Source organism: Megalobrama amblycephala, linkage group LG17, assembly GCF_018812025.1.
Source record: "Megalobrama amblycephala isolate DHTTF-2021 linkage group LG17, ASM1881202v1, whole genome shotgun sequence".
NCBI classification, from domain to species: Eukaryota; Metazoa; Chordata; class Actinopteri; order Cypriniformes; family Xenocyprididae; genus Megalobrama; species Megalobrama amblycephala.
The window spans coordinates 29,471,552-29,597,424 of record NC_063060.1 but is presented as its reverse complement, the minus strand read 5'-3'; the positions used below and the strand labels follow the sequence as shown (position 1 = coordinate 29,597,424).

Here is a 125,873-nt window from a genome sequence, read left to right as displayed (position 1 = left end):
TAGTGCCACCCTAGCTGGTGGAGTAGCATAGTCATCTGAAATTTTGGTAAAATGGTAAAATGTGAATCACAGTTTATATTCTAGAGGCAAAATAATAAACATCAGTAGTGTGTGATTACCATTTTGTACTTCTGTTGCATCAAGTTCTTTTTAAGAGTGTCATGCACACTTAGGAACTCCCAAGTGTCAAAATACAGCCGACAGCCACTGACCCCAAGACAGTTTGTAGAATTTCAAAGAATTTCACTGCAGTTAGGAGCATGACACATTGTAGACAACAGTGACAGCATGCAATTTAAACAATTGCTGAAAGTGAAATAATTTAACCAAAGTCAAAGGGCCAAGAACCTGTGATGTCCCAAAAAAAAAAAAAAAAAGTACACTTCCATAATGTACTTAAACTGCTCTATTTTTATGCACTTATTTTTTCTACTTTTGGTGGTTGATTATGATTTCACTTTTTTATCATATTTAGTTAGTGTGTAATGTTGCTGTTAGAGCATTAACAACATCTTCAAAGTTAGGACGCTCAAAGTTCAAAGAAAAGGGATATATTTTATTTTAAAGAATTCTCTGTTTAAGGACCACAACAAACAGCTGGTAGGGACTACAACAAGCTTCTTCCCGTGTTAGTGACATCACTAACCCTAAAATTTACATAAACCCTGCCCCCGAGAACACGCAACAAAGGGGTGAGGCCATGTCATGTCATAAAAGCAAGATGACAATATAAGTTATAACTGTAATTAAACTAAACTATACCTGTTCTATCTTCATGCAGCAGATATTCTCTGGCTTTGTAGGATCTTACAACAGTTCCCACAGGAGCGATTTATAGATTATCATGACAGAATATGCTAATCAATAACTTTAAGATTAATTCCACATCAGCTACATAAATTCATCAACTAACCATTCAGAAACGTCCTTTTGCATTCTACATGTTGTCACTTCTTCTTGAGTCTCTTCATCATTGACTGACTCCATTTTGAACATAAAAGGCTGAACCGTTTCTGACATTTTCAGTGAGTCTGCGTGAGGTAATCAGAGCTGCTAAAATGAGCTCTTGAAACTCCGCCCTCTTCTTGGGAGCAGCAGCTCATTTGCATTTAAAGGGACACACACACAAACAGAGCGTTTTTTAACATGCTATAAAAAATGATCTGTGGGGTATTTTGAGCTAAAACGTCACATACACACCCTGGAAACATCAGAGACTTATTTTACATCTTGTAAAAGTGGCATTATATGACCCCTTTAATATACTAGAAATTCTTCTTTAGTACTTCTTATGATAATCATAAGAACATCTAAGTGTACTCAACTGTGCTACCACTTGTAGTAGATTTAAACCTGTGTATGAAAAGAAAGTGTATGAAAGATGGGTTCAAGTGGTAACATAATGATTTACAAACTGTATATTCTATCCCCTAACCCTAAACACAGCCCTCACAGAAAACTTTCTGCATTTACATTTTCAAAAAAACATAATTTAGTATGAATTATCAGCTGTTTTCCTAATGGGGACAAAAAAAATTCCCCCAAAAAGGTCAAAAATATGTGGTATTACAATCCATTTAGTCCCCACAACGTAGGGTTTACCAGGACCACACACACAGAGAGACACACACACGTTTGTATGACTTTATAGGTGAGGACATTTCATACAGTACAGTCCAAAAGTTTGGAACCACTAAGATTTTTTATGTTTTTAAAAGAAGTTTCGTCTGCTCACCAAGGCTACATTTATTTAATTAAAAATACAGTAAAAACAGTAATATTGTGAAATATTATTACAATTTAAAATAACTGTTTTCTATTTGAATATATTTGACAAAGTAATTTATTCCTGTGATGGCAAAGCTGAATTTTCAGCATCATTACTCCAGTCTTCAGTGTCACATGATCCTTCAGAAATCATTCTAATATGCTGATCTGCTGCTCAAGAAACATTATTTAATGTGTACAATTGTACAAAATATTTGTGTACAATATTTTTTTTCAGGATTATTTGATGAATAGAAAGTTCAAAAGAACAGTGTTTATCTGAAATCTAATCTTTTGTAACATTATAAATGTCTTTACTGCCACTTTTGATTGATTTAATGCATCCTTGCTGAATAAAAGTATTAATTTCTTTAATTTCTTTTCAAAAAAATAAAAATTCTTACTGACCCCAAACTTTTGAACGGTAGTGTATAATGCTACAGAAGCTTTGTATTTCAGATAAATGCTGTTATTTTGAACTTTCTATTCATCAAGGAATCCTGAAAAGAAAAGTACACAACTGTTTTCAACATTGAAAATAATCATAAATGTTTATTGAGCAGCAAATCAGCATATTAGAATGATTTCTGAAGGATCATGTGACACTGAAGACTGGAGTAACGATGCTGAAAATTCAGCTTTGCATCACAGGAATAAATTACTTTGTCAAATATATTTAAATAGTACACAGTTATTTTAAATTGTAATAATATTTCACAATATTACTGTTTTTTACTGTATTTTTAATTAAATAAATGTAGCCTTGGTGAGCAGATGAAACTTCTTTTAAAAACATTAAAAATCTTAGTGGTTCCAAACTTTTGGACTGTACTGTATAGACTTTTGTTTTTATTGGTTAATAATATTTTAAATGTCCTATCCTGACCCCTAAACCTAACAGACACCTGCATTAGATTTTAATACGAACATGATTTGGCCAATTTATGAGCATTTGTAATTGGTGAGGACATATAAATTGCTCCTGTTAGAGCGTGTTCATAAAATATTTTTAAAAAGAAGAGTTCAGATGGTTTTCTTTGAAGACATCTTATATTTATGCTGATATCAAAGGCTTGTCTTAATAGAGTTTTGTTCTTTATATCTAGATAAAGTGGCCTGGAGCAGTGCAGGTCCATAAACAACTTAGTCCATTGTAGGATATCTCAGTGGCTCATGCTTCAATCGCATCTTAAATCACAAATGTGCCATGAAAATATGCCAGGCCATTTGCGGCCAATAAAGGCAGAATTGTGATGAGAATAGAGCATCCTCTCTAGTCCCCCATACCAAGAGCCTGCTTTGTACGACCCGAACAACCACATCTGATCCCTGTTGTGCCGAGTTAATTCTCTCCGTATTTTCTCCTTTCAGTTGTCTTCTATTCTAAGTCTTGTGATTACTTTAAACAGCCCACAAAGCAGTTTATAACTCAGAGGTCTAAGATATCATGGTGGAGGCTGAAGGAATGGAGATATTCCAGTTTGGCTCCCAAAGGGGTTGTGGGAGAAAAACAAAAGTGAGAGAACTCTTATTGAGGGGTGTCAAATGGAAGATCGCACTAGGAGGTGCTTTGATGTCTTTCCATTTGCTTCCAGGAGTGATACTGAGGAAGACCTAGATTTTCACAGATTTGTACAGACTTGCCAGTGACTGCTTCATTCATTCACACCTGCAATCAAGCAGTTACATGTCCACAACATGCTTGTTTCCCATTGAGTCACTGTCTAAGACTTAACTGGAAATACCCTGCTATCAGTCTAATCAAGAGGTGAATGTGTATGGCGGATTGCTCAATATCATAACAAGGGAGCAAATAAACGTAATTTCCTAGTTATTTTAAACATCTTCTCTTGGTCTAGTGCTCTTTCAATGGAAATCTAGTGCTTGATCTCAGAGAGTAACTCTGTGGAATTCCAACCTTTCCCATTTATTATTGCTTTAGTCAAGAGGAACCTGAGGATTCATACACAACCACAAGGCAACTAAGAGAAGTTACCACCCTGTCTGCTGCTGTTGACTTGCTGGTTTTAGACTATTGAAATAAACTGAAAGTACAGGGCAAAGGTATAAACTGTCCCATTTTGTGCAATGTTCATGATTTAATTTGATGTTTTCTTGGAAAACAGTGTTACAACCTTCTCCGTCTACTCAGACAATGATAGTTCAGACTGAACAGATAAACTAAAGAACTGTGCCCAGAGAAAAATAACTTTTCAGATGCTCATAATTATGAAACCATTCAATCAAATAGAGGGTGCTTTGAAGGTATGGGTACTATGAAAGTATATTTCTTTAATAAAAGTAACATACAAGAGGAAAGAAAAAGTAAAATCATTTACTACTTGAAAATATGCTTAAATATTTACCAGAAATGCCTAAATACACAAAGCTGATCTTCTAGCTCTGGTTATTATTCTTGTGTCATGTGTCAACACGTCTGCATACCTTTCAGATTGGGTCACACCTTTTGACACCTTTTCTCTGTTAAGGTGACATCACTTCTCAGCCTTTCTGTAGTAGGTTAACACAGGGCTTTATGTTGCCACGGATTTTCTTTGACCACAACAACTGGACCGTTTTCTTAAATTACAGGACTTTCAGTTAAAACCTGAGCGCTGGTAGCTGCCTTCTGTGAAAGCCCCCGTGGACGAAAGTGGAACTGCAGTTGCTGTATTAAATGGCTCTTTTTTCTCTTTTCACTTTTGATCCCTGAGCTCACACATTCCGATCATTCCAGGCGCGCTTAGTTATTTATGAGAGCAGAGCGCGCGCCTACCAGCTCATAATCCAACCAGACCTAAACGCGCGCGCACACAAACAAAACGAGGAGATAAAACACAAACAGAAGATATTAGTTGGATTACTTGGATTATTACACATGCCATTAACAGAATCCGTGTGGAATGAAAGTGGTAGTTGGTAAGTTGGTCGTTCTATGGAGTTTAATGGTCAATAGCAGCGAACGCGTAGTGACTAAATCGGCAGAAAAACTTAATAGATGTAACTATAAATGAGACGCCGATTAATACGAATGGCTTTGAGGAGGATACATTGTTTGACGAAACTGTTTCATGTTTATGACGTTTAATTAGCTTGGCACGTGCTATAGGAATAATGAAGATTTGACACTGAGCTCGCGTGAGCGCGCTGCGTTTCTATTGATTAAAACTTGTTTAGCTATATCATTGAATAGTTGTTGGTGAATTTGTGTTTTGGTTTTATTTTAGAATTTGTATTGTTAATTTTTGTATTATTAAGTTATGTTCCAATACTGTATATACTTATTGTAGCCCTAATTATTTATAAATAATACAAATATATTAAAATATTATTATTATTAACTTCAAATATACTTTAAAATGTGTATCTATTTTCTTTGGTGTAACTCAGTATAGTTTTAGATTTTTATCATATTAAATATTTGCATATTTGGCTTAAGTAAAACCAGTTAAATCAGATGTTACAACAAATTACAACATTTAAATGTAGTTTTTAGTGTTTGTTTAGATTTATTTAGGTACTTTTGCTTAAATATGTGTCTATGACACTTTCTGTAAACTGATGAAAAAATGATGCAATTTCTGATACTGATGAAAATGACAAACTTTTGAGAGTTTAAACATGGCTTCTTTCTTTCTTTCTATAAATAACTATTATTAACTTAATGGAATCTAAAAACCATAATCATTTGTTGAATGCGTCTCTTGCCCTCTAGGTCCAGTTCAGTTCATAAATACTCGTCTTCATCAAATAAAATGAGAGGTGAAGAAGCATCTGGTACTGTTCTGCACAGACTAATCCAAGAGCAGCTACGCTATGGAAACCCCACAGATGCCCGCACACTCCTGGCCATCCAGCAGCAGGCCCTGCGACGAGGAGGAGGTGTTGGATCTGGCAGCGGAGGGGCTTGTTCTCCACAGTCTTCATCTGAGAGCCTCAGCCAGGAGGAGCAGCATTCTCCTCAGCTCTCTGCCCGCCAAGAACCCCAAGGTCAAGAGCACCAGGTTGACTACCAGCACTCTGAGAACTACACAACACACCCACACCATGATGAGGAGCTGCCCACCTATGAACAAGCCAAGGCCCACTCTCAGTATTTGGCCTCCCAGTGGTGCCAACCGCACAGGGGCTGCTCACTAGAGGATAGTGTAACAAGCCAGATGCCCTGTAAGGAAGAAGACAGCTGGGACCCGAAGCGAGCCCACGTACGGTCACTGAGTGAGCGGCTTCTGCCGTTTTCAATGGAGCACAATAAAATGCCTGCAACATATTCTGCCAGTTACCCTCAGATACATGGATATCATGCAAACCAGCACTTACAATATAGCCAGCAAGGACTGGAATACAATAAGCAGGTGCCTTATACTGAGCACCCCTTTCCTGTGCGACAAGCAGCGGAGTATGAACAGTGCTACAAAGCACCACCACCATTTAATTCCCAGCACAACAGGTAGAGAAGACCCGATCAATGGCATAATTTATACTTAACCACAGCCCACATTCGATTTTGTAACCCAGTGTATGCATTTCCTGCAGTTCTGACGTACTTTGTAGTATGTGTCATTATGACTAACAGTCTGTTGGCTGATGCTATGGCGAAGTATGCAATATGCTACATGCTAAAGTAGTTTGTCATCTAACTATGCTAACATACTGAGATGAACTAAATCCCACTGTTTAGTTTTTCATCTAACATGATGATTTTTACCTTGTTCTACTTCCAGACTTCAAACACCTGAAGTTTGCCATAGACTCTCCTCATCTCCACCTGCTGGCAGGGAGGTCGCAGCTTGCAGTCGCATCCAACTGGAAATGCTCATGAACGAGAATAAGAGATTGAGACAGGAGCTAGAGGGACACACTGAGAAAGCCCTCAGAATTCAGAAGGTAAAAGACCCTGACATTTTTGTGAAAAGAAAAATGTGGTAATTAGCTTCTGAATAGTTATTTGAGCAAGGCTTAGCTGCAAATATGGTAAATACAGATCTTAATGGGACACCCATCTGAAGATAATGAGGTTTAATAAAAAGACACAGGCTGTTTACAACAGGTTATATGTAATGAATACAAAATGGCTATGGATACAAAGGTTTTGGAGACATTTGAGCAAGGCTAAGCTGTAAATACAGATCTTTATGGGACATCTGTCTGAAAATAATATATTTTCATATATTTATAATATATATTTTTATACATACTATTATTATAATATATAATAATTTCTCACACATACACATAGACACTATATTTATATATAAGTGAGTGATGACAACTATCAAATGACGATACACAGCGATGCAATACATAGAAGATTATTTTCAATAGCTTTTCATTTCACTTTGGCTAAATTCCAAAAGGCCATGAAGTGTTTCCAGTGGATTACATCAGTGAAGTTAAGCTGTTGCTCACTCTGAAAGAATGATAATTACACAGGTTTGAGCATTTACCCATCAGGCCACTGCCTTGTGTAAACATGCCTGGGATGATGGAGTCATGGTTAATGCCATCCTGGTCTTTCCATATGGCACTCCTGAACAGCTTCTCTGTTCTCTGCTCTTAATCACAACCAGAAACATTGCTAACCACCTTTGAGTATTTCTGAGGCCGTCATTGTCAGACGGACACATCTGACATGCTATTTAAATGTCTCTTTATTTTTCCACCAGCTGGAACAAGAGATCCAAAGGATTTCAGAGGCCTATGACACTCTGATGAAGGGCTGTGCAAAAAGAGAAACTCTGGAGCAAGCGCTAAGAAACAAGCTGATGGCTGAGATCAAGAGGCTGCAGCAATCAAGCATTCAAGCGGCAAAAGAAGCCGAAGCTGCTGACCAGAACCAGCATGTTATTGAGAAGCTCCTTCTGCAGAGTGAGTTCATGAACACGGCCACATTAAACCTCATTACTGTTTCACATGCTCTGGAAACTTCTTAACCCAAATGTTAGATCTGTTTTTCTGTTGAGTCATTTTGCTTAAAGAGGGAATGTGTTTCCAATTAGAGCATTCCAAAACAGGAATTTCAGTCACATAACTGCATCTGAGTGATCTGAAAAGAGGATTAAATGTTAGATGTGACCTTAGCTTTGTGGGGGAGAACGCCTGGGGACAGTTAACCGCTGCCAAACATTGTCAATGCTCTCGTTTGATCCACATTGACAATTAACATGTTCTGCTCAGCCTCACTTCCTGTTTGCTGAAAGTTGGAAGGGGTGGGGAAAATGATGAGTTTTGCAGTGATTGGTAGGAAATAAGCAGAACAATCTGAAGCTCTGAGATGTGGGTCAAAGGGAGAGTGGGTCGCTGCTTCTCCTTCCCTCTGCATTCCTTAACCGCTTGCGTAAATGAGGCGCTCCGGACTTTGCGATTGAATTCCTCTTGTTATGGGCAGGAAGTCAATGGGGAGTGGTGCTGGAAAGGGCCTGCATAAACATTCCTTCAGCCTCTTTCTCACGTCCTCACATAAATGCCTATGCCTGTTATGACTGGACATAATGGCTTAGTTTGTACCGAAAACATTTATGCAACATACATTGCCTTCAAGCCATTTATTCATTTGAACCTAGGAGCCACAAAGCATGTCAAAAGGTCACCACCACTTACGAAATTGCTCACAACACAGAAATATGATATAATATATTATAATATAACATAGTGATACAAGCTATTGGCTGTAGAACATTTAGTATTTTAGTGTTAATTATAATTATATCGGTTTTAATCATTTTAGTTTAAGTTTTAGTAATTTTGTTATGTGCGCAAAAAAAACACCACCGTCCCCACCATTTTTGTAATACCAAATAACGCTCATGGACATGCTTAATCTTGGCATGTGGGGGCAACAAATTGGATTTCTTTGACTCTCTAAGCATCTGACCTACTCATATCAATTTAATTTACAAACACAGATCTCAATTTTTTTTCTTTCTATCTTGTTCTCTAACAGATGAAGAACAGCAGCTGCAGTGTGCACATCTGGAGCAGGAGGTTCAGCATCTGCGAAACGAAGCGGAGAACCAGCAGCGCAGGAGCGAGGCCCTGGAGAGCACCCTGAGGTCCACACAGACACGCAGCCAGCAGCTGTGGACGGAGCTGCAGAGGAAGAGAGCATATGTGGAGAAGGTTGAGCGTCTGCAGAAGGCTTTGGCTCAGCTGCAAGCAACATGCGAAAAAAGAGAAGGGTTGGAAACGCGCCTAAGGACACGACTAGAGCAGGAACTGCGGTGCCTCAGAAATCAGCAGGTACTGAGACAAACGGAGCTTTGTTTTTGTTTTTAATTGTTCAGATGTGACTTAGCACTGGGCTATTTCCTTCCAGTGAAGCTAAGAATAGCATGAGACTTCAAATCGGTACATCAACAACAATCTTACACTTTGTTTGTTTTTCTGTTTCCACAGCGGCAGTCTCAGCCAGTCGGAGGAGCGTCCAATGTGAGTGTGTCCACACTGCAGGAACATCTGCGGGAGAAAGAAGAGCGCATTTTGTCCCTGGAAGCTGACAAGATGCGCTGGGAGCAGAAATACCTTGAGGAGAAAACCATGAGGGAGTTTGCGATGGATGCCGCTGCCACCGCTGCAGCTCAGAGGTAAAAGATGAGCTCAGTGTCAAATTCTTCGGAGCATATTAAGTTTTGAAGCAATTTCTAATCATTTCCTTCCTGTACTTCACAGAGACACAACCATCATCAACCATTCACCCTGTCATTCCTTCATTGAGGAGTTCCCATCATCTGAGATCCGAAACCAGGAAGTTGAAAACAGGTAAGAGAATCACCTTCAGTGCATCTAAAATTAAATTTCAGTTGTTTAATGAACCATTTTGGATTGTATAGACTCATAAGGTTCATATTTTGTCAGGATCCGTGCCCTGTATGCTCAAATCCTGGAGAAGGACACAGTGATTAGCTTCCTAAAACAGAAGCTGCACCAGGATCAGAAGGGAGAGTCAGGTGACTTCCGCCCAGCTACTACTGAGCCCTCCATCACCATCTCTCATTCAACGTTCACACATATGGCCCAGGGCAAAGGTTAGTGTCTGAATGCTAACATTGACATTAGAGTTCACTGCTAATTAGTGTTACTAGCTAAGCTTTTACTATTTACGTTAGCGTCTGATTAATATTAGCATTAGTGTTCACTGCTAATTAGCATTTATTAGGTAAGCTTTTGCTAGGTAAGTTACTAGCTTTTACTAGCTAACTTATTGTCTGACTAACATTCGTGTTCAATGCTAATTAGCATTCACTAGGTTTGTTTTTACTAGTTATTTGCTTGTACTAGTTACTAAGCTTTTACTAGCTAAGTTATTGTATGCAGGGCTGTTGCTATTGGGGCAAAAGGGGGTGACTGAATACCCCAGCTACGGACAAGATTTCATGACTAACATTGGCATTAGTTTTCACTTTATTTTTTTACTAGTTAAGTTAGTATCTAACTAACTTAAGCATTAGTGTTCGCTGCTAGTTAGCATTTACTAGTTAAGTTTATAGTCTGACTAAAATTAGCAACATTCTTCTATGCTAGTTACTATTTACTAGTTAAGTTAGTGTCTGGCTAACATTAGCAACATTCTTCCATGCTAGTTACTGTTTACTAGTTAAGTTAGCATCTGACTAACATTAGCAACATTCTTCCATGCTAGTTACTGTTTACTAGTTAAGTTAGCGTCTGGCTAACATTAGCAACATTCTTCCATGCTAGTTACTATTTACTAGTTAAGTTAGTGTCTGACTAACATTAGCATTAGTGTTCACTGTTAAGCATTGGGTTCTCAGATTGACAAAATTAGCTGAGAAGAATTAGACCTTAAAATTGTAACTAAGTCTTATGAATCTCTTTTCCAGGGAAGAGTCAATCCAATGACCAGGCGGCTGGTACGTCTGATTCCACACTCACTCCGGTAGTAGCCTGGGGACAACCTGAGCCAGTTCTGTCAGAGAAACAGACAACAGATCAAGCCCCGTGCACAGAGCCCAAAACCAGTGAGTCAACTTTTAGTTGTTTCTGCATAAGATGGGATATGAAAAAGTAACTAAAAAATGACACACTTTAGTGTGGAAGCCCATCATTCGTCTCAGAGTAAAAATAAGATAATTGAGAGACAAAGTTTAAAATAAGAAATTAAGTCACATTGTGTGATAACTGGTTATTTTTTGTTACTATTTTTCACAGATAACATCCAGAAAGCACCGTCTGCTGTGGACCTTTTTAAGGGCCTGGATGATGTGGCGGCTGATGCAGTGGAGATCTTCATTTGATGAAGAACACTTGGACAAGATATTAAATGGGAAGATATTAAATGACACCACATCACTATACTGTTGTGAAGAAAGAGTCCAGCTAAAAAACAGAGCTGCTCAAAATCTCATGTAAAAGAGGGAGCTGAGCTCTTCTCTTAAAAGTACATCTCCAGTCTGGTATGTTTTGACAGATTAAGTAGTAAACCGCATTACTGACACTTATGCTTCTGGCGAGAATCCTACGTTTTTGGTATTTAAAGCCTTCCCGTACAGGATTGCATTGTCCCTCCTCTCAGAAGACTGTGGTAACTTCACCACATTCCAGTTCAGTTGTCTGTCGTCTTGAAACTGAGGCTCTCACATGCATCTTTTCCACCCCACCTTTACTGATTGTTATAAATGGTTACATTTTTCTCATATTTTTCTATTTATGGCTGCTACGCCCTTTTTTGAAGTTATTATTTTACATTGCATGCTTAACATTGTCACATTGTGCAAGACAAAAACATTATTTAGACCTAAGAGTCTAAGTGAATTCTGAATTGTGTTTTGTTTTTGAATGTGTTCGCTCTTAAATGGCACATTTGCTGGTCAAGGTGTCGTTTCAAAGTAAATATTAATATATATTTTGTACAATTATTTTGTGTTGTGTTGGAATGTAATGCTGAGGAACTGGTGCCAAAGAGCATTTCAGTAAAGTTGTGTAAACACACGACCAAGGGTTGACCTCTTCTATTTAATCCATGAAAGATGTGAATGTTCTGAAACATTTCATACATTTACAATAAAGCTATTAATATATAAAAATGTGTCTGTTGGTTTGTGAGGCACTTGTGAAATTGTTGTTGGTTCTAGCAAGCAGCATCTACTGGATTTTATCCCATTTCGCACATTCTAGGTCGTGTTATTCCGGGGTTTTCACATACAGTCTGAGAAAGATGAGTAATTATAAGTGAATGCCAGTGAGGGGCATTCCAGCTCTCAAATTTCACCACAGAAAACCTCGCACTATTTCCCTCAGGCTCACCTTTATCCGCATTTCTGAGTCAATCAGACAAACATTCTGCTTTTGAGAGAGAACAATAGATACCTTGCTCAAAGCTGACTTGCCCAACCAATCCAGCCTCCTATTCTGTGAATACTGTCACTGACAACTCAGTATTTCTTACATCCTTTTTAACATTTAGTGTTGATGTCATACTCTGTTTCCAAATAGGACAAGGCTACATCTGTATTAGATACATTGTTTTGTTTTTAACAAAACTGATCTTTGTGACTGTAATGAGAGGCATCTCAGATATGCATTGCTCATGAGGAAGTTGTTGTGATTTTACTGTAAGTCAGTTGTGCATGGCATGCTAGTACTCAACTGTGTGAAAACTGGGCAGCTCGCATGTATGTACCCCAGATTAATTCAGGTAAATAACTTTTCAATCAAACTATGCCAATAATATAATTTGTAATAAAACAAAAATGGATTAAATGGAAAATGGAAGCATTTTCACATGTTCTCTTTGTAAAAGGAGGCTCATAAATTAACTAATTACTGTCAGTTACAAATGGCAATTAAAAGAGTTTGAAAGGGCAAGATGTGGTCTATGGTTTTAATTATACTTAATTATACTTGAATTTAAGATGTCAATAGGAGGTTCAAAACATTTAACACTATTTAGGGTGCAATGAGAAAAAAAAATACAACATATTGATATCCTCTATGGAAAGTAAGCTAAAGCATGCTAGGATGCTTCACTATTTATGGTATTTTGCAGACAAAAATTTGAGTGATGAAAGTATCTCAGGAATTCAGATCTCAGTTGTAACAAAAACAAGGCCCATAATTACTACTGTTTATGAGACATTACAACTAGTATGTAAGATGTGGCCATCATATTTTCAACAAGCATGTTCCCACCCTGACTATTTTTCCTGAAGAATGATGGTGAAATATTTTAAAACTGTACCAAGTTATAAGCCACAGTTCACAAACTAGTCAAACTATCCCCTTTTTAAAAAGGGTATTTAAAAAGATACTAAATGTAGCTACCAAAGCTTTATATGGTGAGCAATGTATTTTAGATTTTAAGGAACATTAAAAAGGGTATTTATGAGAATACAGTACAAGAAATAGAGGATAATACAACTAATAAAGCAAACAAACAAACATACTAAAAGAACATATTAAAGGGAGTTCATCCAAAATGAAAATTCTGTCATCATTTACTCACCCTCAAGTTGTTCCAAACCTGTATGAGTTTCTTTGTTCTACTGACCACAAAAGAAGATATTTGGAAGGATGTCAGAAACCAAACAGTTGATGGGGCCCATTGTTTTCCATAGAAAACAAAATACTGTGGAAGTCAATGGCCACCGTCAACTGTTTGCTTACCAACATTTTTTTGTGTTCAACACAAAGAAATTCATACAGGTTTGGAACAACTTGAGGATGAGTAAATGATGACAGAATTTTTTGGGTGAACTATCCCTTTAACAGAAGGATTAATTTATTTAGCCAGAAAGACAAAATAAACAAACTGATATGGATATTTGTTAGGCTTTTCTCTTAAATGTTTGAATAGTTTTCACAAATTTAATTTAAAACTACCCTAACTCAGAGGACTGACATAACTGTATTTATGTATGTATATATAAAGTTTGTTGGATAATATGACAACAAAAAGTAAAATTGGTCAGTAAGGTGGGAAGGGTCAGTTAAATGATACTTCATTGCTTTTTTTGGTCCCAGGTTGAAGTCCTTTTAAGAATGTCTCAAATGCAGATCTTGTAACAGACATTCAACTGTTATTAATGGCACATGCTAGTAGAACCATTATAAGGTCAGACTTTATTTTAAAAAATAGAAGAAGGAAAAAAAAGTAGTAGTAATACATTCAGTGATGGATTGTCATCTTAGACTCAGTATCAGAACGTTTTAAGTACAGATTATAAATCATAACAGCATTCCCATTTAAACTGCTAACAGAAAAAGAGGGAACATCACTCCATCATGTGGGGGAGTTCATGACCCTCTCCTATACATTGACATTATTCACATGTGCTTTCAATATTTGTTATAAACCATCTTCCACCAAAAAAAAATTCTAACAGGCAAATATGATGACGACATTGTGGCACTGGATCTTCATACCAACACAAGAACAAACTTGGCCGTAGGTAAGCTTATATAAGCAAAGAAAATCCTCTTGGTTGGAATGAACAGGTTTAGCATTTTTATGGCGGTTACAGCCTGTATGGGAACTGGGAAACATGTGATACACTGTAATTCATCTTGTTTATAAGAGCAGTGGGGGCCTTTTCCTCCTCACAGCCAGAAAAGCTGCCAACATTCTTTCGACTTTTGAGAAGCACTTGACATTTTTTAACCTTGAGTTTCTTTCTCAACATGAACAAAATGGAGGGCCGTGGAGCATTTCAAAGTCAAAGGGCACATTCCTGAAGCTTGAAATGTGGAACGCCAGCAAATATAAATTTTTCTATCTATTTGAGTGAAGGCGCAGTAATCCGCCATACAAATCAGAATTAAAGCGGTTGGGAACATTGGTGTTTGTCAAAAAAAACAACATTAGATTAGATGTTAGACGAATTTTGGATCAGTCTAGTCAGGAACCAAACAATGTTTAAAACCAGATTAATTTTCAAACAAACCCAGCAGCTTTCTAAAATAAAAGGTTGTCCCGTTCATTGTCTGACACATGCTGGTTGGATGTTCTGTGCTCTCAGAGAGTAGATTGATTACTTCAGCCCCACACATTTCCAGCATTGATTGATGACTGGATGGAATAACCTTCAATTTGGACTCTCTCTGAATAGATCTGAAACATGCTGCAAGGCGAATAAATTAAAGCAGCCTTCCCATATTTTCAAACTATACCACAATCTGAACCATTCCTCGTGACTGCAGTGGTGCAAGTGCAATGATGAAGAGCAGTAAAACCACAAGGAGCCACACATACCCCGTTCATGACTAAAGCTTTACCATGATGTGTTTCCATGGTTAGGAATGACAACATTTCAAATGCTAGTCACGTGCATGGGCTCATTTTTCAGAGCTGCTGTTTTATAGTCTCAGCACTTGGCCATGATTGCATTAGCTGGGCTCTTTATTTAGAGGAATGCATTAAAGCATTCCCGATCAATTAATTGGCATGAGTAATGTGACAGTTCAGAACACAATGGAAGGCTTTCCAAAAACCTGCCTATGTGAGTCCCAAAACAAAACAGATTGGGCCCACTCACTTTTTAATTATACTAAGCGGTATATAAGGAAGATAGATAATTAATACAGAGGCTTTCAAACTGGGGTCCGGGCCACAAATGAGAGATATGATGCCCACAGAAAACAACTTTTCCCCCAGAGAAAGAAGATTTTAGAAAATTTATTGTCAAAGTTAAAGAAAGATATCATCTAAATATGTTTAGTTTAAATATTTAACACAACTATAAAATGAAATATATATTATTGAATTTGAAGTAGTTCCAGGGCAACTTTTTTATTTAAATCCTTGTTTTTTGTCCTGCAAATCCTTTAAAGGTCCCGTTCTTCATGATCCCGTGTTTCAAACTTTAGTTAGTAATGTTGTTGTTAGAGTATAAATAAAATCTGTAAAATTTTAAAGCTCAAAGTTCAATGCCAAGCGAGATATTTTATTTAACAGAAGTCGCCTACATCGAACGGCCAGTTTGGACTACATCCCTCTACTTCCTTCTTTAATGACGTCACTAAAACAGTTTTTTGACTAACCTCCGCCCACAGGAATACACAAGAGTTGCGTTTGTAGAGTGTGTTTGTCGCCATGTCGTCGAAACGCTGTTATTTTCATCCCGCAGTCCAATCACCGGGTCTGATTCCGGCTCAAATTGATAGGGTAAAATTAAAGACATGTTTACAATAACACTGAGTGCGTGCATCTCCACGTTATGGTAAGAGGCGTGACCTTTCCGGGCAAGGAGTGCTAAGCTGCTGTCGAATCACAACACAGGAACCGCTCTGGCACAATCAGAACTTGTTATGTATTTCTGAAGGAGGGATTTCATAAAACAAGGAAGTCATCAGCCCGTTTTTATGACAGTGGAAACAGCGGTATACAGATAAGTAAATTATGTGAAAAATACTGTGTTTTTTTACACACGACACACGAACACATGTTATATTGCACACTATAAACACAATCAAAGCTTCAAAAAACCACGAAAAACGGGACCTTTAAATTTTTACAGAAGGGACTGAAAGTTACTTTTTAAAAGTAACTAAAAAGTAACTAATTGCGTTACTTTGTATGTAAAGTAATGTGTTACGTTACTTTTGTGTTACTTTTACTCATCTAGGCTGGGCTTGGTTGTTTGTTTTTGAATAAAATATATACTTTCACATCAAAAGTGAAATGAATAAGCCTCAGACTGAAGGAAATGCAAATTCACACCTGTACAGTAGAGGGCGCAGCTCAAACAAACCTTTCAGATGTGCTGTCATTCTGGATTGCAGGTTGTAGGAGAAGAAAGTACAACACTCTTACTAAAGAAATAAAAACAAAAGAATGAAACACAAATGTGATTTTTATCTAGAGACATATTTGCTTATTAGTATTGATGAATTAGATAGTTGAAGGTCAGCAGCAAAATCACTGGTTAATAAAGTGAGATTAAATACATAAAGTAGGGTGACCATATTTTGATTACCGAAAACCAGGACACTCGGCCCAGCAATGAGATACTCAAATGATGCTCAAAGTTTACTCAACAATGCCTTATAATTTCAATACATTTAAAGTATGCCTCCTCTGTATGGATAGAAAACTGTTATATTACAAAATGCTATCCATAACCAAAGACACAAATTCAGATAGGCTTCTCAGAGGTTACTCAACATGTTTTATTATGACAAGTTTAAAAAATAACGAATGAAATAATGATAGAAATAATGTCTCTTCTGTATTAGAAAAATAAATACCTAAAAAAATACCTCTGCTATATTATCCAAATTTAACAAAAATAGCTCTCACAAACTTACAAAAACTAACAACAACAAAAAATCTTTAGTTTTCTTCATCCTTGTTTTCCTCTTTATCCTGTTTTTCTTCCTCATCCTCCTTCGTTTGCCCATTTATAGAGCTGTAGTAGAGCTGATCTTTGTCAGCAGTTTTTTGTTGCTTAACAAATAAGCATAAAAGTTATAAAGAAATTTATATAGGCCTATCAGCTGTTACATCGCAAGGTACAAAGGAAGAGCACAGCGAGCTGAACTCAATGTAGACGATAGCTGAAGTTTACTCTGCTGTTACACGAAGTGTTATTTACAGACGACTGCACAAATCATGCATAGCCTACTAATGAAAACATTATAAACTGTTACCTAGAAGTTGTAAACAACTGTAGTTTAGGCATAAGTCAGCCGCGACGCTGAGAATATAGTTACCTTTATGGAATAATCCACTAATGTCTTGAGATACAATCTGAACTAATATTTGCACGTGCAATCGCGCATGTCTGCGAAACTCATTTATATTAATGTATGCTCCGCCTTCGGAAACCGAAAATCTCGTAACACCGGTCAATTTAATGGCCCAATGAAAACAATGAAAACCAGGACATTTTCATCACTTTATAAAAAACAGGACAGGACAGGACAGGACAGGACGTGAAAACAGGACAAGTCTTGGGAAAACAGGACGTTTGGTCACCCTACATAAAGTAGCCTATATTTGTGTTATTTAACATTTAATTATTGTGGGTTTACTTAAAGGAACACTCCACTTTTTTTGAAAATAGGCTCATTTTCCAACTCCCCTAGAGTTAAATAGTTGAGTTTTACCGTTTTCGAATCCATTCAGTTCACCGGGTCTGGCGGTACCACTTTTAGCATAGCTTAGCATAGTTCATTGAATCTGATTAGACCGTTAGCATCTCGCTCAAAAATGACCAAAGAGTTTCGATATTTTTCCTATTTAACACCGGACTCATCTGTAGTTACATCGTGTACTAAGACCTACGGAAAAGGAAAAGTTGCGATTTTCTAGGCCGATATTGCTAGGAACTATACTCTCATTCCGGCTTAATAATCAAGGAACTTTGCTGCCGTACCATGGGTGGAGCAGGCGCAATGATTTTACGCAGCGTCTCTCACAAACTTCTCCATGGTTGCAAGGCACGCTCTCTGTGCAAGCAGGGGGTTACAGGCGCTGCATAATATCATTGCGCCTGCTGCACCCATTGTACGGCAGCAAAGTTCCTAGATTATTACGCCGGAATGAGAGTATAGTTCCTAGCCATATCGGCCTAGAAAATCGCAACTTTCAAGTTTTAAATAGAAAAATATTGAAACTCTTTGGTCATTTTTGAGCGAGATGCTAACGGTCTAATCAGATTCAATGAACTATGCCAAGCTATGCTAAAAATGGTACCGCCAGACCCGGAGATCGGCTGAATGGATTCGAAAACAGTAAAACTCAACTGTTTAACTCTAGGGGAGTTGGAAAATGAGCCTATTTTCAAAAAAGTGGAGTGTTCCTTTAATATTCAGGGTTTGCATTTCACAGTTTTTATTGATTTTGAGGAATACTGAATCTGTTTTGTTTAAGTGAGATGAGTAAATGCATGTTCACATTTAGTCTACAAAAGAAGTATCATGTTTACACAGCGCACACAACACCTCTGCACTTACGATTTCTCTCAACATGAGAACAGGAGAAGTGTCAGTCAAAAAATTGGAAAAGTAACTTGTGTTACTTATTTGAAAAAAATAACTCTTAGTAAAGTAACATGTTACTTTACTAGTTACTTGAAAAAAGTAATCTGATTACATAACTCGTTACTTGTAATGTGTTACCCCCAACACTGGATACAACTGCGCCATAAATGCTCAAAGACAGTTGTAATTGTAATAAAGAACCCTATTTTTTTAGCATCCACCAGCATCCTAAGATTTCAACAGTAAAAGCTCCAGACAGATTCAGATGTCAGCCTGGGTTAGCGAGTCTCCAAGATGTTGTGATATCAGAACCATGATTCTAATAACACAAGGTTCATGTCAGTAAGAAAAAAATGAAGCTGATGGCCATGAGAAATGGATACATTTCACTTTTAGGCATGACATGAACGAAATGGTTTTTCTCTCCCACAGTGAAGGGTTGTTTCTCTGACGTCTCTTTCACTAGCCCAGGGTCCTGTGTTATTATTTGGTAATAGTGAGTGTTATATCTTTGCTCATACCAGCTAAAGACATCGAATTAAATCAGAATGGAGACAGACCGATGGTGAACTCCACTTGTTGTCTTTACTCGTACCCATTCACAACGTCATGACATCACACGCATCACACGTGATACACGACATCTCCCCTTCGCTTGGAATTAAACATATCCTTGAAGATTACATAGAAAACATTGTAAACTTATTCAACTGTCATAAACAATATGACATATCAAAATGCCATAACATAAATCTCTTCTTTTTCAATGGTAAACTTCCTCTTACATATCTCTTTTAACCGAGGACATATTGATTTCAAACATGTTTTAAATGTACCCTTTATGTACCTAACGTGAACACAATTGAAAGAAATATATATACATTACAACTGAGTATGTGTTATTTCCTCAACAGGATCACTCAATAATAAAGTCTTTAAATTTCTCTGGCAGTTTGATTAGCCTCTGTGGTCTCTCACGAGGAGTCACTACACCACCTAGTGGCGTACTCTGGGTATGCATTTTGTTAGAAGTCATTTGCCCAGTTTTCTCTGTCTCTAATTTTACTGGTTCTGACTCTGCTTGGTTTTCCATTTCAACAGGACTGTCTTTTGCATTCTCGCTGAAGAATTTTTTCACGAACGTTGTGTTCCTTTTGTATTGTGCTCCCTTTGAATCTTCAATGGTCACGGAATTTCCCTTTCTGGACACGATGGTGTAAGGAACTTGGCTGAATGCAGTTGTCAGTTTGTCTATCTTTTCTTGTCTCACCAGAACCTGATCTCCCACATCCAGCTGTGAGTGCTTTGCCCCGCGGCGGTGGTCTGCATAAAGTTTAGCTTTACCTTTTTGCTCAGCATCATGATCCCTTACTTCCTGATCATTTCGCGGCATGGTAAAATCAGGAAGTTTCCCCCTGATTTTCCTCTTGAAAAGCAATTCAGCAGGACTCTTCCCCGTAGTGTTATGTTCAATAGCTCTGTAGGTGGCCACATATCTGCGGAGCTCCTTTTTCCAGTCTAGGCCTTCCGCCTGAGCAATCCGTATGCGTTTCAGAATAGACGCATTCTGTCTCTCCACCTCACCATTTGCTTGTGCCCACCTTGGTGTTGTCTTCACATGCTGAATGCCATTTGTCTCACAGAATTGTTGAAATTGATTAGACATAAATTGTGGACCACAATCTGATCTGAGGGTGCACGGCAGACCGTGACGGCTAAACACCTCCTCCAAACAGTCAATGATTTTATCAGCTGTGGTAGACTTGAGTATTGCATACTCATAATAGCGGCTATAGTAATCCACTGTCACTAGTATGGACTCTCCTGTTGGCAGAGGACCTAATATGTCTGTGGCTAGATCCTGCCAAGGGCCTTCAGGTAGACAGGTCATTCTCAGAGGCTCTGGATTATCAGGTCTCATCACAAGTTGGCATGCATGGCATGACCTAACATGCCTTTCTGCGTCTTTATCCATGGCAGGCCACCATAATTTGCTTCGAAGGTTCTGTTTGGTGCCTACTATACCCAAATGTCCTTCGTGAGCTAAGTTTAAAGCTCTTGCTCTGAGCGACTGTGGTAGTACAATGCGTGTACCTCTTAAAACCAATTGTCCAATCACACTTAACTCATTGGCAATGTGGGCATACAATTTGCATTCGTCAAAACAACCAGTTTGTATGGCATGTCTGACCTTTCTTAACTCTTCATCAACTCCTGATGTTTTTTCCACAGTTTGTGTCGTGAGTGCACTTGGAGTAGCATTTACGGCCACGAATCGCACATACTCCTCAGCTCCATGCATATGTGCCTGTTTTCCTATTTGTCTACAGACCAAACGCGAAAGTGAATCTGCTATGTTTTGCTTGCCGGGGATGTGGACTACACGAAAGTCATATGGTTGTAGTCTTAACACCCATCTCTCGATGCGAGCACATGGTTTTGACCGCAGTCCATAGATAGTTTCAAGTGGCTTATGGTCAGTGACCAGGTCAAACGTTTGCCCATATATGTATGGATGGAGTCTCTCACACGCCCATACTAAGGACAACGCTTCACGTTCCGTCTGTGAGTATCTTTGTTCACATTCAGTTAAGCTGCGACTGACATAACATATGGGGACACTTTCTCCGTTTTGTTCCTGAATCAACACCGCCCCAATGCCTACCGGACTGGCATCTGCAATGACCTTGGTCGGTGCTTTCTTATCGAAGTAAGCCAGGGTTCCGGCCTCAGCTAGCCTCTGCTTTAAGACTTGAAACGCCCATTTTTGTTCAGCACCAAACTTGAATGGAGTATCCTTTTTTGTTAATCTCCTTAGTGGTTCAGTGATGGATGCAAATTGTGGGATGAAACGACTACTATATCCCACCAATCCTAAGAAGCTTCGTACTTCTGATGCATTCTCTGGTTCTCTGGCCTCGACCACGGCACGAACCCTCTCAGCTGTTGGGCCAATCCCTTTTTCCGAAAGAAGCATTCCCATGAACACAAGCTTATTCATATTGTACTGACACTTTTCCTCATTGAGTGTCAGTCCACAATTCACCAGCCTCTGTAAGACAGCATGTAGTCTCTGATCATGTGTCTGCTGGGTTGGAGCATGTACAATAATGTCGTCAGAGATATTCTCCACTCCCTCTATACCGGCGAGAGCTGATGCAACTTCATGCTGATATTGCTCACTGGCTGATGACACTCCGAAGATAAGTCTCTTGTATCGATATGTGCCATTATGAATGGCAAACGTGGTAATACCTCTGGACTGTGGCGTAAGCTCTAGTTGGTGGTAACCCCATTTGAGGTCAAGCTTACTAAAAATGGAGGAGCCATTCATACTCTGTAGAAGCTCATCCACGGTTGGAATCGAGTATCGGCCTCGAATTATGGCTTTATTTGCCTGCCTCATATCCAAGCATAGCCTAATGTCTTTGTCAGGTTTAGGTACAATCACCACCGGATTTACCCATGGGGTGGCGTCAGAAACTGGTTCAATAATGTCCATCTCTAGAAGCTGCTGAATCTTACGTTCCACTGCTTCTCTCAAGTGAAATGGAGTTCGGCGTAATGGTTGAGCTATTGGTGTCACGGTGTTATCGATGTGTAAGCTTATCTGTTTGGTGTTAAGTTTTCCAACTCCCTTAAACAGAGCTGGATACTGTTCTCGAATTCGGCTTGCCACATCACTGATTGTAGCTACATTGACCCCGACTTTCAGTACTCTTAGTTTAGTAGCAGTCTCTTTACCCAGTAGTGGCTCTCCCTTTCCTTCAATTACTGTGAATTCAGCCTTGGTGCTCCGTTTTCCACATTTTATTTCACATGTGAAAGCTCCTTTTATGGGTAGGGGGTCTTTGGACGCATAGGCATATAGCTTTTTATCAGACTTGTATGAGTTGCACTCAATTCTTCTGTTTTTCAACACCTCCCATGTAGCTTCATCTATGATATTGCTGGTGGCCCCGGAATCAATCAACATGTCCAACTCAACTCCACCCACAGCAAATGTATGTCTGTTTGAGTCACAGTCTTTCACCACAAATGCATATTGGTTATCAGCCATTTTGTTAGTTTCTCCACTGACATATTTTGCTGTCTGTTTAGTTGCATTTTTGGTTTTGCACATTTTAGCAAAGTGATTGACGCCTTTGCATTTTCTGCATTCTTGGCCCCTTGCCGGACAGGTTGGGTCTTTGGCCAAATGATCCAGTCTACCGCATCTATAACACTGTCTTTCTCTCTTTTCTGCCCTTTGTTTTGGAATTCTCTTTTGGTATTTTCCCCCTTTTTTCACAATCCGATGTATTGATTCTTTTTCACCTTCTGGCTGACTGACATGCATGGCAGACATTTGTAACTCCACACGTTCACATCGCAGTGCAATTTCGAGTGTAAGCATTAATGTTAGTTCTGTCCCTTCTTCTAACAGTTTTCTCCGGATGTAATCCGAACTGCATTTGCTCAAAACTGCATCGCGCAGCTGATTATCTCTGTCTACACCAAAATCACAGTCTTTTGCAGCTTGTCTGAGTCTCGTGACGAACTGCTGCACAGTCTCACCTTGTTTTTGCGTGATCTGATAGAAGGACTGTCTCGCCAATGCCGTGTTTACTCGGGGCACAAAGTACGCATTTAAAGCGGCCACAGCAGCGTCATAATCTGTCGCGGTTCCCGTGTCCTCCAATGTTGAAAATATATCTTGCAAATCTGTGCCTGCGTGATGAAGTAACAGTGCCCTTCTCCGTTGTTTCGTCGCGTCATTTGCGTCTTCTCCTAACAGCAATCCTTTTCCGTCCGCAAACAGTTCAAATGCCGACAGCCATCTCTTCCAGCGTGGTCCCAGTGTCGCGGGTTCACTGTAGCAATCGAACTTCGGCACCGATGCGGCAGAATCCATTTTCTGGTTTAAATTAACTCGCAATCAGATTTAACTTGGTAGTCATCTACTTTCTGTCCTCGTCGCCATTGTTATATCTTTGCTCATACCAGCTAAAGACATCGAATTAAATCAGAATGGAGACAGACCGATGGTGAACTCCACTTGTTGTCTTTACTCGTACCCATTCACAACGTCATGACATCACACGCATCACACGTGATACACGACAGTGAGCACATGGCAAAGTGTGTGTCAGGGCCAAAAACTGTTCTACACTCGATTACCATGATTGCTGTGGAGTATTCATGCTGGATTTTCCAGTTTTAGCACAAGGATTTCTTTCAGTTTCATGGAAAGGCTGAATTGCTGGTCAAGAGGCCAGGGGTTGAAAGAGGCACTCTAGGATATTTTTGGTTTAGTGGAAGAATTAAATGGCAAGAGAGGCTGTGAAAATCCCCAAAGCCAGTGCATGTTTCAATGGATTTGGAAAGAAATAAGCAACTTTAATGTTATATCCAGTGTTTTAACTAATTTAACAGTGCTGCGAGATTAACTAACGTATGTTAATCTAAACCGTTGCCGTTCAAAATCAGTTTGTAATACATTCATTGGGAGCAGTCTGACAAAAAATTATCAACATGCATAACAAAAAACCCTAAGAGTAAAATAAAACATTGCTATAGGCATTTTAATTCAGCTGTGTCATGAGAATAGAAATGTACACTACCATTCAAAAGTTTGGGGTTGGGCAGATTTTTTTAAAAAGAAATTAATGCTTTTATTCAACAAGGATGCATTAAAATGATCAAAAATGACAGTAAAGACATTTCTAACGTTACAAAAGACATTGATAATAATAAGAAATGTTTCTTGAGCAGCAAATCAGCATATTATAATGACTTCTGAAGGATCATGTGACACTGAAGAACTGAAAATTCAACTTTGCCATCACATATATTACATATTAAAATACATTTAAATACAAAACATTTAATTTAAATTTTAACAATATTTCACAATATTATGCTGTTAAGAAACTTTTCAAAAACATTTAAAAAAATCCTGCCAACCACAAACTTTTGAACAGTAGTGTAAAATGCCCTATATATCATGTTTTAAACTATCAAGAGTCAAATACTTATAACATGAACTGGTGTTTGATCAGATATGATCAGATCTGGTGTGTAAAGAGAGTCAGTCATGTGATCTTCCCCATTTTTAGTTACTATAATTTAAATTATAAGCTTTACCAAACTGCAAATACTACAAAAAACAAATACTAAGAAATCCCTCATTACATGGAGGACATATGTAATAATTTAAATTATGGAATACTATTACTGATTACAAGTTGTTCAAAGTCATCATTCACTAACAAATAAATTCAAAACCATTTTAAATTTCACATTTTATTGTTAAATAGTTGTTCCTTTAAAGCAGTATTAGATTAGAATTAGACTGTAAAAATACTGCCACCTAGTGTAACATTGCAATGCAAAGTCAATGAAAAGGTGGACTATTGAAATAATAATAAATATTCAAGCCTATAAAATGATTATTTAAGACATATATGCACCTAGAAGCAGCAACAACAAAAACATTATGATTTAAACAGCTGATTCACTGACAGACCTATAGTGTCTGTTACATGCGTATTAAAAAGTGATTTTCAACAGTAATGATAAATTGTAATTTTACATACAGTCTACACCAAAATTACCAAAACAAATTATGGTAAAACATAAAAAAAAAAAAAAATGCTACCAAAAATGATCATACTACATGATGATTCAAGAGAACAGTTGATTTCTGGGCCGCACCACTGTAATCTCCTTCATATACATGTTCTTGTAAGAGGACAGGAGATCACTTATTTTATAACCCTGCAAAAAAACAAACAGTCACAGAGGATATTAACATATATGCACAGGTACGACACTTGCTGTAGTTGTGTGTGTGTGTTATATTTACCAGTGAGGTCTCACAGAGCAGAGTGTTGCCCTGCACTAGATTGCCAATGGTCATGTGAAAATAGGTGCTTCCGCTAGACCAGGAAGTGATCTTGCTGAATAGATGCATCACAAGCACCTCCTGCAGGCAAGCCATCCAAAAACACTTTTCAACTTCACAAGCTACACAATGCAAAGGTGAGCTGTACATTATAGTTGTATTATGTATATACAGACAGATCGGTACCTTTGTCTTAGGGTTGATGATGCTAACTCCTAGTTTGCTGATTGATATCATGATAACACTGGGGTAACCCTTCTCTGATGTTTGCTGGGAGTCAGTCAAAGCACAGTCAGTATCAAGAAAACAACTTCCTTCTTAGCAATTAGGCTTATTTTTAGCGTTGCACTGGTTACCTTTACTTCGAAGAAAGCACATCCAAAGGTGGGCCAAGGTGAGATCATCTTCAGGAACTGGAGTTTGGCTTCTTCTACGGTTATGCCTGCCTGCTTGTTGTATGAGTTGATGATGTGCTGCAAACCAAAGGCCAAAACAATTCAGTCATTTATCATGATGTTAGGGTCAGGGGTACTAAAATATATTATTAAAAAATGCTTTATACATTTTGATGGAACATCACTTATTATGAGGTTTCAGTTTGGGGTCAGTAAGATTTTTTTTTTTTTTTTTTAAGATTCTCACCAGAGCTGCATTTATTTGAAAAATACAGTAAAAACTACTAGTGAACACTAGTACTAGTGAAAAATAACTTTTTTATATTTTTTTAACATTTGAAAATGTAATTTATTCCTGTGAAGGCAAAACTGAATTTTCAGCATCATTACTCCAGTCTTCAGTGTACGGAATAGGATTAGGGCCAAGCAATAATAAAAAATGAAACCATCTCGAGATTAAAGTTGTTATATTTTGAGAAAAAACGCGTTAAATTTCTAGAAAAAAGTCGAAATAAAATGTTGAGAATAAAGTCATTAAATTACGAGAAAAAAAAACGTTAAATTACGAGAACAAATTCATTAAATTATGAGAAAAATGTTGTTAAATTTCGAGAAAAAAGTCGAGATAAAATGTTGAGAATAAACTCATTAAATTATGAGAAAAAAGTTGTTAAATTACGAGAACAAATTCGTTAAATTATGACTTTTTTCTCGTAATTTAATGACTTTATTCTCATAATTTAATGAGTTTATTCTCATAATTTAATTACTTTTTTTTCTCATAATTTAATGAGTTTATTCTCAATATTTTATCTCGACTTTGTTCTCATAATTTAATGACTTTTTTCTCATAATTTAATGACTTTATTTTCAACATTTTATCTTGACTTTTTTCTCGAAATTTGACATTTTTCTCATAATTTAACGAATTTGTTCTCGTAATTTAACGACTTTTTTCTCATAATTTAATGACATTATTCTCAACATTTTATCTCGACTTTTTTCTCATAATTTAATGACTTTTTTCTCATAATTTAATGACTTTATTCTCAACATTTTATCTCGACTTTTTTCTCGTAATTTAACGAGTTTATTCTCAACATTTTATCTCGACTTTTTTCTCGAAATTTAATGAGTTTTTTTTCTCGTAATTTAATGAGTTTATTCTCAACATTTTATCTCGACTTCTTTCTCGAAATTTAACGACATTTTTCTCATAATTTAATGAATTTGTTCTCGTAATTTAACGACTTTTTTCTAGTAATTTAATGACTTTATTCTCAACATTTTATCTCGACTTTTTTCTCGAAATTTAACAAGTTTTTTCTCGTAATTTAACGAGTTTATTCTCAACATTTTATCTCGACTTTTTTCTCAAAATTTAATGAGTTTTTTCTCGAAATTTAACAACTTTAATCTCGAGATGGTTTTATTTTTTTATTATTGCTTGGCCCTAATCCTCTTCCGTATCAGTGTCACATGATTTTTCAGAAATCATTTTAAAATGCTCATTTGCTGCTCAAGGAACATTTATTATTATCAATGTTTAAAATACTTGTGCTGCTTAATATTTTGTGGAAAACATGACACTTTTTTCACTATACTTTGATTAATAGAATGTTCAAAGGAACAGCATTTATTGAAATTAGAAATCTTTTGTAACACTTTTGATCATTTTAATATGCCTTTGCTGAAAAATGTGCCTTTTTCTTAAAAAAAACCCTAACAACTTACTGACCCCAAACTTTTGAACGGTAGTGTACATGTTTATGCAGACACCTGACTAAGGTTTGAAACAAAGTCAAAACACAGAGAGTCAAATCTGTGAAATATATTCAATCAGTAAGAGGCTTGAGAATCACCTTTTTCCAGTCCTCAGGAGTCATCATCCTGTGCTGATCAGCTGGCACCAGATCTTTCAGCATTCGAGGGATCATGACAAACTGTGACTTATCCGTGTCAATTTGAGTACGGAGCAGCAGTCCTCCCAGAAAGATCATGTCCTCTTTAGACACACTATGGTAACCCCGCAAGTACTTCGGCACTTCCTAGGAAAATAAAGAGAAAAGAGCTTTGGGCAAAGTTGTACAGCATTTTAAACATTTCTAAATTTCCTCACTTCTGTTTCCATCATTCCTAATGGGATTTTTTAAAAGGGTTTTTGGTTAAAGGTGGGGTAAGCAATATTTCAAAAATGCTGTTGGACATTGTTGATATTTGAAATAAACGCAAAACAAACACACCCCTCTCTTCATTGCTCCGCCTTCAAAACTCACCCTCCAATCCCAACAACCCTGCCGAGTGCAGTTGTCAGTGCAGTTGTCAGTGCATCTCTTGAGATAGGTTAACTACACATCTCTTACTAGCTGGCCTCTGTTACACACTCAATGCAAGACTTGATGGCTCTGTATTACAGCTGACATGCAACAAAATAATGCTTTACGAAAAATAAAGCGCAGATGATGAACGAACGACAAGGTAGCACAAAAAAATGAACGTACAGTACACAATAGTAAACACAAACAAGAGTTTGTTGTTAGTTGCCAACAGCACAGCAGCTCCAGACAATCAATGACACTCAAACCCAGTGTTACTCACGCGTGGAGCAGAATCAAAGCAGCCTCCGCGTTTGTTTTCAGGCCTCTCTCCAGCGCTTTTCTAATATTACCGCGGGTCCTAAAGATCTTGCCCAGTCATAACCCTTCATTCCACTGATATTTTTCTGAGTTATTTTGTATTGTGTCTCTCATCTCTCTTTCTGCAGTCTTTCTTCGAATCTTGCTCGTTCTCTCTCCTCTACCATCATACACCCCCTAATGCTGATTGGCTACACGTTTGTTGTTGTTTTCTGGTGTGTCGGTCCGACTAACTTCCAAACTGTGTTTTTCAAATATTGCTTACCCCACCTTTAAATGTCTGAAATAATGTCTGTGGTTAACACAAGCTCAAGATATTGTTTTATTTGGTTATTTATACGACATAAAATACATCAGCAATACCCCATTAATGATTATTGTTAAGCCTTTATGTGTGCTAAATGGGACTATAGAGGTTTTTGACCAGGTAAGGAATGATCAGATAGACAACATACCTGAGGAAAGTGGAACATTAAGTCAGCAGTTAGATCTTTCCCTGGGATCACATTAAACCAGAGCTTCCTCATGAAGAGCACCAGGTAAGGAACAATAGTTGAAGGAGCTGTATACAGGATCAATGATGTTTTTCATAGTGAGAGTCTGATTATAACACACACCTAAATAAATATTGGATAAATTACAGTATTTAGCATGTTAGCATATACAGCTCACCCTCCTTGGCTTTCTTTCCTTTTTTGACGACCTGATCTGTGAGTTGCCTGAGGTTGTCAAAAAAGTACTCTTCAGAATCCATACTTACTACCTGAAAGTATCAGATACGCCACACACAGATTAGTATGGACTTAAAAGATCACCTTCAGGGAAAAAAAGAAGAATCATGTCTGAAACCTTATTGGCTGTTTTCACAAACAGACTGTATCCATCTGATGAGGAGAGTCGGAGGTCTCTGGAAATGTTGCGACATAAGTCTTTGATCCTTGTGGTGGTGGTCACCTCAAATATCTGAAATAAAAAAGAGAGAGTTTTTAACATGGATGAAAAAAGGGAGTAAAATAGGTCAAACTAAAATGTTACTCCTTACTTCAGATGTATCGTTGGGAAAATGAACTTTGTGGAAGATCTGAGTGCTGTTATTCTGAATGGCATCCACTTCCACCTGGTGAGGAGGCAACTTCCTTCCCTCGATACTATATGGGGCAATAAACAACGCATTATATTTCAACTTTTGCCCTCATGTTCTGTTCATGTTTACATTATTTGAATAGTAAAGTTCTACCTGAGCATGGCTTGCATCCTCTGCAGGCAGGTGGAGGCCAGTGGCTCTCTGGGTCTGGACTCCAGAAAACGTTGAGCATGCCTCAGTAACAACTGACTTGGAGGAAACAGACCACAGCACAACCACAACAGCTGCCAACCTCGCTCCATACTCAACCTGAGAGAAAAACAACACAGCAATTAAAAAAGAAAAAGAAAGCAACATTATAACATATCTATGTACTTAAAAGCAGTCAACAAACCCATTTTTGTTATTAGTCATCTGCTTCATTATTTGGCAGTAGATCTCATCTCTTAGCTCCACGTGTGCTGTTGCTGGCCCAAAGATCTGGTTTGTTAGATCTATGGGTGTCCGCACATGCTTGACTGGATAATCTCCCATATATTTAAGGATAGGTAGAGAGCGTGTTAAAGAAAACAGTGAGCATCATTATTTAAAATTCCCTGAGGTCTCATGTACTGAAGTCTTTATCACTAATAATTCACAAAATACACCATATTTGTAACTATGTTAGATATGTAACAAATGGTTCATATTTCGGCCAGTCAGCGGGAAGGATATCTGTGAAGGAGTCACAAGCGAGGTGGCAGAGCTCTGAGTTGCCCTGCAGGTTCCTGAGCAGCGGTTGTTTGAGAGGCTCTTTGATGTTGGCCCAAAGTTTCTCTTTGGCTCCTCCCTTACGACCACCTTCCTTACCGGACTCCCTGTGACACAATGAAAAGAGGTATGTGATGATGTTATCATTCAAGAAGCACTGAGATGTTATCAAAACTTGTAACTTGTAACTGCAGTTATCATTTATGTCAGTCGAGATGATTGCAAACTGTACAACTGTCACCTGAAATAATCGAAAGAGAACTCCTTGAGAGTCATGTGGGCAACTCTCTCTGTGCTGAGCTCCTCCTTCTGCGGCAACACCGGCATCACTGACTTTCTCCGTGCTGGGGTCAAATTCAGCAAATTCTAGAGGATAGAAATGACTCTATTTACATTTCTGTTCTTGTCAAACTAAAATTGACTTACAAAACAGACTTAAAAAACTTCACTGATGGTTTTGAAAACAGTTTTAATGGTTGAAGGCAGGACCAAAACTGCTTTATTTTTGTTCGTTTTATACTCTATCTTCGACCCTGGGAATTAAACTGTTTTAAAAGCAGTTTATTTAATTCTTTAAAGGCATAGACATAGATAAGGTAGATTATTTCTTTAAAGAAACTGACTTTTAAATATTTTAAAGGTGCCTTCGAATGAAAAATTGAATTTGTCTTGGCATAGTTAAATAACAAGAGTTCAGTACATGGAAATGACATACAGTGAGTCTCAAACTCCATTGCTTCCTCCTTCTTATATAAATCTCATTTGTTTAAAAGACCTCCGAAGAACAGGCGAATCTCAACATAACACCGACATAACAGTCGGGGTGTACGCCCCCAATATTTGCATATGCCAGATGGAGCAAAAATAACTGACATGATCCATGATATCATGATATTTTTAGTGATATTTGTGAATTGTCTTTCTAAATGTTTCATTAGCATGTTGCTAATGTACTGTTAAATGTGGTTAAAGTTACCATCGTTTCTTACTGTATTCACAGAGACAAGACTGTATAATTCATAAGGACAACTTCATTCTTTATAAATCTCTCCAACAGTGTAGCATTAGCCGTTAGCCACGGAGCACAGCCTCAAATTCATTCAGAATCAAATGTAAACAATATAACAGTATACAATACTCACATAATCCGACGCATGCATGACGAACACTTTGTAAAGATCCATTTGAAGGTTATATTAGCTGTGTAAACTTTGTTTATGCACTGTTTAAGGCAAGCACGAGCTCCGTGGGCGGGGGAGCGCCAGATTTAAAGGGGCCGCAGAGCATAAATCGGCTCATATTTAATGATGCCCCAAAATAGGCAGGTAAAAAAATTAATTAAAAAAAATCTATGGGGTATTTTGAGCTGAAACTTCACAGACACATTCAGGGGACACCTAAGACTTATATTACATCTTGAAAAAAAAACGTTCGATGGCACCTTTAAACTTTCTTTAAAGAATTTAAACTTTCTTTACAAACAGCCCATTTTTAAATACAGGCAGGAACAGCACAATGTTTGCTGGCCTTTCCATCATTTTTTTTATTTAGCTTTATTCTGGTAATTATTTCCAAGACAAAACCTCAAAACACTGGTGATAAAAAATTAACACAATTATAGCCTGTGCTGAGGAGTAACAAATCAATGTGAAACCAGAGAAATCAAGTTTACCAGTGTTTCTTCTGTAGGCCTAGTCAACATCGGTATAATCACAATAGCATCTAAGGAAACTGCTCCAGTTTGACTTGTCCTCTCATTCCTCGCTTTGATCCAGCCTTCTTCCTGAGAATATTCTCCGTCCTTTATGAGATACAGCACATCACCCCTTCTGAAGCTCAGCATTGTGGGATCCTCTGAAGGGAAGAAAAAATTAGAAAGATGAATATCCAAGCTATTTTGACCATTTTAATGGTCCCATCACCCTAACTTGACATAAGAATGCTTCCATTAGCGCAATATCTGTCTCATTAGATGGTTTTAAAAAATACTTAAAATTAACTAAAACAGTTACCTGAATTTTTAAATGTGGGCTGGCCCTCCATCCTGATTTTTTAACTTCCCCTGTGTCACTGTAATAAATGTAACTACTTCCTGATTGAATAGTGAAATCCAAGTTTTTTTTCTTTAAATTTTACTCCAAAAAGTGAAAAATGTTATTAGCATTATATGTTATTACCATCACACATTATTTGTAATGGTTTTAAATTGTCAGAAGCGCTCCTACAATTGAAGAATCACCCTCAAATGAGAATAGTACAAGGAAAATTGCTGTTTGTCACCAATGTAAAAGTAGGACATTGTAGTAAAATGTAGTAGCCAATGTAAAAAAATCACCTTGTCTGCTAAGGTCCTGTATTGCCACAGCGTACTCAGATCTCTTCTTAAGCCCTGAGATGAACTTGTTGACCAGATGCACAAATTCTTTTCCCTTTACAACCTTCAGCTCATACATCCCCTTTGGAGTTGTCAAACACACAATCCCACTAGACTTTTCCTCACTGTAGGAGAAAGGTTAAGTAGAGAAGAAAGGAAGGAAACAGAAAAAGAAAAAAAAGAATTGTGAAAGTGGTTCATCTCACAAACTAGACTGAGAATCTACAGAAATAGTATTTGAAGTAGAAGTAGTTCATTAATGCTCAGGTGTAACTGAGGCGCTTCTCCATAGAGTTTTTTTACCTCATCATTTCGATTTTTGACACCTCAGGATAAGAGAGCTGCAGAAATGCGGCTTCTCTCTCATCCTGAAAGAAGACCCCCTTCCAGTTCACAACAACTACAAACTGTTCTTCAAACATTGATGGACCTGAACAAAATACAACAGTGAATTCACAGATTTCACAGATAGTTCACCCAATCAAATTTCTGTCATCTTTTACTCGCCCTCATATCTCTAGAAACATTGTGTTGATGCGCTCATCGGATATGTCTGTGATTGGCTACAATGATCAACACATGGGAGCGTTTGAAATCACGATTTATCAGCGTTTAAAAGCAGTCTATTGCGGACCAGTCCGGTGATAGATGCCTGCTTTCAAGTGCTCCCGTGTGTATCAGTGTAAGCACTTGGTGAAGACCATCATTGATGACTATTTACAACGTTTTTGAAGCGTTGATCATTGAAGCCAATCACGGACATATCCAATGGGCCGTGAACACAATAGCCAATCAGAGGTGTTTACGAATCTGCGCTCAAAGCATCACATTTTTAAAATTTCAGTACCGACCAGAGTTGCCAAGTCTGTGGTTTTGCTGTGGAATTTGGCTATTTTAACACTGTTAGCGCAGGTTATTTTTCATGTCCGCGGGTTGAAGCGACCCAAATAACATATTTAGCCCTTGGAAAGCAAATTTTAGTAGGGGAACCCTGCCAAAAACACATATTTTACCCCCCAGAATGCAATTTTATGGGGCCCCCCTGCTGAAATGTGATTGGGCTAGTTTTGAATAGCAATTGGGCAGGTTTTGTTGTGAAAACCTGGTAACCCTGGTACTGACGTGGAACTGAAGTTGGTACTCTTGACAACTCTAGTAGAAATAAAATCATACAGGTTTGGAACGACATGAAGATAATAATAACAAAATGTTAATTTTTGGATTAACTACTCCTATAAGAACTAAAAACATAAGAACTTTTTTACCTGAAATCATGTTAGCCTCAAATAACTTGGAGAAATAGACTGGCCACTTCTGCCGTGCATATTGGACAATCTCTCCTTTCACTTCATGGACAGGTGTAGTAGAGTTTATGTAAGGACCCTGAGAAATTACACAGGATTACTGTTTATTATTCTCTACTGCGTATTATTCTCCAAATCAGCCCTGCTGCCAAATCAAATTCTGTTGCAGCCAAATCAAACTATTGTGAACAATGATATATATACAATGCTCAAAAAAAGTAAAGGAACACTTTGAAAACACATCAGATCTCAAAGGGGAAAAATATCATGCTGGATTTCTATACTGATATGGACTGGGTAAAGTGTTAGGAATGAAAGGATGCCACATCGCTTGATGGAAATGAAAATTATAAACCTACAGAGGGCTGAATACAAAGACACCCCGAAAATCAAAGTGAAAAAATGACGCTGCAGTCTAGTCCATTTTGCTTAAATTTCATTGCAGAAACTCAAAATTGTCCTCAGTGGTTTGTATGGCCCCCATGTGCTTGTATGCATGCCTGACAACATCGGGGTATGCTCCTAATGAGACGACGGATGGTGTCCTTTGATGCTATTCTCTGATTAAAAAGTGTTCCTTTAATTTTTTTGAGCAGTGTGTATATAATGTTATATATAACAAAAAATAATATATATATAATAACATAATGAATATACCTCTGTGTGTGCAGAATGGACCAACTGCACTAGTTTGACCAAAGACTTGTTCTCAATTATAGTCATGTTCATGCACTCACGAACAATCTTCTGAGAAGTTTCCATACTGCTTTCAGAGCCATGCTTTATATAGTAATGTTTGGCTGCGAGCTGCACATAATCATCCTCCTAGATCAAGATTATAGTTCAACAAAAGAGTATAAGTCACAAATCTCATTCCTGTTGAAATAATATATTCTATATGAACAGGTCAAGCACAGATCCTAGACTGACCTTATCAGACTGATAGTCTCCATGTTTGAGTCCATGGATGATCTGCCTATAGATGAGGTCTGTGCTGACTTGGTCAGATGAACAGTCATGCCACGGAGTGAAGATTTCTTTGCGGAAGTAGAGGCGCCAAGGAGCCTGCTGTTCCTCTCTCCCCTGCCTCTTTTCTTCCTGCTCACACATAGACACGGCATCCAAGACATGCTGACTGCCACTGCCTAGAGACCACATCTGCAGCAAGAAATGCATATGTGAAGACTTTTGTTACTGTTGCTCATTAGTTACATGTGAAGATGCATCTTGAAGCCATTCAGATGTCACAAACCTTCTCATTCATTGCAGCATATAGGGAGAAGCCATAAGTGTCCTTCAGGTTTATTTTATGGATGACTGTTTTGCACACCTCTGCAGAAGTGCTGGCTGAGTCCAAATTGAGGCTGATGCTTCTGCCATCCATCAGACTCACAACCACTGCAATGGGTTTCTTGGTCTCTACAGACTTGAAGTTAGAGGAAAGAAGGGTTGGTCATGTTTAGGGTAAGGAAGTATTCTTTATCATTTCAGACAGGGATTACCTACCTGTAGTTCAATCCAGCATGGCGGCTCACTTCTTTCTCCATTGGCTGAAGTCCTCCGCAGTCGCTCCGCACAGTAGGAAGAGTATTCACTTGGCCCATGGCGTATAAAGCTATCTAGGTACTGTGGCCAAAAGGTTGTGGAGCATAAGATTATAACATAACATTACATAATATAACATCAATAAAATAACATAACCTTACATTAAATAACACCAGTGTTGGGGGTAACACATTACAAGTAACTTGAGTTACATAATCAGATTACTTTTTCAAGTAACTAGCATTACTGCATTACTTTTAAATTTTAAAACAAAATATCTGAGTTACTTTTTCAAATAAGTAATCCTAGTTACTTTTTTCCCCCCTTTAATTGATTATTGTGGTTCTAGACTAAATGTGAGCATTTACTCATCTCACTTGCAACATAAACTACATATAACAACAAAACAACACACAACAAAACAGCATTATACAACATATAACAGAATGACATTATAAAATGACATAACATAACACAAAATATAACATTAAACAACATATAACAACAAAACAGGACATACCATATAAATGGTTTGATTGGTTAGTCATGGCATATGATTAAATGTTGTAACAGACCATGGTCCAAGAGAACCTATTTCCACATAGCTATGCTATGATATGATACAGTAAAATATTTAGCAGAAATTATTGCAAAATAAACCCCTTTGGGACAATACATTATTCATGTATCCTAATCACCTTGTCAGGTTTATTTTGCAATAATGACTGGATATTTTCTGAACAGAAATCAAAATAGTATTTCATACCTTAGTGAGGCGGTCTGTAGGGGAAAAAATGCCCAGACAGATGGACAGAAGGATCCAGCCTCGGTTTACACTTTTTTGGTTCTTATTGTCTGTTAACTGCTTACAGATCTGGCAGTAGATTTCATCTCTGAAAAAACATTTATAAAGATTATGTAACCATTTCTCACTGTATGAGGAATGCAGTATATATCACACATTATGAAGAATGTAAATGACCATTGGCCCATCATATTAACCTTATATCTTGTCGTACAATGGCATATCCCACAATAGTGTGTAATTTCTCCAAGGGTGTCATTGGACGATCAAAAGTTGGTCCCTCTCCAAACATTACATCCTCTTCCTCCTGAACAGCCTCCATTTTTGGTGTTGGTACTTCTTCTGGCTGCGAATGTCATCAGAATTGTTAGTAAGAATTATGATGCTATGATGTAGTTAATATGTTTTAGCTGCAGATAATGTTCAGTGTTGTACTCATAGTATATAAACACATTTCACCTCTTCTTCAGGAATGGCTGAGTGTTTTCGTTTCCCTGTCATCTTCTGCTGCTTCATTTTTTTTCTCAAAAATTTCTGCAATTACAAGACCAAAAAAAAAAAAAATGTTGTAATTCCTCCCATTTACAGCAGGAGGCACTTTACCGGTTGCTCACATCTAATTGTATGGGTGGTTGTCACCTTCTATGCCACTGGCTGCGTAACACAACTGAACTGGCTAGTCTATATTTTAAATATGTGTTTACATTTAAATATTCATAGCAATATAATATATATTAATACCAAACCATCTGTACCATCTGATAGGTGTAGAGAGAAAGACTGCAGGTGTATTATGGTGTCTCAACTGTTTACCTGATCTAATCCAACAAGGTTACTGAGTCGTCGTGCTTGTCTCTGACCGAGGTTTCTCTGAATGGGGTCGGCTATAGCAGAAACACGTTCCTGCTTCGGCTCTGGAAGATCTCCCATAAATCTTAGTATGATCCACCATACTGTCAAACTGGCCTGGAGGAGATAGGAAAAATGGAGAGAAGAAATAAGACAAGACAATACAAGACACATTGTCCCAGTTGGCTATCAAGTCTCGTTTTAATTGGGAACATGATGCTAATAAGAACAACACTTGCCAGGGTATCCCCTTCATCCTCATGGTAGAGCAGCGGTTTCCGCAATCTCTGTTTGATATGTGAGTGGGTAGAAGATCCTTGGAAGTGTAGAGATGCAAATATAGCGAAAGAGAACTCATCATCCTCAGCTTCTTTCTCATCCTCAGCTTCTTTCTCATCATCAGTTTCTTTCTCATCCTCTTTATCATCTAGATCGTCTTCGCTGATGTCTGGCACTGACATGACTTTCCTCTCCCTTACAGGGCTCTCTACTAGTTCAACTTCTTCTAACTTCACCGGCTCTGCCTCTAAATCCTAGAACATCAGGAACATTTCAAACAAAGTAGTGTTAACCTAGAAATAGCAATATTTTGCATTCCTGAATGTTTTTGAAAGACAGTATGCAGTATTATCACTGACAGCATATGCAGTATGCATTAATTGATTGTGTATTGACAATAAAAGGCTTTTTATATTCTCAAGGAAGTGTTTGTTCCCGTCAAATATGTGTCCTTCTTCCTTGTTCTACTGTCAAGATGACGCTAACCTCAAAACCCTCAGGGGCAGGGCCCTCTTGTCCTCCTAATGTACTCGGAATGAAGCCAAAGAGATTCTCCACCATTTCCTCATCTTCTTTATTCTGGGATTTGGCTGCTTCCTCGTTTTTTCTGAGCAGCTCCTCTAGGCGTTGCTGAAGCTCCAGTGCTTCCAGTTCCTGAGCCTCTTTTTCTTGCGCAGTCAAAAACGCCTGAGACAGGACAAGTGTATGAATAAAAGCATAAAAAATTAAGTACACCATCAATCAAAAGTTTGAAATAAGTACGATTTTTTTTAAATGTTTTTGAAAGAAGTCTCTAATGCTCACCAAAAATACAGTAAAAACAGTAATATTGTAAAATATTAGTACAATTTAAAATAACTGTTTTCATTTGGAACATATTTTAAAATGTACTTGTATTCATGTGATGGCAAAGTTAAATTTTTAGCATCATTACTTTTTTGGACTGAATTGATGTCTTCTGTGTGACATGATCGTACAGAAATCATGAAGGATCATGTGACACTGAAAACTGGAGTAATGGCTGATAAAAATTCAGCTTTGCAATCACAGGAATAAATTACATTTTAAAATATATTCAAACAGAAAAAAGCTCTTTTAAATTGTAATACTATTTCACTAATACTGTTTTAATTGGATCTTAAATATTACAAACTTTTGACCGGTGGTGTATATAAAGCAAAAAACACTCTACATAAAAGTCCTACAAGAAGGTGGTCTGCTCCATTCCACTATAAACTCACATCTGATTTCATTCTCTTGAGGGTTTTCCTGGCCAGCAGTCCTCTGGTCTGTGTCTGCAGAAGTATCACTGCGTTTTTTTTCCTTTTCAGGTCTTTCCTGGCGAGGTAGCCACGGGTCTGTGTTTGTAGAGTGATGGCTGCAACCCGCCTGCGGTTATACTCCGCATGGAGCTGCCGACTGCGCACTTTCGCCTGCAGCCGAGCAAATCCCTGCTTGAGCTAACAAGGAAAACAGAAACAATGTTTCATTATGTCACTACACTAATAGGGCTATTTCATACAGACATGAGATGTTCCTGCAAAGCTTACATTGCAAAAGTCTTTCCTGTCTCTGTGGCCACGCCAGTTTTTCTGCAAAACCAGAGCTGCCCTCCTCTTCTTCACAAAAGCTTCTCTGTATGTGGATGAAGAATGACTTAGTTTAAAATAGCTGTACAACAACATAAACAAAACACTATGACAGTGGGGAACAAACCTGTCCTTATGGGCAAGCATCACTCTTTGGATGATAAGCGCCTTCTTATAAAGCTCTTGCTCTCTCAACATTTCTAGGTAGGAATCATGATGATCCTGCAACAGGGAGAAATGAACCACACACGATGCAAGAAAATTTTTGTGTGAAAAAATATATGACATTACCGTTCAAATGTTTGGGATCAATATGACTTTTTTGGGGGGGTGTTTTTTTAATGTTATGCTCTTAATCTGTCATTTGATTCTTCAGAAATCATTCTTATATGCTGATTTTATGCATTATTGTTGAGCTGCCTAATATTTTTGTGGAAACGTGATTTTTTTCGGGATACTTTGATGAATAGAAAGAAGAGTATTTATTTGAAATATAATTTTTTTTCAACCCCCTGGGGTTGGCGGTCGCGCCGGCGTGACCACCTTGCTTTTTTCAGTGTGAAAGAGACTCAAAATATTCAGTCAGTTTTGGTCATACAGATAAGTGTTATACGTCATTCGAAACTGTATAAGTGACCCCAAACTTTTGAACATATATGTTTAATTTAATACTAAAAATGGCAACAATGCCTTTGGAAAGCAGATTTAACATTATGGGGATGTATACAGATATTGATGTAAACTTCTTATAACACACTAGAGAAATATTAAGCCCTGAGGTACCCTGAGAAAGATTTTGGTTTTGCCAATCTTCCAATCCTCTTCGTCTTTGATCATAGCCTTGCAGATGGCTGCACAGCAGCTGGAAGGAGGCTCCTGAAAAATAAATAACAGATATTTTATTTATCAAATTATGCCAACCTGGTACATTTATCATGTTTAAAGCTGAAGTGTGTAATACTTTTACTTTCTCTTGTCAGTTTAATATGCATAGACAAAATTAATAAACCATTCATAGATTGATTCCCACAAAGTGTAAACATTGCTCAGTTTCTAGCGTGATGCAGGCACACATTAGCACTGGCTGTGTGAAGATGTTTTTGAATTTCTGACCAGAGAAACTTGTTCGAAATTGGTCATTAATATTTGCGTTTTGCTGATACTTGCATGCTAGTGGTGCAGAAATGATGCACTTTGCATCAACATCACACACACATTATTCTTGGCAACCAATCACAGACATAACTCTAAACCTATATTTAAATCAGAAGGCAATGATTGGTTGACAGGAATTAAGTTTCACGACCAGGTATGTATGCTAACACATTTAGCCTACAAAACTCATCTACTTTAATCAACTATCACTTTATATTAAATAATTCACATATTTTGAGCATCAGATCTGAAAATAAACATATTGTCCCATACAGTTTTGGGGTCACAATCTACAGTCTTCAGGAGCACACGATAGCGCTGCAGGAAGTCTTTAAAGGAGTGCCGGATGGGATATCCTGACTTGCGTATTCTAATGGTCTCCAGCATTCCAGAGTAGCGAAGTTGCTGCATGCAGAGATCTCTGTCAAAAACCTGACAAGGAAGATAAAAGAAAAACATGATTTGAAAAGTGTTCTGATGGCTACACAGTATAAAACATGTAACTTAAGGCATGTGAATTGATACCATGGACATCTTTTTGTCATTTGGTTTGAAGCAACGTATGAAGAAAGGCTGACAAAGAGACAGGGCCTTCATCAGAGAATCCAGAGACTGACGGAACTGGCCACTCAGAGTAGATATCTGCCGCCTCGAATCATTTACTTGCTGTGAGACACAAGAGAGAGAATTTATTGAAAAGCTTTTGTCAGTGTTGAGTCAATTCTGTCAATCTGCTCTATAACTGTCCCATACACGTAATGAGCTCTTTGGCGTCATGATGATCTTGTTGGCTTTGTTAGAGTTATTGACTGAGTTTGTATTCATCTCCTTCTCAAAGATCTGCTTGAGCAACTTGTTGGAAGATTTCCGAACCAGGTCCATCATGTCCATGCTCAGGGCATCTCTGTTCTTCTCCAAAAAACCTGACAAAACACACATCTTTCAGACCAGTTACAATTTGCTTTTTAAAGTCTTTAAGTAATGAATTGTACCTTCACAGTCGTAATAAACCAGCCCAGCAAAGTGCTGAATCCCAAAATGCATGCCATGTTTGCTCTTGGATGAGATGTACAGTTTGTTCCCATTGTGTTCTTGGGTCATTTTGTTTAACATTGTTGCATCTGTTCCCTGCATTGAAAAAAGAACAACATGTGGTGAGCACAGACAAAATATTACCATTTAAACCAGACCATGTAGCTGATGAAACTCACCTTAGGGAAGTGGCTCTCCTCATCAATCAGAGCCAGTATGTTGAGAGGTTTAACGGCCAGCAGGTCCAGGGTTTTCTGGTTGTCATTGAAAGAAATGCGCTTCCATGAGATGCCTTCTTTACTATATTCATCCTGCTCCAGCTTAAAGACGTGTCTCACAAAGAACTGCTGCAGGTGCTCATTGGCATAATTAATGCACAGCTGCTCAAAACTAAATAGTGGGCAAAAGGACAGAGATATTTAAAGCATGGGTAGTGTCAAAATTTTACAACTATAAGCAAAACATACTCAAATGTAAAAAACAAATCAGTCAATCTATCTATCTGTCTGTCCGTCTGTCTGTCGAAATACAATTACTCAAGTATTTTAAACCCCTGCTGAACAACCATGTTAATTTAACATTATATTTTGTAGTTTAAACTAATTATTAGTTTAGTCAACAGACACGTACCTGTTCTGAGGGAAATTCTCAAAGCCAAAAATGTCAAGCAGTCCAATGTACTTGCGCGTGTAAGAGGACTCGTCAGTCTGGGGTTTGTGAATGGCGCTGTTTATTCTTGTGAACATCCAAACAAACAGCCTTCCGTACATGGCCTGTCAGGGAGTAGGACAAACATTAATTGACATATGCAACAATAACGAGCATTTAGGAAGCCTGAATGTCTGTTGGGTATATACACCATGTTCAAAAATTTGGGGTCAGTAAGTAAAGTATTGATTTTATTCAGCAAGGACACATTAAATTAATCAAAAGTGACACCGAAGCCTTTTACATTGCTACCAAAAAAATGATTTCAAATAATTACTGCCCTGTTCTAGGGCTGTCAAACGATTAATCGCGATTAATCGCATACAAAATAAAAGTTTGAGTTTGCCTAATATATGTGGGTGTACTATGTGTAAATATTATGTATATATAAATACAAACACATCCATGTATATATTTGAGAAATATTTACAAGTATATGTATTTATTTATATTTTTATATAATTTATATTATATATAAATACATTTTTTGTACATAAATAACATATTTCTCTTAAATATATACATTAATTTGTGTGTATTTATATATACATATTATTTACACACATTACTTACACATATATTATGCAAACTCAAACTTTTATTTTGTATGCGATTAATCGTGATTAATCGTTTGACAGCCCTACCCTATTCATCAAATAATCCTGAAAAAAAAAAAATCTCTGTGATTTCCAAAAAACATTTCTTGAGCACAAAATTGTCATGTGACACTGAAGACTGGAGTAGACTGGCTGCTGAAAATTCAGCTTTGCATCACAAGAATAAATACCATTTTAAAATATTAAAATAGCAAGTAATATTATTTTAAATTATAATAATATTTCACAATATTACTTTTTTTTTACTGTTTGATTAAATAAATGCAGCCTTGGTGAGCAAATGAGAATTCTTAAAAAAGTTTGAAAAGTATAATGTAACTAATCCTCTATCTATGTTAAATCTCCAAAATGGGCTTTTGGATAAAAGCATGTGGCTACCTTGGCAAAAGCATCTCTGGTGTCTGTGGCCTGCTCTGAGCTGAGGGGTTTGGTGACTTTCTCTCTGTTTGTCATGAAGGAGCGATGGGTAAGACTCTTTTCAAGAACTGCATCTTCCACCTGCAAAGTGACAGAAGTGCTGTCATCAAACACATTCAGCAGCCAAATGTTTGATTACATAAAAGATAATAGTGCGAAATCAGCATTATCTCTGAAGAAGCATTTGTCTGTACCTCCAACAACTTGGCAGAGACAGAAAAATGATTCGATGACAGAACGTCACAGCTGTCCATGTTATTTATTACAGTGCCTGAAAAAAGATTATGAGCAAATCGGTCAACTTCAATTTATGCTATAATAAACTTTTTAATGGGAAGATATTATTACATATTATTACTGTAATGGAAAGGTTATAGACACTAACCCTGAAAGCTGATATTGCCCATGTGGAGAATGGCAGCAAGTAATTTGAATATTTCCCAGCAGTCCCTGTCTGTGAAAGTGAGGATCTTTAAAGCAGCACGAATATGTCCGAATTCATCAGCATCGTCCCGACCATCACATGTCAAACAATCACCCTAGACAACCATCAGGAGAGTCAGATATTGTATTTCAAAACCTGATATAGGAATCTGGATATCAGAGCAGGAGTGAATGTAACACTCAATGGATGTAACACCAGTAATGATATGACGTAGTTATTTAATTGTATCTGACTCAAATTATACATTTAAATTCACAGCAATACTCCATAACTTATAATTAAACATTTACTGAGTACATCATGAGCATAACATGTAACAGTTATCCTCTCTTAAACTTACTAAACACAAATTGAAGCGCTCACCTCAGTCAGGTACTTGAACTGTGATGCGTTACCAAGGGAAAGAGTCTTCTTATGGTCACTTGGCATCCCAGATAACATACAATAGAAAATGTGGTAGTTCCTTTCTTGTGGTGCCTTAAAAATTAAATAAATTCATAATCATTAAAATGCAAGACTACAGTATTTATCAAACATTAAAGATAATTTTCATAAGCAAATTTGAATCCTACGAAGCACAGCTCTTGATGCTTTTTCTTTCTCATGCAGGGTGCAACTTAGTCTCACCTGATGACAGACACGAGACTTCTCCAACAGGTACTGCTCCATGTGAGCTCCCTCTATAGCACCTTGTTTATTAAAGAAGATCTCCACATATTTCCCAAATCTGCTGGAGTTATCATTGCGGATGGTTTTGGCATTCCCAAAGGCTGTAAGATATGAATAAGTGAGACAGCTTTCTATGGAAAAGATTGAAATAGTCCACCAAACAAGGATGTTCAGTGCTTACCTTCCAGAACAGGGTTGGCCTGTATGATCTGTTGCTCTATCCAGGAGTGCTGCCCGCTCACAGCAGCCAGGAACTGAAGAATCAGTTTAGTGCTTTCGGTCTTTCCTGCACCAGATTCTCCACTGACACACAAAACAGAAGCGTTTATTACTCGTTCATTGCTTGCTAAGATTTTTAAGGCCTTACTGATAAGAGTGTCTGCTAAATTATTAAATATAAATGTGTTCAAATCCATTGACACAGAGCTGCTGTGTGATTAAACAAATATTAAATCAGAATATGAAAGGCTATGAACTATGCTACTTTCACATTTGTTATTTATATTTTATTGATTTATAAATGATGGTGATGAAAACCCTTAAAGGTTTGGTTCACCCAAAAATGAAAATAATGTAATTTATTACTCACCCTCATGTCATTCCACACCCCTAAGACCTTCGTTCATCTTCAGAACACAAATAGATATTTTTGTTGAAATCCGATGGCTCAGTGAGGCCTGCATAGCCAGCAATGACATTTCCTCTCTCAAGATCCATTAATGTACTAAAAACATATTTAAATCAGTTCATGTGAGTACAGTGGTTCAATATTAATATTATAAAGCGACGAGAATATTTTTGGTGTGCCAAACAAACAAAATAACCACTTATATAGTGATGGCCGATTTCAAAACACTGCTTCAGGAAGCTTCGGAACGTTATGAATCTTTTGTGTTAAATCAGCGGTTAAAGTTGTTATTTTGTTTTTTTGGCGCACCAAAAATATTCTCATTGCTTTATAATATTAAGATAGAACCACTGTACTCACATGAACTGATTTAAGTATGTTTTTAGTACATTAATGGATCTTGAGAGAGGAAATGTCATTGCTGGCAATAGAGGCCTCACTGAGCCATCAGATTTAATCAAAAATATCTTAATTTGTATTCCGAAGATGAACGATGGTCTTACGGGTATGGAACGACATGAGGGTGAGTAATAAATTACATTATTTACTATTAAGTTGTGAACCCCTTTGTTAACAAAGGTGCTTTATAGTGAGAAACTGATGGTTCTTCCAGCTAGTTAAATGACTCTTTTTCTTAGCTCCATTCCTCTGTTATGCTACGGTTTAATTCACTTCCACTTTCTCATTTCCTGTGTATGCATGATTTGTATGCTAAGTAAGAGTTATTTTTCTGTGGCCATGGAAAATATCCTTTCTGAAGAGTTAATAGACGACCAATACTGAGTGTTAGCTGGACAAAGAGATTAACTGATTGTAATATTAATTCAGCTACATGAGTTAATTCAATTAACTGATCCAAATATTTATAATTAATTATAACAAGTTATGATTAATAATTCATATTTCCCTATTTGAGCTAATTTGCTACAATACTAACCATATAAAAAACAGTACTTTCATAATACAGCCACTAGATTAGATTCTCAATGTTCAGATTCTCAATGTGGGGTAAGATTGTGTAATATTAAGCCGCTGCATCGGACAATTCATACTGATGACTTCTGAATCTTAGAAGGACCATCCCGCAAATGAGTTGTGACTTTTTAGGTTGTGTTACACAAACCGCTATTTTTAATCAATTTGAACTTATTACATTCCAGCAGTTACGGGAAATTGTAAGTGGATTGAAACCTACTGGGTCAGTTGTTGATATGGTTCCTCCATGGTTTTTGAAAGAAAACTTTGAGGCTATTGGACCTAATATTCTTCAGATTGTAAATAAAAGCTTAGATACAGGGATTTTTCCTAACATGCTGAAACAGGCCTTTGTGCAGCCTGTACTAAAAAAACCAACTTAGATCCGAGTGACTTGACAAATTTTAGACCAGTTTCTCATCTATCTTTTCTGTCAAAACTTTTAGAAAAAGTGGTGTTTAGTCAATTACATGTTTTTTTTAGAACAGAATAAGATTGGTGAACTTTTCCAGTCCGGTTTCAGAAAGTATCATTCCACGGAGACAGCCCTTGTAAAAGTTTTTAATGATTTATTGGTGACTGTGGATGCTGGTGATTCAGCAGTGTTAATTTTATTAGATCTAACTGCAGCCTTCGATACAATAGATCATACAGTGCTGTTTTCACAGCTAGAAGAGTATGTAGGATTGCAGGGTAAGGCCCTAAATTGGTTCAAGTCATACTTGACTGACAGAAGCATGGCAGTTCGATATGGATCATATACATCGAAAGCGACATCGCTTATATGTGGTGTGCCTCAAGGCTCCATCCTGGCCCCCACACTTTTTTCACTTTACATGCTCCCATTAGGGGAAATTTTTAGAAGACACAATATAGCATTTCACTGCTATGCGGATGATTTACAAATATATTTACCGTTAACTAATAGAAATAGTCTAGAACCTTTAATGTCCTGCCTTTCTGATATTAAAGCATGGCTGGCCTCTAATTTCTTATATCTTAATGAAAACAAGACTGAGGTTGTAGTGTTTGGCCCCAGAGGAGTAAAGGGCGCAGCAGAGTTTAATTTTGGCCCACTGTCAATGAACGTTAAAGAATGCGTTTAAAAATTGGCCGTTTTTATTGATAGCTCTCTGAAGTTAAACACACAGATAAATTATGTTGTAAAGTCTAGTTTTTTTCATTTGAGAAATTTGGCCAAGATGAAATTTTGTCTGACATTTAAGAGTCTCGAAATCGCAATTCATGCTCTTATATCATCAAGACTAGACTACTGTAATTCGTTATATAAAGGAATTAGTCAAGCCTCTATCTTGCGGCTGCAGAAGGTTCAAAATGCTGCCGCGAGACTATTAATGAATATTAAAAAACATGAACACATCACTCCGTCCCTGGTTTCCCTGCACTGGCTTCCTGTACAGTATAGGATTGATTTTAAGTTACTTTTACTAGTATATAAAGCTCTGCATGACCTTGCACCGTCTTATTTATCAGATTTGTTAACTGAACATCAAACGGGAAGAACATTGAGATCAACAACTCAAAATTTACTTAAAATTCCAAGGACCAAGTTAAGCCGAAAGGGGGATCGTGCTTTTGTGGCAGTAGCACCTAGACTTTGGAATAGCTTACCCATGTACGTCAGGGATGCTGATTCCATACACGTTTTTAAAATACAACTTAAGACATATTTGTTTTCTATGGCATATCCCTCTTGTTGAAATATTTTTTATTATTATTGTTAATGTGTGTATTGCTATTATTAACATTGTATTTATTTCTTTTTATACTTAGATGTTGTAAAGCACATTGGTCAACATGTGTTGTTTGAATAGTGCTATACAAATAAAGTTGACATTGACATTGACATTGACAGAAGAAAATAACATATATGTACCTGATAATGCAGCATTGGTTGCGGTTATGGCGGCGCATGTTGAAGTAACAACTGTCAGCAATGGCAAAGATGTGTGGTGGGAGCTCTCCCAACTTACGGCCATGATACATGTGTACCTGATCAGCTGTGTAGATGGGCAGCATCTGATAGGGATTCACTGCCACTAGGACAGAGCCAATATAGGTCTAAACAGCACACACAGAAAAAAACAAAATACATCACACAGCTTACATAGACAGTGGGATCTAAACATCTGAGACCACATCTGAAAACCTGGGTTTCTAAATTTAATTTAATTAAAAATTGAATTGAATTTACAAATTTAACCTAAATTTACAGTAAAATATATATTTAATGAACTGAAATAATGTTAATATACCAAATTTCTACCACCTTAAAAACACAGGTGGTAAAAAGAAAACTACATGATGAGCCAAAATATATATTATATATATATATGAGGAGCACACAGTCGTAAAAAACACCATAATTGTAAAACATAGATGCAATAAACATTGCTGTAACATATGATGTAACATAAAACCTTAATGTACTAAACCGAAAGAAAAATCTAAGAGGAAACAGTTATTTCATCTATAAACTATCAAATGTGAGCTATTACACAAGAAACTCTTACGTTTTTCACTGTAAATTATTAACTGACTTGTTCGTTTTCCCTTGTAAAAACTGTAGATCTAACAGTATCTTTCCGTAAAATTACATGAAGTATCCCATTAGCTCTAGTACAGTTTTTCAACATATAGAGTAAGGGAACTTACTCTTAACCAATTAGCAGGTTTTTACCATAGCAATTTTTTAAAATTACAATCAAATACTAAACTCAAATACTAATAATTTGCAAAAACATTATCATTATGATGATTACACAGGATTACTAAAAATCATCAAATCAATTCATTTTTGTTATGACATAAAGTAACACGAATCTACTCACATATATAATACCCTGTCTGTGGCGCATCAGCAGATTTCTGAGTAAACCAGCTTCACTGAGGTCTCCCAGTCTGATCATGTCATCCACACCCTCCACTGAGGTGGGGTGCATAGGCTTAAGACTGGCCCTCTCCCCCTCTGAGATAAAGTGGTCCTGGGAAAACCATCACAATATTTGAGATTCATCTGATTAGACAGGTGTGGATTAACTACAACAGAGTGTGGCAAGTAGTCACATTTTTACTCAAGTGAATATTTTCAGTGTATGTTTATTTAATTAATTTTCTGTATAGACACTTTTCTTGACAAAAAGAAAAAAAAGATACTGAAGACATTTAACCATCTGTGACAACACAAACCTGGATAAGTTGGCAAAGCTAAAAAAAACTTTGAGGATGTAGAAATCCCAGCCCAGTTTCAGGTAAATTTAAGTTGTTAAATTTAAAGAAACAAGTTCATAAAGCTCAAAATAATGAAACAATTCAGATTGCTTAAAATGTGTCAGTTTTGTGAACTCAAAAGAAAAACAAAGTTTTAAAGGTCCCGTTCTTCGTGATCCCATGTTTTAAACTTTAGTTAGTGTGTAATGTTGTTGTTAGAGTATAAATAAAATCTGTAAAATTTTAAAGCTCAAAGTTCAATGCCAAGCGAGATATTTTATTTAACAGAAGTCGCCTACATCGAACGGCCAGTTTGGACTACATCCCTCTACTTCCTTCTTTAATGACGTCACTAAAACAGTTCTTTGACTAACCTCCGCCCACAGGAATACACAAGAGTTGCGTTTGTAGAGTGTGTTTGTCGCCATGTCATTCAAAACGCTGTTATTTTCATCCCGCAGTCCAATCACCGGGTCTGATTCCGGCTCAAATTGATAGGGTAAAATTAAAGACATGTTTACAATAACACTGAGCGCGTGCATCTCCACGTTATGGTAAGAGGCGTGACCTTTCCGGGCACGGTGCGCTCAGAGCTGACGAATCACAACACGGGAACCGCTGGCACAATCAGAACTCGTTACGTATTTCTGAAGGAGGGACTTCATAGAACAAGGAAGTCATCAGCCCGTTTTTATGACAGTGGAAACAGCGGTATACAGATAAGTAAATTATGTGAAAAATACTGTGTTTTTTTACACGCGAAACATGAACACATGTTATATTGCACACTATAAACACAATCAAAGCTTCAAAAAAACACGAAAAACGGGACCTTTAAATACATATAAAAGTTCATTTGATTAAACTAATTTGTTTAATTTGAGTTCACCCAACTCAAACCAATTAATTTTGAGCGTTAGGGTTTACAGAACGGGAATTACACACATTATGAAGCTGTTGTCACAATGAAACTGCCATTAAACAGCCTATTATGGGTTTTTAGTTCAGTTAATAAAACCTTAACATTATGATTAATATTATTATTCATTTAATTTATTCCATACATGTTGCTTCACAATTACAAAACTGTAAAAATAGTAAAATGAGAAACAAGACTACATACAATAACAAAGTTACTGCATATGCAAAATGCAATCAAAAAGCAGAACAAATATCTCAACTACTCAAGATTCTCCCAACTCAAATGACAGTTTGAGAAAATGATTTTACAGCTGAGGTTTAATAATCTCCACGGAATAATACAGCGAGTAGGGGAGAGTGGGGTAAGATGAGCCAGTAGGTAAGTTGACCCACCCCCTGTATCTTGGCAACCGTACCATTTTATTGTCATGTGACCATATATTTTAGAAGCACCACTCATTTCTGCCAGACTGTGAAAAGGAGAAGCACATTGGAGGAGTGGAAGTTGCTTATTTACTTTAAAAACTGTTTTTGGCTTGTCAAAGTAAAATTTTAACACAACAGATGTAATGGCTGTTTCATCAAATCAAATTTGTCCAGGTCTAAAAATACTTATGATGCGTATTGGTGATTTCGCAACTAATAAAACCATGCAAGTCATTTGGCTAAATATTATTCTGAATTGGTAAGCTAGCTAGCTTTTCCTAAAATGGCAGCGATGGGGCAAAGTGAGCCAAATGCTGTGGGGTAAATTGAGCCAGCGTTTTAACTTACCCCACCATAAGGCAATGCATTTAAGTTAAATCTGAAATATAAACTGGTGTCATTTCAATGTAATATTACGCAACTGGTTTAGCTTATCTTTATTTTTGAGTTTATTTGATAGGAATAATGTACAAGTACAACAAATCCTTCTCTGATACGAACGAGAGGATGTTTAATCAAATATATCTTTCCACCTGTAGTCTCTAATGGCCTAACATGGTCGACATTGCAGAAAACTACCATGTCAAGAACCTTTTGACTAAAATGTTTATTATTTTCAGTGACATTTATTCATTCTTATTTAGCCTTTATTTAATTTTACTCAACAAACTCTCTGTTTAGTCTGTTTATGGGAAGGTTACATCTTTGGTGTTCAACATATTGTTTCAGAAATTCAAACAATTAAACATATTGAAATTTCAACTTAATTTGGTTGGTTTTATGTTGTTTAATTTAGCTTTAAAAAAAATATTTGTAAAATATTTTTACAAAGAATATTTGTAAAAGGAAATTTGATTATTAAATTAGTTTTTAAAATAAGTACATTAGCTTTAAAATTTCCCATGGGTTTGATTCAGATTAAGTTAGATGGTCTGTTTACACCCACCGACTGACTCGGCTCAACTTACCCCTAACCTGGGGTGAATTGAGCCAGAGGAACACTTTTTTTAAAGAAGCCATATTTTTAGAACCCTTTGTCATAGATGTATTCCGATCATTTACAATGATAGGAAACATCCTGAAATTACTTTAAATATGGCTCATCTTACCCCACTCTCCCCTACTACAGAATGAACAGCTAACAGTTCACTGGAAATGAGAGCAGCCTTAATGACAACCAGGAAGTAACCATGCATACAGACCATTGAAAAATGTATATAACTATAACATTAATACAACATTTAAAACACTAGTGACAATTTGATCCACATGGCATTTATGAGAAATACTCTTGTCTTGAGAACACAGATTAGCAAAAAATGATTATAGTGTAATTTCAGATTGTAGTTTGGAGGACAAAATTCACAAAAAGTACATATTTACTTAATTTAAGTATTTAAAAACCAGCACACAAACCCAATGCTATATAAAGCGTCTGTGAGAACTAGCCCGGTCTCTCCTAATGTATAAGTCATCTTATGAGTCATCATTTTTACCTTCCCTTCATCATCAACCAGGCAATACCGTCCACTCTCTGAGATCTTCACACACCCTCCAATAGGAACCCCAATACTGGAGTCAATCCAGAAGTGGTCCCCCTAGATTCAGATTCACATTAACTACATTTTAATACCAAACACTACCCACAACCAACTTAAAGCCTTGAAAATTTCATTCAGTGAATTGTTCACATCAATACAAATGTATTACTTCTGTAAAATAAAGTAAAATAAAAAACAACACTGTGACAAATAAAATGAGAAACAAATAAATTAATTAATTAAGAGTCATAAAATGAATTACCTTTTTTAACATCACCATTTGGACAATCCTTTTTGTATCACAGGCATCTAACTAAAATGAAAAACCAAAAAAGGCACTTAAATAAATATATTAACCGGCTGGAAATTTAACCCTCATCGAAATGTACACGGCTAAAAACTATGACTTGTATGAATGGCAATCTTGTTTGTAACCGGGGATAACACACCCTTACTGACCAGTTCCAAGAAGGAATTAAAAATCATACGTGTCCAAAAATACTTTTTCCATCCGCTTGTGTGACAGCAACAAGGAAGTGTCCCTAGTTTTCATCTCTTTATGGCCCCTAGACTTTGCTCCATCGTGTGCTGATTTTCACCATCAACCACTGAGGGCTGGGAATGGACGTCATCACCAGTCTGAGAGATTCATTCTTTAAGTTTCCAATGTGCTGAACTGCAAACAAAGTAAGCAGCAAATCACTAGTTAGACAAGGACTTCAAAACCAAGAGATTTTTAGTAGTTTGAGACATTTACATGTGAAATCTGAAATCTTATCAAAAAAATCCCCTATCTATTAACCACGCACCACATGTGCCTTTTGGACTTTTCACGCAAGGGGAAGATGGTACCAGAGGACATCTTTATTATTTGAGTCAGAGCGGCTGTTAAGCAGTAAACCTGTGAGATTCTAGAGTATACATTCATTTACATAGTCTCAGTGAACAGATACTGGACTGTAATGTAATTGCTTGGACGTCATATAAGCAGTTGTTTTCATAAGTGACTATGTTGCATGCATAGATTATGAAAACATAGGAGCAGCCAGCAGGTTTCAAAGTGCACATTTAAGGTCAACACAAATGCTCCTTAATTTCCTGGAGGTTGATTGTAAAGGGCTCAGCATAAAAAAGCTTCAGTATTGTAGCCGCCACTTAGATCAGAGTAATTAATTATTATGTTTGAGGAATAAGGACAGCAAAGTGTTAAGTTCTGTGTTATTTAGTCTCCATGGAGATAAGCCAGCTGGTTGACCCTAGAAAACAATAAATTACTTAAGAAAGGAGGGAGCAATTATTTAAGCGCATAGAAACTCTGAACACACCCTACAAACTGATAACCATTACTTATCTAAAAGCATTTAATTCCAGCCCCTATGACAAACAATGATCTTGATTTGGACAGTGACTTCATTATATAAACAATAATAAAAAAAAAAAGGTTTGTATAGTCAGAAAGGGAAAAATAACAATAAACAATAAGCAGCACCCGATTTTCAGTTTTTCAGAAAAAAAACATATGAACCTATAAAGGGCTACTTGTTTTAATGAATTAAATATTACCAATTTAAAATGGGTTAAAACTACAAAGTTTGGGGTCAGAATTAATACTTTTATTAAGAAAGGACACATTAAACTGATCAAAATGTATCTGGTTTCCACAAATATTTAGCAGCACAACTGATTTCAACACTGATAATAAGAAATGTTCCTAGAGCAGCAAATCAGCATATTAGAATGATTTCTGACGGATCATGTGACACTGAAGACTGGAGTAATGATCTTGAAAATTCAGCTTTGACACCACAGGAATAAATAATATTTTAAAACATACTCAAATAGAAGAGAGTTCTTTTAAATTCACAATATTACTGTTTTTCTGTGTGTATGATCAGTGCATAAAGTAAAATCAGTATTTTAATTTATTTTCAAAAGTGAAATCTGCTGATTTGAATGTTTATTTATTTTGTGGAAACTGATATATTTTAAAGGATTCAACCAAAAATAAAAATTCTGTGAACACCCTCATATTGTTCTAAATCCTTAAAAACTTTGTTCATCTTCAGAACACAAATTAAGATATTTTTTTGTTGAAATCCGAGAGCTTTCTGACCCCCAATAGACGTAATTACTAGAGCTGGGTACTGACACAATTTTCACGATTCGATTCGATTACTACTCACATGCTTTCGATTCGATTATTTTGGATGTAGTATTTCAGTTACAGTAGGCTACATGGCAAATTTTCTAGAGGAAACAAATCTCTCAACTAATGCTGTAAACATGTAAGTCAGTTGGTACTACTGTAGTATTGAAGGTTAAATTAACTTATTTATATACAAACACTTAAATTACACTCAATTATGTTTTTATTATAAATAAAGTTTAGAATTAGGCTACATAATCATATTTCTACTCCAATTCGTTTTTTGAAATATAAACATTTAAATTGCGGCTGTCATAACTGATTTATTCAAACATGCATTAAATATTAAAGAAAATTAAAAATTATAATGAATATGTAACGCTTTCTATGCTTTCAAGAGTAGCTACATATTTCTAGCTGACTGAGTTTATGGTCACTGAATGTTTTTCTGAGGTAAATGTGACGTTACGTGACATTGTTTATACCTTCAGATGTATTTTAACACACCTTCAGATGTTTACAAGCTGTTTTATTGACGTCTTTCCGAGGTTGAAACACTGAGCGATTTCATGTGACATGATACGGATATATTTTAACATACCTTCAGATGTTTAATCATATTTATTTCGCGCTGTAACCGGTATTAAAGCGAGGAGAGGATGTTCACATGCGCTCGTGCTGCCACTTCTCTTTAACTGAGGCGCTAAAGCGATCTGTCACATTAAACAGCGCCAAAACGGTATTTTTTTTTTAATCTCATAAGATGGACGTCATTCGAAATCGGAGACTTTGCTTCATATCAAAAGTAACAAAGCACAAAGATTATTGCGATTTATTGGATGGGAGGCGCTACATATTCTGCTCATTCATCAACTGAAAACAGACTAACGATTCTTGAGATTTAAGAATCGATATCGGTTCGTAAAAATGAGAATAGATTAAAATCGAGAAATCGATATTTTTTACCCAGTCCTAGTGATTACCACTTTCAATAAAGACATTGCTAAAATAGTCCACGTGACCGCAGTGGTTCAACCTTCATGTTATGAAGTGATGAGGAACCATTTTGTGCACAAAAAAATAAAATAAAATAAATAATAATGACTTTATTAAATTTCTTCTTTTCCGTGTCAGCCTCTGACACTGTTCACTTTGTTAACACAGTGCAGTGCTTCCGGGTTACACGTCAGAATGCCAGCTCAGCATCACATGTATGCATCGTGGTGCTTACGTGAACAACGTCGGAGACTGACACGGAAGAGAAGAAAATGAATAAAGTTGTTATTTTGGGTTTTTCTTTTTGCGCACAAAAAAAACCCTACGGTGAATGGAAGTCTAAATACAGTGGTAAAACCATGGTTTTGTGTAACCAGTAGCTTGATTTGGGGTGAGGGAATACACCAATGTCTATGTTTAGATTTCTGAGTTAAATTAGACTTGGAAAAAAAAAAAAAAAAAACATGTGCAGATACATGTACAAAGTATCTTTACTTCAGCAGTGAAGTGCAACATGAAATGCCATTCATAATGAAACTTAGTGATCAAACAGTATACAACGCTTTATCTTTGCCACAAATGACACTGCTTCAAGCAACTTAACTGGAAAAATAAACATAATATTGTTCAATTAAGAAGAAAAAAAAAAAAAAAAAAATGGAAGAGGGCTTATTTTTTATATTTATATATACACTTAGGTTTAACTTACATACAAATATCTCTGAATTCTGAGTGACATCTCATATCTGAACATGATTCTCACCACCCTTAATGCATGAATGAAATCACATCCAACCAAAGAGCAAACCCAGAGAGCCATAGCTGGTGCAGCGCTTGCAAGACTGATGATACATGAAACAATCCTCACAAATCGACAGACAATGACGTGAGAATGCAATATGAGTCAGACATTCAGACTCTGTTTAACCTTCGCAGAAAAACTGCTTCCATCACAACAAAACCATGTTTTATGAGGCACACAGAAAGGCACAATACTCCATTTCACCAAAGCACCTTTAACGTTTCCCACAAATCATATGTGGTAAAATACTCCAGTCTTTGTTCCTTTAGGACAGTGAGGATGGTGTTGTTATGGCTTCTCAATTCTTATTGTTTCAAGTGCTACAATACAAAATGGAAACCTTTTGGTATGAAGGGCCATTACGAAATACTGCCATCTGGTGTTTAATACAGTACAGACAACTGTCAATACCAGGCCATCATCGTTCAAGGCACCCTAATGATAAAGTGGTGAATATAATCTATAGACTTGAAGACGTACAGCATTGCTTTTACTGATATCTGCTAATGTATAACTTAAAAATGGAGTCTTCAACATTCAATAACTTCCCCAAAAAACCTCTTTGTGACCGAGTTGTCTTGTTTAAAATAAAACATTTAGACATTCATATTTCAGTGAAGATACAGTTAAAGATGCATGTTGTGGTTAATTTAACATTGTCGTTTCCTAGAGCTTCTATGTGTGCTGGGAGAGGAAGGGCTTGCCAGATAAAGACATTTTGCCATCAGATCAGGACTCAAAGTGAATCTCTTCTGGTAGAGACAGAGTGAGGCAGGGCAGTGTGCCTGCATGCTAGAAGTCATGGAGCAGGAGGTTCTGTGGTCATGCTGAACCCTGTCCCACATCAGGTAGGTGTGGCCCAGTCCATGTATCTCACGCTCTGTCCTTACGCTTCAGCTTATTTAGCTTCTTGGTGCTGCTGTTCTTGTTGAGCAGCTTCATGACACGCTCCTTGTGATCCAGCACCTTTAACATGGAATCGCGGGCTTCCGTGATCTGGTCCATCACCAGCTTGCAGCGCTGCATGTTGCCCTATACGGTGAAACAGTATTATGATTAACATCAATTGTGTAACTACCACTCCAAAGTTTGGGGTCAGTAAGATGTTTTGTTTTTTGAAAGACTTACAAGATTTCTATTTCAAATAAATGATTTTGTACTTTCTATTCATCAATCCTGGAAAAAAAATATAATTAAGGATCATGTGACACTGAATACTGACAAAATTCAGCTTTGCATCACATCAATAAATTACATTTTAAAATTTATTAAAATAGAACATTTTAAATTGTAATAATATTTCACAGTATTTTTTTATTGCATTTATTTTATCTGGTGAGCATGAGAGACTTACTGACCCCAAACTTTTAAAAACATTTTTAAAATTGCCTAATTTTTAGTTTGCCTGATTGACTAAAAAAAATCAGTACAGAAAACGGGGGTCTGAAGAAACATTTTTTTAAATTTTAAATGCAGATATTCTGGTTCATGTTATGACAGATAACCAATAAATGGTGGATATTAAAAGATAACTATTCTGTCTACATAAAATCAACAAAAAACTAAAATTATTTTAAATGCAACAAGTAAATTTAAGCGTCACACCATAACAGAGTATGAAAATGGGTATTCATTTTGAGACTTGCTAGCAATACAAATGTAAAAATAGAGGAAATGAGCATGTAATAGTGAAGTACAGACTTCGATACCAAGTTGGTACTGAAATTTAAAAAATGTGACGCTTTGAGCGCTGTTCAAGAGATTCATAAACACCTCTGATTGGCTTTTGTGTTCACGCGCTCAACATATATGTCTGTAATTGGTTACAATGATCAATGCACAGGAGTGTTTGAAAGCATAAGGAAGTGTTTGAATTTGAAAGCGTTTTGAAAACGGGAGCGTTTGAAAGCAGATAAACACTCCCATGTTTTTATGTGTAAGTGCTCGGTGAAGAGCGTCATTGATGTCTACTTACAACATGTTTTTAAAGTAGCCAATCAAAGACATACAGTGCTCAGTGTAAATGAGTACACCCCCTTTGAAAAGTAACATTTTAAACAATATCTCAATGAACACAAAAACAATTTCCAAAATGTTGACAAGACTCAGTTTAATATAACATCTGTTTAACTTATAACATGAAAGTAAGGTTAATAATATAACTTGGATTACACTTTTTTCAGTTTTACTCAAATTAAGGTGATGCAAAAATGAGTACACCCCACAACAAAAACTACTACATCTAGTACTTTGTATGACCTCCATGATTTTTAATGACAGCACCAAGTCTTCTAGGCATGGAATGAACAAGTTGGCGACATTTTGCAACATCTATCTTTTTCCATTCTTCAAGAATGACCTTTTAGAGACCTTTTTTGGATGCTGGATGGAGAGTGATGCTCAACTTGTCTCTTCAGAATTCCCCATAGGTGTTCTATTGGGTTCAGATCAGGAGACACTGAATCACTTTCACCCTGTTCTTCTTCAGAAATCCAACAGTGGCCTTAGATCTGCGTTTAGGATCATTGTCATGTTGGAAAAGTGCACGATGACCAAGGGCACGGAGTGATGGTAGCATCTTCTCTTTCAGTATAGAGCAGTACATCTGTGAATTCACGATGCCATCTATGAAATGCAGCTCCCCGACAGCAGCAGCACTCATGCAGCCCCACATAAGGACACTGCCACCACCATGTTTCACTGCAGACACCATGCATTTTTCTTTGTATTCCTCACCTTTGCGACGCCATACAGTTTTGAAGCATCAGTTCCAAAAACATTTATCTATTTATCTTGGTCTCATCACTCCAGAGTATAGAGTCCCAGTAGTCTTCATCTTTGTCAGCATGGGCCCTGGCAAACTCTAGGCGGGCTTTTTTGTGCCTGGGCTTTAGGAGAGGATTCTTTCGTGGACGGCACCCATGCATGCCATTCCTCTGCAGCATATGCCGTATTGTGTCATGGGAAATAGTCACCCCAGTTTGGCTTTCTACTTCTTTAGATAACTGCAGTGAACTTGCATGCTGATTTTCTTCAACCCTTCTCATAAGAAGAGGCTCCTGTCGAGGTGTTAACTTCCGTGGATGACCTGAATGTCTCAGTGAGATGGTTGCAGTTCCATCTTTTTAAAATTTTTGTACCACTTTTGCTACAGTATTCTGACTGATAAGTAAAGCTTTGCTGATCTTCTTGTAGCCTTCACCTTTCTGGTGTAAAGAAATTATTTTCTTTCTCAGGTCTTGTGACATTTCTCTTCCATGTGGTGCCATTGCTGACAGCATGAAATGGGAAGGGGTTTTAACACCCTTTTATAGTCAATTGTCTGCTGGACACCTGTGTAATGAATAATTAGACTCACCTGTGGTTGAATTCGTGTTAAATTAGACATTAGTAATCTAAAATTTAGCTTTGCTCCAGAGACTTTTAGTGGGGTGTATTCATTATTGCATCAACCTAATTTGAGTAAAACTGAAAATTTTGTTCTCCAAGTTATATTATTAACCTTACTTTCATGTTATAAGTTAAACGGATGTTATATAAAACTTAGTCTTGTCAACATTTTGGAAATTGTTTTTGTGTTCATTGAGATATTTTTTAAAATTTAACTTTTCAAAGGGGGTGTACTCATTTACACTGAGCACTGTATCTGATGAGCACGTGAACACAATGGCCAATCAGAGGCGTTTTTGAATCCACTCAACAGCGCTCAAAGTCACATTTTTAAAATTTCAGTATCGACATTTGACAAAACTAGCATGTAATATCCAATTAATTAAAATAAATAAATAGCTCTAATATCAGATAACTGACAAGGTACCAATATATTGTGCATATACTGATAGATCTCCAGAAGAAGATTTAAGCAAGTCAAAGTTTTAATCTTGCTGATAGCCCATTTGAAAGTGATCATGTGTTGTTAAAAGTGATCAGTGGCTCTTACCTGTATGAGCTCATTTATACGGTGAAGATCATCATCGGCTCCGGCCTTCTTCTTCGGGATGAGGCCTTCCTGGAGAGTCGTCAGACGACTATAGACATCATGCTCCAGATTAGTCTGCAGGCAAAACACATTTGTTTTGAAGCTTGACATATCCACTGTTATGACCGAATCAAAATCGGTTACTGGTAAAGAATTAAAGCCTCAGAGAAAGTTTTACCAGCTGCATGAGCTGAGCTGCACAGAGGTGAATTTTCCAACCCTGAGCTCTGCACACCACTCCCTTCTGATTGGCCACATCCTGCAGGGTTCCCTTCTTGTCCTCTGATTGGATAACACAAGCTGGTATTAATTAATGACTGATGGCAGACTATATTTATTGTATTAATGCAAAATGGACAATAATATACTGTGTGATGAGCCTAGACAGACCCTTGACACGGATATCACTGTATCTCTGAAAGTGATGGTACGCGGCCTTCCAGGGGTTGCGGTAGTGCCGCAGCAGAGTGATTGGAGGCCGGACTCGGGTAGGAACATGCCGAACTCCCTCTTCATCTGAAGTGAAACAGATACAAAGCGAAACACAAATCATTACACAACTTGTGATCAGTTAAAACTACAGCTAGTCCCATAATCGCTGCCATCAGAGGAACTGTCGGCACTAGTCATCTCCAGAACAACTTGTGAACAGCAAAGATGATTCTGATCTTTATCTCTACGTGGATTTATCTAATTCCAGCAATATTACATTTGGCCTCGGTTCAATTATGTTACGACACCATCACCGTTGCCATTTCATAATGTACTCTTTAGAACAAAGGTTGGCGGACTTTCACAGGTAGAAGGCAGTAAGGAGTCTTAAAATGTTCCACAGAGAAAGAAGTGATTTTTTTTTCCAGACAACAATCTAAAAATTGTACTAAAACACTGCTGGAATTATCAAAACAATGGCACTGACATATTTTAAGATATGTCAGTGCAAGTTGCTTTAAGTTAAAACAGCTCAAAAATGCATTTTAGTCTGGGACTATTGTATTGTGCAATTTAGTGTGCCACTACTTTCATGGCAATCTTCTTCCAACTAGCAGTAGCCTTATGCAATGCAGATTATTACAGTTATTTAACTTATTATTATTATTATTATTATATTATTATTTAACTTATTATTATTATTAAATCCTTATTTTATCATTTTAATTGTTTATTTAAATTATAAAACTACATTTATAAAAATGTGAAATAATATGTCGAAATATCATGGTAGCATTTGCAGTTCTCCTCTGGCCCCCTGATTGAGCCTGGTTTCCCCCTTATTTTTTCCCCCTCCATTTCTGTCAGCGATGGAGTTTGTGTTCCTTGCCGCCTTTTGGGTTGCTTAGTTGGGGACACTTATTCAGCAATATCATTGATTTCAGTGCACTGACACTATTGGATGAGAAGTGAACAGACCTGGATGATGACAACAGTGGCTTTACAGATGAACTGAACACAGTTATTGAACCAAACTGAATCAACACTGAACTGATTTCAACTTAATAATTACTGTTTATTATTGTCTTTTTAGAGCTGCATTACAGAAGAATTGAATGCTGTTTGCATCTCTGAATCATTATTTTCCCATTTATCCCTGTAAAGCTGCTTTGAAACAATCTGAATTGTATAAAGCGCTATATAAATAAAGGTGACTTGACTAGTGAATTTAAATTTATACCAATTCTAATTTCTAAAAAAAAAAAAAAAAAATGAAAACATTGTCCTATAAATTGAAAACCCAGATTATCAGTATGTTGAGTTATGTTGATTCTGACAATATAAAACTAAAAAAAAGGAGAAAAAAAACACCCTACAAAGTGAAATTTTAGACTTACACTACTTACATGTCCTAATTGAAATAAGGCTTAATCCTGGCTTAGCCTAAGCCCTGTCTAAGAAACCGTGCCTTTAGCAAAACATTCACATAATGCATCCCATAACCCTGTACTCCAGTTATATCAGATCAAATGCATGATGATCTTTGCTTGAAATGTTATGAACAGCAGCTATACTAATTATTTTCCATTTGCTTTTCTGTTTTATCTCAGGATGCCCATACGGAGGTAACTAGAGACAATGACAACTTCAGTTTAGAATTAAATTTTCTATATATTGTAATCATTATGTTCAGAACTTGTAATAATTACTTTAATGAGCTTATTGTTTCTGCTTAAACTTAATACATGTTAGCTAACTGCATGATTTATATTATCTTAGAACTGTACACTTCTGAAATATGGACATTACTTGGACACAGTAACCTACTTCTGTAAAGCTGCTTTGAAACGATTTGTATTTATACTAATAAATTAATTAAATTGAAAACTCTCAGATTATCAAACCTCAGATTCAAGAACCTTTCTAGATCTTGGTAAATCATCTTCATTTTCAAAAAAGAAACTGCTTCATGGTAATGAAGCTTACCTATGTATTCTTTAGGAGGGGATTTGCGTTTCTCTGCACGTAGGCTGAGGGGTTTGGGTGGGAATTTCTCTTCATCTGTGCTGTTGGTCTCCATCATCTCACTCTCCTCAGTGGAGATGATGTGCTGTTGCTTGCGGGGTTTCTTTCTGGGTGAGGCTCCCAGGGTGACGTCTGTAGCAGGGACCGCCAACATCTGTGCACCGCTGTTTGGACCTGATGCCGCTGAGAAGGTTTGAGGTGAAAGAAACTGCTTCATCAGTTAAACTGTTAAATCAGTTGAATCTGGCTCCTGATGTGTGTCTCTAATGTATCACATCATTATCTTTTCAATATTTCAGTTTATACACAATGTAGCACACAATGGGAAGAGTATGCAAAATACTGGTTGAATAAATGAATCTCAGTCAAATATAAGGGGTTTAATTTTCAGGCTAATATATAGGTTGACTACTAGTATAAAACCTTTTTTGTATAAAGATCTCACCTGGTTTTGTACTGTCCATAGGCTCCGCCTCTTGCTTAATATTCATCTCTGGGAGGGTGGAGCTGATGGCACATGCTGAAGTGGTGCTGGCTGCTGGCTGAGTAGGCGGGGCCACTACATTAGCCATGGAGGGGATTGGCGGGGTGACTGCCATGGCAGCGGGTATGGCTGAGAGAGCAGGAGAGGGTTGTGAGGGAGGCGTGGCTGACGTCATTAGGGAGGGGAGAGGTTGAGAGGCCAGCTGGGAGGGAGGTGGTCCCACATGTTGCGGCTGCTGTTCATTTCCTTGGCTAGGAATAGCCTCTATTGCCGCAGCTACTGATGGAGCGAGGCTCATGTGGATGTCAGGTTTGGGTTTCACTCTGCCAAAGGGTTTGGAGATAAAGGGTTAGATTTACTAACAGCTTGCGCCAGCTCAAACCCTCTTTTGGCTTTAAAAAAAAACTACTGTCAGGATTTACTAAAGACACGCAGTGCAAAATTAGCGCTGAAAAGGCATGGACAGTTGTTTTTGCGGCTGACCTTATTGCATATGTATTTGTAGGAGTTTCCCTTTCAGACGCAAAATTTATGGGAGGAGAATATTTAAATGAATCACGCAACATGATTTACTAATCTTTGCACTTGTCAATTTACTGGTATTTGCACCATTATTTAACGCCCAAAAAAAAGCATGTGTTAACCCATTTTGCATGTCTTAACCCATGGCACAGAGAGCGCGTGGCAGAAGGAAGAAACTATTTTCCACGCATATTAATTTCTTTGGAATGCCAGAGGAAGAATGTGTCTGTCTCTCTCTCTCTCTATTATATATATATATATATATATATATATATATATATATATATATATATATATATATATATATATATATATATATATATATATATATATATATATATATATATATATATATATATATATATATATATATATATATATATATATATAGAGAGAGAGAGAGAGAGAGACACACACACAAAGGACAACATGGCTTGCCAAACAATATTAGGCCTATATATGTGTGCGTGTTTGTCAGATTATATGTAACAAGCACCTGTGTCAATCCGCACCTGATGAGAGCATCAGCTCTGCTTATTTGTGACCCAACGCTAATTTGCGCTGCTCGTTAGATTGCGTTGGTCATTATGTAAATGATTTGACTGCGTCTGTGTTCTTTCATTTTTGCATCAGCACTAGATCGCACACAAAACTTGCCACTCCCATCGGCGCATTTGTGGAATTGCGCTCTCACATGCCAATTTGTTTAGTAAATCTGGCCCTTAGTGTTTATAAAGCTGAGCTGCAATTGAAAACCAAGTGATACTACAAAGAGTAGGATGAAGGTGTTGAAGGGTTAGTTCCCCCAAAAATGAAATTTCTGTTATTAATTACTCACCCTTATGTCGTTCCAAACCCGAAACACCTTCGTTATTCTTCAAAAAACACAAATTAAGATATTTTTGATAAAATCCAAGAGAAAGAGGTCCAGAAAAGTAGTAAAAATAGTTAAAATAGTCAACGTGACTACAGTGGTTCAACCTTAATATTATGAAGCAACGAGGATACTTTTTGTGCAAAAACAAAACAAAAATAACTTTATTCAACAAATTCATCTCTCCCCTGTCATTCTCTTATGCAGTTTACGTTGCAGCGCTCTTGGATTTCATCAAAATATCTTAATTTGTGTTCTGAAGACGAACGAAGGTCTTGCGGGTTTGGAACGACATAAGGGTTAGCAATTAATGACAAATTTCATTTTTGGGTGAACAACCCTTTAAATAAACAAAGATCTCAAAATCAATTTGAATACTTCATACCCTGCAGGACGAGGTGATCCTGACGCACTCCTGATGTGTCCATCAATTCTGGGGGTTGTGGAGTCACTGAGCTGACCTGGGATCAGGTTCTTCCTAACAGCAGCACTTCAGTAAATAAAATGGACGGATTAATCTTGAGAACAACATTATTTTTGAAAAAAATTATTGACAAACTACTAAAACATAGAAGACTGTAGAAACTTTTTCCAGGAGATTCAACACTGTTGTTGTTAAAGCAGAACTCAGTAAGATTTGCGAAGCTCCCTCTACAGGTTCCTTCAGTGAATCACACTGTCGTAAATACTCCAAACGCAGCTCTGGACTACAATGACTACAACGCGCACCAGTGCAGTAGTTTTGCAAATACAGTACAAAAAATCTCGACGGAGGTGGGTAATTTTCAAAATTGTCTTATAAAGTGAGGTCGCTATGTGTATATTGAAATACCGTAAAGCATTTTGTCACTCTTGCGTGAACGTGAACATGAGGCGAGATTGTATCGGGTCGGTGCAGCTCAACTTGCAAGTGCTCTATTCTGGCGTAGACGTGCCAGACGGGGTTTGTGCACGCCTCAAACACACCACTACAAGTCAATTAACCATCGTAAGGACTTAGAAAACTATTTATGAAGGTAAAAAAAGTTACTTAGTTCTGCTTTAAAACTAAAATTAAAATAGACTCTCATGAACAAGTGTTGGTCGTATTTCTCACTAAATTCAGAAGGAAAAAATATATCAAGTAAAGAAAAAAAATTCCCATTTTAGAACCAAAATTTAGCAAAAATATTTTTTTTTCATTGTTCCACTATCTTATTGATAATTAATAAGCAATTATCCACAGCCTTCTGTAAGGCTTCTGTGAGTGACAAAAGATTTCAATTGTAAAGTTGCACTTGGAATCATGATAGTAGTAATTTATTTATCATCGTTTCATTTGTTTATCATTTTATAAATCATTGTGTCTGCACAAGATGATTTTCATTATTGCATTACAGTAATGAAAACATTTTTTTTGCACTGCAGATATTAGAATTAAACTTAATTTTTGTTTGGAATTTTGGGGTGAAATATGATCAGGACATCTCATAGTGAGATTTACACTTGAGCAATACTGCAAAGAACATGAAAAAAATGGGTTTATCATGTTTACCCTTCATTGGCAGGTTTCTTGCGCAGAATGCTGGGTCGAGGGGACGTCACAAGGGATGGGGTTCCAGCGTTGGCACTCTGATTGTGCGTCTGGGCCACAGTGGTAGCAGGCTGACTGTTGTTGAACGCATTGCTAATAGAGTTAGCCACTAGAGTCGAACCATCAGCCAGTACAACTGAAGAAAAACACAACACCTTCATCAGTACAAATGTTTGACTTTAAGAAAGGTTTGTATGCAGCTGTTTGGTATGAACACATGCAGAGGTGGACCCTAATATAAGATTCAGAGCTGATCTAAGGCTCCTCACCTGAAGCTTTAGACTCTGTTGGGGGTTGTTGTTGGTTGACTGGTGTAGGCTGAATGCTTGTGGTGGTGATCTGGGCAGACGTATGGAGGCCCTGGGCTGGGATGGGTGTGGGCTGGATGCCCTGCGCTGCCATGGCAGCCGGCTGGATGTTCTGAGTGTTGATCTGGGTAATGCGGTCCACCGTCATCAGCTGCATAGAGTTCAGATGAACTGCAGATGCAACTCCTACACTGGCTTGGGCAGGCATGGCTGCGCTGGGTGCCTGAGCAGTAACTGTGTCCACGCGAAAAACAAATGTTAATAGCCAAAATGAATTAGTGCCCACCAATTTTAATTATGTTTCCTGTGCAGGAAAGTCATTTAGCTTTATCTAATATTAATTTAAGCACCACATGGTACCTGGATAAGGGCGTATGGATGACACAGAGCTGGTGATGGGGGTGTAAGTGTGGGTCAGCGGATATGGTGCTGATGGGTAGGTAGGCAGGAAGTATTGAAACTGGACTGGAACAGATTGTCTGTGGGGAGCCATAAAATACCCTTTTAAAAGCAGGGCAAACAGAATGAACCTGATCTGGAAATTGCCAGATTGAGCCCAAAAGCACACTTCAAATGTAAAGTGGGTGGAAAAAGCATAAATTCTTCATTATATTGATATATACCTGTTGTCAGTGCGGTTCTCCATGGTGATGGGGTTGGGAGAGGAGCGATGACCAGAGATAGGGATGAGGTTGCCCCTTTCTCCAGTGTATTCAGACTGGATACGTGGTGATATGTGTGTGTTGGGCTGTGGAACCACTTTAGCTAAAAGTGACAGAGGGGGCAAAACGAACAGATAATTCCTCCAGGTACAACTTTAACCATTATACAAGAAAAATCTTTCTGGAAACCTGCTAGTAAAAACAATGCAAACAATTGTTATAGTTAAGATGCTGTGTCATCTAGTTGGGATGTAGGCAGTTAGTAACATCACTATATAAAGGTGCCCTAGAATCAAAATTTAAATTTACCTCGGCATAGTTAAATAACAAGAGTTCAGTACATGGAAAAGACATACATTGAGTTTCAAACCCCATTGCTTCCTCCTTCTTATGTAAATCTCATTTGTTTAAAAGACTTCCGGAAAACACGCGGATCTCAACATAACACCGACTGTTATGCAACAGTCGGGATCATTAATATGTATGACCCCAATATTTGCATATATGCCAGCCCATGTTCAAGGCATTAGACAAGGAAAGGCAGTATTAACGTCTGGATCTGTGCACAGACAAGGTAAGCCAGCAAGAACAACAGCGAAAAATGGCAGATGGAGCAATAATAACTGACATGATCCATGATAGCATGATATTTTTAGTGATATTTGTAAATTGTCTTTCTAAATGTTTCATTAGCATGTTGCTAATGTACTGTTAAATGTTAAAGTTACCATCGTTTCTTACTGTATTCACGGAGATAAGCGCTATTTTCATTTTTAAACATGTGCAGTCTGTATAATTCATAAACACAACTTCATTCTTTATAAATCTCTCCAACAGTGTAGCATTAGCCGTTAGCCACAGAGCATAGCCTCAAACTCATACAGAATCAAACGTAAACATCAAAATAAATACTTTACTCACATAATTCGAAGCATGCATACAGCATGCATGACGAACATCTTGTAAAGATCCATTTGAGGGTTATATTAGCTGTGTGAACTTTGATAATGCACTGTAATATAGTCGAGAGCTCGTGTGGGAGGGAGCACGCGAATTAAAGGGGCGGCGCGCTGCCAAAATCAGTGTATAGTTAATGATGCCCCAAAATAGGCAGTTTTGAGCTGAAACTTCACAGACACATTCAGGAGACACCTTAGACTTATATTACATCTTGTGAAAAAGCATTCTTGGGCACCTTAATAATTAGTTCCCTCAATTTACTAAATTTTGCGCACTATATAATAATTTGTTCCCTTGTTTTACTAAGTCATGGTCATGTTTTGGTTAAATCAAAACTAGGGAATTAATTATTATATTGTGGGCATGATTTACATTTTTTTTCTTCCTGCATGTCATGTGCGGGGCTCTGTATGCTATACTTTTCCACGCTATTGAAGTCAACTGAACTTGTGTGACCTTGTACCTCCAGTAGGTGGCAGCACATGACAGTGAACAATCATGACATGCAAAAGTTACATATGCTTTCACACTAAAATTATTATATAGGAAAAAAGGGCATAACAGGGCAAAAAAAGAGAAAGATTAGAAAGGGCTACGTTTAATATATATTTTCCTACATCTTTAGAAGCAGTAAAACTATGACTGTAAAACTAATCTGGCAGCACAGGGTGAAGTCAGTATGTACATTAATGATGATTTAGGACAAATATAATGTAATTTAATAGAAAAATATGTTAGTGGCTCTCTGTGGTGAGGCAGGATTTTGAACCACCTCCTGAGTCGTAGCTGGGCGCCATGGACAGACGCCGAGTGGCACCGCCAGCGTGCTTACAACAATGTGTTCGAATTTTTTAAAACGTGGCACAACACAGCATGTCGCTTCTCATCCGGAATGCGACCCCCTTTACAATATTAGACAATATACCTATATTTCTGTGGTAATAGAAATAAAAACAATCCTAGAGCAGATGAGCTAAAGGTATCTTACCCACAGGGATGGTGGATGTGGTCACTGCTGTGGCATGAGAGGAATGGGAGGCCACCGTCATAGTGACAATGTTGCCACTTGATAATTGAGTGTGGGGGGTGGAGCCTTTAAAAAGGTGTTAAAATAACTTATCAGATACTTAGTACTCTAATATATCTGTAAACATATGTGCATAGATGCTTCTGAGTAGAGCAGATTTATCACCTGTTGTAGTGGGTGATGGTGCAGTATTGGTGGCCTGAATTGGAGCCACTGTTGCAGCAGCAACAGGAGTCACAGTGCTGAAAATGGGCTTCTATGAAAGGAAAAAAAGAGGTATGATTATGCTTCGTATTTAAAAAAAATATATATTTCCAAAATATTCTGGGGCAGAATGATTTAAACCTGTGCAACAGAATGAGGAAGGGCTTTCTGAGCAGCAATGGCAGGGTGGGAGGGCAGGGTGATCCGCGTGGGCGTGTCACGTGAGGGTGGAGGGCGTTGAATACTCAAGGTTGCTTGGGGTGGGTGGATTGTCACCGCAGAACGACTAGAATCCAAAAAGATAAAATCAATATCTACAGTTCAACTGCTATAAATTCAGTACATGTGCTTTATTTAAACTGGATGCATCTTACCCGTGTACCATTTCTCCAGAGTGGGCAGCCACTGTGGTGATGACCGGAGACTGAGGTCTGGTGGCAGTCACTGGAGCCACTACTGTAGGCAGTACTGCCGTAGAGGTAGTGACTATAGGCCTAGACTGTAACACAGATATGCATGAAATGCATCAGGCTTTGTAAACACATCTGTAAACATACATCCCAAAATGAATGCCTAAAATGATCACAGATATATTAACCTGAATTGGTTGATGGATAATGTGCTGGACTGTAGGCTGTCCCGTGGCGGAGCTCGGACCGGCTGCTGGTCTCAGCACCGTGGTTCCTTTGGAGCTTGACATCACAGCCGCGGCAGCCGCTCCTGTGAGAACAAAACAAAATCAGTTAGAGTACCAAAACAAAATTGTTTGATTTGAGAAGAAGCATATATCTATAAACTCACCTCTGGGTAAATGGGAGGTGAAAGGATGCTGAGGAGCAGTGGAGGATCCGATCTGCAGTGCAGGGGCTCCACTACGGATGATCTGCACGTTCGTCATTAGATGATGCAGGTTACCAGTGTGACCCTTATTGTGACAAAACAAAAAACAATAATCAAATAATGTTTTTTTACCATGCTAATCTAAAAGAACTAGTGTCCAACAAAATATTAAATAAATTATTAGATCACTTTTATTCACTGAATAAAATAAAGTATTTATTAATAATTCATATTTATTATTTAATCTAAAAGCTGTTAATAAAAAAAAAAAAAAAAATCTATCTATATCTCTCTCTCTCACTATATATATATATATATATATATATATATATATATATATATATATATATATATATATATATATATATATATATAGAGAGAGAGAGAGAGAGAGAGAGAGAGGCTGGGGAAAAGTTACACGTTAATTTCTGTAATAAATCGTATATTCTTTATCATCTTTGTGTTGTTTCTACATTAATTTGGAGAGTCAATGTGAAAATATATTTATTTATTAAATTTATGCTATGTGAGAAAAAAATTACAAAAAAATATATATATATATATATATATATATATATAACTTCTAATGCAGCAAAACTGATTTATATTTATATTTATATCTAAAACTATTACCAACCTGCTGACCACTGATGGTTGCCACAGGAATACCAGAAGCCTGTGTAGACTCCATGGTAGCAGTGATATGACCAGGCACCTTAGGGGGGAGGGTGAGGTGGCCCGGTGTTGACACAGGTGCTGGAGCTATCACACGGCTTGGCATGGTTGTCTTTAGGGTAGACTGGATTAAAGAGAAGAGTGATGTAGGTAAACATGGACATGTTTTTTTTTTTCTATATTTGCTTACTTTTGACAAGAGGGATCAGCTTTATAAATTGAAGGTACTTAATTTTCAAAGACCCCTGTACCTTCAGAGGACCCTCAGTGAAGGCTAGGGAAAGACCCTGAGGGAGGTGGGATGGTGCTGCTGACACAGAGACGGGTGTCCCTGGCTGGATGGGGAGGTGCTGAGGGAGAGGAGGGGGCAGAGTCGGAGCTGTTCCATGGGGCGGGGGCTGAGTCTGGGGTTGGGGGTAGGGTCGCACCACTACGGTCTCCAGCTTGTCATCTCTGAACGCTGTGGCTCCGCTGGACATCAGCTCACGTGGAGCATGATTAGAATCTTCATGTCCTCCTTAATGAAATCACATTAGGTCAGGATTGATGGTGTGACGTGTTTAATGACATACAAGCTTGTTGTCGTCTACATTTGATATGCATTAACGCCAGGGTTTTCAACCAGGGGTCTATTTTCAGCTGCGGTACTGTTCAAAAGTTTAGGGTCAGCAAGGTGCATTAAACTGATCAAAAGTGAGAGTAAAGACATTTATAATGTTACAAAAGATTTGTGTCAAATAAATGCTGTTCTTTTAAGCTTCCAACAAAAGTATTATGGTTTCCACTAAAATATTAAAGACTTTGTGGTGAAATGTCTATGTTTATATGTCTATGTGGTGTTTTTAATATGTTTTAAGACAATCCAGGTACAAATTTATCAGTAAACACCATTGCTGAGTATTTTCTCCTTAAAACTACAGTAAATCAAAGACATGTCTCAAAAACATGGTTTGAAATCGCCCTTGTTCTCTACGTCACAAATATGTAACCAATCCCATCAATGTGTGGGCGGGCTTTAGCATATCATTAACTATCCTGAGAAGCAGGGGGGTCTCAAAAGAAGCCAGATTATCCTGGTATATTTTTATGTTGAAATGGAAAAAAAAAAATATTGGGTACATTTATCAATATAGTAGATGAATTATGTACATGATGTATATTACAATGTTATGATGAACTATATGCTTTTCTCCACTGACGTTCTAAGTTGTTCAAAGCATTTGTAAGGATGTTGATTTTTAGAAGGCAGCTGTCTGACTCTGAGATGATGAATGGAAACATTGTTTGTGTAACATTAGCAACACGCTGTTTGATATGGCTGAATTAAACCAGTATTTCCACATGCCACTGTGCAGCGTTTTACTACAGTAATGACCGAGTGGATCAGGTATTCTGAGCTGGTGTGATTGAGTGGAGGAGGGGATAATATGCATATTCATGGATCCATGTATAGTAAATGAAGCAAGGGCATAGAGTTACATTCAAGCTATTTTAAGGTATGAAGAAATTATTTTTCACAGAAAAAAAAAAAAAAAAAAAAAACATTTAAATGTGTAATTTTGGTGATCAAAATGTGTTTTAATGGAAAAAATTGTTGACTACAGGGGGACTTTTTTTTTACAAGGTTTCCACTAAAATATTAAAGGATTAGTTCACTTCAGAATTAAAATTTCCTGACAATTTACTCACTCCCATGTCATCCAAGATGTTTGTCTTTCATTCTTCAGTTGAAAAGAAACTGAGGTTTTTGAGGAAAACGTTCCTGGATTTTTCTTCATATAGTAGTTTTCAACAGGGTTCAACGGGTTGAAGGTCCAAATGCAGCTTCAAAGGGCTCTACACAATCCCAACCGAGGAATAAGGGTAACGATCGGTCATTTTCTAAAAAAAATATAAATTGTATACTTTTTAACCACAAATGCAAATCTTGAACTCGCTCCGCGATGCGCCACGCATTACGTAATCATGTTGGAAAGGTCACATGTGATGCAGGCGGAAGTACCGCGGTAGGGCGAAAAAACTCAATCCCATTTTCTCCTCCAACTTCAAAATCGTCCAACATCCTTGCTTTAGGCTGTTTGACTTAAGGCAGGAACACACCAAGCCGATGCCGACGAACTAGTAACGATGAAAGCAGACTGCGGGGTTGGCTCACGTCGGCAGCGTCTGGGTCCAAAGTTGGCATGACACACCAAACCAACGGCCGACGGCCAAGTAGCACGTCCGTTCTGCGCCTGCGTAAGATGAAATGCCTTTCCATACCAACAGGTGGCAGTAGCTGAACAGCCAATCAGAATGATCAGATGGACCGACGGCAATTCAACATGAATCGGCCGAAAAAAAGCAGACGAGGACCAACCTAAGCTGACAGTGCGGAACACACTGAGAAAACTTAGTCGGCCGATGAACAAAAACTGCCTTTTTTGTTCCTGCCTTTATGCTGTGTTCCAGACAATTTTGGACATTCACATGTTGACCACATGAGGTCGCCATGACAAAATGAGAGCATATTGTGTTTTTGTGTCAATTGTGGCAAAATACAATAAAAATACAGCTGACGAAAAGCAAAAACAAAGGTAATATTACATGAACTTAATGTCTAATTTTAAAGCTTGTTTTTACGTTTTTATTCATTGGAAGCAGGATGCTTGGAAGTGATGTCAAATGATGCGTCTCGCTGAGGTCGGGGGTTGATCGATATGCCAAATGTCCGACTTTGAGTGGCGTTCCAGACGTTATTTCCTATAAGGAGGTGGGAAAAATCCAAAATTCAATCTGTCTGGAATGCAGTATTAGTCTTTGCACGTTTGGTTTGTAAACACTTGCTTGGTACTTCCACCTACATCACACGTGACCTATCTGGTGTGATTAACGTAATGCGCAGAGCTAGCGCAAAATGAGCATTTGTGGTTAACAAGTATATAATTTTAATTATTTTTTTTTTTTTGAAAATGACAGATTGTTTCGCTAGACAACACCCTTATTCCTCAGCTGGGATCGTGTAGAGCCCTTTGAAGCTGCACTGAAACTGCAATTTGGACCTTCAACCCACTGAACCCTGTTTAAGTCCACTATCTGAAGAAAAATCCTGAAATATTTTCCTCAAAAACCTTAATTTCTATTCGACTGAAGAAAGAAAGAATCATCTTGGATGACAATGGGGTGAGTAAATCATCACAAAATTTTAATTCTGAAGTGAACTAATCCTTTAAGGTGCACAACTGTTTTCAACATTGATAATAATAAGAAATGTTTCTTGAGCACCGGGTCAGCATATTAGAATGATTTCTCGAATGATTAGAATGAAAAGCATAATAGACTTCTTTCAAAAACTTTAAAATATCTTACCGACCCCAAACATTTTAATAGTAATGTATATAAATAAACATTTATAATAATCTGGTAAGCATTAATTAACATTAAAGAGGTGTTGGAGTGAAGGTCTAGCTTGTTTAATACTAGTTTGTGTAAGTCAGAGTGTTCAAAACCTGTGTTCTTTTGACTTCCTGGAAGTCCTGTAGTGTTACTGCCTGGTGTTTGTCCTTGTCCCAGGCCAGATGGGAGCCCTGGACGTGGATAGTGCTGAGAACTCATTTCACGACCTCTCACGTTCTTCCTGAGAAAAGCAGAACATAAAAAGGACATAATGCAGTGTACAACAGAAAAGATATACGCGTTTACTTCAAACAAAGAGCACATCACACTTGCTGCAGAATATTACTGGATTCTCTGAATGGCTCACACCAAAGACGTGTGATGTACAAACAATCCAGACAATAGCTTCAGCATGGGACATCTTTTTAAGACGTTTACCTTGCATTAATTTTAATATGAACCCAATAATAGCAGCTATTAAAGTTAAATAAACCACAAAAAAACCCACTGAAGGTATTTTCTACAAATATCAGCTACTCGCAATAGTGTCATCTCATTCAAATATGTTTATTGAGGTTATGACTAGGGTAATGATCTTCAATTTAACGACAAATTGAAAAGTAAAAGCATTTAAGCTGGCTTTAATGTTTCTGGACGCAGCTGACTGTAACATTAACGGTTGTCAGGACACCAGAACTAGCTTTTGTACGTTACCTAATGTTAGACGAGCTCCTGAATTTATCATGTAGCTGTGTTAAAAACATATATGTAGTCGAATTTAAAATACTGATCAGTACATAACCATAAAATAGTTCTTTTTATGATTAAGAATAAGTTTAAGAAAACAAAACGGTCAAGGCTGCTAGTAGCCCAAAAATCTTATGAGTCATTTCAAAGAGACATGATTATTACTTTCAGATGCACGCTAACGGTTGTAATCCTGCAACTGAAGAAATGTGTAAACGTCGAATACATTATCCTAACAGCATTGTTCTGTTTACAAATGCAAAATCCCAGATTTACCGTAAACACGACGCCCGCACTCTCCATCCGCTTCGTATCCCGGCAAATCGACCATTGGTATCAATGGGAATCTAGCTTCAGTAAGTCGCTTCCGGTCCCGAATGTTTTTTAAAATAAAAGTCCTCGAAAGCGGATTGACATGGTGCCTTAAGTATTCACACATGGCCTTCATAAACTATATAATATTACTCTATTTATAACCATAAACAATTAAAATCCACACACATCCGATTTATGTGCTTTAGATATCATTTTGGTCTGTATTTTAGGATGCATATAGGTAATAATTTGGTGTCTTTGAAATCTCGAGTACAAGCTATGGCATTTATATTGTTAAATTTGTACCGATTACAGTTGGCTGTAATAGTATATTAGGCTATTATTGGTTCATAACAGAATGGATAATTTGTCAGTCATGTGTTTAAAATGTTGCTAATAATAATAATAGTTTGTCATTGACATGAGATTGAGGTGTGCGAAAAAGAAAAAAGAAAGAAAGAAAAAAACAAACATTTCCTTTAATTCCAGAAGGCACAAATTGTAGGAATGACTTGTATAAAAAGGAAATCTATAAACACACATACTGATGTAAACTAAATGAAGAATGAGCTTTAATGGTTCCACAATTTCAGCCTTCAGTGTATGGTAACCTATTTAATGCACATTGTTACATATTTACATAAGTATTGTAAAATGAACCCATTCCCCCTGATATGGCTATCCTACAATGCTACAGAAGAAAGCACAACCAAGAGATCTACAAGAAGCTTCTAGCTTGCGCTTCACGTTATATGGGTTTATATTGTGTGGATTTCTTAAGAGTATCTTCTGTATTCCTGAGAAAAGTTGATAAAGCAAACATATAGGGTTGTGTGCATATTCCTGCAAGTGATAATTCATGTGTTAATCATGCACAAACACGGATCACTGCTATTTAACCATGATGTAACATACATCTGCCACAAAAGTTTCACTGAAAACATTGTTTACTTTATAACCATACATTATTGAGAATCAAAAAGGGTAACTGGCAATCGACAATGAAGAATAACATGTCAAGCAGGTATGCTTTTTAAAAAGCAATGTCATCAGACAATACGTATCTGACACAAATACATTTTCACTTGTATAATACTTCAGGTGAACAGAAGACTCTTTTTCCAATTGCACCATCGCAATACAGACAAACCCTTCCCCCTTCATTCTGTGTGCATATTCTCTCAAGTGATTGAATAATCAATAATATGACTTCAATAGATGCATTTAAAAACATTGACAAAAATCTGTACATTTTTGCAAGTCAATATTATGTAAAAAAAGAGAAAATAATCATAAATATAGTTATCAGATAATTACAAAGCACTGAAGTGACCATAAAAAGTGCACAGTTACTTAAATAAACTACAAAAAACAAACCTTAAATGCTTAACAAATTGACTTCATGTTGTTGACCATCAAAAAACAGAATAATGCACAAGACCTTCTCAGATCACACATGCAGAACGGCTTTATCATAATGTGTTCTCTCCGGACAGGTATTAAACCGTTTTTAAAAGGGCTTTGAATGTCAATTTCAGGCATTTCAATATTGACGGATCATTTTTGGTCATCCCGAGACCAATGAGAGACTCACAGACAATTATAATTAAAAACATGACATTTTAAAAAGGCACTACAAAGGCAGATAGTTTTTCCCCTTTAGCTGATCCGAGGAAGCATCTATCACCAAAGCTTGAGAGTATTACTTTATCCAACACATGGGGCTACAAAGCTATGCAGACACAAACAGTATGCCGATAAGGTTTGATCTAGTTGGGCTCTTTCCATGCCACCACACTGTGCTGAGTGGTAGACATAAATGGAGCAGAAGAGTGACAGGGTAGAGAGGGGACACAGTCTTTCAGTCATCGCCCCTGCATAAAGGCCCGAGCGAGGGATCCAGTCTACCAGTGTTACAGCTTTGGTGCAAAACCAGTCTTGAAATGTACCTACTTGTAATAAGGTATCTCATCCACGGTGCCTATGCAAGATCTTGTCCAGTTTGGACAGTATTGTGCCAACAGTTTGTTTCTTAGTGCAATGCGCAGTGCTGTTATTAGATAAACCCTGAATGCCGCCCCTTTATGCCCCTGGTCCTTTTGTTTGCTTATATGTATTACAGTATAAAGTTTTTTTTTTTGTTTGTTCATTTTGTTTTTGTTCATATCCTGTGCATTTATATGTTGCTTTCAATACCTTTCCCTCTTCCCCCAGTTAGTTTGGAGGCCTCTCTCACACTTTTAAAAAAAATCACGGCCGAGCAGCATCCTTGTGTCATGTGGACGTGGCTTCCAGGTAGCTCTGGAGTTTACGCACAGTTGATTCATCCAAGGAGAACAGGTCAAAGTCAAAGGTTGTATTGGTGATGTTGAAATGGCCAGTCTTCTCAATGAGGTTTACAATCTAAAAGAAACAAAGTAATGTGTCAATAAAAAAGCAGCAAACAGCAATCACTCCTGAAAGGTGACAAAAGTGTCATGAACCAAAAATCAGGCATTTTTTACAACCTAAAATGTTCAAAAATGATTATTTTCGAACTATCTTTCACATTCACTACTATTCTAAAGGCCAGTAAGACATTTTTTTAAAGGTGCCCTTGAATGAAAAACTGAATTTATCTTGGCATAGTTAAATAACAAGAGTTCAGTACATGGAAAAGACATACAGTGAGTCTCAAACTCCATTGTTTTCTCCTTCTTATATAAATCTCATTTGTTTAAAAGACCTCAGAAGAACAGGCGAATCTCAACATAACACCGACTGTTACGTAACAGTCGGGGTGTACGCCCCAATATTTGCATATGCCAGCCCATGTTCCCAACATTATGAAAGGCATTAGACAAGGGCAGCCAGTAACGTCTGGATGTGCACAGCCGAATCATTAGACTAGGTAAGCAAGCAAGAACAATAGCGAAAAATGGCAGATGGAGCAATAATAACTGACATGATCCATGATATCGTGATATTTTTAGTGATATTTGTAAATTGTCTTTCTAAATGTTTCGTTAGCATGTTGCTAATGTACTGTTAAATGTGGTTAAAGTTACCATCGTTTCTTACTGTATTCACGGAGACAAGAGCCGTCGCTATTTTCATTATTAAACACTTGCAGTCTGTATAATGCATAAACACAACTTCATTCTTTATAAATCTCTCCAACAGTGTAGCATTAGCCGTTAGCCACGGATCACAGCCTCAAATTCATTCAGAATCAAATGTAAACAATATAACAGTATACAATACTCACATAATCCAACGCATGCATGCCGCATGCATGACGAACACTTTGTAAAGATCCATTTGAGGGTTATATTAGCTGTGTAAATTTTGTTTAGGCACTATTTAAGGCAAGCGCGAGCTCTGTGGGCGGAGAGCACGAGATTTAAAGGGCCAGTAGCCCTGAATCGGCTCATTTATAATGATGCCCCAAAATAGGCAGTTAAAAAAATGAATTAAAAAAAATCTATGGGGTATTTTGAGCTGAAACTTCACAGACACATTCAGGGGACACCTTAGACTTATATTACATCTTTTTAAAAAAAGTTCTAGGGCACCTTTAATACTTTTATTCAGCATGAGTTAAATTGTTCTTTAGACTTTTACATTGTTACAAAAGATTTCTATTTCAAATAATTATTTTAGATTATTTTGACATTATATTTGACATTTTATATTATTATATAACAATGGTTCAACCTTAATGTTATGAAGTGACAAGAATACTTTTTGTGCGCAAAAACAACAAAAAAATAACTTTATTCAGTATTGGCCGGCTCCTGCGTCTGCAGCACTTGCATGCGTCGTGGTGCTCACGTGAACAGCGTCGGCCAATACTGAGTCGGCATTCTAAAAAAAACCTGGAAGTGCTGCAGTGTCTCTACAACGTAAACAGGTGGGAGAATGACATGGAAGAGAAGAAATTGTTGAATAAAGTCATTATTCTTGTTTTGTTTTTGCGGACAAATGTATTCTCATTACCTTATGGTTGAAGCACTGTAGTCACATGGACAATTTTAATGATGTCTTTACTACCTTTCTGAACCTTGAATGTGGTAATTATGTTGCTTTCTATGGGGGATCAGAAAACTCTCAGATTTCATAAAAAATATCTTAATTTGTGTTCAGAAGATGAACGAAGGTCTTACGGATGTGGAACGACATGGGAGTGGGAAATTAATGACAGAAATATAATTTTTGTGTGAACTAACCCTTTAATCATTTTTAACGTGTCCTGAAACAAGGCATTGATCAATCTTCAAAGGAGTTTTGGTATAATGCGTGATGGTGAAAGCATTTTTCAGAAAATACACTCAAACACAGAAATAACTTATTGTTACCTGCTGTAAAATATTCCTCTCTCTCAGAGCCATCAGCCTGCGATGGAGGTCCACAAGCTCTTCTGTATAAGCCTGTAATCAGATCACTCGTTTACAACTTCCATTGTAGTTTTATGTGCAATAAAAATCTGAATTTCAGCCACTGATGAGTAGAATTCAGTTATTTACCCTTCCTACCTTGTCGTATCCCCTCTTGAGCATCTTCTCACGGGTGCAAGAGTCTGGGCTCTTTTTTCCTAACATCTGACAAACACAAAGTATTTCAAAAAGATTTTAAATATAAACCTTATATAAACCAGTCTGAAGTTTCATCGTGATGCAATGCCAATCTTACCTTGAGGTTTGCTGCGCTCAGTTTGGGTAGAGGTGAGGGGGCTTCCTGGCTGGGAGGACGGGACTCCTCATTGCCATCACTCTCACTGTCCATGCTTAAACTGAAAAGGGGAAACTCATAATGAACTTGTGAAAGAAATATAAATCGTATTCAATGCGTAACGTGGTTGTGGTAATATTAATGATGTGTACAGTGTGGACAAAAGATTTTCAAGTTTCCTTTATAGTAAACATTTCAGTAATTCAAACAAGACCAAACTGGATCACAAAGTGCATGGTACAAACCGAGAGTCCTGATTGGGTGGAGTTGTTTTCATGGGCGTCTCAACCTCAGAGCTGCTGTCATCATCAGAGCCTTCAGAGTGCATATCCTCTACCATAGAACGAAGCGGCCCTGGAAACAATCATTACATTCAACCAAACTTAATGAAGCGACACACTACTGAACATACAATTTACAATTCATGATTAAACTCCCAGTACCTTGGCCTTGCTTCTGCGATGGCTCAAAGTCAGAATCAGAGCTGGAGCTCGAGCTGGAACTCGATGGACTGGATGGAGCCGACTGCTAAAAAACAACATCCTTGAGCTTTAGTACATTTGAATACATTCAAATCCCCGTTCTGCTGACGGAAAGACATAAACGTACCTCTGATTTGGAAGAGGCTTCATCCTCAGAGTTGGATTCGTCAGAGTCGGGCTGCCTTTTCACTTCCTGCGCCTCTGGTTTCATCTTGGGCCAGTGGCCTTTATCTTTAGGGGTTTTCTTCTCGGGGTATGAGGAGGGTGTTGTTGAGGTAATACGGGGAGAGTTGCTGCTGTAGCCTCCGCTCACAGGCCCCTTCATGCCCTCGGAGCCCATTCTCTTCTGTTTCTTGGTACTTAGCTTCGGAGACTCCATGGCAGATGACGGCCGCTTGCTCGGGGTTCGAGTGTCTAGCTGACCCCCTCCACCCGTCACTGCTCCACCACCTTTTGGAGACATGCCATCCATCTTAGACTCTCTGACCGTAAGTTTGGGCTCTTTGAAGGCTGCTTTGGGTACAGGTTTCCCCTCGTCTTTTCCTCTACCATCCGGGGCTTTCTTTGAAAAAGAGGATGACGATTGGTCTCGTGAGGACTTGCTGCCCTCACGATCGCTCTCTCGGGACGTGGCCTTGCTCTCAGAGTCCTTTCGCGTGCGCTCTCTGTGCTCTTTGGTTGCCTTATGGGCTTTAAGGCCTTTGCTGCTCCCACTTCCTCCATCTTTACTTGACTCCTACAAAAAAGGTTTTAAAAGACTGATCTTTAAATGCATACTCATAACAGCTTGGAAACCATCCAGAACACCCTACCATTGTGACCCTACTACAGTTTTGCTCAATAAGCACTCACCCCCATATCGTTCTAAACCCATAAGATTTTCATTCACCTTCAAAACACAACTGAAGCTATTTTTAATGAAAGCTCCAATGAATGTGCACTCCACCAAAATTCTGACTCTTCAAAAAGTTCATAAAGACATTGTAAAAGGAATCCATATGAATCGATTGGTTTAATCATCAAATATGGTCAAGTGAAGCTCAAATTATGGCATTTCCACGGAGCAATACGGTACAGTACAGTACGCAATTATTGACGTTTCAATTGTCAGAAGTTGTGAATGGTACCAAAATAGCAAACCGTACTGTACCATTTTTTTTTTTTTACCACTTCCGTTGGGGTACCTAAAGGATGGAGCTAGACTCACTGCAGAGCGTTGATTGGTTGACAGAGAATCCTCATTTGCGCATGCTACAAGGGGAATGACAACACAAGAGGTGCCATTTTTTTAAATATACAGTTGAAACACAATACTGTTGCAACACGATGTCGGCACTCAGCAATGTACCATGGTCAACCCAGGAGATGTAGACCTTCCTGTGTATCATCAGTTAAGAAAAGGTGCAAATGAAACTCGATGGCATGGTGAGAAACTAAAAGGTTTTCCAGCATGTTTCTGAGAGGATGGCTGCTGAGGGGTTCCAGCGGACGTTTGAGAAATGCCGCATTAAATGCAAGAAACTGCGGAGCGACTACTGTAACTTGAAAGACCACAACAGCTGGAGTTGTTGTTTACTGTGTCGCTTTCTTCTTGACATGAGAATGACATTGATTGCTACTTTCTGGCATACACCACGCCTATCAAATAAGGGTACTATTGGCAGTGGAAACGCAAGCCAGATAAGGGTCTGAATTCCTGGGATTCGTAGAACTCGCCACAACTGAATACGGCAGGGTACAAGTTTTGAATTGCTGAGTGCAGGAGGGAAGGTACTGATTTGTGCGTGGGAAAAGTTACTCAAAATTATTTTATGCTTTAAAGATACAGAATGTCAATCGTCTATTTTGTAACAACAACAAAAAAAGTTTAGAGGCACAGGGTTGGATATTCTCAATGTTTTTTGGTTCGGGTTGTATGAGACATCAAGGGAAAGCACCTTCCTTTTTTCTGTTGCAACAAATGTAACAAAGTGAGGTCTGAAGTGTCACGTGTGTGTGGGAATTGGATAAAGTAGCCTATGACACTGAAGCGTGACAGAATCTTACTGGAACATGACAAGAAAAACTGAATAGATCTCTACCTGTGGGATTTTGCAGGTGGGAGCAGGACGAAACGTAAAAGTCGTGGATGGGAGCCGGAAGAAATATAACTTCAGACAGAATGTTGCAGGAATAGGACTGAAAAATTAATCCTGTGTAGACCTCTAGTTCAAATGTACTTGTGTAACACGTGAGAACAAACACATTGGTTCTCATGAGTCAAGCATGTTTGAGCTTCAGTTTAGCATATTTGATGTGCTCTATATATGTGCACTGATTAATGTTTATATGTGAATAAAAACCTAAATTAAATCGAAAAAAGATTTGAATTAAACTGCTGATATATCCAGCCATTCATTTGGTTTACATTTGCAATCTCTTTTTTAAAAGGTTAAAGTTTGGGCGAAAGAAACAATCTCTCAGGTTTCATTAAAAATATCTTAATTTGTGTTCTGATGATGAAAGAAAGTCTTACAGGTTTGGAATGAGATGAGGGTGAGTAATTAATCAACGATCCCTTTAAGCAAAAACTTTCTTTTTTGTGAAAGTGTGCAAAATATTGCAAATTTCAAAATTAAACAATAAGACTATCAACCTTAAACCCTTCAAATAGGTTTCAAAAACAATTTAAATAATTATTTTAAATAATTTAAATAACTCTTTGACCAAAGAATGACTTTTTGTTTACTAACCTTTACTGCATGAGAGGACTTGATCTTCTTGGGGTCTGAGAAGGCAGAAAGTGGAATAGTCGGCAGCATTGGATAATCTGGACTGGGCCTTGGCATCATCTCCGCTCCCTCAGGAACAACTATAGCCTGAGACAAGAATAACACCCCAACGGAAAGAGAGAGTGAGAGTCTGTTGAAAAGAGCTGATTACAGAGGTACAGAAAAAGCAAGAACAAACAGCCCCACTCACCCCACCGGCCTTGACCAGCTTGCGTCGAAACTCGTGTGTGGGGTTATTAAACGTAAGCTTCTCACAGCGCAGGTGGTTGACAGGTGGGTTGCCCTCCAGGTTCAAGAAAAGATCATAATTAAAGCACACCTTTTTAGGCTCCTCCTGTGAGGGAAGAGACAAGCATGTTTAGGCTTCATAGATATTTTAAAAAAAATATGCTGAGTTGAACATAAGTATCAAACCCGAACCTCAATCTAGCAGTGTGTGAAACATTTACAGTAAAGATTAAGTTAGGAGAAAACATTAGAAGAAAACCTCCAGAAATATTCCACTATGAATTCTGGAAAAGTAAGTATACAATATAACAATACAAAAAGGAAGTAAGTCTTAAAGTGAAAAACAAATTCGCATATTCTTACCATTTACACCCCCTCCAAGTTCTCTGCAGATCAACAGCTTCATGTCAATTCTCTGTTAGCTTGTCTGTAAATCTGTTCGCTCCCAGTGCAAATACTGAGTTCACCTAGTTGTGTGACCTTTACCTTTACCAAATTGCAAAACTCTTCATCACAACGTTTTTCCAATACAGACAACAAACTGCTTAAAAATAACGCAGCCAGGCACACATCTAAATGACTGAGCACAACAATCTGACAGCCTTTTCATGTGTTTTGCCTGAAATACCAGTTATTCATGTCAAAGGTGACGAAATGCAGATACTGCTGTAGATATGGGGTGATGTGCTCACCTTGTTTTTGAAATAGACCTCTATGGGCATGAGGAAACCAGCATAGCCAGACTCTTCCACTTTATATGGGGGCTCTTTACAAACTGTGAAAAAAACAAGAAATACTTTGTTAATGTTTAGCTATCATTTTTTCAATCTACACTGAAACAGAAATATGAATCTACATGTACATACTACATAAGGTCAGGTGTGCTATTTCTTTGCCACTACGGACACCACAAAATTGCAAAAACAACCATTTTTTCCCGAACAGGTTTCTGCAACACTCCTAAAATCAGGTAGCCCCACCCAAAAATCATGCTATTGGTTGAGCCAGAGGTTGACATATCAGACCACTCAAACAAACAGGGAGATATTTTGAAAGCAGCCCAGAGACAAAGTGTTATCACTTTTAAAGAAGTCAACCTACAATTAGCACAATTAACTGGGATAGAAAAATGTAACATTAAAAAAGGACACACTTCACCTTTAAATACAACCCCTGACAAAAATTATTAAAAATCACAGATATGACACAAAACAATTTGCTTAATAACTGAAAAATCTGACTTTGTAAAACATTCCTGAAACAACTTAAATTTGGTATATTGTTAAAGGAACAAAATATGGAATCACACAATGTTGAAGAAAAAATATATAGAATCACCTTGTAATTTGCATTTCTAAAGCAAATACTGGGTACACTTTAATTAAAGGTGTCCTTGTTACAGTGTAACTATACATTTAAGTATTGAGTAATATTAATTAATATGCATACTACATAATTAAGGTTATGGACTGGTTTAGTTGCATGCAATTATGCATAATTTATTGTTGTTGTTGTTGTTATTACAGTAAGTACATGTAACAAGGGCACAAAGGGTTATACTTAATTTTAAGGTGACATAGTTACATTGTACTTACTCCAGTAAGTACTGAGTAATAATAATTAACTACATGTACTTACTATAGAGTTACAGTTAGGTTTAGGGATAGTTACTTGTAATTATGCATAATTTACTGCTATTACTATAGTAAGTACATGTAGTAATGTGTAACTACGTCATCTTAAAATAAAGTTATTATTACCTATTGACAATTAATCAGCGGTAAAGAGAGAGCTTACAAGTCAAGTCACATTGATTTATATAGAGCTTTATACAAAACAGATTGTCAAAGCAGCATCACAGTAATAAACAGGAAATTAATACATTATTAAAGAAAAATTCAGTTCAGTTGTTGATTCAGTTCAGTTCAATAACAGACCTTATTAATCTGTTGGATGTTTTTAATTGAAAGGAAACATGGCCCCAACAAGAGAGATGTCAACTGAAACAATGGTTCAAGAAGGAAATCCAACACGGAATGTGGCAAAACAAGTGTGGTGATTGCGTAATTTTTGCCAGGATTGGTAATGTTTTCAATGCTAGTTATTGTAGTTGCTATACGATTACTTTTATATTATACTAGATCTTAGGTTTTACATGCTATAACTACACAAAGCATGTAAGTCTGGACAACAGCCTGAGTTAAAAGGCAGATTTAACACAACAGAAGATGGGTGTACACACTAGGCCTTTCTTTAATACTGATTGAAAGGGAATCTTAACCTGCAACACTGTGGGTATAAAGTTACAGTGTTATAAAGTACACTCAGAATATAACCTGCCTCTCTTAGGTTTTGGGAAGCTTTCGTGAAGGCGGAAGACAACTCTCTCCACAAAGTGCTGGATGTCACATGCCTCTGGGCCCCGAACAAACACCATCCAGTCATGTGTGAAGCCCTCGTTAGTGACTTTCTTCCTTAACTGGGCTCTGTGTCCCAGCTCCAGTTTCACCTGCACAGTGCACTGTAATAAGAGGAACACAACAATAATCCACCAGAAGACTAAAGGCCGTTTTCTATTCTGAACATGGGTACACAATAACAATAAGCACTGCTGAATTGCAATATTTGATCAGAGATTGACATAATATAGACCAGAGTGAGACTACAAAGGACTAACTTCTCAACACTACTGTCAGATCTAGACTTCATATCTGCGAGAAATCAACCTGCTTTATCGCTCTGACAGCTGGAGATGGAAACTCACAGTTCTGTGACATTCTTCACACCCTTGATGGTTTATTGTTTACAGCTTTTCTTGGTATGGAAACAAAATTAACGATTGTATGCGATAGCTCATTGTGGTTAATAAATTCCTTGCCTATGTTGAATGAGTTTGCATCCTATTCACGCCTAAAGCATTTTTTCTCTCCAGTGACTGCATAATACAAAACTACACAAGCAGTGCATGTCAAAAATAACTTGATAAAAAAAAAAGTAAAAGTTCAAGACAAAGGTTGGCCTTGGCTTTAGGTTGGCTAGAAAAGGCCTGGACATTAAGTTTGAAGACATTTTAAAAGCTTGAAGTTTTATGGTTTTAAGACTGAAGTAGTTTCAATAAGGTTAAGGTCATGCATTCAGACAGACAGACAGATAGATAGCAATTAGAGCACTGGAATTTTGCATATCTAATGAGCTGTCATTGAATCAGCTGTCTTGAATTCAGGTGAGTACTGAAGAGACTTCTGAGATATTTTTTTTTTCTATTGAAAATCGTCAGATGCTGTTGAATTAATAAAGTGTAATTATTTGTAATTCAATGAAAGAATTTTCTCGTGATGTCTGTCTCAAAAGCAAGTGAGCCCCCTATCTAGACAGCATGTTTGGCGATAGGGGCGTTCGAACGTTCGCGCGCGCCGGGCCTGTGACGCCCACAAATGCTGTCTATGTAGACAGCTCACTAGGTTTTGTGACAGTCTCCGCACTAGCCGGACAGCTAGTGAGTGTTGGAACTCAAGAGTAAATCAGTCCTATAGGCCAAATGCTGAGGTTTCTAAAAAGACAGATTTGTTTCTGTAAGCACATCTTCGTCACGACTTAAATTTACATAAAACACTGATATAATTCCGCGGGTTTCCAGCTTTAAGCCTCGTACGAGTGACTAGCTGGCTAAGTTAGCATCCTGACCATCTTCAGAAAAACGTTGGCCTCGCGTCTTTCATTATAAACAATAAAATCATGCATATATGTCTCTAATGACTGTCTGGCAGTGTCAGTAAAGTCTTATTACCATGTTCTCCATTGTTGCCTGTGTTCCGGTTGTTTAGTTTATTTACAAAAGCGTTGAAGTAGATTGAATGTGCATCCTCGCTCTTACACATCTGATGGAGTGTGAAGGGAGAAACTGAACAGTTTGAACAAATGGCCGCGACACTGACAGTTTTTAAAATAAAAGCAGAATGGCTTTCATCTAATTGTGTTTCTCGTCCACGTTTCAACTACTTTAATTATTTGCTTACATACTATGCAAATTAAAGTTACTCCGCCCTTTAAAAATTACGGAAAGGTTCACACTAACTTTCTTTCGTGAAGTTCTTAAAGTATTTTTAACAGATCCATTTAATTAATTACACCATAAAAGTGAAATTATACAATTTATAAACAGACTATTAAATACTTAAATTCCACCACAGAAAATCATGCAAGATATTAAAATAAGATAAAGTCCCATCACACTTTTTCATTTTTTCTAACAGGCTTTATTTGCAGGTAGTAAACACTACAGAAACAATAACAAGTGGCCAAGATTTATTTTTTTAAACATGAATACTGTTCTGGAGATACAGCCTCCTGCAAAAATATATTTTTTTAAAAATGTAGGTGACATAATATTACATTACTCAGGTTATTTATATGCAATTCCAAATTATATAATGAAACCTAACAAGTCTTTTTCTAAGCCTAGATGACTGGCAAATGCTTTCTGAAGACAAGGCATGCAGAACTTCATGCTAATTGTGATAGTGATTAGATCCAGACCATAGAGATTGTTGAAGTCCACACTGACAGTCAAATGAAAACATTGAGTCAAAAAGCTACAACAAAAGCTCTTTGTCAATCAGCAGGTTTCGCATCTCATTTCATGCTAGAGCTGTGTATAAGTTGAGTTCTCAGTGTGCAGTGAAGTCTTAGCCAGTAAAGAAGCAGTGCCAATCTCTGTATCTGTAAAATGCACAGAAGGTTCAGTCTGGTGAGATGATGTCACTCCATTGTGTAATTATTTTCAAAAGACTAAAGGCTGGAATATACTACACGACTACTAAAACACCAAACGTCATACACTTGCTGACTGATCATTCGTTACCAGACTTTCAAGTCGCTCCGAGCACAACAAACTTGTGCAGAAACATGCGCTTAGATGCTAGGAGACATATGACAAACGTGTTCTAAAATATCCTCCTGTTTGATATCCTCCAACTGGATGGAATCAGAGTCTAAAGCTAATAAAATAATACTCTGTGCCCATTATACACTACATGACTTTCTGTGAAATCTGTCATCTCCGACTGCCCAAAATCTGCAGGCTGGCTCTGGCTTTCAGCAACTTGCGTCAACTCGTCCAGACTGCAAATCAGAAATCTGTGCAAAAGTTGTGTAGTGTATTCCAGCCTTAACCCATTGAAATACAAAGTGAAAGTGTACTCAATTCATTAAAAGGATTATAATTAAAATTTTGAAGAAGGGAATCATACCATGATCACCATTCACTTTGCCACCTGGGTTCTTGTGCTGGCCTTCAATGTGAGCGGTCATCTCCCCCCGGTCTGGGGTGCAGTGGCCACACTGTAGGCAGCTGTATCGCCCTCTTGTGTGTTCCCACAGGATGCGGCAGTTGAAGGACTGAGCTGAAAGATTTAATTAACGGGCGAGTCATTAAAATCAAAACCAACTCAAAGACGATCATATTTATGGTTATACGTTCATTGAGAATGTTTGTAGACAGAAACAGAAAACCTTCACCAGTAAAAACATGGATTGACTTGAGCTGGAAAAAGAACCCCAATGATCACTGACATCAGCTCATATACAAAAGCAATATTATTCACACAATCAAAATGATTAAACCCAGTTTAGACGGATGAAAATGGAAAATTAAGCGCTCTCAACATCTCCACACATGATTATTATGATACAGCACCATCTCTTGCCAGAAATGACCACCTTATATTTGCAAAATGCTAATGGGAAGGGGAAAAAAGTGGAAGTAAAGGAACACTGGCCCTAAAAGCAGACTCTCTGATGTCTCATTACATGTTAGTGAAGCCCCCGGACATGTGCATTTAGGATCGGATGGGAGTGGACTGAGTCGTGCAGCTAGATGGCACACCCAGGGAAACACTAAGACCGGTTAAAGCAGGGGAAGGGAAGGAGAATTAGCATCTAAAGTATAATTTGAGGGATGATCTGATTGTTCCCTCAAGCAATGTGTGTGTGGATTCTCTGTGCCTCACCTGGACTTCATCTCTACTTAAACTCTGACTGCTTGGAGAGTTCCATCTGTGCAAAAGGGGCCCGGGCGGGTCTGGCAGGACAGTGCAACATGACAAAACACAGTTCACTCAAAGTGGCCATGGCCAAGGCTTAGGCATTTCCCCCCAAGTGACTTACAAATTCCCTTTAAAAAGGACTCACACCTGTTGATAAGCAGGTGAGATCAGTTGAGCAAACTGGAAAATACACAGGTGAACAGCGTCTAAAATGTAGGATGATTTAAGGAACACTGGGTCTCATTCACTAATAATTGCATGGGTTATTCAGATTTATGTGCACTGGAGAACTTCTTATGGAAAAAAAAAAATTCACTTAGTTTACAACACATGGATTTGTTAACCTTGTTCTACTGTTAATGAATATGGAGTATTCTAAAAGAGCAAATGTGTGCCCACGGTTAGTGATTTGCATAAAGCATGCCCAAACAATCTCACTTTAAGGGCTTTCCGCACAAACTTTCCTTGGCAGCATATCTATCTAAAATTTCATCTTAACACATTGCGTATATACAGTGCTCAGCGTAAATGAGTACACCCCCTTTGAAAAGTAACATTTTAAACAATATCTCAATGAACACAAAAACAATTTCCAAAATGTTGACTAGACTCAGTTTAATATAACATCTGTTTAACTTATAACATGAAAGTAAGGTTAATAATATAACTTAGATTACACATTTTTCAGTTTTACTCAAATTAGGGTGATGCAAAAATGAGTACACCCCACAACAAAAGCTACTACATCTAGTACTTTGTATGGCCTCCATGATTTTTAATGACAGCACCAAGTCTTCTAGGCATGGAATGAACAAGATGGCGACATTTTGCAACATCCATCTTTTTCCATTCTTCAAGAATGACCTCTTTTAGAGACTGGATGCTGGATGGAGTGTGATGCTCAACTTGTCTCTTCAGAATTCCCCTTAGGTGTTCGACTGGGTTCAGATCAGGAGACACTGAATCACTTTCACCCTGTTCTTCTTCAGAAATCCAACAGTGGCCTTAGATGTGCGTTTAGCATCATTTTCATGTTGGAAAAGTGCACGATGACCAAGGGCACGGAGTGATGGTAGGATCTTCTCTTTCAGTATAGAGCAGTACATCTGTGAATTCATGATGCCATCAATGAAATGCAGCTCGCCGACACCAGCAGCACTCATGCAGCCCCACATAAGGACACTGCCACCACCATGTTTCACTGCAGGCACCATGCATTTTTCTTTGTATTCCTCACCTTTGCAACGCCATACAGTTTTGAAGCATCAGTTCCAAAAACATTTATCTTGGTCTCATCACTCCAGAGTATAGAGTCCCAGTAGTCTTCATCTTTGTCAGCATGGGCCCTGGAAAACTCTAGGCAGGCTTTTTTGTGCCTGGGCTTTAGGAAAGACATCTTTTGTGGATGGCACCCATGCATGCCATTCTTCTGCAGAGTACACTGTCTTGTGTCACAGGAAATAGTCACCCCAGTTTGGCTTTCTACTTCTTTAGATAACTGCAGTGAACTTGCATGCCGATTTTCTTCAACCCTTCTCATAAGAAGAGGCTCCTGTTGAGGTGTTAACTTCCGTGGATGACCTGGACATCTCAGTGAGATGGTTGCAGTTCCATCTTTTTAACATTTTTGTACCACTTTTGCTACAGTATTCTGACTGATAAGTAAAGCTTTGCTGATCTTCTTGTAGCCTTCACCTTTCTGTTGTAAAGAAATTATTTCCTTTCTCAGGTCTTGACATTTCTCTTCCATGTGGTGCCATTGCTGACAGCATGAAATGGGAAGGGGTTTTAACACCCTTTTATAGTCAATTGTCTGCTGGACACCTGTGTAATGAATAATTAGACTCACCTGTGGTTGAATTCTTGTTAAATTAGACATTTGTAGTCTAAAATTTAGCTTTGCTCCAGAGACTTTCAGTGGGGTGTACTCATTTTTGCATCACCCTAATTTGAGTAAAACTGAAAATTTTGTTTTTTAAGTTAAATTATTAACCTTACTTTCATGTTATAAGTTAAACAGATGTTATATAAAACTTAGTCTTGTCAACTTTTTGGAAATTGTTTTTGTGTTCATTGAGATAGTTTAAAATGTTACTTTTCAAAGGAGGTGTACTCATTAACGATGAGCACTGTATGTACATAATATATTTGATTATATGTGATTTTGTGAGCACGTGATTTCAGTTCATCTTACACTTTTTTAAAATAAATTTAGAAAAAAAAAAAAATTGCATGAAAGTTATTGATGAATCATGATCTGATATTCCTGAACAAATTTGTGCCTATGCATGGATAGTGAATAAGACCCATTGTGAGCAATGACACTTTCTTTCAAGGGTTAGTTCACCCAAAAATGAAAATTCTGTCATTAATTACTCACCCTCATGTCATTCCACACCCGTAAGACCTTTGTTCATCTTCGGAACACAAATTAAGATATTTTTGACAACTTTATTCAACAATATCTTCTCTTCTGTGTCATTCTCGTACGCTGTTCATTCAGTGCTTCCAGGTTCTACGTCAGAATGGCAGCGCAGTATTGGCCGGCTCCTGCATCAGCATCACACGCATGCATCATGCTGCTCACGTGAACAGCAAGATATTGTCGTTATATTTGTTTTGTGTTTGTGCACAATAAGTATTCTTGTTGCTTCATAAAATTAAGGTTGAACCACTGCAGTCACATTGACTGTTGTAACAACATCTTTAGTACCTTCCTGGACCTTGAAAATGTTGGTTAAATTGCTGTCTATGGACGAGTCAGACAGCTCTCGGATTTCATCAAAAATATCTTAATTTGTGTTCCGAAGATGGACGAAGGTCTTACGGGTGTGGAACGACATGATGGTGACAGTAATAATGACAGAAATTTAATTTTTAGGTGAACTAACCTTTTAAGTCGGCTTTCCTCACTCACAGAGGAAAGCTTTATGAGATCCATTCACCTTGGTTCTTCCTCCAGACTGCGTTTGATCCTGGCGATGACGGCAGGGGCGGTGAAGAGGGCAGACTGGGAGGACCAGACCTGGGAGACCTCTGCTGCTGCTGTTGCCCGGGATCTGGCAGGATAGCTGGGTTAACAGGAGACAGAGTAGGTGGAAAGGGGCTGTAGGGGGATTCTGGTTTGCAAGGAAGATTTTGGGTTGAGGCAGAACTTAGAGTGGCAAGGAGCAGAGATGCAGGGCCTGCAGGGGTCGGGTTCATGAAAGCACTGTTTTCTGGGGGCCGCTGGGTTACTGGCATGTTTGCTGGTGTTGCTAAAGAGGGCATAGATGGCATAGACTCCATCTCCTCAGTTATATTTGGGGCTAAGAGGGGACCAGATGGTTCCATGTCACCAGAAGTGAGAGGGACACCGGTGGGCTCTGCGTCAGGTGCCATTCCAGGCTCTGTCTTTACTGCAGCCTTATTCTTAGCAACCTTAGCACAGGTCTGCAGGTGTTTGAGGAGAGTGCGGTAAGAACGCAGTTTGGCCCTGCAGCTCTCGCACCTAAAGGGCATAGAAATAATGATAATGAGGAAGCATAATGCTTAAATATAATATTACAAAACAGAAGTGATTGGGGATTAAAAAGAAAAGTTTTAAAAATTAAAAAAATTAATCAAAAGAAAAACATAAAAAAAAAAAAAAAAAAAAAAAAAAATGTAAGAAAATGTATACAAAAAGATAAAAATACATTGATAACAGAAAATTGTAAATTGCTTAGTGAAATTGAGAGAGCATTTTTAAAGACATTGGTTCCAAATTTGGTTCCAGATAAAAGAGGACCTCTAAGGGAAAATTGTGAACTGAGCTAGTTGTTTTATTTGATACTGAAACAATGGCAAAAAAGAGTGAAATATTTGTTTGTTTGTTTTTAATGCCATGACAGCTTCTTTGGCAATTTTCATGGCGAAAATCATACATGCGCTACTAAAATTGAATACAGATACTACTAAACTACTTACTAAATAAGATATTCAAGACCAGTTTCTTCTAAAAAATACATAAAATTACAATGTGGATTAAAACCTTTCCAAATAAACTAATTTTCTCAGAAGAGCAGAAAGAGACAATTTATAAATAAACATATCCTTATTAAGAAAGAAAGAAGCCTAAATGCAAAGCGGAACTCACAGGAAAAAATAATTTGGCTTGTGATGGTGTCTCATATGTTCCATGAGCTGCTGCATGTTGTTGAATGAACCATCGCATCCTATTTGAGAGCACAGGAAAGCTTTCCCTAAAGAATAAAGGAGAGTGCATTAGACACCAAATTCCTGATGTGACACTTTTTATGACTATAAATTAACTGATTAAATGATAACAAACAGCATTTCATCCATCAAGTGCACTAGTACAAAAAATAAATATAATAATAATTTGTACAGGCATGTTGATCTTATACCTGGAAGAGACTGAGCAGTGTTCTTTTGATGGTCCTGAAGATGACTATTCAGTGCTTCTGGACTGTTGTAGGTCCTCTTGCACCCATAAAATGAGCAGGACAATTGACAGCCTGGTGGAACATTGTCTGCTACTTAAAATAGGGTTTACCATGCATGAACATTGAAACAACAAATTAAAACATAGTACTAATATTGACATACCTTCCATCATGGTGATTGCTTAGAGTTAAGGAAATGGAATCGATGCTTTTCCAGCCAGAACTGCACTTTAAGATTGCTCTAGTTCAGACAAGATAAATGAAATAAAATATGATATAGCGCATTCATTCTCATGCACACTTTCAGTGAATGGCACGTAGTAAGTTCTAATGTGGGTGTGCACAGACTAACAACACAGTAGACTTAAAAGAAATTAGTGTAGAGTAACATGCATTTGATCAATAACAGTGTTTAAACAATAAGCAACCCATTGACTTTACTGACGAAACTAATAGAACATCTCACTAACGTAAACAATCAGGGACGTGCACGGACAGCCAGCACGCACGCACGCACGCACGAGCTAGCAGACAACAACAAATTATCACATTATCTGCTTAGAATACATGTGTTCATGAGAAATTATTTATAGTGCACAACGATCATACCACTTACTATGAATGGATTTCGCGGCGTTTTCAAAGCTTCTTTTCAAAAATAGACAGTAATTCAAATGAAAGGCGTTACCAAGCTAGATCGCATTTCCACTCTGGCTACGTGCGATACGTTCATCTTTAAATATCGCGAGAACATAGCGCGCGTTTGCGCGTTCCAGTTCATGCTGTTGACTGATGACAGACAGACAAGATGATTACATTATTTTTCATTTCCATTTTTATTCAAGTGAGTTTCTGAGTTATTTTTACAACCTATTTTATTTTTGTAGCAGATTTTAGTTTTAGTTCATGTGTTATCCGCAACATAGAGATTAATAAAAAGACAGGAATTTAAAATACTGCTCAGTCTGCAATGTTGTTGATAGAATAAATACATTATGCTAGTGGAAGTGGCATCTTGAGGGTATTTTCTATATATTGTGTGGTTTGTACTGTAATATCTACTTGTTTTTTTCTTAAATATTCAATGACTTTAGCAGTCTAAAAGGTTTTCCTGTTATTATATGTCTTCCTGTCTGTAGTTGAGCAATCAGAAGGCTCCATAATGTCAAGGGAAATCCTATAATTGTTGATGCAGCTTGTAGACATGGCAAGTAAATGAGATTAGTACAATTTGTTACAGTTGCTTTCCAAGCACTATTTCTATACATGTTTGATGTTGTTTAAACTTGTGGGTTTAAAAAAAAAGAAAAAAGAAATTTAGCTCAGCTACACTTCTAATTATTAGCAGAAATTTATTTGAATAATTTTTTTATCTTGAACATAGATGGCACAAAATCTTATCTCAACACATTTAATAAAGAATAAGCTCTTCTTAATTTAACATTTCATCGGAATATCATCATTTTTAATATTTACTAAGTCGAAACGAGTTTATTCGATCTGAGTTTATTTGATCTAATTTTGTGTCTGGAAAATTGTGATCTGTGACATTGTATGGTGTTGAATACGTTTCACATAACTTACGCATTTATTTTCAAATGTTATAATATTTAGACTTAATTGACCTAAATGACCAGCAGATGACTGCAGTGATCAACACATCCTGCCAGTGGTTCTAAACCAAGATTAATTAAATGAATTTAAATTATGTTATATTAAAATAATGCAAAAATAACCCTTACCCTCTCCCCTCCTCTGAAAAAATTATTATAAATTTTAAAATATAATAATATCACATTTGAAAGCCCCTTCTGTAATATCTGTTCCCATCGTTTTTACTTAAGAGAGTTGCAATCATCCATTTTTAAAAATGTTCTCCTAGCCACAGGTACAGTAATTGACCTAACACACACACACACACACACACACACACACACACACACACACACACACACACACACACACAAAAAAAAAAAAAAAAAAATATATATATATATATATATATATATATATATATATATATATATATATATATATAACCATGTTTATTGCAAGGTCAAATGTCTTATGGTAACAATTAATTATTTATAAATGAATCTGTAAAGTTTTGGCTTTTGTTGTAGTTTAACTTTAGAAAAGTGTGAGAAACAGCTAGAAAATATATGTTGCCTCAAATCTAAAGTTTAACTGTGTTAATTTATCTACTGTCCAGTAGATGGGGCAATAAACAAGTCCACTGAATTTGCCACTAAAGCGCCTGTCCAGTTTTGTATCCGAATAGATGACGTATGGATAGGGATGCCTCGCCCCTGAAATGAAATGTCCAATAGTGCTCTGAGTTTTTAATTCTGACTTTCCAAGCAATCAATTTGATTGGATGTGGCATATAGAGTGGGCGGAGTGCGGAATAAAACCTTATATATACGTTGTGCTCTCAAGATTAGCTTACAATTGACAAACTCATAGTAAAAACCTATTACACGGTGGGTTGGAGCAACGGCGTGAACGCTGGCGCCTCACGGCTAGTAACGGGGTAAGATGAAACCCTTTCCTCTGCCTATGAAATGATTCTGAGAACTCTTTTTGAGCAAATAAACTCCAGCCCATTACTTTCTAAATGCAACCACATGCAGCTCAGAGGTAGGTTACTCGGTCAGCTTGATTAAAACAGCTACTGATAGCTTGTGAACTAATACTAAACAGATTGTAAACATACATAAGACTTGTCAGTTGATATTACTCGATTTTAATAGCAAGTTAATACATTTGTTCCATGCCATATTTCTGACTGCTGACTCTTGCAATATGAAAAAAAAAAAAAATAATAATAATAATAATAATGGAAAAATTGTATAAGAGCTTTTCTCTTCTCTCGTAGTCATCTCTATCTCTGAGACTCCAGATTGTCTGTCTCTCTGGAAGAGTGTCTGAGCTCATATTAATGCTGTTTTTATCTCCTTGTGTATGCAGGAGTCATCTGTTGCACGACCACCTTGAGGTGATCAGATCAGAGGTGATAAATATTTGATTTAAAAGAGCCACTGCACTGATTTAGGCACCAAACTGAACTTCATCATCTAACCATTTGAAAACATGGTGCAAAACAAAATCTCAGAGGTCACAGGATTCCATCGCTCCTTCAAGGTTGGTTACTTGCTATTCTGACAGAAAATGGTTTAATGGCCTGAATGAATGTAAAATGGCAGACTTTAATTTGTAACACTTGACAGAAATGTTCCTGTCTTCCTGTTCCCAGGGGCAAAATCCTTTCAAGACTGATGAATTCATAGATTCGGAATCATCCTTCAAGTTAGACCTCTCCTCAAGGCCTGGTACAGCTATTTTGCCTCCTGTTTCATTAATATTGACAGTTATTGTCATTCTTAATGGTTGACGTATACTGAGGAGGTAGAGATAAGAGATATCTCCTCAAGAACTCGTTCTGTGTTAGGCAAAGTTCATAGTAGATTAGAGGGACGAACTTGCCACACATTGTTTATCTTAACTGTTTTTTTTTTTTTTTTTTTTTTTTTTTTTTAAAAGACATGCCATCCAGCAAGCCCATTGATATCCCTGATGCCAAGAAAAGAAATAAGAAGAAAAAAAGATGCAGAGCCACTGACAGTTTCTCTGGACGTTTTGAAGGCAGGCTTTATTTGTTTGTGTTTTGTAAATTCTGGAGCCTGGAGTTGAGCTTCACTGTCTGTAGAGGGAAAATATAATTTATAATTTTTTCTTCTTTACAGATGTTTACAAACTGCAAAATGAGGTTCTTGGAGAAGGGGCTTATGCTGTTGTACAGACCTGCATCAATCTGATCACCAATAAAGAATATGCAGTTAAGGCAAGTATCAGCACCCTTTTTTAGTGTTAATGTTAATGTTAAAACGGCACGTTGCTAAACTAATTATCACTGTTCATGTGGCTATCAAATAATTAGTCTTATCTATGTACAGGTTAAACTCCAGTTACAAAGCAAAATACCCTCCTCATATGATTATTTCTCTGATTTTTGCTATCGCAATACCAGATCGTAGCCAGATCAGGCTTATGGTAGTTGCCAAAGTGTGTTAAGTGATCTGAGCTGATCTTGTGACGTCACTCACTCTTGACACACTGTTGTTTTAAACCAAGTTAAAGTTTTAAGTGAGTGAGCAATGCATAGATAATGTGCTTAAAACCAATGAGAAAATAAAGCTTAAAGGAGGAAGCAAATCAAAAGGCTTGTTTTAAGCCGTATGTATGTAGTCAAATAACCGTCTTTAGAGTGAATTCTGCTACAAAAGTTGCATCTAAATCTAGGTAACTTTGGATTGCGCATTGTTAGTATCTTGACTTAAATTTGCGTTTACTTATGAACACTCCATAAGATGTTTGACACTTGGTGTATGTATTAAGGCAAGCAAATTTTGGCTCCGAGTTATGTGTCCTGCCTTCAGTGTAGTGTGTTACATAAGAATATGAGGGAGGTTATGCTGGAACAGATGGCTCTGTATCAGTGTTTCAGGTTTCAGCCCTCATCAGGAAATACCGGACACTAGCTTTGATTCACGGTTGTTTGAGCTGTGTTCTTATATGCTGTTTTGTTTGTGTACTTCTCTCTGGAACATTGGCCTTCCAGCTACTGTCCTGCTGCTGCAGCTGTGAAACAAAAATAAATGACTATAGTGCCTGTTCAGCAGAGAAACTTCCTCTTTTCAATTGTTGTTATTGTGTAGCAGGACATGTAATCTTTGAAAAAGCAGTGTGGTTCCTCTCGTTACATCTGTTTGACCTCTAGTAGATGGAAAGGTAATATTATGGAATCGGAGGGTACTAAATAAAGCATGTGCATGACATTCATGTGGCATTTCATAGGAAATGTTCTGTAACCTACCAAAGGAAACACAAAATTGAAAACAGCAGGTTCTCCACATGGCTGATGTCATGGAATATTGCTAAATTCATATTAGCTGGTGCTCTTCTGGAAGTTGGAGAAAGTTTGTAGTTTCCCTGTTGAGATCATTTGTAATTTGCATCCCATTTGATGTAAATTGAGGTGAAAAGTTTGGAAATGGGGGCAGCACATCTTGTAAGCACAAGCCCTACAGAAATATACACTACCGTTCAAAAGTCTGGGGTCAGCAAGTATTAATTTCTTTTTCAAACAACATCAACAACAAAAAAGTTCTGCAAGGATGCACTAAATTGATTAAAAAGTACCTGTTAAAACGTTTATAATCTTACAAAATGTTTGTTAAAAATGAATGCTGTTCAAAAAAAAAAATTTTTTTACTTTCTAATCATAGAATCCTGAAAAATCATGAATTTCCATTTAAAGTATTACTCGGCAGAACCGTTTTCAACAATGATGATAAATGTTTCTTGAACAGCAAATAATCATATTAGAATTATTTCTTAAGGATCATGTGACCTTAAAGACTGGAGTAATGATCCTGAAAATTCAGCTTTGCATCACAGCAATGACATTTTTAAAAATATATTCAAATAGAAAATTTATTTTTGATCAAATAAATGCAAACTTTTTTTTTTCTTTTTTTTTTTAATTAAACCCCCCCCCCCATACGTTTTATGTGATTTGAAGCAGTGCTATCTAAATTAACTGCTATACCCCACTTATCACAACATTCCCAGTTGCTGATGGCCTAGTGATGGATCTCCACCCAGTAAACAAAACCATGTGGCATGATTTGGTTTTAAGGATTTTCATCATCTTTTATGGTGCATTCTCCTTGGAAGTTCGTATTTACGAGTTGGGAAGTCATTTAAATCCATTTCGTCAGAGCAAGATGGCTGTGTACCATCTTTTAATTAAAGGTGCCATGGAATGTTTATTTACAAGATGTAATGTAAGTCTAAGGTGTCCCCTGAATGTGTCTGTAAAGTTTCAGCTCAAAACACCCCATAGATTTTTTTTTTTTTTTTTTTTTTTTTTTTTTTTTTTAACTGCCTATTTTGGGGCATAATTAGAAATGCGCCGATTCAGGTTGCAGCCCCTTTAAATCGCGCGCTCTCCACCCCCTGGGCTCATGCTTGCCTTAAACAGCATAAACAAAGTTTACACAGCTAATATAACCCTCAAAATGGATCTTTACAAAGTGTTCGGCATGCATGCGTCGGGTTATTTGAGTATATAATAAATATATATTTATTTGGATGTTTACATTTGATTCTGAATGAATTTGAGGCTGTGATCCGTGGCTAACGGCTAATGCTACACTGTTGGAGAGATTTATAAAGAATGAAGTTGTGCTTATGAATTATACAGACTGCAAGTGTTTAAAAATGAAAATAGCGACGGCTCTTGTCTCCGTGAATACAGTAAGAAACGATGGTAACTTTAACCACATTTAACAGTACATTAGCAACATGCTAACGAAACATTTAGAAAGACAGTTTACAAATATCACTAAAAATATTATCATAAATCATGTCAGTTATTGCTCCATCTGCCATTTTTCACTATTGTTCTTGCTTGCTTACCTAGTCTGATGATTCGGCTGTGCACAGATCCAGACGTTAATACTGGCTGCCCTTGTGTAATGCCTTGAACATGGGCTGGCATATGCAAATATTGGGGGCGTACATATTAATGATCCCGACTGTTACGTAACAGTCGGTGTTATGTTGAGATTCGCCTGTTCTTTGGAGTCTTTTAAACAAATGAGATTTATATAAGAAGGAGGAAACAATGGAGTTTGAGACTCTCTGTATGTCATTTCCATGTACTGAACTCTTGTTATTCAACTATGCCAAGATAAATTCAATTTTTAATTCTAGGGCACCTTTAAAGCTGCAGTCTGTAACTTTTTTTTTTGGTTAAAAATGATCCAAAATCAATTTGAGCAAGTAAATAACCAGCCAGTGTTCAAAACTATCTCTTTACCTTAGCCCGATTCACAACAGTAAGCTTGTAATGTTTTATAATAAATCGATACTGGCGGATTTCCACAGGAATGCAGCCATTCGTCTTTGCATCATTACATCACATCTGTAAACAGAAAGAAAGGAATCTCTGCATATAGGATGCTGCTGGTAGCGGATCATTTATAGCCTTTTCTCACAACAGCAGCTGTTATTATTATTATTATTATTATTATTATTATTGTTATTGTTGTTGTTGTTATTATTATTATTATTATTATTATTATTATTATTATTATTATTATTATTATTATTATTAAACTTATTATTTTGATGGCTGATTGTAATCCAGAAAGGTCCAAATGACAATCATCAGTGACAAATGGAGATTCAGCTGTGGTCAAAAAACAAAAGACTTCAGGCTGCGAAGTGGCTACAGAAATTGAAATCTACTGGTAATGCTAATACACACTAAATACATTTTCACGCAATGCTTTTGTTAACATTAACAATTTGAGAACAAAGTATAATAACAATAATAATTTGCACGGTTTGATGTGACATAAGCTAAGCAATCGTTAGATTTAATCACCATTAGCAGCGCGATTTATTGTGATGCTTCTTCCCTCAGTTGGTCAGAACAAAAGTGGCAGACGTATTACTTGTTCAGATTACATTTTCCGGTGAAATTTCCTACTACAATCTGTGATTACGAAGTACAGTATCCACAACGGTATGGTGACTGAGAGCAAACATTAGATTCATCCGCGCTGAGGAGCCGTATCGATGCACAATGCACGTAAAGATAATTCTGCATATAACTGCAAACAGAGATGACTACTAAGAGGCAAATCTTACGGACTGCAGCTTTAACAAAACAAAAATACAGCATGGTTTTTAAACTACATAGAAAATGAAGAACAAAGAATGTGCATCAAATGTGTTTTGCTTAGCATTGTAATATATGTAATTATATTTTGTGCAGGCAATTAGCTTATTTTGTTGTAAAAAAAAAAAAATAAATAAAAAAAGCCTGACAATGTCACTGCTAAATACCTATAAGAATTGTGGTATTCTGCCATTCTCAGTGACATGCCCCTTAAAGAAGAACCAGTTTCTCACTACTATGTACGACTTTGTGGTAGTGTTTATGTGCATTCAACTCGTAAGTACAATCTTTATGACATGACTTGAACGCTACATTAGTCAACCCTTCGTTTGTGATTAAGAACCTGCCACTACGTTGTACATTACATATGCCCTGGGTGCCCTGAATGTTGTGAAACCTGATCATCTGTCTAGCCTGCTGGCTTGTAAAGCCTGATGACCATGTGGTGACCTGCTGAATCAGTGGTCTGAGATGTTCTTTTGTAGACAAGCAGTGGCGTGTCATCTGTGTGCTTGCTAATCTCCCACACATGCTGTGCGTGGGTGATCCACAAAAGGACACGCAGATCTGTCGCCTCAAGCTGAATACTGAGATGAAGTGGACATGTCTTGAGTTTTACCACTTAAAAGCAAATGTGTACTTAAAGGGCTGTCTCCAGGTAGCAAAAGAGCCCATCAAAACAGACTCATTGTGTTCTGACCTTGAATTGCAGAACTTTGTGTCCTTCCTTGGGTTTGTATTCGGTAATTAAGATGATGTTTCAATGTTATACAGATAATTGAGAAGAGGCCGGGCCACAGTCGGAGCCGTGTCTTCAGGGAGGTGGAAATGCTCTACCAGTGTCAGGGCCACAGGTATGGAAAGCTATGTTTGAGACTATTGGTCCTTTCTGATACTTCGTTTAGTGCGTAAAAATGAATCCAAGATGGTGGACAAGGGGAGAGAAACTTCACTGTTTGTAAACTGTGTTAATTAAATAGTTTGAATGTAATTAGAAGTGGATTACTTTTACCTGAAGTTGTGTATCTTTTATTCTTGGAGTATTATGCAGTTAGCTTAGCAACATGCTAATGGCAAACTATAAAAATCAATTGTGGGTTGAGTCTTATGACTGTTAAGATGCTGCTGTAGAAAGTTGCTGCCTACATAGACATCGCAATACTGCTAACTAGGTTTTGGAACAAAGCTTGTGAAGCTCATTGAGAATCCTTTAAGATGACATGTTACAATGCCTAATGTTAATATAATTTATCATCACAGAAACATTTTGGAACTGGTGGAATACTTTGAGGAAGAGGACAAATTTTATTTGGTCTTTGAAAAACTGAGAGGCGGTAAGTGGTGTGTGGGTATATATATATATATATATATATATATATATATATAATTTTTTTTTTTTTTTTTTTTTTTTAATTTGAGCACCAAGTCATCATATTAGAATTATTTCTGAAGGATCATGAGAAGATGAAAACTTTGAACTTTTTGATTAATCTAAATTATCAGCAATCTTCATGCATTTATTTATTTTCTCAGGTTCTATCTTGACTCACATACACAGAAGACAACACTTCAATGAACAGGAAGCCAGCATAGTGGTGCAGGACATCGCCAGTGCTCTGGACTTCCTGCATAACAAAGGTTGAGACTTTATTATTGATGCATACAATGTCTTTATGCAGTCTATATATATTACCAACATAGATTATTCATTTATGTCTTCTACTTGTTCTAGGGATGGCGCATCGAGACCTAAAGCCAGAGAACATCCTCTGTGAGCATAGTGACAGGGTGAGTCTCTCTCTGTACATGAGGAGACATGAGACATCTGAGGAGAACACACATGCACTGCATTTCTGAGCAGATTTTTGACGAATCTGTTGGGTACAGTAACATTTTGTGCTGTCTTTTTCTTTTCTTTTTTTTTTTTTTTTTTTTTTTTTTTTTCTTTTTTTTTCCTTTTTGAACTGTTGAACAAGACATGAATTGACCCGGTTTAGGAGTACTCAATGCAACACTCTTCTTAACTTGCTCTTTCTTTTTCTTTTCTGTAGATTTCTCCAGTGAAGATCTGTGATTTTGATTTGGGTAGTGGGATCAAACTGAATAGTGACCGCTCTCCCATCTCCACCCCTGAACTTTTGACTCCGGTGAGTTTAACCCAGGAGGATATTAGCTTCTTGGTTCTGTAATGCTATTAAAGTGTTTAAAATTGTTAAAACATGACTAAAAGAGCTATAGGACAGGTGATTGTAGGACAGGGCTAGGGAAAAGTAGCCAGAAACCCATTTTAAGAGGTCAATCTTTGTTCATCTTCGGTACACAAATTAAGATCTTTTTGATTTAAATCCGAGAGGTTTCTGTCCCTCCATAGAGATCTAGCTGTCCAGAAAGGTAGGAAATGCATCATTTAAGTACTCCATGTGACTCCAGTGGTTTAATCCCAATTTTATGAAGTGATGCAAGTGCTTTGTTTGCACAAAAAAAAACATAATTTACCACTTCACTTACAAAAGTATTGATCTGCAACGCTCATTCACAAGAGCACAAACAAAGCACTCATGTCGCTTCATAAAATTGAGTTTAAGCCACTGGACTCGCATGAAGTACTTTGAAGACCTCTCACACTTCATCAAAAATATTTTAATTTGTCTTCCAAAGATGAACGAAGGTCTTACGGATGTGGAACGACATGAGGGTGAGGAATAAATGTCAGAATTTTTGAGAATTTTTGCGTGAACTAACCCTTTAAAGGTTGTGAGGACTTCACATTTATGTAGCATTTGAGAACTTGCAAACACCCACACATTGAACTTATTTCCATATGAACACATTGTCACCTACATTTCATTTGGTCTTAGTGTACATGAATCAAGTCACTAAAAGTAGCCAGTGTTTAAATGCCATTTTTATTGCCAATTCACTGTCCTTGATATCAAAATATGAACAGCAGAGATAAAGGTTATTGCTTTAAAGCTACAGCCAATAAACCTTCAAGTGATCGCCTCCAGTAACTGAGTTTTGTGAGGTTTCAACATCTGTTTTGATGTGAAGTGTTACCATAGGTCACACAATTATGTCAAGATTACAGATCAAGGAATAGTAGACCTAAAGTAGTTTTATTGCCTCTGAGTCTGAATGGAACAGGCAAAGGTCTTTTAATGTGAATACCTTAATGTACAGAGAGCATAAACAAAATTCCTCATGGAGGTCTTTTCACCCATATCTCCCTCTTCCCACCACACCCTGGGGTTTTCAGACACTTTTTGAAGCACTCAAGACTGGGTTACTACAGGCTTGTGGTTTTGTACAGTCTATTCTTCCTGATGTCTACAACTGGAACAGGGTTTAGATTATAACTGCACCAGGATGTTCAAGAACAGATCCATGGCATAGTTCTACATGGCTTTTTACTTTTGTTTACAACAACTCATTTGAAATGACTTTTCCCTCTGAGGCATATCAGGTGAAATGAATTTAATTTACCAACTCATCTTGTTCCAAAACCTTAACTTTCGTTCATCTTCAAAACACAAATGGAGATGTTTTTAATGAAACCTGAGCTTTCTGTCCCTCCATTTAAAGTTATTCCACTAAAATTTGACGCTTCGAAAAATTCATAAACACATCTTAAAAGCAATCCTTATGAGATCAAGCAGTATAATCCAAGTCTTCTGAAGAGGCATTATAACTTCATATGATTAACCAATTTAATTTAGGCTTTTGTTCATACATAAAATCTGCTCAAACAGAACCTCAAACATGCTTGAACAAAAGTCTTATGGGTAGAAGTATTTGATAACAATTTTCATTTTTGTGTGGACTATCCCTTTTAAATACTGTGGTTGATTTCCCCTTAACTCTTTTTGTTGCATTTTTCACCCACAACTGTGGTTTTACTTGCTAGAATAGTGACCAGGGAAAGTCCCTGGTTTTGCCAGAGCTTAAGTCCTCTTGCCATGAAAACATTCCAATCATAAACCATCTGAGAACATACAGTTATTGAGACTGATGTAATGCCAGCGCTAACTAACAGTGGTTGAGGTCACTGATATAAACAAGATGACTTATCTTTGTGTACATCACTTGCTAATCCTAACTCTGTAGCCTACATGTTGTCTGGAAACACTTGTTTTTCCTTTTTAATGACTGGAGGAAGCGGGTGGGGCTGCTCATAAGCAACAGACTGCTTTGTGTAACACTCCTAAGATTCCTCTTGCACAGAGGAGCATTATGTAAGAGCCCAGTCATGCTGAAAGCAGAATCAGCTGGGCAATAAACTGACAATTGGGGATCACTGCTGGACTCTCGGTTTGTTGAATCACAGTGCACCACTGTGTCCCTAGTGAAAGGGGTCCAATTGCACTTCCACTATCAGGTGATCTTTTATTAGCTTCAATTGTTTAACCAATAGCTCCTACTTCTGATTACAAAGGCATTGTGCCATAAAATCAACTGGCCAAACCTCTTATGGAAAAAGCACACGGTTGCATTTTATCACAGCACACAAGTTTTGCCGGTTATCTCGTTTCCTTGAAAGTGATGCCCCTGACAGATTTACTGAGCTCTGATGGTTTGAGGGAACATGGAGTATGCTTGTGAGGTTACCAAGGCTTGGGTTTAGATTTGTCAGGGTCAGAGGGAAGGCAGTACAGCCTGATATTTAGGATATTTCAGGACACGTAGTCTCCTCCCCCTCGGTCTGCACAGAAACATCGGCATAATGTCTGCAGCTTCCTCCGTTTGCATCAGTGATTCATGCAGTAGTTGTGTAACAATATATTTTTTTTTTTTTTTTTTTTTTTTTTTTAAAACCAGACCGCTGCACTTCCATAAAAATAAACCAGTCTGCTTGTCCCGCTAAACTGCTAACCTCCTCCAGTGTTTTTGTCTGTTGCATTAATTATTTGTGCACCATTCAGGGTGTCCATTTGTATGTGTGTTATGTAACACTCAAGCAGGGTTGGGACTTGTTTATCCCCAGCCGGTGTAGAGCAGCTTAAATCCTTTTTCTTTTTTTCCCCTCGAGCAGCAACCTTTTGGCCTAGTTTCCACATGACGCAGTGCAGACAGCAGCCTGTGGTCCCTGCTGGAACAGTTGTCCGCTGACGCTCCCATGTCTGAATTGGATCAGGCCACCCCAGCTTAACTCAGAACAATGAACTTGATAATGCCTCCGCAGGTGAAAGCAAACAGGAGAGGCCTAGCTGAGGGAGTGCTGATAGTTCTGACAAATGATAGCTCTAGGTTGTGATTTGTTACCATACATCAGAACTTGTTGTCCAAACTAGGGACACTCTGATGGGATGTAGTAATGAGTGTATATGTTGTAAACATGAAGTGAAACCAGAACTTGAGGGTGAATTGTTCCTCTCTGCTCTACCCAATAGTGTATTTGTGGCATTTAAAAACCATGTGGGAGATTTATGGACTTTCCTTTGTATGTCTGAGGACTTTTATGGTATGTACTATAGTTTGTTTTATTCCTACAGTGTGGCTCAGCTGAATACATGGCCCCTGAGGTGGTGGAAGCCTTTAATGAAGAAGCTAGCATCTACGATAAGCGCTGTGACCTGTGGAGCCTCGGCGTCATCCTCTACATCATGCTGAGTGGATACCCGCCCTTTGTGGGTCGCTGTGGAACAGACTGTGGTTGGGATTGGGGAGAGCCCTGCCAAGCCTGCCAGGTACACCACACATCTAGTTTTCTGGGAAATCATTTAGTATTGAAAGTACTGAAAGTTAAAAACTTTCCGAAGAATTGTAGTATGAAAGACCCAGTAGGACCTGGTCTAGCCATCTTGTTTCAAAGTCAGGGAATGGCCTGGGGCAAGTTACTTTTTATTTCTTTTATGTTTTAACTTTACATTAGTTTGGCTAGTAGTTTTTGCAGTGGTATCGTAACAACTTTTTTTTTTTTTTTTTTTTTTTTTTTTTTAATAATAATGGAAGAGAGCAATTCAATCAGAGCAATTCAATCAATAAATAGTTATTTTGTGGCAGGGAAAATAAAAATCTAAACCACTGGCCTGACCAGACCAGTAGAAAAAAATCTCTGATAGTGATGTTACTACTTTATATTGGATTTTTAATACCATTCATCACAATGCGTCCACAGAGCATGCTGTTTGAGAGTATTCAGGAAGGCAAATACGAGTTTCCAGAGAAGGACTGGGCACACATATCCCCTGCAGCCAAAGACCTCATCACCAAGCTTTTGGTGCGGGATGCCAAAGACCGCCTCAGTGCCGCTCAAGTGCTGCAGCACCCATGGGTTAAAGGGGTATGTCCATTCCCACCCATCTCTAGGACTCTGGTGACGTTATTTAACCTAGTTAACATATATTTTCTTCTTTGACTTGTAAATTGTGTTTAGTGACCCATTTCTGTTGTCCTTCATTTTAGTGTGCACCAAACGCTGTGTCTGCATCCATACTACATCAGAGGTGGGTAAAGTGCTCTAAGTTTGAAATGCGTGAGTAATGGTATACTGTTAGCGAACATCCCAATATCTCCCACATATGTAAATGCGTGCTACGCACTTTCCTCTCGATAACAAAAATGCAACAAAAATGACTGTTAAACAAGTTCTTCAATTTGGCCAAGTCACGTCATGTTTAGAAAGCAATCTATTGTATAAAGTGCTGTAAAGAAAGCAGCTTTACTGTGTTAAACATAAAGTGTGTGCATGTCACTTTTATTAGAAGCAGATCATTAATATTCATGCTGTCCTGGCCATCAATGTCCTTTCTCCAGGGGCGGTAGTGCTCAGGACCTGACGTTCTTTGCAGGGCAGGCTGTAGCCATGAACCGGCAGCTGGCTGAGAGGGAAGAGAGCGAGGAGCAGGAGCAGCAGCAGCTAGAGAAGGAGCTCTCCTCCCCCCATCTCCTCTCGAGCAGCTCCGGTTCCATGCTGCTGTCCCCTCCCTCCAGGTCCAAGCTGGCCTGCCGCAGGAAGACCGCAGGCAGCCAGCACCGAGGGCCAGTGTGTGCTTCTGAACTGTGCCAGCTCCTCGCTCCACTTGTGATCGTGGGCGACTGTGCCTGATCTTTACCACCTTCTCCAGCCTCTGGTCACCCCTGATGAACTTTATCAGAATCTTCAACTTGGCAGTGTTGACCTCTGACCTCTCTGCCTAATTACTTTGTTGGAAGGACTCTCATGTAGCACTTGAAGCACCTCAGAGGCCCCGTGCAGTTTTGATTGGATAAAAAGGCTGTTGTGGCTGGAAAAAGACTTGTTGACGTCTGAAAGTCCCTGGAATCTGTCAATATAACAAAATGTTTACGAAAAGCGCGAGAATCAAAGGACTCAAGCTGCTTCCATTCATCTAAAGCTGGACCCCACATAAGCCATTTAATTTCAAAGCATCAGAAAAAAAACTGTTTGCGAACCCGGGACCCCCAGCAACTGAATCATTTGTACTTATACAGTCTTGCAGACTTTTTTTTTTTTTCTTCACAAAGTCACACAGTGATAATGATGGCAGACTGTGAATATGTATTTTAGCAGCAACTGTTGCTGGGACTTGAGTGGCAAATTAATTCATCATTCATTCAAGTTATTCAGGGCAGAAATTGCAGCCATGTTGTGCAGGGTTCTCTATCCTTTATTTATCAAGGACCTCATTTACAAATTTCAGTCCACTGTGTTACTGTAAAAACACTTGTTTTCTGCCAAAAGCAAATCTGAGCAGTGTTTTCAGTAGAAACCTCAGGATCTCTCTCTGAATGAACAACCAAAGCAGATTTTAAAGCTGAAAGACCCATTATATGTTAATTCATTGGTGTTTTACATGTCCTGTCCTTGCACTGGAAAGTTTAGCTTCTTTCAGGGAGGTGGCACAACTTCTGTACTTGGCCTCTCAGGAAAACAGGAATTGGTTGCACAATCATATTTCCACCCCCTTTTTGTTTCCTCCCCTTTTGACCTGAAATGTCATGTCATGCCATGCCATGGGGATTTTGAGGAATTGACAGAGGTGCATTTTCACGGCTCTGCAGCAAATTCTGAGGAAGTCTCTAGCATTTGAATTTCCAGCTCCTTGTTCACCATTCATTCAGTTAGTCATTGAACATTTCGTCAACACACGGGCTCTGTCAATGACTCCATTCACTGTTTGAATAAAGGTGATTTATTCCATGAAAAGACCTTAAGTCCTCTGTTAGCCTCCTTTTTGTGCTTGTAGACAGACATCTGAGAGAAAGGTGAAGCTTCGCAGGAAACCTCCAGACACCAATGTACTGTGCTGCTATTTTTTTTTTTTTTTTTTTTCCCCTGCCCCCTTTTTTATTTTTTATGTTAGGAAGGGAGATTTTCATCTCCCTTTTCTTTTCTTTTTTTTTTTAAGTGTTTGTCTATTTGTTTTTAAAAGTTGTTGAACTTGTATTATGAGAATGTGAGTTCCCCCCCCCCCCCCCCCTTTTTTTGGGTCCTCAATAAGTGCCAATTTACAGAACAAAGGCTCAAATTCTTCTAAAAATACTACTTGTTACTGTTGTCCCATATTTGTTGTCCATAATGACTGTAGACACTTTAATGTTTTGTTTTTCTCATGTGTATATAATGTCACCAGCAAATATGGCGATAAACCAGGAACAAAACCAAGTGCTCCTACAAAGCAAAGCCTATCATTGAGGATTTTTTTTTTTTTTTTTTAAGTTGGCGGTCTATCTTACATCTTACAGTAAGACTTTTTCTTGAAATGCATATAGGTGTTTTTTTTTTTTTTTTTTTTATGGAAACCACCTTGGATGGAATATGCTGAGTTTAGTCTTTCCTTCTGAGAAAGATCTCATTTTTGTTTTTTGTTTTTATTTTATTTGGCATTGCATTTTCATAGATGCCCCCTCTACACTCATTTTATCGACCAGTGGTGTAGCTTTCATGTTTTTTCATGTATTTTCATGTGGTTGTACCTTTTTTGTTTTTCACCTGACCCAGGGGGGCCAAAATAAAAAAACAAAAAAACATGGAAAAATGTTCAACTACAGTTGTTACTTTTATTTGTGGGTTTTTTTTTTTTTTTTTTTTTTGTTCTTGTAAAAACACTCTCATAATTGGCTACCTAAGCTCAGGGGATTATTATTTTAGGATGAAAAACAAATGGCATACATAAAGTTAATTTAAGTTGTGTTAGAGAACATCTGCGTCTGTAAATATGCTTTTAATAATCACAGGGGTGCAAATGGGTAAGGGGGGAAAAGGGTGAGAACATTGCGCAGGGTAGGGGCATGCTGTGCACAGGGTTTTTTTTTTTATTTTTTTTTTTTAAGTTTTGCTTTGTATTTATTACCCTATATGTCCAAAACAGAAATTTTTCATGAAAAAAAACAAACAAACATATTGCAACATTTTACCAAAATCAACATTTGGTTATAACCTCATATTATAAAAGACGAAGTGTTACACAGGATATTTAAGACAATATTGGCTGATTGGACTGCAATACTGTTTGCCACATCTCAGACCTCAAATACATAAAATATTATAGACATTATAGACAGTTTTTAAAGTATAGAGTAAAGGAAACGCTCTACAGTACTTATTGAAACAACCAGTTCTTTATTTACCCTTGTAAGTTCATAAGTACCCACCCCAAACATAAAATCACTTTCTCATTGGATCTATGCAAATCTCATAGGTGACCTATTTTGATCTCAAAAAGGTGAGTTCTCACTGAAAGGTGAGGAGTTTGCACCTATGTAATCAGCTTATTTTTATCCTCCCCTATTTCAGATACAGACAGACCGACCAGGCCTATTATCTTGCTCTGTGGAATGTTCCTTGAACTTTTTAAATGACTTTCTCTCTCTCTCTCAAAAATTAAAATGTTATAATTCACACAAATTACTTGTTCTCATTTGTTTGTCTCACAAACATCACTGAACTTCTGTCCTTCATGTAGACACACTCAGAGGTCATTTTTAACTTTAATAAACACTTCAGTATGCCATAACATGTAGTTCATATGCCAGTTACTAGTCTCTATTGTGAATAGACTTGTACTAACCACATGGATGACGTTGCCATAACCGCTTATATTTGTGAATGCTTACAGCCTGCATATCAGTGTGTCCTTCACCTAGAAAAACATGAAGAGATATTTCTGTATAATGGTGCTTGTGTTTTAAAACTAAAAACAAAAAATTATTTTTTGATTTTTTTTTTTCTCCATAAGCATAAATTAAAGGTAGTTTCTGATACTGTAGGCCAATACTGCAGAATGTCTATTTAATTAGTTTAAACTTAATTAGTTTAAAGGGCCAAATGGATCAGTGACATTGTGTCAGAATAGCTAAAAAAAAAAGAGTAAAAAAAGTATAATCTAATAAATATGGCTGACCTTTTTTTGTGTGTGTGTGTATTTACAAGCATTTCTAAACAAATTCTTCAATCTGACAGATGCAAGTTCTTAGGGGTAATTTGGTTCTTCAAACGAATTGGCGGATTTGATTAGAATATCTGGATTAAGTTGTCTGAAATTACTGTGCATTCTTGTGATCTTTAGAAAGGGCAGAAATATAAATACTCACAACTTGAGGAATTTCTAAATAAATAAACACCGATAAATAAAATGCTTAATTATTTCCATTATTTCACAATTTCTATTATTTGCCTTGGCTTTACATTTTTATTTCAATGTTGTTAGCAATTTATTTTATTTTACCAGTGAAACAGATTTGTCACATGACAGCATTAATTACATCTTCTTATGAGTCAAGAACATTTTTCTAATGGTAAAGCAGATAGCTGAAGCCACATAGCTGTCATCAAATTAATGCACGGCTCAGACTAACTGCTAGGCTACATCATCACAGACAAGGCTTAAGCCTAGTCCCAGACTAAAATGCATGTTGAGCTGTGAAAGCAACTTGTATTGCCATATCTTAAATTGTCAGTGTCATTGTTTTGTCTCAAGATGCACACCAATAATGTTTTTTTAAGGCATGTTTATAAAAGCTACATAAATATCCTAATTGAACCAATGCCTAATCCTGACTCAATCTAAACCATGTCTGTGAAACCATGTGTGTAAAACTCCAATAAAATTATTAGGTAATTATTCCTTCCCTAATAAATCTCTCAATTAGTAAAACTGGCTGTGTCTATATTATGATAGACTACACAACATTATATTATTTTAAAATTGGTTGTTAAATTATTATTATTCAAATTATTAGGTAACCAAGGTAACCTACTCTTGTAAGAAAGCAGCAGTGGCTGTTTCAGACTTTAACCTCCGCTTAAAAATGCAATCTAATCCTGTTCACATTGAAATAAGCTTCCTCCCGAGTTTACGGACACGAGCTCCCCCAAGTGTTGAAATCCTGTCATTATTTTGTCTAAACTTTAATTTAACTGGTAAAAAAAAAAAAAAAAAAAAAAAAAAAAACAGTTAGCAAGGCAAAGGACATGTAACTCATTTAACTTTTTTGATGAAAATGTGAGATGCGATAATTGATTTCAATTTAAAATTCAAATGATCTATCCTAGAAGGGTATAGAAAATTGTCTTTCAAAAGGCTCACACAAAACAAACATGTATACACACACAAAAAACCCCACAGACAAACACAAGAAAATCAACTAGTCATTCAAGATACTAATAGCAGACTGGATACATATTTTCTTACAAACTCTTAATGAAGGGTATTGAAAAGACATTGAAAAGAATCAGAGGATGGGATCCTTATCACTATGAAATCAGATTTGTGAGAATTCATATACATAGATTTATTTATTTATTTACTTAGTAAAAATTCTGAGAGACACCTGCCAAGTTCACAAAGCTGTTCTAGTGAAAATGTATTGTATATTAACATCATAATCTGTAACAGACAGCAAGAACTGGTCCAGTTAGGCATGTGTCCAAAAAGTCATGATTTGCATTCTCTTTTGTAAGAAGGCCAAGATCTGAGAACATCTGACATTAGATTTATGAACAACACAGAGCAGATATAGCAATTATATATGACATTTACAAGAATACTGAATTTTGTATAACAGCAAGTGATGATGCATGGAGTACATGATTTATTAGAAGCATATTTTAATTGAACATGACAGAAATTCTGGTCATTTTTCAGTGCTTCTGACTTTCAGCACTGCAGTTATTGACCCAATGAGAAAAACCCCTGTCTTGAACAGTATGTACCATATCAGCTCTGGAGCCGAGATCCCTTACAGAAACAGAGAGAAAAACAAAGTTGTTATAGAATGCATTAAATGTTATGAAATGCCAAAAGTGATTGAAATATCCATGGAAAAAGAACAACAGTTGCAGTTTTCTTATAAAGTTACTTTATTTTAAAAATCTATGTTTGTCCCAAGTCACGGGTCAGAGCATTTTCTTAGCAGGACAATAGGAGAGATAAATAATATTGTATTACAATTGTCAACAGACATATCAAACAGTAAGTTATATTTAGTTTATCCTGCATATTGATCTGTATCACATTCCTGGATAAAGCCAATAAAGCCATTAATATAAATTATATATTGGCTATGGTTTATTTCAATAATCCAAATTCTTTATACTGATGGATTAAGTCTTAGATATGTTTACTGGAGAGACTTACTTGATGGCGTGGGGCTTTGGTATGAGGTAGCCAGAGGGGATGACGATGATTGTGAAGGAAAAACACAGTCTGAATCACAAAAAAGAAAAAGAAGAAAGAGAAAAAATAAAAAATGTTCTTAATCAATTTTTTTTTTTTTTTTTTCAATTTTTTTCCAAGAGGATTTCACACTTACCTTCCACTCTTAAATAAGCCATGCTTATTGAATCCAATGGCTCTGTTAGGCAGCTATATGTTCCTGAATTATTCCTATTTGCACTGTGAACTTGTATAAAGAGCGTGATACTATTATTCAAAGACTCTGCTCTGCGCAATAATTGTTGCTCTTTCATCAATTTTACATGATTTTGTTGTCCATGGCAAACAAACTGACATGTGAGGTTAAAGTATTGACCGGAGCAAACATTCTGCCCTCCACTTACACTAATGTTGGACTGACAGCCACCTAAAAGAAATAATGACAGAATCAGAAAGAGCTTTATTGGCAAGTATGTTTACACACACAAGGAATTTGTCTTGGCGACAGGAGCTTCCAGTGCAGAAGAAACTACAGACATAGTGCAGACATACAGTGGGGATCGAAAGTTTGGGAACCCCTTTCAGAACCCCTTTCAGAATAGCTGAATTCAGAATTCAACTATTTTTTTGTCTTGTGGACTATATGTAAACATCTTTTATGTAAAATAGCTTACTCAGGACAGTATTAAACAAAAAATAACATGAATTTTGTATGATCTCTCTTGTTTTGTTAAAAAGTTTCACATTTTCACAGATTCTGAAAGGGGTTCCCAAACTTTCGATCCCCACTGTATATAGTAGAGATGAAATATAACAATAAAATAAAAAAAACAAAAAATTAAATAATGCAATATAATACAGTAGTAGAAAACTAGAGAAAAAAACATATACTTGTTTTAATAAAGGTAGTGATGTTATTTACAACTATGCATACTGTTTATGTAATTTACAAATGTAAACTATTTAGATGTTATGTACAAATGTACAGTTATTGTAGACATGTAGCTCTCCAAATACAGTCAAAAACAAACAAACAAAAAAACAGGTTACTATGTACCTTTTTTGAGACTTACCACTTATATATGATGGAATCAACAGCAACAAAATGAATTTCTGAAAGCACATGTTTGAACTGAACTGCGACCGTTGAAGTTAGAGTAGAAATAGACTCTGCAGAGCATGTCATGAATAATAGGAAATAACTCAGGCTGTGGCTTTGTATTTTATCAGTTGATGAGCAATGAGATTGATACATTAAAGTAACAAAAATCCCCCAAATTGCAGAAAGGTCATCAAACTGAAACATCACCTGCAAAAACATGCATAATGGTCTATTTTTCATTTATAGCCATACTGACAATTCAAACAAAAAACTTCAATCATCTTGTCACCTACTATAAGACTAAATTTAGACTATGTATGATTAATTATTGTTATAGTGACATATACATTTATATAAAATTAGCAAAAAAAAAAAAAAGAAAAAAAAAAGATACATGCAGCTACTTACAGCTACCTATCCTAATTGAAAGAAAACAAGCTGACAAAAATCCAATATTTGGTGATAAATCAACTCAACTCAGTTTTATTTAAGTATATAGCACCACTAAAAACAACAATTGTTGACCAAGGTGTTGTACAACCATCAACATTTAACACCATGTACAACATAACTTACAACCAGACACAGCACAGATCAGCTACAATTAAAAGCCAAAGAAAAGAGATAGGTTTTGAGTTATGCTTTAAACTTATGCAGTAGAGGCAGTTCTAATAACACAGGAAAGCGATTCCAAAGTTTCGGTGCAGCAATGGCAAAAGCTCGATCTCCTCTCGATTTTAGTCTAGCCCGAGGAACATTTAAAGGTGCTAAAGAGGATCTTTTCGTCAACTGAGAAACCAAAGACTGTTACTGAGTTTTTGAAATGAGCGCATGTGTAAGAACAACCCCCCCTCCTTCACATCTTATTTCAAGGGAACGCCTCGCAAAAATCGTGCGAGTATTGGAACACGAGTGTTTGTTTATCACTGGCATTCGCTGTGTTGTGTTCGTGGATTCATTATGTCGGACTCACCGCAGGTAACTCATAATCTGCAGTTGTTATCCCTGTCTCCTGACAAAAACATTGCATGCAGCGCCTGTGGAGTGTGGAAAGTTACTGGAGCGCGCAGCCGCGCTCGTCTCTCACAAGGAACGTCATGGCAGTGATTGACAAGCCAGAGGGCCAATCGTTTACGCGATGATCGCGTAAATGATTGGCTGATGTTTTTAAAGCCCTACCTCGTGCACAGATGATGTATATTAATATTATTCCTTTCAGTGCACCTAATAAATAGTCTTTTATCAGTTAGTAAAGACAGTTTCAAGTAATATTGCAAAAATGTATAAAACAAAACATCCTCTTTAGCACCTTTAACAGTCTGGTTGGATGACCTGAGACCATAGGATTGTGAACAGATAATAAATCGGAAATATATACAGGAGCTAATCCATTCACGGATTTAAAAACCAGCAACAAGACTTTAAAAATAATTTTTGTAACGAATTGGGAGCCAATGCAGAAATTTCAGAACTGGAGTAATGTGCTCTCATTTACATACACCATTAAGGAGCCTAGCAGCTGCATTTTGTACCGTTTGCAGATGGCTAAGAGATGCTTGGCTAATACCGTCCTTAAAAGAAAGAAATTATTTTACTTAGGACTCTGAGATGAAAAAAACTGTTTTTGACTACCATACTAATCTGTTTGTCAAATCTGAAAGCACTATTGAAAAACATGCCCAAGATCTTCACTGGTTTCACACATAAAGTCAAACGGGCAAAATTTAAGCAAGGGGAGATAGCAGCTTCTGAAGATTCAAAAACAATAATCTCAGTATTGCCTTTATTGAGGTGAAGAAAATTTAGGGACATCCAGGCCTTTACATCTGCAAGCCAACAGAATCCCAGAGATAGATTTTGATATCGTCAGCGTAACAGTAAAAGCAGATGCCATGTTTCTTAAAAATTGACCCCAAGGGAAGCACAAGGAAAATAAAATCGGAGCAAGAACCCCCAAAAGTTTTTTGGCAAATGTAAAGGCCCTTTCACACCAAAAATGAAATGAATGAATAAGCTTCAGGCTGAAGGATAGCTCAAACAAACCTTTCAGCTGATAAAATCTATGAAAAACAAATGCTATCCACCTTATTTTTCAGGTAAGAGCGGGTAATTTTAATGTGTCTGGCTTCTGGTATCATTTGCTTCCATTTTTAGCTGTTCAAAACAGCTCTTTATGGTGCTTGATATTGCAAACTGGTATTTCTAAAGATATTATTTTAATGTATATTGTCTTAATTATAAACACGCTGGTTTGTAGCGCACACATTTTTACAGTTTACTGCACTTTGATATTCTTCTTGTTAATAAACAGGAAGTCTCACACATTCTCAGAAAACACCTTACTTGAAAAATAAGGTGGATAAAAGCAAATGCTTGCTCACATTTATTCTAGAACTACAATAACCATCATGGTTATTAACCATACAATAACCACAATGCCTCTGCACTTACGATTTCTCTCAACATGTGGACAGGAGAGCTGTCAGTCAATAAAAACAAAGTAACTTAAAAAGTTACTCTATTTGAAAATGTAACTCAGATATGTTGCTGTAAATTTAAAAGTATACTTTAGTCATTTGAAAAAAGGTAATCTGATTTTCTGATTATTATCTGATAATATGGTACCCCCAACACTGCTTATTTACTTATTTTGAATATAGGCTAGCTGAAACTTGAAATAAGTAAACATGTGTGTCATTTCTCTACACATTTTTAACTTTTCAAAAATTATTGTGTCTGAGTTGTATTTCTATAAAAAAGAATAGCCAGATATTATAGCCAGGGTACATTGCTTTCATGTTTTCATGTTCAAATGGCAGCCAAAAGTATTGAATCTAATTTACCACACATTATCCTATGTTTAATGTCTCTTATGCTCTAATGCATTTCTTTGATCAAAATACAGTATAAACAGTAAAAACCTCAAATTTTTGAATGGTAGTGTAAATATATAATATAATATAATATAATATAATATAATATAATATAATATAATATAATATAATATAATATAATTTAAGTCAGTTTTATATTTTATCCAGTGAACTAAAACAAAATGTTGGGCACATGAATAAATGCTGCATTATATGATTGAGTCTGACCCATGTACAGAAGCTACAAGCTTAGTTTTCATATCGACACCAGCTTCTACGTCATCCGGTTCAGTTTCTCACGTAGTTTTACGTTGAATGAAACTGCGCATTATTTTTTCCGAAGAGCGCGGAATTTTATGACCCAGTATTCTCCAAACCCAACTACGCAAGTTTCGCAGCTTAGACCCGGTGATGTGAGCAGCGACAGCGGAGGAAACGCGCCAGCTGTACGGAGAGGCTTAAAGAGACATCAGCGAAGAGGGAGAAAAAACGATAATGGCTTCAAGGAATGACCATTAAAACCGACAAAATGGGAACTGTCATCGACTTATAATACAGAGATCTAGGTAAAAGTGTCTAATCTGTTGATAAACCTTCCTCCTTTAACGATTTATGGAATATTCCGCGTACGTAATTTGGATCAATTTCGACTGTTCGGGATTAAGGAGTTGCCCGGTTAATGGCTGGCAACACAATCTGTGTGCTTGTCAACAAATATTGCTTTGATGTATGTATAATGTTGCTGTAGATAATATCAAGCTGTATTTTATTTTCCATAACCCCGCTGCTGTTGTTGAATTAGTAACTCTCGTTAGCTTGCTGAAGCGCAGGCCACAGATCGTTAGCTTGTTTGGGCTAGTTAGCGCGCTAGCCGTGTGTTCACTCATTTCTGCTGCTTAGTTGGCAACTCAGTGGCTAACTGACAACATTGGCTCTTCAACACTCGAGGATTCACACGAACATCTCATCGTTAATATCTTTACGTTTATATAATGTACTCTTACAAAGGGAACAGAATGTACCAAAATGTTTGGAGTTTATCTTAGTAACCCAAGTTTCTTTCTCATACTTTGGTGGCGAGCTGCATGAGGCTAGCAGGCACATTTGGTCAGTTTTTTCAGCAGGCTATTCCTTTAAACATCGAAATATTTGACACTGTGGCGTTATTTTATTTCTCTAGCTTTAAAAGTATGGGTCATACATAAGACAAGCTGCTGAATCCAAAGAGAGGGCCAGCGTACAGGCCTGATTCATCACATTTGTTGGCATTGTAAAACAGTTTTGTTGTCGATGCATATAGATCAGGCCTGATCCGACGCGAGACGATGGATTATAGTGTTAGCTGGACGGTTAACTTAATAACTTTTATAACATTTAACTTAGTCATCGTTTCTAAAACTCGTACCTTACTCTTGGATATGGAATGGATGCTACAATCCACACAGGCTGAAAAAAAAAAATCAGTATTGTATTTTTAGGCTATCACGACTAAAATTTGTGCATCATAACAAAATGGTTTGATGTAACATTTCAGTGATAATTCACGATGTTAAAATGTAACATTTCAGAGGATCCATTGTGAATTGATAATAAGGAACATTTTGTTGGAAAGTCATGTTTTATGTCACATTAAGCAATGAATATGTGCTTGTCATCACTCAGTCATCTGTCTATCTATCTATCATAGCGTGACTTATTGGTACTTAGTATTGTTGCCTTATGACAAAATTTCTCTTGTAATGATGAGCAATGATGAAATCATTTTTTTTTTTTTTTTAATTGTTTCCTGGGCATAAATTCTCCCATTCGTTTTTTTTTTAAAGAGACATTCTCTGTTGTTTAATAAACCAGCCAATGGACGGCATCGTCCATAACTTCTGGCGAGGTGCCTCCCTCTGCTCAAAACATAACCAAGACACTTGGTCCAAGATGACTCCGGCTCGTCTTCACACGACCTCAGGCCTCATCTCGAGCTCCTGAGGGATGTATTTTTAGAGCTGGAAGTCAGAAATGCTAGATAACATTTCCTGTAGGGAGATGGTCTCTGGTTTCGTGTCCCTTCTGACTCTTAAGTTGTGTGTTTTATAGAAACGGTGATAGTGCAATGCTGACTTTTTCTTTCTGCGTTTTTATTGTATATGTTGTTTTATTTGAGATCTGACAAGAGATTGAGACCAAAACAAAGTTAACTGTGTAAGTAGGACTACAACATTTATATGGCTGTTTGTGAATGTTATAATTCATTGTGTTAAAGCAAGCTGCCTTGACAGTCGCTGTAATAAGTTTATAAAATTAATTGATAACACAAGAGTGAGTTCTCTCATTTACGTTATTTATATAAAATATCAATTACTTAGTGATGACATTACCTGAATCTGCTATGCTAAGCAATATCCTAATGATAGAAGTCATGTATTAGTAGTTTTGGCAACTTCCTTTAGATTGATTAAAGGGTTAGTTCACCCAGAAATGAAAATTCTGTCATTTTATTACTCTCCCTTGTGTTGTTCCGCATCCGTAAGATCTTTGTTCATTTTCGGAACACAAATTTAGATCTTTTTGATGAAGTTTGAGAGGTTTCTGTCCTATAGAGATCCAACGCAACAACCACTCCAAGGTAAAGAAAGGAAGGAAAGACATTATTAAAGTACTCCATGTGACTCCAGTGGCTTAAACTCAGTTTTATGAAGCAACATGAGTGCTTTGTTTGTGCAAAAAAACAAAACTAAATATAATTTACTACTTTTACAAAATAATATTATCCTAAGCTTGTTCACTCAACAATGCCAGCTCTCACGTGAACACAAAACAAATGCATTGTGATGCTCTCGTGAACACTCGCACATGTGCATTGTGTTGACGCTCCAGTCTGAGAACACAACGTGCATTCATAAGGGCATCACGACAATCAATATTTTTGTAAGTGGTAAATTATGTTTTTATGAGTACTTTAATGATGTTATTCCTACCTTTCTGGACCTTGAAAGTGGTAGTTACATTGGATCTCTATGGAGGGACAGAAAGCTCTCAGACTTCATCAAAAAGATCTTAATTTGTGTTCCAAAGATGAACAAAGGTCTTACGGATGTGGAACGACACGAGGGTGAGTAATAAATGACAGAATTTTAATGTTTGGGTGAACAAACACTTTAAGGTGCAATCACAAGTTGTATTTTAATATCATTAATATATTTGGTTCACCCAAGATGCTTTCTTTCCAAATTTGTATTACTTTCTTTCTTCTGCAGAACATAAAAGAAGATATTTTGAGATGTCTTCTTTTTTTTTTATCCATACAATGGAAGTCAGTGGTCACCAAAACAGTTTGATGACTAACATTTTTCAAAATATCCTTTTTTGTGTTCTGCAGAAGAAAGTAATACAGGCTTGGAACGACATGAGGGTAAGTAAATAATGATAAAATTTTCATTTTTGGGTGGACTGTTCCTTAAAATGAGTGGTACAGTCAGTGTCTATAGTAGAACAGGTGCCAAGAGAGTGCAGTTCTCTAAGTGAACTTTTAAGCAGTCTATTTAGCACTAATTGTGCCTTTTCTCTGCCCCAGATATTTTAAGGTGTGCTGCTGATGTGCCGCCTGTTTCCCCTAAACGCAAACTTTGGTGTGCTCTGCATTCGTACTTGGACACAAGGAATGCCTGACACAACTCTACAAAACCACCTGGAGGGGGTGCAAAGGATGGAAACCAATGCCAGACAGCGCCTCACTTTCACCAGCTAGTGTCGTGCGCATGTGTCCATCTCCCGAAGAATGTGCTCCTCTGCAGTTGGATTTAAGGAAGATTTCTGTATGATGTCTTCGTCCTGAATTGTATCGCCCTTGGATTGTCAGCTATACTTTCCCCTCCTCCCCCCTGTCTATAAAAGCAGTTAATGTCTATTTTAATCTACATGTGTAGAGCTGTATTGTGGATAAGCCATTCCCTCCACTCTCTTTCTCACTAAATTCCTCTCCTCCATCCCATTCCCCGTGCCCCTGTTGCTAGTTGTTTTGGTGGCTCTGTGATTTTATGGCAGCGGAGTAATCGTGGAGAGGCCGGGGTATCACAAGCTTATGGATTTTGATAAGAGAGGAGGAGGAGGAAAAGGTGAGGCTGAGGAAGGAAAGAGAATGTCTAAGACTGGCGGGAGCAGGACAGGGCATGGGGGTGGCCGAAACTCGTCCAACTCCGGGGTGCTTATGGTTGGCCCTAACTTCCGAGTGGGAAAGAAGATCGGCTGTGGGAACTTTGGAGAGCTTCGACTCGGGAAGAATCTTTACACTAATGAATATGTGGCCATTAAACTGGTAAGTGCCTCTCAAAAACCAGTGAATATTATGTTGATTTTAGGAATTAATGATGAATCCTGAACTTCCACCGCTGCCTGTAGTTTGTGTGTGTGCTGTTAAAAATTTGCAAAAAGAAATAAACACACAGTTGTTCATAACACCTAGCTACATTAGATTAATATGCAGTGCTTGTTCTCCTTTGTTCACCCAGTTCCATCTGGAAAAAAAACCCTTTTTACACACATTACCATATAATTACTTGTACTGGAGACAACAATCATCCATGTTTTACTTGAACTAAATGAACAAAAGAACAGACACTGCAGTCTTGTTTAAATAGTTTTTATTCTACAACATGTACCTGCATAAAAATATGCAGGACATCATGATACGTTTTTTCTTGCAGTATGTTAACCTGTGGTGAGGAATATACTCTGTAAATTTACAAAAGATTGTGAACGTGCAAATAAGCATATTCATGTAAAAACATGAAGTGCTGAACAGGAATCCTTTGAGATGTGTTGGCGGTTTCAGTTTGGTAAAAAAATGTTATGCTGCAAGATGTATTTCTCTATTTCTAATGGCATGATGTCTGATCAGCGATTGGCAAGATCAGACATGATCTTTAGACTTTTTAATATATTTTCTGCAATGATCTTGGGGGAAAGTCTGTGGAAAGGATATGGTAAAATGTATTAGAGCTGAGAGTAATACACTCCTATTTGGTAACTGAAAGCAGTAAAAATTAGATTTCATAAACACTAAATGGAATTTTAATGAAAAAAAAAAAAATATATATATATATTCAAAAGTTTGGGGTCATTATTTATGTTTTTTTTTTTTTTAAACAAAAGTAATAATTTTATTCAGCAAGGAAGGACGCATTCAATTGATCAAAGGTGATGAAGACATTTGTATTTCTTTTTTTAAATAAATGTTGGTCTTTTGAAATTTCATCAATGTTAAGCAGCACAACTGATTTCAACATTATTAATAATAAGAAATGTTCCTTCAACACCAAATCATCATATTAGAATGATTTCTGAAGGATCATGTGACACTGAAGACTGGAGTAATCAGGAATAAATTACATTTTAAAATATATTCAGATTAAAAAAAGTTATTTTCAGTTTTTACTGTGTTTTTGATTAAAGGTGCCCTAGAATAAAAAAATTGAATTTACCTTGGCATAGTTGAATAAGAGTTCAGTACATGGAAAAGACATACATTGAGTTTCAAACTCCATTGCTTCCTCCTTCTTGTGTAAATCTCATTTGTTTAAAAGACAGGCGAATCTCAACATAACACCGACTGTTATGTTACAGTCGGGATCATTAATATGTACGCCCCCAATATTTGCATATGCCAGCCAGTATTAACGTCTGGATCTGTGCACTGCTGAATCATCAGACTAGGTAAGCAAGCAAGAACAATAACGAAAAATGGCAGATGGAGCAATAATAACTGACATGATCCATGATATCATGATATTTTTATTGATATTTGTGAATTGTCTTTTTAAATGTTTCGTTAGCATGTTGCTAATGTACTGTTAAATGCGGTTAAAGTTACCATCGTTTCTTACTGTATTCACGGAGACGAGAGCCGTCGCTATTTTCATTTTTAAACACTTGCAGTCTGTATAATGCACAAACACAACTTCATTCTTTATAAATCTCTCCAACAGTGTGTAATGTTAGTTTTTGCCCGTTAGCCACGGAGCACTATCAGACTCATTCAGAATCAAATGTAAACATCCAAATAAATACTATACTCACATGATCCACCACATGCATGCAGTATGCATGACGAACATCTTGTAAAGATCCATTTGAGGGTTATATTAGCTGTGTGAACTTTGTAAATGCACTGTATTATAGTCGATAGCTGGGGGGGCAGGGAGCGCGCGATTTAAAGGGGCCACGCGCTGAATCGGTGCATAGTTAATGATGCCCCAAAATAGGCAGTTAAGGAAATGAATTAAAAAAAAATCTATGGGGTATTTTGAGCTGAAACTTCACAGACACATTCAGGGGACACCTTAGACTTACATTACATCTTGTAAAAAAACGTTCGATGGCACCTTTAAATAAATGCAGCATTTGTATGCATAAGAGCCTTCTTTCAAAAACATTACAAAATCTTACAAACCCCAAACTTTTGAACTGTAGCGTACATGTTTATTTTATGATTGGTCAGTATCACAGTGTGAAAATTATGCCTGGCTTTCTCATTTAGAAGGACATCCACTTTTTGTTGGTTTGTTGCTGTGCAAACCATGCAAAAACAATTTAAAAACTGCTCCTCCAGATCAGTATTTTAATTGGATTTGGTTTCAAGCATGCATATCCAAAATACATATAGGGAAAGATTAGTTAGTGATTAGAATATTATCTAGGGACATTTTAGAAGCCACCCACATTGTTCGTGAGCAACACCGGCCTCAATTTCAAGTGTTGAGTGTGTAAGATGTATTCTGTGAATATTCAGATTCTCTAGAGTCACACTACATTGCAGAAATCTCAGATTTATTTCTCTCATTATTACATTTTCCATGCTGCTTTGAAAGAAATTTGTGATCGCATAAGTAAGACACTCTCTCTTTTATGTCATTAGCTCCTTGGTCTCACCTTTACATACTATAATGAGATCCTTAATCACACTTTCATGAAATGTAGCTACACATTTGGTGAGAAGAGTGAAGCAAGTGAAGTATAGGTCTGTACACAGAGCTTCACAACACCGATTTCAGGCTTTCATTCTGCTATGACATGCAGATCGAGATGCGTACATGTGTGCCTACTGGTACTGATTCTGTTAAACCAGACAAAAACTACACAAAGGCTGTATTATCCAATTACTGGTACTAAATAAAGGGGTCTTGATGTTGCTCCTGATATGACCATTTATATTAACTGGAAATGCACGCTAAAAGAGTAAGTGCTGTACTTCTCACTCTCCACTGCTGGGTATTTAATACATCCTGTGGCCTTTAGGCAATCTGTTTTTTATTTTTTATTTATATATGCATTTGGCTCTTCCATTCTGCCTCCTGCTTAGCAGGACTTTTCTCCGCATGCTCAGAGCTGCTGGTGCCACGGATGACTCAACCCTGGATCCTGCACTTAACTGAACATGCACATACACATTCTATCACTTACATTATTTATGTAAAAACCAGCATTCAACTAAATGGACCACCCTGCATTTATCACTTAGGGATGACATTACCTGAATCTACCATGCAGAGCGATATCCTATTGATCAAAGTGGCGTATTAGTAGTTTTGGCAACTTCCATTGTTGTGTAAATTGTCACAGTCGAAATCGAGTGATTTCAATAGGAATCCACACAATGGAAAATTTTGTCTGAGGGCGAAATAGTTTGCATCGCGTTGAGCATACATTGCTACACTATTGACAATGGACCTGCGAAATTTCAATGGTGATTATAGTGATCCACTGCAGTATACGTAACCCAAAACACCCATAATAAGGACCACATCTGTTATCTGACAATGGTTAACAGCTTTCATGCTAACCTAAAACCAATGTTCAAAACTGTCTTTTATTTTTACTTAAGAGGAATGCCAAAGCTTATGTTTTTGTCATTTAATTTTACTCTTTCATAGGAGCCGATCAAATCCAGAGCACCCCAGCTCCACCTCGAGTACAGGTTTTATAAACA

At 37.2% G+C, this 125,873-nt stretch overlaps 7 protein-coding genes across 25 annotated transcripts in view; 3 read left to right on the top strand and 4 right to left on the bottom strand.

Moving 5' to 3' along the window:
- Window positions 1-4,299: 4,299 nt before the first annotated feature.
- amotl2b (angiomotin like 2b) lies at window positions 4,300-11,810 on the top strand. Its single transcript, XM_048164026.1, has 10 exons — window positions 4,300-4,686; window positions 5,483-6,217; window positions 6,492-6,654; window positions 7,434-7,635; window positions 8,711-9,006; window positions 9,163-9,350; window positions 9,436-9,525; window positions 9,622-9,791; window positions 10,608-10,745; window positions 10,936-11,810. The coding sequence occupies exons 1-10, from the start codon at window positions 4,646-4,648 to the stop codon at window positions 11,019-11,021; spliced, it is 2,109 nt and encodes a 702-aa protein (XP_048019983.1). The 5' UTR covers window positions 4,300-4,645; the 3' UTR covers window positions 11,022-11,810.
- Window positions 11,811-24,635: 12,825 nt separating this feature from the next.
- Window positions 24,636-52,663, bottom strand: myo7bb (myosin VIIBb). Its single transcript, XM_048164706.1, has 48 exons — window positions 52,455-52,663; window positions 52,229-52,279; window positions 51,922-52,023; window positions 48,700-48,852; window positions 47,745-47,929; window positions 44,426-44,547; window positions 44,203-44,345; window positions 43,939-44,052; window positions 43,516-43,669; window positions 43,325-43,401; window positions 43,092-43,211; window positions 42,019-42,161; window positions 41,568-41,778; window positions 41,349-41,484; window positions 41,110-41,279; window positions 40,882-41,022; window positions 40,630-40,788; window positions 39,985-40,077; window positions 39,329-39,423; window positions 39,163-39,247; window positions 38,854-39,072; window positions 38,099-38,299; window positions 37,573-37,866; window positions 37,298-37,450; window positions 36,944-37,018; window positions 36,682-36,830; window positions 36,446-36,572; window positions 35,641-35,760; window positions 35,387-35,560; window positions 35,065-35,292; window positions 34,792-34,959; window positions 34,096-34,213; window positions 33,134-33,260; window positions 32,792-32,955; window positions 32,129-32,310; window positions 30,698-30,822; window positions 30,421-30,563; window positions 30,101-30,254; window positions 29,860-30,015; window positions 29,665-29,770; window positions 29,472-29,585; window positions 29,295-29,385; window positions 29,078-29,184; window positions 27,849-28,034; window positions 25,948-26,064; window positions 25,778-25,861; window positions 25,553-25,672; window positions 24,636-25,464 (listed from the first exon to the last, which is right to left on the bottom strand). Exons 2-48 carry the CDS (start codon window positions 52,244-52,246, stop codon window positions 25,372-25,374), a joined length of 6,516 nt encoding a protein of 2,171 aa, XP_048020663.1. The 5' UTR covers window positions 52,247-52,279; window positions 52,455-52,663; the 3' UTR covers window positions 24,636-25,371.
- A 2,918-nt stretch (window positions 52,664-55,581) lies between these two features.
- On the bottom strand, window positions 55,582-75,000 carry sap130b (Sin3A-associated protein b). Of its 2 annotated transcripts, none has more exons than XM_048164707.1 (21): window positions 74,874-75,000; window positions 73,964-74,091; window positions 70,727-70,992; window positions 70,438-70,599; window positions 69,762-69,885; window positions 69,559-69,680; window positions 69,335-69,459; window positions 69,102-69,246; window positions 68,922-69,012; window positions 68,718-68,822; window positions 66,731-66,872; window positions 66,468-66,586; window positions 66,069-66,341; window positions 65,761-65,935; window positions 64,612-64,716; window positions 62,792-63,153; window positions 62,308-62,529; window positions 60,280-60,405; window positions 60,068-60,171; window positions 59,851-59,964; window positions 55,582-56,942 (listed from the first exon to the last, which is right to left on the bottom strand). In XM_048164707.1, the coding sequence occupies exons 2-21, from the start codon at window positions 74,067-74,069 to the stop codon at window positions 56,784-56,786; spliced, it is 3,147 nt and encodes a 1,048-aa protein (XP_048020664.1). In that variant the 5' UTR covers window positions 74,070-74,091; window positions 74,874-75,000; the 3' UTR covers window positions 55,582-56,783. The 2 variants fall into 2 exon arrangements, with proteins under 2 accessions (XP_048020664.1, XP_048020665.1); XM_048164708.1 differs by lacking the exon at window positions 55,582-56,942 and adding an exon at window positions 57,038-57,086.
- Window positions 75,001-75,372: 372 nt separating this feature from the next.
- On the bottom strand, window positions 75,373-87,091 carry mllt1b (MLLT1 super elongation complex subunit b). Of its 6 annotated transcripts, none has more exons than XM_048164710.1 (12): window positions 86,891-87,091; window positions 85,444-85,624; window positions 83,796-83,878; window positions 83,066-83,209; window positions 82,837-82,962; window positions 80,232-80,840; window positions 80,066-80,147; window positions 79,868-79,976; window positions 79,584-79,683; window positions 79,418-79,492; window positions 79,250-79,321; window positions 75,373-77,315 (listed from the first exon to the last, which is right to left on the bottom strand). In XM_048164710.1, the coding sequence occupies exons 1-12, from the start codon at window positions 86,900-86,902 to the stop codon at window positions 77,187-77,189; spliced, it is 1,722 nt and encodes a 573-aa protein (XP_048020667.1). In that variant the 5' UTR covers window positions 86,903-87,091; the 3' UTR covers window positions 75,373-77,186. The 6 variants fall into 6 exon arrangements, with proteins under 6 accessions (XP_048020667.1, XP_048020669.1, XP_048020666.1 ...); XM_048164712.1 differs by having other exon boundaries at window positions 79,427-79,492; window positions 86,891-87,090; XM_048164709.1 differs by having other exon boundaries at window positions 80,066-80,150; window positions 86,891-87,086.
- Window positions 87,092-87,336: 245 nt separating this feature from the next.
- On the bottom strand, window positions 87,337-94,338 carry znf414 (zinc finger protein 414). 6 transcript variants are annotated; one of them, XR_007181053.1, is made up of 8 exons: window positions 94,191-94,338; window positions 93,738-93,815; window positions 93,536-93,667; window positions 93,265-93,370; window positions 92,093-92,637; window positions 89,112-89,182; window positions 88,353-88,505; window positions 87,337-87,822 (listed from the first exon to the last, which is right to left on the bottom strand). XR_007181053.1 is itself a non-coding variant. In XM_048164716.1 (7 exons), the coding sequence occupies exons 2-7, from the start codon at window positions 93,745-93,747 to the stop codon at window positions 87,746-87,748; spliced, it is 1,023 nt and encodes a 340-aa protein (XP_048020673.1). In that variant the 5' UTR covers window positions 93,748-93,815; window positions 94,191-94,338; the 3' UTR covers window positions 87,337-87,745. The 6 variants fall into 6 exon arrangements, 5 of the variants coding, with proteins under 5 accessions (XP_048020673.1, XP_048020674.1, XP_048020675.1 ...); XM_048164716.1 differs by lacking the exon at window positions 89,112-89,182; XM_048164717.1 differs by lacking the exon at window positions 89,112-89,182 and having other exon boundaries at window positions 93,536-93,664.
- A 1,622-nt stretch (window positions 94,339-95,960) lies between these two features.
- On the top strand, window positions 95,961-110,305 carry mknk2a (MAPK interacting serine/threonine kinase 2a). The gene is made up of 14 exons (XM_048163233.1): window positions 95,961-96,107; window positions 96,545-96,718; window positions 96,831-96,906; window positions 97,118-97,219; window positions 97,321-97,418; window positions 102,102-102,181; window positions 102,588-102,661; window positions 102,861-102,965; window positions 103,060-103,115; window positions 103,379-103,474; window positions 106,817-107,011; window positions 107,443-107,607; window positions 107,730-107,770; window positions 108,081-110,305. The coding sequence occupies exons 2-14, from the start codon at window positions 96,668-96,670 to the stop codon at window positions 108,370-108,372; spliced, it is 1,431 nt and encodes a 476-aa protein (XP_048019190.1). The 5' UTR covers window positions 95,961-96,107; window positions 96,545-96,667; the 3' UTR covers window positions 108,373-110,305.
- A 7,940-nt stretch (window positions 110,306-118,245) lies between these two features.
- Window positions 118,246-125,873, top strand: part of csnk1g2a (casein kinase 1, gamma 2a) — an 18,958-nt gene continuing 11,330 nt past the window's right edge. The window contains exons 1-4 of one of the 8 annotated variants that reach the window (XM_048162659.1): window positions 118,246-118,464; window positions 121,269-121,301; window positions 121,464-122,204; window positions 125,818-125,873. The exon at window positions 125,818-125,873 is cut by the window's right edge and continues 14 nt beyond it. In XM_048162659.1, the coding sequence (XP_048018616.1) occupies window positions 121,971-122,204; window positions 125,818-125,873 (290 nt within the window). In that variant the 5' untranslated portion in view covers window positions 118,246-118,464; window positions 121,269-121,301; window positions 121,464-121,970. The remainder of the gene's footprint in view (window positions 118,465-121,268; window positions 121,302-121,463; window positions 122,205-125,817) is intronic. The other 7 variants (XM_048162658.1, XM_048162660.1, XM_048162661.1 and 4 more) reach the window with 7 other exon arrangements.

Coding starts and splice junctions, on each gene's coding strand:
- amotl2b (XM_048164026.1), top strand. CDS start 4,646: ATGCCATTAACAGAATCCGTGTGGAATGAAAGTGGTAGTTG. Junction 4,687..5,482: donor TGGAATGAAAGTGGTAGTTG/GTAAGTTGGTCG, acceptor CTTGCCCTCTAG/GTCCAGTTCAGTTCATAAAT. Junction 6,655..7,433: donor AAGCCCTCAGAATTCAGAAG/GTAAAAGACCCT, acceptor TTTTTCCACCAG/CTGGAACAAGAGATCCAAAG.
- myo7bb (XM_048164706.1), bottom strand. Junction 39,248..39,328: donor ATGCTTGCCCATAAGGACAG/GTTTGTTCCCCA, acceptor ATCCACATACAG/AGAAGCTTTTGTGAAGAAGA. Junction 29,586..29,664: donor TTCCCAACGATACATCTGAA/GTAAGGAGTAAC, acceptor TTTTTATTTCAG/ATATTTGAGGTGACCACCAC.
- sap130b (XM_048164707.1), bottom strand. CDS start 74,069: ATGAGTTCTCAGCACTATCCACGTCCAGGGCTCCCATCTGGCCTGGGA. Junction 70,600..70,726: donor TCACTGAGGGTCCTCTGAAG/GTACAGGGGTCT, acceptor TCTTTAATCCAG/TCTACCCTAAAGACAACCAT. Junction 69,247..69,334: donor TCTGGAGAAATGGTACACGG/GTAAGATGCATC, acceptor TTTGGATTCTAG/TCGTTCTGCGGTGACAATCC.
- mllt1b (XM_048164709.1), bottom strand. Junction 83,210..83,795: donor AGGTCTATTTCAAAAACAAG/GTGAGCACATCA, acceptor CTTCCCTCACAG/GAGGAGCCTAAAAAGGTGTG. Junction 79,493..79,583: donor TGAGCGCAGCAAACCTCAAG/GTAAGATTGGCA, acceptor TGTGTTTGTCAG/ATGTTAGGAAAAAAGAGCCC.
- znf414 (XM_048164716.1), bottom strand. Junction 93,371..93,535: donor CACTGCTCAGTCTCTTCCAG/GTATAAGATCAA, acceptor TTTATTCTTTAG/GGAAAGCTTTCCTGTGCTCT. Junction 92,638..93,264: donor AAGCCAAATTATTTTTTCCT/GTGAGTTCCGCT, acceptor TATGCCCTTTAG/GTGCGAGAGCTGCAGGGCCA.
- mknk2a (XM_048163233.1), top strand. CDS start 96,668: ATGGTGCAAAACAAAATCTCAGAGGTCACAGGATTCCATCGCTCCTTC. Junction 102,182..102,587: donor TACCAGTGTCAGGGCCACAG/GTATGGAAAGCT, acceptor TTATCATCACAG/AAACATTTTGGAACTGGTGG. Junction 103,475..106,816: donor CCCCTGAACTTTTGACTCCG/GTGAGTTTAACC, acceptor TTATTCCTACAG/TGTGGCTCAGCTGAATACAT.